A 119,389-nucleotide genomic window follows, 5' to 3' on the forward strand; every position below is an offset into this window, starting at 1 on the left:
AGTTTATTGTTTTGGAGTGGATGAGACATCCACACAAGAAAGTAAAACAAGACGATTGTAATAAAAGGTGGGTCCCACCTTTTATTATTAGGATCGCTCTGTTTTGGACATCTCTGCCATTTCTAAACCAATTTTCGTCAAATTCTAGTGAACGGTGTATTCCTATTGGAATCGCAGTGTAAAAAACCTGAAGTTAGGTCTCAACCAAATCTATATGATCCCTTTAAAATGCATACGAATTACTTCAGCTTGAATGATAACACTTTAAAAACAAAAACACGCACGCAAGGACGCACACATGAACACACATACATGTGCAGACATACAAATAAGACATGCACGTAGTTTGACATCTTTGTATCATTTTTTTTCCATTATGATTTCAAGTCCATTGATCACGGTTTGTTAGATAGCATACACCATTCATCATCTTGAAAGATTTAAAAATAAGGCACTATAAAATTTGTCACAGTTTCTTTATATCTTTGGTATAGAAGAATATAGCAGACAACCAACAAACGGGATATCGATAACAATTTGACTGATTGTGGATGACGTATTGATCTCGCAAGCGGACAGTAAGGACACATGGCGATTGGCCAATCAGATCGCAAGAAATCCTTAATTCATTTCATACATCCTGCGCATAGGCTCAATAAAGATACAGCTCTTACTGGCATCACTTTCTGATAGTGGCAACCGGCGAAGTGAGACTAACATCTCAGTTTGTCCATCCACTCGACCTGCACTGCTACAAGGTGTTACTAATTTGCTTTTAGAAGTAATTGTGTCGGCTTGGGGGTCGGAATCGCAATAGAAGAGGCCACGGAATTGAAGACGTTGTCAGTGGAAGCAGCTTCCTAACAAACTTCTCATCCGATGCAGAGAGCAGATGACAAGGGCGGTGCTGGTCCTTCCACCAGCGTACCGTCCGGTGGCCGTGAAGACAAGGAAGGGGACCGTGTTGGGGAGGAAGAGAAGGCTGAACAACAATCGATTGTTAAGGTAATTTGAAAGTGCAAGTAGATACTGGACATCTTCGCACGTTTCATTCTCTTTAATGATGATTACATGCCGAATCTTGACATTCGTGACGAGACGTAAAATATCTATTCATAGCTATTTAATGACATCAAATATAAGATTTGGTTTAAAGATATTGTTTACCGTAAGTGGGGATCAGTCATTCAAAAAATGTTAGACTTTATGTGATGCATATGTGTAGATCAGGTGTAGATCAAACATCTTACCATATCAAAAAAAAAATTGCAATAAAGCCTAAAATATAAGGAGATATCAATATTTTTCTTCAACGAACGGAAACATATATCATCATAACTGTCGTCACCATCACTGATGGTTCACATGCTGTATAATACATAAATTTAGCAAATTGATTATACGGATTAACATTTTTTTTTTTTGCTGTGGTTGTTCCTATTCCTACCTTACATAATTTATTAGAATTACTTTGAAGCACGAAAGCTGCGCTTTTTTTTTTGTTTCATCTACATATTTTCAATGATGCCTTTAAGTTTGTGGGGTTTTTTTGACATTGTTTGCTTTTTCTTTGAAAGTAAGCGAAGTGTACGTTTCTGAATAGCTTTTCGCTCTGTGTTCTATTCAGTATAGACTATGTGTAAAAACCCAAAACAAAACACATACAGCACACACACACACACACACACACAGAGGAAAAAAACACCAAAACCAAAAACAAAACAAAACCATAAATCGCGTAAGTCCCTGTGAATTTATGGCGGTATTAATAGTGAATTGATATATAGACTACATGTTCCTGTCCAAACGGATGACTGGAAGCTTTGATTTTCCATTTTGATATAGTTTTTTTTTTTTAATCCATCCGTAAACACTTTTTCAAAACCAATTTACTTTGCTGTGGCAAGTATTATCGGGGGATGTGGTATATGGAGGTGGTGGATGAAGTATGGTTAAGTGAATGGATCACAAAATCAATCATTGTTCTTTCAAGAATTTGTGATGTTAAACAAGTTATTATAGATGTATGTTTTATGTGTAAAACGTAATCGAATTCTGTATTGCTATCTAATATTCATATTTATTCCATTCAATTCTATACCTCTTTCTGCTGTTTTGATCAGTTTCTGTTTTTCTTATAGTATATTGCATTGTATTACATTATCAAATGGGCTGTAACACTGCAATATTCAAAAGTTGTTTTATTGTAAACGGTTTTGAAATTGTTTTATATGAAATACAAGACCCTCTTGTAAAGCATTGAAGAAACTACCCTGTGCTAATGAATGAATGAATGAATGAATGAATGAATGAATATATAAATAAATAACTAAATAGATTAATTAATTCATAAGCTAAGAATCTTCCCAGCTCTTTGGAGATTTGGAGAGTTGGTGAGTATCGTAATAGTACTCAATGGCATATTCAGTCATTCGCGACTCGCGAACTTCCCAAACAGATTACATAGTACATGACTCGCCTTTATAACCCGAGTCAAAATGCTCAATTTTTAATTCTAAATAATGTCACCACACGGGCACTACAAAACCTCACTAAAGTAAAGTGAGTGATTCGACTTGCATTGAATCCACTGACTCGGTAAACGTGAGCAAAAAGACTTGGGAAAAGGTTCAAGGTGAATGAACAAAATACATGTGGTAATGAGTAACAACATAATTGCAGTTTTTGTATGCACAATACACATTAAGTAAGGGTGGGAAATGGAAAATGGAAAATGGAGGAGGGTCCCACTATGAAGTAAAGCTCATACGGTATGGAACCCTCACAAAAAAGGCCCTACTTGTATGAGAAGGAATAATGACTTTACTTGGATGACACTCCCAGCAGATATATAAAACAAAATCAAAGAAACCAATGTCAACTCATGAAATCAAATGAAGTCAATTAAAGAATATCATAAAAAGTGTGTATAACTTGTCTCAGTGTATCGAGGAACACTGACTGTCTTTTGCAATTTTGTTATAGACATGAAAGATGTATTTGAGGTCTTAAATAAATGTATAATGGTGCGCTATTTCGAGCCTATATAATTTGAGTAAAACCACAGTTTCCTCGGTGACATCTTTCCCCAGAGATGCTCCCCTTAGACATTTCCTGTCATCTCTTATTATGGTTCCAACATGAGGCCATTATGGTATAACTTTGAAATCAGCCTGTCACTGGGCCGGATGCATAAACGCTATACATAGCAATTGCTTGTGCTAGCCTTTTACTCGAATCCGTATGCATAAAAAAGCAATTGCTTGCGAGCAGAAGCTTTTGCTAGCAAGCACAAGAATATTGCTTGCTGCCCGCAAGCAATTGCTTAGAGACCAAGCATTTGCTTAAAAACGTATGTATAAAACATACCTTTGTCTTGTTCTTGCAAGCAATTGCTTACGATTTTCCAAGCTCTGTAAAATGAGCTCGAGCTTTTGCCTAACCGGGACGTTCCCTTTAAGTACCATTTTCATATTCATAAAAGAAAGACCACACTTCTGCAGAAGTGGTATAAATCTAATAGAAATTACTCCTAAGTAGCGTAAGAAACTTTTTTGTGTCAACAACGGGAATGTCCAGTGGTTTTTTCTGAAGTCTTAGTAAACCCTGATCCATGCAAAGTGGGTTTTTTAAATTTTTTTTTCATTCCCTCCCGTTCCTTTCTTTGATAATGATATTGCATACATTCAGTAAAGCGTATACCTTACCCCCAAAATAGGCATGCTACAGCCTTTATTCTCTCTTGCACTGTCACCTGCACACACGACGCACTGTCACTCGCACACACCTACACTTTTATTGTCTACTATACCATGCAGTATAGTCAATGGTGCTGCGTGCTGTTTTTTTTTTCTTGTTTTAAAGCGCCAAGTCACTATTTTTCTTTTCTGTTTTTTTCTGTAGCAAAATGTGTTTCGTGTACTATGAGTACATATATAATTGGTGTTGTATTACATTGGTATCACATATTCAGATAGGGCCTCATCCACGTCAAGCTCTGCTTATGATGACGGTCCCCTGTATTGATTTCTCCTTTGTTAATAGATACAGTATGCCTTAATATGTTATTTTGATTCATAATTATGTCACTTCAGACTGAATGTTGTTACGCAAATGATTTTTCTTTGTATTGATTTGTATGTATCTGTATCATTTTGTTTTCATTTGCAATTGTATTCGGAGAAAGAAAATGCAGAAATAAACCAAACAAACAAACAAACAAAATGGGATGAAAAACAGATCAAGGAGACCTCTTTCCACGTGCGATCTGGCAGATCCGGGCATAAAGCAGTGATGGGTATCACCGAGTACGTGTGTGTGTATAGATGTGTGTGCGTTTGTGTGTGCATTTATGAGTATCATTTCGTAGCAGGTCTGCTATGTCAGGAAATGTTTCCTCACACACAGGCTCTTTCCAATACATTTCTTATCCCTTCCTCTCCCTTCCTCTCCCCTCCCCCTCTACCCCCTTCTTCCCCCTCTACCCCCTTCTCTACCCCCGTCTAACTCTGCTTGGCTACAAATTGTTAATTCTTATTATGTTCTTGTGGTATTAGATCTTTGTACATAGTAGTTATCAGTGTCAGACCCTGTCAACTTTGAATGATTGTGGTATTTTAATGTATTTCTTTGTTTTGGCTACCACTGAAACAGCTCAAAATACATAAAGTTAAAGGGATGGTACAGTATTGGTGGAGATGAGAAATGGGCTTTTAACTTTTTGCGAGATACCAAGAAAACACTTATGATATAGTACAGAGCATACTATTTTAAGAGGAATTCAAAATTTATTTGATGAAAATCGGGTTTGGAATGACTGAAACATCCAAAAACAAAGTAAAACAAAGCAATCGTAATAAAGTGTGGATCCCAAACTTTCTTAGAACCGCTCGTTTTTGGATATCTTAGCCATTTCAAAACCAATTTTCGTCAAATAAACTTTGAATTCCTCATAGAATTACCTGCTCTTTCATATTTCATAAGAGGTTTCTCATTATCTCACCAAAAAACGTTAGAAACCTGAAATTAGGTCTCAACCAATACTGTAAGATCCCTTTAATCTTTTTGATAAAAATTAGGTGATGACGACACCCCCTAATCAAGGATAACTGCCTGCTTCTATGTATTCATCTCATGAAGAACTAATTAACACTGCAAGATTTATTTTGAAAACAAACCAAAAACAAAGAGCACTATTTTTAAAAGTGTCCATTTGAGAAGCTTTACAACCCTTCAGAGTGCTCTTTCTCATTATTATGATGTAGGGGCAAATATCATCAAAAACACATTTATAATGTTAAAAAACTCAATTCAGAAATATGACCTCTGCTATACATGAAACCGCCTATGTGTTGCAAAAGTCAGAAAACCCCCTTAACACAGGTTTTTTGTCTGTGCAAACAACAGAAAAACTACTGATCAGAGGTTTTAACTTTGCACTATCAATGCAAAACTATACTGATCAGAGTTTTTTTTAAACTCTACAAGAGCAATTAAAGAAAATTTCTGATCAGTAGTTTTATCTCTGCACGCACAGCATGAAATCTCTGATCAGTAGTTTTTATCTCTGCACGTACAGCTCGAAATCTCTGATCAGTAGTTTTTATCTCTGCACGCACAGCACGAAATCTCTGATCAGTAGTTTTTATCTCTGCACGCACAGCACGAAATCTCTGATCAGTAGTTTTTATCTCTGCACGCACAGCACGAAATCTCTGATCAGTAGTTTTTATCTTTGCACGCACAGCACGAAATCTCTGATCAGTAGTTTTTATCTCTGCACGCACTGCACGAAATCTCTGATCAGTAGTTTTTATCTCTGCACGCACTGCACGAAACCTCTGATCAGTAGTTTTTATCTCTGCACGCACTGCACGAAATCTCTGATCAGTAGTTTTTATCTCTGCACGCACAGCACGAAATCTCTGATCAGTAGTTTTTATCTCTGCACGCACTGCACGAAATCTCTGATCAGTAGTTTTTATCTCTGCACGCACAGCACGAAATCTCTGATCAGTAGTTTTTATCTCTGCACGCACAGCACGAAATCTCTGATCAGTAGTTTTTAATCTCTGCACGCACTGCACGAAATCTCTGATCGGTAGTTTTTATCTCTGCACGCACAGCGCGAAATCTCTGATCAGTAGTTTTTATCTCTGCACGCACAGCACGAAATCTCTGATCAGTAGTTTTTATCTCTGCACGCACAGCACGAAATCTCTGATCAGTAGTTTTTATCTCTGCACGCACTGCACGAAATCTCTGATCAGTAGTTTTTATCTCTGCACGCACAGCACGAAATCTCTGATCAGTAGTTTTTATCTCTGCACGCACAGCACGAAATCTCTGATCAGTAGTTTTCATCTCTGCACGCACAGCACGAAATCTCTGATCAGTAGTTTTTATCTCTGCACGCACAGCTCGAAATCTCCGATAAGTCGTTTCTCTGTGCGTGTGTACTAGTTTGTCTGTTTTTCTGTCATAATGATGAGGAGGAACACTTTCAAGATGATTACTGCTATAGGTAGCACTTCAAGTTTTGCTGCATATCTTAGACTGGAGAAAATACGATGGATCTTGTTGTAATAGTGGACCAGATTCAATGATGAACAGAGGACATAGTTGTTTAACGATAAAATGAACAACTTTAATCCACTATCACAAACTAGCGTCATGTAATGACTGCTACTCTGACCGTATCACTCAAATATAGAATACATAGAATATGCGTACACTTGTGATAAATGTAGTGCGCTCATATAACACAACATCCCCCTCCTTCTGAAAAGATACAATGACGAATATTTTTAAACTGCACTTGTACATAATTATGGAAACATTCACATTGATCTTCCAAGTATTATAAATGTGAATCTCTGACACAAAATGTTGAAAAATGTAGGAAGCTTGTTTGAGATTTGCATAGATCGCGGTATGAAATCTATTCTACTTGAAACAGCTGGTCTCATAAATGCAATGTATCAGAAACTCTTTTTTTATCAGTATAAGTTTTACATTTCTCATATATACTGAACAAATCTCGACATATCTGGTATCGAAAGATAAGACGAATAAAACGATAATGTTATTCAAACTCATTGTCACAAAATGCATGCAGTTTAACGTACACCATCATATTTACAAATAATTTCACGTATATCTTCGTGATATCTTTAATTGTATAAGACAGGAACAATTACATTCATATGGAATGTGTATATAGTATATGTAATAGAAACAGAATGATTTAGCATTTGAGTTTGTACTCAGATTATCATCAACACAGGAAATAATTTATATATGCTTGTATGTTTGTTGTTTTTTTTTACATTCAGTTGAGATTAACTTTTGTATGTGAAATTAGTGAACAGCTACATCATAGTTTCAATACACAAATGTGATTAACAGTTATACACAGATATAGCATGTAACAAACATTTTGATAAATGTAGCATATGTCGTAGTTGTTATGGTTCCTGACTTAAATTTCAAATATTGTCTTGTGAAATAAAATGATGTGTTTCACTTGGTTACACAAATGTGCTGTAAATAAATCAACACTAAACATAATGAATGAACATATTATTTACACTGACAATGCTGCTAGTTCATCTTCCAGCATTGCATTACTCTTGGTACCGCGATGGGGGTCTGACTTCACGTCCATATCGCGTTATGTACCGGGTAGAGACTGATTTCCTATCAGATTGTCTTTGTCTTCTGTCTGGATGTTGTCTCCTTTCCTCACTCCTGTCGTCGTCTTCGAAGTGAACCCGTTTTGGAACTGTTGGCTTCGTTCCGGTTGGCATCTCTCTCAGGTGAGATCTATTTCTCCTCAAGATGCTACCGTTGGGAGTTGCTACTTCGTAGGATCTTGGTTCCTGACGTACTTTGCTCACTTCGGCAGGAAACCAAGTGTTGTCTTTGGGATTCAGAACTCTCACTTTCTGTCCAACGTGCAGAGGTGGTAAATCCCTACCTCCATGCAAGTCGTGATGGTGTTTCATGTTCTCCCGTCTCTGAAACAACAAATCAGGCGTAGACGATTGTTTGGTCAAGTGGTGACTTGGAAGTGTTGTCCTGATTGGTCTTCCAAAGAGTGATTCAGCAGGTGATGGTAGGTTGGAGTCGATTGGTGTGGCACGAAAATGTAGTAGTGCTGTCTGGATGTCTTGTCCAGTTCTGGTACACTTGGTCATGATTCCTTTCACAGTTTGTACCATGCGTTCAGCGAGTCCGTTGGATCTTGGATATCGCGGAGACGATGTAATGTGATCAATTGACCATTTCTCACACATCTCTTGGAATGGTCTTCCAACGAATTGTGGACCATTGTCTGATATCAGAGTTGCTGGTGGTCCGAAAAGACTGAAGATACCACTCAGTATGTTTGCGACTGCCGCACTGGATGTATCCTTCAACTTGCGAACGATTGGATACTTTGAATGGTAGTCGGTCACCAACAGGTATTCTTCCTTGTTGAAAGTAAACAAGTCAGTTCCAAGCTTCGTCCACGGCGAAGTTGGTATGTCGTGAGGTTGCAAGGGTTCTCTTTGTTGCTTGACCTGATTTTCTTGGCAGGCGTAGCAATTCTTTGAGATTTGCTCAATGTCTTTATTGATGTTCGGCCAATATACAGTTTCCCTCGCTAGTCTGCGGGTATGTTCAATACCTTGATGACCCTGATGAAGTTGATTCAGGATGTCTTGTCTGAGGTCTGTGGGAATGATGACTTGATTGCCTTTGAAAAATACACCATCTGATACTCCGATTTCATCGCGGTATGGCCAAAATGTTCTGACCTCTCTAGGTACTTCCTTGATTGTATCTGGCCAACCATTCGTGACGATTTGCCACAGAGCTCGCAAGGTCGGATCTCTCGACGTCTCTTGTTGCAGCTCATTTCTCTTCTTTTGCCCAAAGAAGATAAGGTCAATCTGTGATATGTCGATTTCCTCACAGATCTCTTCCACATTGACATCAAGGGGAACGTCTTGATTCTTGCTTGGATTAGGCATTCTGCTCAAAGCATCTGATATGATCATCGATTTGCCTGGCTTGTACTTGACATCATAGTCATAGCCTTGAATTTTGATGAGAAGTCTCTGCAAACGTGGTGGCGCACATCTCAGTGGCTTTCTGGTGATCATCTCTAAGGGTTTGTGATCAGTTTGGACAGTGAACTGGTTTCCGAACAGGTATGTGTGGAAACGTTGTATTCCAAACACGAGGGCTAGCGTTTCTCTCTCTATGTTGGAGTAGTTAGCTTGTGACGATGAAAGAGACTTTGAAGCAAATGCGACAGGTTTGCCTTCTTGCATCAAACAAGCTCCTAGGCCTTTTGATGATGCGTCGACTTCTAGGATCGTTGTCTTCCTTGGATCATAGTACTGCAAACAAGATTCTGCAGAGATCGCTTTCTTGAGTTCGTTGAAGGCATGTTGATGATCGTCTTGCCATGTGAATGGCACATCTCGCTTCAGTAGTTGACGTAAGGGTGATGCCTTTTCAGAGAAGTTGGCGATGTGTGGAGCGAGATAGTTAAGAAGACCAAGGCACTTCTGTAGATCTTCTTTGTCTTGAGGCGTTGGCATGGCATGAATGTCTTCGATCTTCTGTGGATCAGGGCGGATGCCATCTCTGGTATATACAGAGCCGAAGAAGTTGATGCTGTCAGTTTTGATGATACACTTCTTACTGTTGAAGACAAGTCCTTCTCTTTGGGCAACTTCCATCAGTCTGTGGAGGTTTTTGTCATGCTCTGCCTCGGTACGTCCAACAACTGCAATATCATCAGCGATACAGATGCATCCATCTACTTGACCAACGATACGGTCCATGTGTTGCTGGAACAAGTCTTGGCTGACAGAAAGTCCGAAAGGTAGGCGTGTGTAGCAGTATCTGCCAAATGGAGTACGAAAAGTTGTCAGCTCCTGGGATTCCTTGGATAGGTGAACAGACCAATATCCGGATTTCGCGTCGAGCTTAGAGAAATACTTTGCTCCGGAGAAAGCTGGGTTGACCTCTTCAAGAGTTGGAATCTTGTGGGGACATCGTTTGAGATTCTGGTTTAATCTCCTGGGATCTAGGCATACTCTCAAGGATCCATCTTTCTTGAGAACTGTAGTAATCGAACTACACCAGTCGGTGTGATGGTCGATTTGTCTGATGATGCCTTGCTTCTCCATTGAGTCAAGCTCAGCCTTGAGTTTGTCTTTGATGTGGACGCTGCACTTTCTTGGAGCATCAATGGTGGGGACAGCTCCTTCTTTGACATGTAGTGTTGCTTCTCCACGAAAGTTACCAATACGATCAAACTGTTGCGGATAGAGCACTTGCAGGTCCTTGACAGATTTCAACGGAGACGGTCTGTTAGTTGGACTACGACTCTGAGGGTGCATCTCATGGATTGTTACCACGTGTAACTCACTGCACATAGGTAGTCCAATTATCACTGGTCCTGAGACATCGACCACGTAGAAAAGTTGATCTCTCCACTCGGAGTCTTTGTACTTGCACGTGATCTGAAGGGTGCCCAAACAATGTATCGGGGAACCGTTGTATGCGGTAAGGCGTGCTGAAGTCGGGTGTACAACTGCTTGCCACCTGCTTCCATACATGGCCTTGATTGTCCGTAGAGGGAGTGTATTTCCACTCGCTCCGGTATCGACCTTTGCATGTAAGATGTGTTGTCCACGTTTGCTGGGACAGATAATTCCAATCTTCACGAATGCTTCTTTCTGATGCACAGAATCGATAGATGCGTCTAGGTCATTTCCCAGTACGATAGTGTTAAATTCCTCAAAATCTTCCTGGGTTTCTCCTTCTGGCTCTTTGGAGAACTCGGCTACCTTTTGTTTGGTTGGCTGCCTGGTGGGTGTCTTCTGTCTTCGTGGTGAAAAACTGCGGTTACCACCTTGGCGTCCTCTGCTTGGACTTCGTCCTCGAAGCACTTTTCCGTGTTTTGTCTTTCTGCAGCATTTAGCCCAGTGTCCTTTGGAACCACAGGCTTTGCAAATGTCTCTGTAGGCTGGACACTTGCGTGGTGGATGATTCAAATCACAGTTACCACACTTCTTGCGTCTATCTTGGTTATGTGATAGAGCATCTACGTTGCTTGCAGAGGAGTCGATCGAACGAAGACACTGTTTGCCTACAGCTATGGCTTCGTATTTCCTGCCTTCATCAAGGAGGTTTGCTATCTTGTAGCCTTTGGGTTGGTCTAGAAGATCTTTCTGGAACGCCTCGATAGGTGTAGACGCAATGACTAGCTCTGTCACGCGTTCTGAGAGCTCATTTTCGGTAAAGTCACATTCTTTGGCTTTACTCCGGCATCTATTTACAAATTCGTCGATAGTTTCATTTGCGTGTTGACAATATCGCATCAGCTCCAGTCTGTGGATGCGAAAATTTAGCTTGACTTTCAATTGACCTTCAAGAGTAGACCACAACATTGCAGGTTTTTCTTGATCCTCATTGGATAGACCGGATGCGTTAATTCTACGCAAACCTTCATTTCCTACTGCAATTTTGATTTTGATTGCTTGCTTCTTTGGGTCTTGGACATCGTTGTCTTGGAAGCATAACTCCATGCGTTGTTTGAATAACTTGAATTCTTCCGGCACATCAGCACTATTCCAATTCATTTCTGGATACTTTGCCATCGTGCGTTTTGATTTAGATTGAGTTGGAGATACAAATGATACAATGCTTGATATCAACGTCACACTGTGCAAACTTACGGCTGAATGGTTACAGATATAGTTTACAAAGTAAACAAATCAATAATAGTTTGCAAACACAGAAATATGTGACACAAAATCACTACTGATATACATGTATCAATAATATACAATCTCCAAAATACATCGAAACATGTATAGATGTCAATATTACCACAGTAATACACAGATGCATATATGTCAAAACATTCATGTACACAAATAGCGAATGTATGTAATTGTCCACACGCAAGTGTTCAAATGTCTGAGATAGTTTATTGAATTGTACTTATTCTCATCTCTTTTATCTGGTTGCATATGGATTCAATCTCAGTCTGGATCGTGCCGTGTCTTGATTGTCCGTCCTCGCAACGTTGTAGCTTGCAGGGTAGATGAACTGCGATAACGAGAAACTGCGTATGCTCTGTCAGAAATATCCTTCCGCTGAGTGATGGTCCAGGTAGAAGCAATGATGTCGCAATACACGTTGCTATGCCGATAAGATAAACACATTTCTGGCCAGTCCAGGATAATACGCGTCTATCTGCGTCTTCTATTGTTATGTCAACAATGGATGTCAATGGATACGGTGCGCTCAGGTAATGCGAACTTGGTCTATTGTTACGTCAACAATGGAAGTCCTTGGATGAAACGCTCGGGTATTGCGCGTACTTGGATACGGTGCGCGTCGACAATGCTTGTTTACAGAACTGCAACTGTCCAATGTGGCGAATGTCAGTGATTCGTGCGATGAAAATGTTCTGACAACATTTTGTATGAGCTACACAGCTATGTCTAACGATGTAGAAACGAATATAGGATGCTCTGCAAAGCGTTCATCAATCCGATGATATGTATTCGTATCGTTAATTGTTGATGAGCAGCATGGATGATAAAATAATCGGTTTACTCACGCACAGTGTTACTCACAAGACGAGTCGTTAAGCTAGTCCATGCACGTATCTGCAGTAGACGTAGACGTGTTGTGCGCAGTGTCCTCTCGGGCGGTTTCAGCACAAGCCACTCATGATGAATTTCCCTAAGAAAACTTTAGTTCCGTGCTGATTTGGCATAAATCCGTGTCGGCACCGCTGCCACCATGTTGTAATAGTGGACCAGATTCAATGATGAACAGAGGACATAGTTGTTTAACGATAAAATGAACAACTTTAATCCACTATCGCAAACTAGCGTCATGTAATGACTGCTACTCTGACCGTATCACTCAAATATAGAATACATAGAATATGCGTACACTTGTGATAAATGTAGTGCGCTCATATAACACAACAGATCTTTAAAATGATCTGCTGAAATTCAGAAAGAAAATATTAGATGGCCAATTTGATCGAGAATATACATTATAATCTTATGAGATGTATTGCCAAATTTTAAGAATAAGTGTGATAAATTAATCGATTAAGAGGCTTTTGAAACTTTTGCAACCAAAATTAAAAATACATTATGTGAACAACGAAAGAAACAGAAAGTTTCCAAAAAGAAAGAAAAACAAATTGGAGGCATAGACCTACCTAATGAAATATCAACAATGATAACCCTGGTGAAATTACAATAAAAAGATACATCACCAAACCACAGAACATTGTTTCATGGATTTGATTGTGGACAGCTGTTACGTATTGTGAGATACCAGTTATTTTCTTGAGAGTTGAAGGAACAAAGAGTTTGAATGTATGAGTACATGTACTACACGAACACAATGACATCACCGAGACACGGTGTGCATAATAGGTCCTATCATAGGCGCCGGAAGTGGGGGGGCAGGGGGGGGGGGCGGCCGCCCCCCCCCAATCCAAAAAGTGGGGGGGGGGGGGGGGCAAAACGCATTTTTGCCCCCCCAAAAAGCCCCCCCCCCCCCAAAAAAAAAAAAATAAACAAATAGAAATAATGATAATAAAAATAAATGAATAAACAAAGAAAATAAAATAAATATGTAGATCTATATGAATAAAAGGGAAAAAATAAAGCTACAAACGGCAGCTTTTGCACTGTAAAATGTCAAAATTTTCAAGCTCGCTCGCTTCGCTCGCTCGCATCCAGCAGTTGAGCCCGGTGCGCCTCCCCCTTAATTTCTAAAGCGAAAAACATAGCTACGACGGCAGTTGTTGGACTCTAGAATGTCAAAATTTTCAAGCTCGCTCGCTTCGCTCGCTCACATTGAATCGTTATGCCATTCTCCTAATGTTGCTGACAGTAATTGCCAGTAGTTGCGCCCGATGCCCCCACCCCTTAATTTCCAAAGCGAAAGATAAATATAGCTACAAACGGGAGTTTGGGGACTGTAAAATGTCAAAATTTTCAAGCTCGCTCGCTTCGCTAGCTCGCATTGAATCGTTATGCCACTCTCCTAAGGTTGCTGCCAGTAATTGCCAGCAGTTGCGTCCGATGCCCCCCCCTTAATTTCCAAAGCGAAAGATATAGCTACAAACGGGAGTTTTGGGACTGTAAAATGTCAAAATTCTCAAGCTCGCTCGCTTTGCTCGCTTGCATTGAATCGTTATGCCATTCTCCTAATGTTGCTGCCAGTAATTGCCAGCAGTTGCGCCCGATGCGCCGCCCCATTTATTTCCAAAGTGAAAGATAAAGCTACAAACCCCAGTTTTGGGACTGTAGAATGTCAAAATTCTCAAGCTTGCTCGCTTCGCTCGCTCGCATTGAATCGTTATGCCATTCTCCTAGTGTTGCTGCCAATAATTGCCAGCAGTTGCGCCCGATGCGCCCCCATTTATTTCAAAGCGAAATATGTATATAGCTACAATTAAAACTCCAGTTTTGGAACTGTAGAATATCAAAATTTTCAAGCTCGCTCGCTTCGCTCGCTCGCATTTTATTGTTATGTCATTCACCTTATGTTGCTGACAGTATCTAATTTGTCGATCGTTTCACACCATCATTCCATAATCCATGTAAGGAAAACTTACAATGTTCCTCAATGACTGCGTTGTTGAATGTATCACATTCCGTAATGTATTGTAGTCCCATTATTGCTCACGCACACACGCACAAGCATACAGACCGTCAAAATTACTTTATGGTTCCCCCCATGTTTCGACCCACCGTACGCCACTTTACAAATAATATATATATATATATATATATATATATATATATATATATACATATAATAGATGTGTGTGTGTGTGTGTGTGTGTGTATGTGTATATTGTGTAACATATGCATGGTCTAATCTTGAGCCCCCTCCAATGTTTGCCCCCCCCCCCCCAATCCAAAACTGCTTCCGGCGCGCCTGGGTCCTATAGCTCGGACCATGCGGTAGTGAAGACAGTAAGCTATTGGATGATACCAAACATGGCAACTGTTATTCTAATTTTACAAAAATATGGGCTTAATCGATCAAAGTCGAGCTTAATCACCTTTTATATAAGCATCGTTCAAATTAAGCTTTAAGATGACAATATGTTGTACATGACGACTATTATCTGAACACAACACAACAGAAATAGAATCGATCAAAGCTGAGTAACCTTATATACCATCTGTTCAGCCAATAGTATGATACCAGCCATGACGACTGTTATTCTGATGTTACAGAAATATAATCGATCAAAGTCGAGCTTCCCTTAAAGACCCTACATTTTGTAAGAAGCGTTTAAGAAACTTTATTGATACCAAACATGACGAATATAGCTATTCTAATATTACATAAATATGGGCTTAATCGATCAAAGTCGAGCTTCATCACCTTTTATGTAAGCATTTTCAAGCTTTAAGATGGCAATATATCATGCACATGATGACTAACATTCTAACATTACAGAAATATAATTTATCAAAGTGGAGTTTCCTTATAAACCATTTGTTCAACCGTTAACATGATACCAGTAATGACGACTGTAATTCTGATATTACAGAATTATAATCGATCAAAGTCGAGTTTCCTTTAAGGACCCTACTACCTTTTATAAGAATTGTTCAAGATTTATGGTGATACAAACCATGACGAATATTATTCTTATATAGGTTTTCCCGGTAAATTTCATCCTTTCGTCATTCAAGTTCGTATTCCGAGCATTCGATTTCACGCATTCCACGCTCGAAGCACTGAATCGGTAATCAAATTCAAAATCCGGTCATTCGTATTCACTATCGGAGCATTCAAATTCACTATCGGAGCATTCAAATTCACTGTCGGGGCATTCAAATTCACTATCGGAGCATTCGAATTCACTGTCGGAGCATTCAAATTTAAAAGAGGAGAACACATTCCAGCAATGAGCCTTCAAATTCATGTCAAGCTGGCGACGGAATCTCGTCGGTCATTCAAATTTGTGAATGTCTTTTTTTCATGTAGCTTTGAATATATTGGAATTTATGATGAAGATTATTTATTTTGCAGTAGAGGTCCACCTGTTCATTAAAAAATTTGAACTCGAGCTTCACGAAAAGGAATAAACAGGCACATGTCCCTCGGATAAGACATAAAATGAAGGTCCCATGCATGTGTGAGAGAGTCACAGCTCATGCACGCAAAAGATCCCACTTCATTTATTCATCGCAAAGAGCAGGATGTTTAACCCGGTGAAGTGGTCCCACCTTGCATCCAACTTGACCCCATGGAAGACCAGCTATTGCAGCTGAATATGGGCTATTCAGTCATCTTCTTGATGGAAAATGAAACAAACAAACAAACAAACAAACAAACAAACAAACAATCAATCAAACAAACATTAAGCACTGTATAGGCCTACACACGAGCATGATAATACGGAAGGTTGGTTGACACATTCGGGGAAAAAAGCAATTTCGACTACTTTGAAACTGATAACATGAACATTGTATACGTTTTGCTTGTTGTTTATTGCTACCTTATTGGTTTACTTTTGCGGGACTATGTGAGATCATTGTGTGTCAGTTTGTCCTTAAATTGGTGCATTGTCATTATGTGGTTAGTGTTGGGGCGTTGTCAGCATGCAGTATCGTCAAGAAATATGATTAGATTGTCCTTGTGTTGTTCGGATGCAGTGCTGATTGGACCTTGTAATATAATCTATTGAGATGAAAAACAAAGAATACATGAACAGAGAACAATGTAGAGCCTTTTAAACAATTATAATTACACTATATGCAAGCCTTCATTGGTTGTATATGCCCTTTCCCCTTTCTTAAAAAGTCTACATCATTTTCCTCGTTAAATTGATTGCACGAAGTAGAAATATGATCGCCTGAAAATGAAATTGATTGCTCCAAACAAGCTCATAGGAACTATCACATGACTATAGCGTGAATCTGAATGCACGAGTAGGATAGGAAATCTTCGGCAGCTACCAATCATTGGTTCATTTGTACTCATTCAACACGAGGTATACGTGCTTCCCTTCATATAATACTACAGTCATTTAGAATTCTTTATCATTGTAAAGGGTGATATGACGCTCAATATATATTCATATATATATATATATATATATATATTAGTGTAAATGATTCATGTGACGCGAACGCATGTTGACTTTCGTTTATATTATGAAATCATCAGCAGTTAATAATTATCACCTGTTTTACTTGAGGTCACATAAATATCATTTCTTTACTGTACGCCACATCCTAATATGATGAGACCATCAAACTTGGTGACCTTTTTCGGCTGAATAAATCTTCTGCTCCCCCCCCCCCCCCCCCCCGGTCTATTTAGAGTCCCCTCGTGTGGAGTGTACACAGCCTCGACTCGTGCTAGGCTGGCTAGCACGACAATCACGCCAGGCTCACTCCAGACTCACTCAAGACTCGTCATGCTCCTGTCCTTTTTTTTTTTTGTGTGTGTGTGTGTGTCGTATCCAGAGTCATCTATTACAGAGTTTGGCCAACCCTGTCATGAGTTTTTTTCGATCCACTGTGCCCATTGTGTGCCCACCAAAGAGGTTCTATAATTATTATCATGTAATAGAGTAAGCGCTCATCATTCAGTGCGTACAAAATGAAAATGAGGCCAATAATTGAACCACAGAACTCTTGAACAGTGGCGCGCGCGCGCGAAAAAGGTCGACTACGTCGACTATCAGAAACGTGTGGTACCCTCGCGAACGCTCGACTTCTCGACCTCTTTGCTAATGGCGGCGAGTCGTTCAATTGGCCCCGCTTCTTATGCGAGCGCGCACTCTACATTGGAGAGCCTCCTTGGTGGGCACAAGGTGGGCACAAAAAGGCGCCTGTGTTTAAGTTGGCCAAACTCTGTAGGGCTCACACGGGTAAATAATCCCCCATAGAGACGTGTGTTAAAATTCAAATTTCAAAAAAGTTCTGTAAAATAACTGGGAGAAATGAGGTGTTTCATCTTCACTAACCTGGATAAGTGAGCTATACCCTGTCATCCATCAAATTTCCAAGTCAGGTTCTTCGGCTCAAACTCTGTCCAAGGGTCCGCAAAGCCAGACTACAAGTTCTTTTCACCCAAAAAATCACCTATTTTCCGTACACGCACCCAATGAAATAAAGTCCCTTCAGATTCCATGAGAAAAGCTTTTATCTTCAAAACCAAAATGCAATTTGTAGAGGAATTCATACTCAACATCTGCAGCTATTCAGTTTTATGCCAAACTGCATTAATGATTTTTAATTCATATTTTTCTTCATTTATTTTGGTATCTTTGGAACGAATTTGTGAAGGGGTCTGGGACATTCCATTTCATTTACAGGTGTGAGCCCTGTAGTGGAGGTCATATTTCTTATTTCACTTTTTAACATCATAAATGTGTTTTTGATGATATTTTCCCCTACATTATATGGGAAATTGCACATTCAAGGGTTTTAAAGCTTCTCAAAGAGACACTTTGGAAAATGATGCCCTTTGGATTTTTTTTTTCAAAAATAAATCTTGCAGTTTTGATTAGTTTTTCATAAAATGAATACATAGATGCAGGTAGTTATCCTTAATTAAGGGGGTGTCATCATCACCTTATTGCATACACAGTACTGTAAACACTTTTATTTATCAAACAGATTAATATGATGTATTTTGAGCTGTTTCAGTGGTAGCCCAAACAAAGAAATACATTAAAATGACACAATCATTCAAAGTTGTATGATACTGATGACTAGTTTCTACCAAGATCTAGTACCACAAGAGCATAATTAGAAAACAAATTGTAGTTGAGCAGAGTGGGGGGGGGGGGGGGGGGGTAGAGGGGGGGGGAGGGGTAAGGAGAGAGAGGGGGGTAGGGAGCGGAGGGACTGATTTGACAATGTAGATCAACATAAACCAGCAGAGTTTGTATGGGATGAATACTTCCCATTGACTTGTGTATATTGCGTGCATTCTCTATATAGTGTGAAACGTATTCATTTGTTGTAAAAGAAAGCTATTCGTATTATAACCCACTCACATTACTTGTCGCAAACTTCTGCATTATTCCAAAAAATAAATCTATTACCATTTCAAGATATATTCTGCTTTCAAACAGGGATCTTTATGCGACAGTATTTATTGGGTGCATTACCAGCCCCCTTACAACAATGTTTTCATCTCGACAGCAGTATTCATTACAATAATACAAGAAACCAACAAAATTTTCATCCTCCGCTTTACCGAACTGGATTAGCCAAGTCAACAATTTTTTATCAAGGTCCCATTTTGTGGAATGATTTACCAAAGGAACTGAAAAACTGCAGATCATTGCAGCAGTTTAGAATCAATTTTAGACGCACTTTCGTACTTAATAGCGACATAGATAGTCAGCCAGTATTTCACTCTTTTCTTTTTTTCCTTCTTCAGCCTGCTTTGATTGTGTACCGTTTGTGTCTTATGTATTTTGTACCTATACATTATTGTAAGTTGAAAAAGTCTTGTATTTACTGTGGAGCATATTCCCAACAAGCCTGAAAGACTTTAATTGGTCCCCCACAATGAATATGTTTAAACTATGACTTGAAATGTAATGATTGTTATTTTGAATGTGGAAGTAAATGAAATGAAATGATTGTATTTTTCTTGACAGAACTAACATAGACGTATCACAAGTATCCTTCCATTACAATTCACCAAATCAGCAGACCAAACTCGTAAAAACAATAATAAGTGATATGCATAAAAATCACGATATCGACTTGTCACGGTGTATAGCCCACCAGCACAATGATATCGAATCTGCCGTCTGTCGAAAGCAAAGAAGTTATGTAATACGCACGAAGCTACTTGACCTCACACTCTTCCTCTATACAAGAGCACGAGAAGATGTACGTTGTTTCCATGTTATACCATATCATTGCAGTTTTCACATCAACATAGTGTTATTTTGTTCTGCATAGTTATCATTCTCTTATATTCTAATGATAATCAGTATACCGGGCACTTGTTGATGCGCCAATTCCACATGACAAATGTGCTCAAGGCGCAGCAAGAAAAGTGAATTATGGAATAAAAGATAATTACACATACATGTACATAAAAATGAATGAAACAATAATGATGAAAAAACCCATAATGTGCATTTTGTATATTCGAAAGCGGTTACGAACAAATGAGTCACGAGTGTAACTTAAAAAAAGTTAGCATTCGAAGTGCAACGGATAGCTTGATTCAACTCATTCCACTTGTAGGGTACGTCTAGCATAGGTGGTTCAACAATTCTCCAATTTCAACCTTTGATCTCAAAATATATCCAACGCATTTTCTTTAAATTTCCTTAAAATTGCCTATATAATATGTAAGATATCAAATCATTGGTGCTTGTTTACAGCGGCAAACCCCTCTGCAGTTAGGCAATCGTGATACATTCCGGTTTCATTCACACCCAGACTTTCAACCATTTCAGCCCTGATCTAAAAAAATTCGTACTTTCTCTCTTCCAAAATAGAGATACTTTGATGGATTCATCGATGCCCCCTCCTGCACGAAGATAGCCTCAAATAAACATAATTATAGTGAGACAAAAAATCACACGGTCAAATAGAATAATTCGTAAGGAACACAAAATATAATATCGTGTCGTACACAATCACTCTGCAATATTTGGATACACTGCCCTATGGGTTGCGGCATCATAGAATCTAAATAAGTACTTAGTAATCGTGAGAAATCGACGAGTTTGCATACGTCATCGGCATGTAGGGTTAGTTTTGGCGCGCGTTACCTCTTTGTAATTACGATTGACAACTTTTGTTTTCACGTTCGTATTTTGCTCATGATTTTACTATTTCACGCTATTTGCAATCATCACATCCCATCTTTGTGACATTGTCAGTCCGCATAATTATGATACCATACGAAATATACATTATTGTATTCCATGCATAAACGCTGCCATAGGTCTACAATACAGCTTTATCAATACAGTCGTGACAGACAGTGTTACTAGTATATTCTCGTGAAATATGAAATAGAATATCACGCACCCTCGACGCGTGGTAAGTGGACGAGTCGGGGCAAGGTCGGGCGACCATACATTCGAGACTATCACGTTACGCGCGAGTACAGACACGCCCGCAAGCATGGCAAGAGCTCTCGTTGCTGGGTGTATCGAAGTTGCGTTCAGATACAATGTATTGGTATATAATAACGACAGAGAACGACTACTTATAGTGAGTGCATTCGCATTGGCGGAATACAAAATATTGTCCATTCTCGTTCTTACGCGTATAGAAATTGGGGGCATCGACATTTCTCGGGAAATTGCGGAAGGAACGGGTTAAGGTATAGTGTAATATAGACCTACAGATATGTTATGTTATTGGTATATCTTGGGTTAATTTTTAGTACCTTTGTAATAAAGACCTGGATATTATGTTATTGGTATATCTCGGATGAATTTTTAGTACCTTTGTAATACTAGTTCTTAAACCAAGTACATACATCTCAGCCATGTTCGTCGTATATCAATTGTGTTACCAATAAAAAGAAGATAATGGAATTTAAGAAATCCATATACCTCGATCGCTGTTTGTTGTAAAGACATAGCTCGCTTGTATAACCGATGCAGAGGAAAGTGATTTAAAAAAATGTCGAGTTCTCGCTGCGTTGTAGCTAAGCTGTATGTATGTGATAGTCCTATCTAGTCATTACAAGCATATAGATTAATTAAAACTGAATAATTCGATGGATTTATTATCGATGATATATTCTCATTGTGTTTACAATGCTTTCAAAACTATTAAAGGGATCGTACAGTTTTGGTTTAAGACCTAATTTCAGGTTTCTAACATTTTTTGGTGAGATAATGAGAAACCTCCTATGAAATATGAAAGAGAATGTAATTCTATGAGGAATTCAACGTTTATTTGATGAAAATTGGTTTTGAAATGGCTGAGATATCCAAAAAAGAGCGATTCTTATAAAGTGTGGGACCCACACTTTATTACGATCGCTTTGTTTTACTTTGTTTTTGGATGTTTCATTCATTCCACACCCAATTTTCATCAAACAAACTTTGAATTCCTCTTAAAATGGTATGCTTTGTACTATATCATAAGTGTTTTCTTGGTATCTCGCAAAAAGTTAAAAGCCCAATTCTCATCTCCACCAATACTGTACTATCCCTTTAACATATACCACACGCAGTAACATATGAAAAGGAAAATAGAGAGGAAATAAAGAAATGTATAAAAGAACGCCATTCCAAACTATTTGTTGTATATAAGTCTTGCCTATATCACTCTCCTCATCCATTCAGAAAAATAAAAAATAACGAAATACCAACGAACTTCTTTACATCAATGTTTGATGTATATTCCAGGCATGTCCACCATTAAGAAGAAAAAAAGAAGAAGAAAATAAAGAGGAAAACAAAGAAATGTGAAAGAACCCCTCGTATCCCAAGGCCACACGCACACAGCGCAACACATTCTCCAAATTTACCGATACTAACACATTTATGTACAATCTTCACACGGTCCTTACCATCCGAATCCAAACCACATCACACGTTATAACATACGACCGTCACCAAGACATTTTCACTCATTCACTCAACACATCATAGAAAAATTCTAAATTTCAACACATCTCGGACTTAGACAAAATATCAACACCACATCACACGTTTTACATGTAACATGGGACCGTCACCAAAAATTTCGGCCAATTCTTAACCACAGCGTCTATGGAGAAATTCTAAGTCCAACTATGACACAGGGCCTATGGAAAACGAACACCCCCGATGAGCCTACAACACGCGATTTCCCATAGGGCGTCACCATTTAGACTTGGGGGTAGAGGGGGAGGGGGAGCGGTAAGGAGAGAGGAGGGGGTAGGGGGAGGGGAGGGAGTGATTTGACAGAATAGATCAACATAAACCAGCAGAGTTTGTATGGGATGAATACTTTGCATTGACTAAGTATATTGCGTGCATTCTCTATAGTGGAGGTCATATTTCTTATTTCACATTTTAACATAATAAATGTGTTTTTCATGATATTTGCCCCTACATCATAAGTGATGGGAAATTGCACATTCAAGGGTTTTAAAGTTTCTCAAAGAGACACTTTTGAACATGATGCCCTTTGGAGTTTTTTTTTCAAAAATATATCTTGCAGTTTTGATTAGTTTTTCATAAGATGATAGATGCAGGTAGTTATTCTTGATTAAGGGGTTGTCATCATCACCTTATTGCCTATACATAGTACTGTAAAACACTTTTATTTATCAAACAGATTAACTTGATGTATTTGAGCTGTTTCAGTGGTACCCTAAACAAAGATATACATTAAAATGACACAATCATTCAAAGTTGTGTGATACTGATGACTATTTTCTACCAAGATCTAGTACCACAAGACCATAATAAGAAAACAAATTGTAGTTGAGCAGAGTTGGGGGGGGGGGGGGGACTGATTTGACAGAATAGATCAACATAAGCCAGCAGAGTTTGTATGGGATAAATACTTCCCTTTGAATTGAGTACATTGCGTGCATTCTCTATAGGGCTCATACGGGTAAATAATTCCCCAAAGAGACGTGTTTTAAATTTCAAAAAATTCTGTAAAATAGCGGGGAGAAACAGGGAGCTTCATTTTCACTAACCTGGATAAGTGAGCTAATATACCGTGTCATCCATCAAATTTCCAAGGCAGGTTCTTCGGTTCAAACTCTGTCCAAGGGTCCGCAAAGCCAGGCTACGAGTTCTTTTCACTCAAAAAAATCACCTATTTTCCGTACACGCACCCAATGATAGTCCCTTCTAATTCCATGATAAAAGCTTTCATCTTCAAACCAAAATGCAGTTTGTAGTGGAATTCATACTTAACATCTGCAGCTATTCAGTTTTATGCCAAACTGCATTAATGATTTTTAATTAACATTTTTCTTCCTTTATTTTGGTATCTTTGGAACGAATTTGTGAAGGGGTCTGGCACATTCCATTTTATTTACAGGTGTGAGCCCTGTAACAGAAGGCTCTGGTCATATCCAAAGCCTTCTATTACAGAGTTTGGCCAACTTGAACACAGGCGCCATTTTGTGCCCACCTTGTGCCCACCAAAGAGGTTCTATAATGTAATAGAGTGCGCGCTCGCATCCAGAAGCAGGGCCAATTCTCGCTATCGCCAATGACGTAAAAAGTACCCGGATGTGGCTTTTTCGTCAAGATGTAGTACACTTGGTAGCAAAGGCACTTCCGGCGCGGAGCATAATTTGCACAACGCTAGCGTGCGCGTACGTGTACCTTACCTATAGCGCAGCGCCAACCACGGGTACTAGTACAGTAGGCCCCTGTACCGCCCGAGCCAGCGAGTGGCCAGGCCTGTCATACTCATACACTGTAGTCCCCTCCGGCGGCCGGCCGGCCTTGCAGCATTAGCATGCACCACTCTGCACGCAGCGCATAAGCTAACACATACCGGTAGCGTACTGCTTGATCATGCGATCGATGTGCACATCACAGATCAGTCATCTCTGCATACGCTGAAAATATGCTGGAAAATATTCACCCACCTGGCTATACAGTATATCGTCATGGAATGCCCATCTTTTTTTAAAAAATTTGTTCTCTGTCGAAATGTCGCGAACACAATCGGGAACGAACAGTGATCTCGAACTTATCCTGTCTCCGAAGCAACTTCTTCCAAGTAAGTACGTACAATATACGTAGGCACTAGGCCTACTACTGAGTACATATACTACCACTACTAGTAAGTCGCGCGTGCACGTACTGCGCTGTGGAGTCACCCGCAAACTTCACCCACGCGGCCACGTCACGTCTCGCATGCCAGTAAGGGTCCTATTTCTGCAGATTTTTTTCATTTATTGTCGTGCGAACAACACATGGCAGCTTCGCAGCAACAACCAAAAGTCGTATTAACAGCAATTTCTTAAGAATGGAGAAATTTCAAATCATATTAAAGCTGTAATTCAAGTCGAGAAAACCGGAAGTACACGTAGAATACAGTCGGTTGTGTGTGTAAATAGCATTAGTCACGTATCACGCGCGTACGAACGGAAGTGACTTTGCTACCGGACTACCCCATAATGCACCGTAAATGACGCTTAAATCAACATCCGGGTACTTTTTACGTCATTGGCGATAGCGAGAATTGAACGACCCGCCATTAGCAAAGAGGTCGAGAAGTCGGGCATTCGCGAGGGTACCACACGTTTCTGGTAGTCGACCTCTTTTGTGCGCGCCCGCCATTGTTCAATTGGCCCCGTTTTCATTAGTATACAAATGATGCACAGGATAGAGTGCGTTAGTGGAGGCGTAGCGCACTCGAGGGCATTTACAATTGTGAAACATGCACGAGGCGAAGCCGAGTGCATGTTGCACTACATTGTAAATACCCGAGAGTGAGCTGCATCTCCACTAACGCCACGAAATAATCTTGTGCATCATTTGTTTTATAAAATGGGTCGAAAATTCGAAAACTAACAGCATTTTTCAGCGTTTTTCACGTACCTTTATGGGTCAAGACGTCCGAAGATGTTCGTCCCAAACATTTACGCACGTCGCACTCGGAAATCCCGCACATGTATATAAGTATAATGGGGGGTTGGGTTTCCGGACACTTCTAGTTCCCGCATGAAAACTTACTTATTTTACATAGAATATGCACCCTTTACCTTAAAGACTTGATATAGACTCCTCATATAGGCCTACTAGACAACATACTCTGAAAACGGCGTGAGAATTAACCTGCTAAATCGTTGGATTTGCCCTTCAAAGTGACTCCATGTACGCGTCCGGTCCCACAACGCTTGGTCTACTGTACTGTACGTATAATAAGAGTATACGTACGCCACACATGTTATGCACAAGGGAAGAAAGGCCGGCCGGGCGGCAGCCCGAACTAGAAGTTGTTTACAGGATTGACAGCTCGTATGCATGCAATTCAAAGGAGCCGCCGCGCGCACAGACGATCGGCAATAGGATTTAACACGCAGTGCAATGGGACTAGAATAACCAAAGCACACGTGACTCATTTCAGCGCTTCCTATTGGCTACATTCTTGAACCCATTTTATAATATACAAATGATGCACAGGATAGAGTGCGTTAGTGTAGGCGTAGTGAGCTACGCCTACACTAACGCCACGAAATAATCCTGTGCATCATTTGTTTTATAAAATGGGTCGAAAATTCGAAAACTAACATCATTTTTCAGCGTTTTTCACGTACCTTTGTGGGTCAAGACGTCCGAAGATGTTCGTCCCAAACTTTTACGCACGTCGCACTCGCGGAAGTCCCGCACATACAGTACAGTGTGTATAAGTACAATGGGGGGTTGGGTTTCCGGACACCCGCATGAAAACTTACTTATTTTACATAGAATATGCACCCTTTACCTTAAAGACTTGATATAGACTCCTCATATAGGCCTACTAGACAACATACTCTGAAAACGGCGTGAGAATTAACCTGCTAAATCGTTGGATTTGCTCTTCAAAGTGACTCCATGTACGCGTCCGGTCCCATAACGCTTGGTCTACTGTACTGTACAAAGTGTACGTATAGTACAGTATACGTACGTACGCCACATATGTTATGCACAAGGGAAGACAGGCCTGCCGGCCGGCAGCCCGAACTAGAAGTTGTTTACAGGATTGACAGCGCGTACGCGTATGCATGCAATTCATCAAAGGAGCCGCCGCGCGCACAGACGATCGGCAATCTACCATAGGATTACAGGCAGTGCAGTTGTACTGAAGTAAAGGAAGGAGGTGTGTCTCATTTCAGCGCTTCCTATTGGCTACATTCTTGAACCCATTTTATAATGATGCACCAGTACTGGACTATAGAACTCCAAATACTAAATTATCCCTGTCGTTCTCTAATCCAGTATAGTGCATCATAGAGCATGCACTATTTATATATAGAGTAAGCACTCACCGTTCAGTATGTATTATAAAATGGGTTCAAGAATGTAGCCAATAGGAAGCGCTGAAATGAGACACACCTCCTTCCTTTACTTCAGTACAACTGCACTGCCTGTAATCCTATGGTAGATTGCCGATCGTCTGTGCGCGCGGCGGCTCCTTTGATGAATTGCATGCATACGCGTACGCGCTGTCAATCCTGTAAACAGCTTCTAGTTCGGGCTGCCGGCCGGCCGGCCTGTCTTCCCTTGTGCATAACATAATATGTGGCGTACGTACGTATACTGTACTATACGTACACTTTGTACAGTACAGTAGACCAAGCGTTTTGGGACCGGACGCGTACATGGAGTCACTTTGAAGAGCAAATCCAACGATTTAGCAGGTTAATTCTCACGCCGTTTTCAGAGTATGTTGTCTAGTAGGCCTATATGAGGAGTCTATATCAAGTCTTTAAGGTAAAGGGTGCATATTCTATGTAAAATAAGTAAGTTTTCATGCGGGTGTCCGGAAACCCAACCCCCCATTATACTTATACTGTATATGCGGGACTTCCGCGAGTGCGACGTGCGTAAAAGTTTGGGACGAACATCTTCGGACGTCTTGACCCACAAAGGTACGTGAAAAACGCTGAAAAATGATGTTAGTTTTCGAATTTTTGACCCATTTTATAAAACAAATGATGCACAGGATTATTTCGTGGCGTTAGTGTAGGCGTAGTGCACTCGAGGGTATTTACAATTGTGAAACATGCACGAGGCGAAGCCGAGTGCATGTTGCACTACATTGTAAATACCCGAGAGTGAGCTGCATCTCCACTAACGCCACGAAATAATCTTGTGCATCATTTGTTTTATAAAATGGGTCGAAAATTCGAAAACTAACAGCATTTTTCAGCGTTTTTCACGTACCTTTATGGGTCAAGACGTCCGAAGATGTTCGTCCCAAACATTTACGCACGTCGCACTCGGAAATCCCGCACATGTATATAAGTATAATGGGGGGTTGGGTTTCCGGACACTTCTAGTTCCCGCATGAAAACTTACTTATTTTACATAGAATATGCACCCTTTACCTTAAAGACTTGATATAGACTCCTCATATAGGCCTACTAGACAACATACTCTGAAAACGGCGTGAGAATTAACCTGCTAAATCGTTGGATTTGCCCTTCAAAGTGACTCCATGTACGCGTCCGGTCCCACAACGCTTGGTCTACTGTACTGTACGTATAATAAGAGTATACGTACGCCACACATGTTATGCACAAGGGAAGAAAGGCCGGCCGGGCGGCAGCCCGAACTAGAAGTTGTTTACAGGATTGACAGCTCGTATGCATGCAATTCAAAGGAGCCGCCGCGCGCACAGACGATCGGCAATAGGATTTAACACGCAGTGCAATGGGACTAGAATAACCAAAGCACACGTGACTCATTTCAGCGCTTCCTATTGGCTACATTCTTGAACCCATTTTATAATATACAAATGATGCACAGGATAGAGTGCGTTAGTGTAGGCGTAGTGAGCTACGCCTACACTAACGCCACGAAATAATCCTGTGCATCATTTGTTTTATAAAATGGGTCGAAAATTCGAAAACTAACATCATTTTTCAGCGTTTTTCACGTACCTTTGTGGGTCAAGACGTCCGAAGATGTTCGTCCCAAACTTTTACGCACGTCGCACTCGCGGAAGTCCCGCACATACAGTACAGTGTGTATAAGTACAATGGGGGGTTGGGTTTCCGGACACCCGCATGAAAACTTACTTATTTTACATAGAATATGCACCCTTTACCTTAAAGACTTGATATAGACTCCTCATATAGGCCTACTAGACAACATACTCTGAAAACGGCGTGAGAATTAACCTGCTAAATCGTTGGATTTGCTCTTCAAAGTGACTCCATGTACGCGTCCGGTCCCATAACGCTTGGTCTACTGTACTGTACAAAGTGTACGTATAGTACAGTATACGTACGTACGCCACATATGTTATGCACAAGGGAAGACAGGCCTGCCGGCCGGCAGCCCGAACTAGAAGTTGTTTACAGGATTGACAGCGCGTACGCGTATGCATGCAATTCATCAAAAGAGCCGCCGCGCGCACAGACGATCGGCAATCTACCATAGGATTACAGGCAGTGCAGTTGTACTGAAGTAAAGGAAGGAGGTGTGTCTCATTTCAGCGCTTCCTATTGGCTACATTCTTGAACCCATTTTATAATGATGCACCAGTACTGGACTATAGAACTCCAAATACTAAATTATCCCTGTCGTTCTCTAATCCAGTATAGTGCATCATAGAGCATGCACTATTTATATATAGAGTAAGCACTCACCGTTCAGTATGTATTATAAAATGGGTTCAAGAATGTAGCCAATAGGAAGCGCTGAAATGAGACACACCTCCTTCCTTTACTTCAGTACAACTGCACTGCCTGTAATCCTATGGTAGATTGCCGATCGTCTGTGCGCGCGGCGGCTCCTTTGATGAATTGCATGCATACGCGTACGCGCTGTCAATCCTGTAAACAACTTCTAGTTCGGGCTGCCGGCCGGCCGGCCTGTCTTCCCTTGTGCATAACATAATATGTGGCGTACGTACGTATACTGTACTATACGTACACTTTGTACAGTACAGTAGACCAAGCGTTTTGGGACCGGACGCGTACATGGAGTCACTTTGAAGAGCAAATCCAACGATTTAGCAGGTTAATTCTCACGCCGTTTTCAGAGTATGTTGTCTAGTAGGCCTATATGAGGAGTCTATATCAAGTCTTTAAGGTAAAGGGTGCATATTCTATGTAAAATAAGTAAGTTTTCATGCGGGTGTCCGGAAACCCAACCCCCCATTATACTTATACTGTATATGCGGGACTTCCGCGAGTGCGACGTGCGTAAAAGTTTGGGACGAACATCTTCGGACGTCTTGACCCACAAAGGTACGTGAAAAACGCTGAAAAATGATGTTAGTTTTCGAATTTTTGACCCATTTTATAAAACAAATGATGCACAGGATTATTTCGTGGCGTTAGTGTAGGCGTAGCTCACTCTCGGGTATTTACAATGTAGTGCAACATGCACTCGGCTTCGCCTCGTGCATGTTTCACAATTGTAAATACCCTCGAGTGCACTACGCCTACACTAACGCACTCTATCCTGTGCATCATTTGTATAATAGAACATGCACTAATTATTATAGTAAATAGGTCCCTCAATCTACATGTATTTCCGTAGGTCTAGGCCCTAATTTAGATCTAACAAGACTCACCGTACCGCCGGCACTGCACTCGTTGCACGCAGAACCGCAACCTAGCGTAGTTTACGTACAAACTGTACACAGCGTGCGACGCTAGTACGTACAGCCGTGTATGCGTATTGCACATCACAGAGCAGACTCGCTTATGATAAACTCCTACATTCTGCGTCCATGATCCAGAGAGCTCTACGCGCGCATGACGTTGAAATGCTTGGCCTTGTCCAAAGAGGTTCTATGTTTGGCCTTGTCTTACGTCCGTCGGCCGCCCTCCCTAGGCCTTGCGCGAATCTCTCCGTACCTAAGCGTAGGCACGCACTGTAAGCGTTATAGTGGCACGGTCGTGCCACTATAACAAAGTTTGTGCACGATCACGTGATACTATCTAACCAATCACAACGCAAATTTCACTCTACCTATTTACTATTATATATATAGTATATGAGGCTGAATGCACTATAACAATATAAGCACCGACAAATTCTGAATTTGCCCCGAAGGCCAGTTATATTCAATGAGGCCGCAGGCCGAATTGAATATAATTGCCTGAGGGCAAATTCAGAATTTGGAGGTGGTGCTACTTGTTATAGTGCAATAAGATGTCATGCACTATGTGTTTAAAGTAGCATACATATCCAGGCAAGATAAATTGAAAAAATACGAAAGCCTAGATCATTTAAGACTCTACACGTGTCTAGACAAGCAATAATACCAGTTTCTTTCAACCTGTGTACACAAAATCCTGAAGATCCAAATTCAGCTATAGAGTCTAGGGTCTACGTGGTTATCTAACGTTTTCTAGGCCCTACGATAGGTAAGGTCTAGGGGCCCTGGCCTAACGTTATACTAGATCTACGTCACTTACGAGCGACAGAGCTAACGTTAGTTAACACTTGACCCTACAATAGGTCTACCATGGATCTAACAGTCACACGTTAGACGCCCTACTTACTGCACTGTGGGTCCAGGACTAGGACTAGATGATGTTTTGTAGGATTAGGGATCTACTGGATTTAAACACAAGGCTCGTGCCAGGCATCATTGAAGTCACCATTGCTGTACATGTGGATTCCGAGAGTGTGTTGTAAATGTCGTAGTAAAAGTTCATAGCGTAGCGTGATCAAAGAGCGCTTAGCGTATACCGTACACACGCTGCCCATTTCCACGGCACGGCGCACTTCCGGGTAGAATGTACGGAGAAAACGGCACAAATCTTGGGTTGACTTGCTCAATACCCGTCGGATTGATTCCTTTTTCAGAACAGTAGGAGTCCAAAATTCGTAGGGCGTATTTAATGGCATCCTTTGTGTCCTTATTGTCTAAGATACTGTTTATATAGATCAGTCTCTGTAAAAGTAGCCAACCTGTTCATTTCAGCTTCCATGTTTAAATCTACCGCTGAAAGTCTAGTCCCACACAGATAAATTGCTGGCATAGCCAGCGAGAATCGAGTATAACGATAATATCGAGCAAAGCATATCGCGGTTGTGGCGCAATCGCGTCGATAAGGTGCGGGATTCAGTACTCGATGATTAAAATGAGGGAGCAAAAACCGATATCAAATCTATAGTGGGTTATCGCTTGCAATCGTTATATTTTGCGTGCACTATAACTTTTGTTATGCACTGCCGGCCTGTATCATAAGTATGTATGCTATTTTATATTATATATATAGTGCATGAGGCTGAATGCACTATAACAATATAAGCACCGACAAATTCTGAATTTGCCCCGAAGGCCAGTTATATTCAACGAGGCCGCAGGCCGAATTGAATATAATTGCCTGAGGGCAAATTCAGAATTTGGAGGTGCTTGATACTTGTTATAGTGCAATAAGATGTCATGCACTATGTGTTATATAAAATAGCATACATACCCAGGCAAGATAAATTGAAAAAATACGAAAGCCTAGATCATTTAAAATTAAGACTCTACACGTGTCTAGACAAGCAATAATACCAGTTTCTTTCAACCTGTGTACACAAAATCCTGAAGATCCAAATTCAACTATAGAGTCTAGGGTCTACGTGGTTATATCTAACGTTTTCTAGGCCCTACGATAGGTTAGGTCTAGGGGCCCTGGCCTAACGTTAATACTTATACTAGATCTACGTCACTTACGAGCGACAGAGCTAACGTTAACACTTGACCCTACAATAGGTCTACCATGGATCTAACAGTAACACGTTAGACGCCCTAAGTTTACTTACTGCACTGTGGGTCCAGGACCAGGACTAGATGATGTTTTGTAGGATTAGGGATCTACTGGATTTAAACACAAGGCTCGTGCCAGGCATCATTGAAGTCACCATTGCTGCACATGTGGATTCCGAGAGTGTGTTGTAAATGTTGTAGTAAAAGTTCATAGCGTAGCGTGATCAAAGAGCGCTTAGCGTACCGGTATACTGTACACACGCTGCCCATTTCCACGGTGCACTTCCGCGTAGAATGTACGGAGAAAGCGGCACAAATCTTGGGTTGACTTGCTCAATATCCGTCGGATTGATTCCTCTTTCAAAACAGTAGGAGTCCAAAATTCGTAGGGCATCCTTTGTGTCCTTATTGTCTAAGATACTGTTTATATAGATCAGTCTCTGTAAAAGTAGCGAACCTGTTCATTTCAGCTTCCATGTTTAAATCTACCGCTGAAAGTCTAGTCCCACACAGATAAGTTGTTGGCATAGCCAGCGAGAATTGAGAATAACGATAATATCGAGCAAAGCATATCGCGATTGTGGCGCAATCGCGTCGATGAGGTGCGGGATTCAGTACTCGATTATTAAAATGAGGGAGCAAAAACCGGTATCAAATCGATAGTGTGTTATCGTCTGCAATCGTTATATTTTACGTGCACTATAACTTTTGTCATGCACTGCCGGCCTGTATCAAAAGTATGTATGCTATTTTATATTACATGATAGTATAGAACCTTTTTGGTGGGCACACAATGGGGCACCATAGATCGAAAAACTCTAAACTCCAAACTCTGGCCAAACTTTTTATGTCGCCCTCTCGTGTTTAATAACCGCATAAGACTATCTTCCGCGCGGTGTAGGAATCGTTGGCTAGGGATCGCGACACCTCACAAATTGCGACACCCCACAAATTGCTACCCCATCACGTGGGGTTACCTCACAACGATCTACGAGCCCTTTCTGATATTAGGGAGTTTTCGCAAGCACGACGCGGCCGGGAGTTGAGCGTGCCGTGTGCAAAATTTGCTTCTGCTCATGATCAAATCCGAGAAACGTCCCGTCCTGAGGAAAACGGGTACGGTACTCTGCCAAAATAGCGTTCGGACCCGATGCTGGGTAGGAGTGAGCCAGCCAGTCAGCCAGCCAATCAGCGATCTTGTCCCCATGCCTCCGTCCTGTACAGGAAAGCGAAACTGCTTAGATATGGGGACAGGAGTCCGAGTACGGGGACTGTCACAGCTGATTGCTTCCGCGTATTCTCGGTCTTCCCGTCGTGTAGCGAAAACTCCCTATTGAGCTACAGAGGGCGGTTTACTGCTAATAATAATTGGGGAAAAAATACCGCCCGGGCAGCGTTTTTTTTTTTTTAAAGACGACACAAATTGGGGCATGGCGCGTATTAAACCTTTGGGAAAAACGTTGCGTTAGGGTTTATGGTTATGGTTAGCGTTAGGATTAGGGTTAGGGTTAGGGTTGGGGTTAGGGTTAGGGTTAGGGTTTGATGGTTAGGGTTAGGATTAGGATTAGGGTTAGGATTAGGTTTAGGGTCCCTAATAGATTTTTAGGGTCTCCAATCTGTGCCGTCTAAAATGAATACGCGCCCGGGCAGCGGGCTACTTAGACGCTTTGCGCCGTGATTGATTAGACTCCCTATTGTCTGGTATGATCACGGCACAACCTCTTGAGGTTGTGCCGTGCGCATTATATCACTGTGGAAAAAAAACGGAAATTAGAATTGTTCCACTTATGCATAAGACTCCTAAATTCATTAAATCACGATCAAGACCCAGGACTGACGTATCGTCCGAAGAATGTTCCATCTAGGTGCGGTGGATGCCGTCGAGCCTAGCTCGTCGATGTCCATAGACAGGACATATTACTGTATTATGATATGACATTGAAATCTCGTGATCCGTAACCCTGGCTTTATCGCTTCTCAGAATGTCCAACATCATGACCCAGAATTAATTTTTTCTCCTTAGTGATAATGCTCCTTCAATATGCAATATCTAATTATTTTTTCACCACTGTAACAAGCCTCCAGCAGGAATATATGCATATATATATATATATATATATACTGTTTATGTATATAAATTATACACACACAGATTGCCTGATGATTGCACCACATGGAGGTAGCATGAAACTCAGAGTTGCAATATTTAAGTACGGATGAATCTGCAGTCAACCGCGTGAGCTTGTTTCATTACTTCTATATTGGCCTATAACGATATATATATATATATATATATATATATATATATATATATATGTGTGTGTGTGTGTGTGTGTGTGTGTGAGTGTTTGTGTGTGTTTGTGTTATACATCGTATCTATTCAAGTATGGTTGCAACCTTATACACTCTGTTCGCCATCTCATTACACGTTACCTGTGAAAATCAATATACATTTAACACAAACATGTATTAGCATTATCTAGTCCTTTCACCAAGCGTGTTTCCATCCTGAGGTATCGCTACATAAATTCAAACTCAATTCACTTTATCTACAGAATGCCAGAACATGTAATGTACTTTCTTTTTTGGATAAAAATGGTTAAGGAATGGAACGAGAACACAGTAAGAACTGTATGTGTATACTATGTATATGTGCACATAGGTACTGTATAGATTGTATATGCTTGAATCATCGCCAATTTCTCTGTAACAATCGCAAAAATAGAGAGGAAAAGACAAAAATTTAAGTGTAGAATTGTAGCCTGTTTAATGTCAAAGAATGGATAACATAATAATTTGCTGCTTACCAGGATAGAAACTTTAAAGTTTGCTTCATGCATTATGATGCGAAAACCTGAAAATTACGAGTTAAAGTTCAAGAGGTGACACTGACATACTGTCCTGGGTTATGACTTTTGACTGTCGTTTATCCTTCAATCAATTTTGGTGTGCATTGTCTATGCAAGTGGTCATAATGTGTAACAATACAATTTACGAGAGACTATGTCGGCTTAAAGTTGGTTCACCCTCAAAATAAAGAATCGACAACATCTGGCTAATCTAAATGAAAATTTCATGAAATTGTGTGAACAAAAACGAATTTGATTTTCACATTCTGCGATCCGTCAGCGGGAGGGTGAATTTAAATGACAATTGACAATTTTGAATGCTATGTCTTCGAAAATGTTTGACGAAAAACGAATTATAATGACAATTGACGAAATTGAAGTTAGAATTTGCGTTCCACGTGCTTTTCGGGACGAAATTGAATAATAAATCTTTGAAATTGAATGACAAAGTGCGAAAATGGATGGGAAAACCTATATTATAGGCGCATGCCCCCGGGAGAGGCCGAAACTTCGCAGGCGTCGGCGGGCGGGTCCTCAACCCCCCGTCGACGGGAATGGCGAAACCCTGCAGTTCAGTGCAGGAGTACGCAGACGAAATTTGTTTTCCCTAAAACCTATACCTTTTTTTTTCCTGTGACTATCTGATTTGTAAATATTAATCATAATTCTTTTATGATAAGTTTTTTTTTTCCCTTTGGTAAATAATATAATCAGATTTATCACGGGACCTGCGGCTATACAAGCTAATGCTTTTACGCAGGCCCCATCATATTTTTTTTCGCATCATGACCACAGTTTAATTCGCATGTATACAGACCTTGTGTTTGTACCAAATCAAACTTTTGTACATTCCGATGAAGTCTCATCTAAATTATGTTTTGTATAATTTTTGTATCTATATACTTTATTGTGATATATGTGAGAAATATGAAAATAAATTGAAATGAAATGAAATATGAAGTATAGTGTAGGTTTTTGTAATTAAATTTAAGTAATTATTTAAATAAATATTATTTTGGAGCAAATTGTCCACCTGGCATAGAGCTCCATGAATTTTAAAGAACAACAACACCACTCTTAAATGCACATCACACATTTTGTAAAAATGAGCGAATTGCATAGATTTTATAAGGTTGCACTGTTAAGAATGTAAGAAGTACATGTATACAACGAATATGACAAGAGCGTAACGCATGTGTGGATACTTCTATCATTTTACCTCGACAATTTTACCTCTAATATTTTACCTCTGACTTTTTACATCTGACATTTTTGCCTCTGACGTTTTTACCTGGCATCATTACATTATCATTGCACTGAGATATCTAATTGTTTCTATTGATAACTGTTCTGTACCGAAAATATCACCGTTAAAGGACAAGTTCACCTTCATAAACATAAGGATTGAGAGAATGTAGCAATATTAGTAGAACACATCATTGAAAGTTTGAGGAAAATCAGACAATCCGTTCAAAAGTTATGAATTTTTGAAGTTTTTGTGCAGTACCCGCTGGATGAGAAGACTACTGCAGTGTATGAATAACTTAGATGTCACATGCGTACAACAATATAAGGAAAATATAAAGAGAATTTCACAAAATTCCATCTTTTGAAAAAAAAGTACACATTCCCCTGACTCGTTACCGATAAATGTTATGGGTAATATTATTCCCCCTGCCTTTAGAAAGAGGCAAGTCAATTGCCCTTTTATTATGCGAAAAAAGTGAAAATATGTTGAATTTTCTTTTATATTTTCTTTATACTGTTGTACGCATATGACTCACAAGCTGTAGTAGTCTCCTCATCCAGCGGTTCCAACACAAAAATTTAAAAAATTCATAACTTTTGCATCGATTGTCCAATTTTCCTCAAACTTTCACTGATGTGTTCTACTAATATTGTTGCATTTTCTCAATCCTTATGTTTATGAAGGTGAACTTGTCCTTTAATAAGCTGCCTGAACATTAGTTTATTGGTTCTTTTGTACGATCATTCTCAGTGGGATTTTGGTCGTAACATTTTAAGGAGTTGCATTAGTAATCTGTCACGGAACATTGACACTCACTGCATACATTAACATGGTTGCCCTGTCATCAGCTCGCCCGCTCTGGACAACTATCCGACCTCGAGAACCTGCTTAAGGAACTCAATGAAGAAGATGTAAAAAACAAGATCAATGAACACGACGGAGAAAACTACAGCGCCCTCCATTATGCCGCTCAGAATGATAACGTGGAGATGGCCAGGCTTCTTGTTCTACGGGGAGCAGGTAATCACGTCCCATTTTACTATGTACTCTCCGAAAGTCACGATGCATTTACTCATGCGTTGAAAGTCGAGAAGATGATTGAGATAGGGAAGAAAATAAGACACAGCTTTGGCTCATCAAGTCAGACATCCCACATTTCTGTTATTTTGGTGCTGCGTACTACCATTTCAGTTTGCTGTCTTATCTTGCTTTCCAGCGCATAATGTGAGCAGCGACTGTTTGATTTGTTTTTCCTTGATATTTATTGACTTCATTCAAATCATTCATAAATCAACTAATTCTGGGTGTAACATGAAAGAAAAGGGTACAAATGCAATTCAAAATACAAACAAATCCATTTGTCAATTCATACTGCAAATAATCCCTCTTCAACATAGATAACTCGATTATGAATCAACCCTACTGACAATATTTCTTCACGAGAAAGTATTGACATGTACCAAACCTATATCCCTTAAGATATATTGAATTATGTAACTCCTTCTCACTTACAATGACATATACATAAAAAAGTACAGTTTACAAATCTAGAATGAAATCATTCAGAAAACCCAACCAACCCTTCCCCTCTCAACCAAAACAAATCTACATCTATCCTAATCATCAAAGGGGCTGTACAGCATTGGTTGAGATGGGGATTCATGTTTTGGACATTCCTAAGTGAGATATAATGGGAAACCTCTTATGAAATATGAAAGAGCATGTAATTTTAAGAAGGATTCAACGTTTCTTTGATGAAATTAGTTTTCAAATGGCCGATATATCCACAAAAAAAGTGATAATAATGAAAGACTACAGGCCACGCCTTTTATATATTAGGATCTCTTTGTTTCACCTTGTTTTTGGATATCTCAGCCATTTCAAAACCGATTTTCGTCAAATAAACTATTGATATCCCTTAGAATTGCATGATCTCTGACATCTCATAGAGTGGTTTCTGAATACCTCGCAAAACGTGTAGCGTACATAAAAGCTAAATCCTCTCCTCGACCAGAACTGTACACACCATTTAAATCCTAACAACTACAACTACAACACCCACCAACACACACACTCACACACACACACACACACACACACACACACACACACACTTTTTTTGTTTTTCAATGATATTTTACTGATTTCATTCAAATCAATCATAAATCAACCCATTCTGGGTGTAACATGAACATAAAAACGGTACAAATGCCATTCAAAAGACAAATCCATTACCAACTTATACTGCCAATCATCTCCCTTCAACATAACAACTCAATTATAAATCAATCCTACTGACCATTTCTTGACGAGAAAGTATTGACATGTACAAATATATATATATATACATATATATATATATATATCTTTGACTATGGTATACTTATACTGCCAATCATCTCTCTTCAACATAACAACTCGATTATAAATCGAGTATATAAGGGTATATAACAAGGGTATATACATAAAAAAGCAACAAAAATACGTTAATCCCCATCCCCACCAACCCCGATGCACTCAAACCTATCCCACACCCCCACCACAACCCCAAACACATACATCCACAACCACCACACACATACACCCCAAACACCAACACACATACACACCAACACCAAAAACACACATACACAAATACACCCCACACACAAACACACCCGAAGCGATACCACCTTCCTTCCTAACGAAAACGACTTCCAAATGTTGATTGATACGTACAACATACAAGCGTGTAATGGGCCGTATGCAGAAAAGCATCGTCCGCCCGCACCCAAATACCGCTCCAAATACCCATTCAAATTCATCAAACAAAACTCATCAAACTCCTAGCTGCGGACAAAATCCTATAACTTTTACACCACCAAAAACTTATCCCTCCCCGCGCGCGGCCAATGGCACATTATATTGCCTTTACCACTGATAACTACACTGTACTAATAAAAATAAAAATAAAACAAAACAATACTTAAGCTCTCGTTTCAGAAACATTTTCCCATTTCAGCAAATGTAATCCCAACTTATTTCTTTTTATAGCAATTTCTTTTTCTTCATCCCGAAAACTTATTATTCTTTTACAAATTTCCTCCAAAGTAGGAATTTTTCCCTCCGACCTAGATCTAAAAATGATATATTTCAAAATGAAAATTATTGTATTATAAAATTTTACTTTTGGATCCCTTCCCGTAACACCAAAATGAACATCTCTCCACTCTATATTTCGAAGATCTGCCATCTCAAACCTATCTATCACTTCCTGCCACATATTCTTAACATACACACAATCCCAAAATAAATGTTTATATGTTTCTACCGATTGCTCACAAAAAGAACACCGGTTATTTGCAATGAAACCAAACTCAAAAAGATTTTCCTTTGTATAAACAACTCCATGTAATAATTTATACTGAAATTCCCTAAGTTTTGTTAGAAGTGTTGTCATTCTTGGTCTTAAAAATATATGTGTAATTTCCTTTTTCGAAAACAAATAATCATTTTGGCCATCTTTCATTCGTAAAATATACAAATGCTGTAAATTTGTAACAAAGAGTTCATACACCTTTCTAAATGAAACATCTTTCAATAAAATTACATTCTCAAAAATTTTCAAAGAAATATTATATTCCTCTTTATCAACAGAATAAAAATCATATATATTTCCCTCAAATTTCTGGCTTCTAACAACAACCTTCCCTATTTCCCAAACTTTAACTATATTTTCACTATCTAATCCTAACCTGTGAAAATATACTGCTGATCTCATACGATCTTTTTCCAAAATTTGCTTCACTAAATAAATATTTTTCCTATATAAATTTTCACAAAAAATCATTTTCCCTTTACACAAATAATCCTTATTATTAAAAAAAATTGGATTAATCTTGCCTTCTTGATAATTCCGGTTATTCTCCATTTCTTGCCATGCCCTCAAAATTTCTAAATAAAACAATGGTACATTAAACTTTAGAAATCGTATATCATAACTGCACAAAAATATGAATCTTCCTCCCGCAGTCCTAAAAATATAATCAAAACAAAGTTTCCATCCCATGAGCTTCTCACCATATAACAATCGCTTCAACCACATAATTCGTTGACTCTTAACAAACAATTCAAAATTTGTCATTCTAAGACCGCCCTCACTATAATCCTGATAACAAATAACCCTTTTAATTCGATCTTTACCATTCCATATAAATTCAAAACAAATTTTATTAATATCTGCCACTACCCACTTTGGAACCTCTATTGATGAAGAAACATAATATAATTTAGACAGAGCATATGTTTTGAGCAAAAATATTTTCCCATTACAGTCAAATCTCTTTGTCTCCACCATCCCAAAAGTCTTTTAATCATACTCAGTATCTCTTTATAATTCAATTCTTCCTTGACCTTAATATCCAATGCAAAATACACTCCTAAAATCTTTATTTCAGTTACAACATTACCCATGGGTAATCATTCATGTTCTCCCTTTTTCTTCCCTATACTAATTACCTTTGTTTTACCAATATTAACCTTCAAGCCACATAATTCATAAAAATCCTTAAATATTTCCTGTATTCTGATAATTGATGACCTATGTCTAACAAATAAATTCATGTCATCAGCATATAAAACTTGTCGAACCTCAAAATTCTCAAACTGAATACCTCTAATCCCATTATCCCTTCTCACCGCCTGCGCCAGAATTTCCATTACCAATAAAAACAAATATGGTGATAATGGGTCGCCTTGCCTCACCCCTCGCTTTATATCAAAATAACCTGTCGAAACACCTCCGTTCATAACACAACTACTAATTCCATTATACATGATTTTCACCCAGGAACAAAACGATTCACTAAACCCAACTAATTCTAACACCTTAATTAAGAATTTGTGTGAAACTGAATCAAACGCTTTTTCAAAATCAACTGCTATCAAATATGCCTCTTCTTCGCAATGATTATTACAATAAAAAATCATATCGTCTATCAAACGCAAAGCCTCACCAATATACCTGTTTTCTATATAACCAACTTGATCCAAATGAACAATCTCATATAAAACTGCCTTTATTCGCTTTGCCATTATCTTAGAAAGCATCTTATAATCCGTGTTCAACAAAGTAATCGGTCTATAATTCTTTATAAATAATGAATCTTTGCCCTCTTTTTCAATCAATGTTATTACACCTTGTTTTTGAGACGTTGCTGAACAACCTTTCTCAAAAGCTTCATTGAAAACTTCAACCAATAAACTTCCTATTTGTGGCCAAAATGTAAGATAAAATTCAACTGTGAATTCATCATTCCCAGGTGATTTATTTAATTTCATACTTTTTAAACACTCCCAACATTCTTCCTTAGTAATTTTTCCTTCACAAAAATTCTTACTGTCATCACTTAATTGAGGAATGTCTTTACAAAATACACTTTCTCTGAAATCACACACAAGCACACACACACACACACACACACACACACACACGTACACACACACACACACACACACACACACACACACAAACACACACATATGAGTTCATGTGACCGAGAAAACCCTCTCTACCTATTAGATTACAAACTGGAAATTTATTAACCGATATATATTTCACAGTATGGCTTTATAAATGAAACACATACTCAAACACTATTTTTCTCCCATAATCATGACATCGTTTGCTTGCCAAATTTTAAAACGGGTTCTTCATGATTGTTCTACAAAACAAAGAAGTGAATGACCTCGGCGAGGCTTCTAAAGACGACCGCTTCATTTTGCCGCAGCAGCTAGAAAGGAGAAAGCCCTGACCAAGGTACTCTTCTTAAGAGGATTCATGAGATCACCTTTTGAATATAAGGAGTGAAGATTTTAAGCACTTTACATTTTCATCATTATTTTTGTCTCTTTCTCTCTCTTTCTCATCTAAAACTTGCCTTTTTGTGCGGTTTCTTGAACGGTGGGGCAGACGTATATGCGAGGGACAACAGAGGGCGCACTCCACTTCACATAGCCGCTTCGGACGGGAACTCCAAGACGGCAGCTATTATGCTGGAAATGAGGGAAAATATAGATACAGAGGTATGTATAGGCCCTAAACGTAGGCATCACACTATCCTGAAATTGAGCAAAGATGAACACACGATAGAGGGGATTTTCTGAGTCTGTTCTAATCTTTTAAGAAACAATGGGTCTTTCGAGAGGGCTTCTAAACCTAGGTCATGATGGCCGATGGAGTTTCTCAAGCTCTAGCAGCAACTCCTTGAGCAGTGGCAATGTTGTAGTTTCGCATTTAGCATTATGCCTTTTCCATGTGGTCCTTGTGTCCTTCGGGCAAAACGATTCACATATTCTCCGTGTATAGCCTTTGTGTGTGGATCGGGTGTCATCATGCTACCTTCTGCATGCAAATTTGGCTCTTGATAGGCTTTTAATCTAATCAATATTGGGGCCAACCCCACACGAAATTGACGCCACAACATCATCAATTATATTCAATTCAATTTTATTGAAATTAATTTATTTGGAATTTTCTGCATTACAATCGAAATGCAGTCATTTCTTTTTATGTTCAAAACAATACAACATTCAGCGTGTACATCCGAACACAACTAAGATATACGTATACAGATAAAGAAAATAACAAGAAAACAACCACTCGGGATAAAATGAATTAAATGATCTGCCTGAATTATGGCGCATGCATTTGGGAGTTTGAATGCAGAAGACTGTCGTCAAATAAGCACATAGCTTGAAAGAGGAAAAAAAAGGGAAAACGGGTAAAACATGCATCTTGTATACCTATCGAACAAAAAAGAGAAAAACAAAGAGAGTCATCCTGGCATCACATTACGACAACAAAATTTTATATAGACATTATAATAATGTACAGAGAATGAGGTGAGTGAGGTGAGTGCTGGTGCAAAAGAATGAGCTCATCAGCTGTACCAGGTTGATAACAAAACTTAGATAATAGTTTGTTGTAAGGAGACTGGGGCGGGTTTGGGGAGGTCAACACATTAAGAATTATCATATATCATAATTCAACTACAACAACTTTTGTGTCACCGTGCCAGTAATTCTATGATCATTCAAACTTTCCCTTTGCTTTGAAACATGTTGGCTACACGACTTAACTCGCGGTGTGCCATTGATAGCGCGAGGACAAACACGGCATGACGCCTCTTCTTACCGCCTGCTTTTACGGGAAGACGGGTGTCGCCCTCATGCTCATCAACAAAGGCGCCAAACTACATGTGTGGGACAAAAACTACGACACGCCGCTCCACTTCGCTGTCAGGGAGGGCAACAAAGAGGTCGCCAGAAAAATCATGGAAAAGGGGAAACAGGATAAATGCCTGTATAAGGTTATATTCTACCCAGTCCCGTCTCCCCCTTCTCTCCCTCTCTCTCTGTATAATTATGTGACCCTGCATCACAAAACCAACAAAAAGTCGCCAGACATGGATTTCAGTTAAGAGCAGATTCTTAAAAAGCAGACTCTAAGCTTTAAAATGATGTATAACTCAATTCAAATGGACTCCCCTAACCTACCTTAATACAGGAAAGAAAGTACAGACTGTGGAAGAGTGTGAACTGAGAAAACAGGCTCTGAAGTACAGGGTCTATTCAAGCGCTTTAAAATCTTTACCAAGCTGTGCTAGCTGTGCCATGAAAAGGACAAAACACATGACATAAAATCACTGGAGCAACAACAATGAAGAGATTATCAGATTAAGCTGAAATTGAGCATGTTCTATCAACACATTCTGTCTGTGATTAACGCTAACTTTCAAAGCAGTACCATTATCCTTTCAAAAGTTATTAGACTTGAAAGTGAAGAGTGTGCAAAGAATTTCAAGAAATAAAAGGCGACATCTAAAGACATACCTGACCATTGTATATACCTGCAAAAAGGGTTGTAGAATAACTGCTGAAATCACACTCGCACATTCATGTTAAGATCCCAAACTACAGAATAATGTAGAAGAAGGATAGCTCTTTCAGAAAATATGAAAAACTTGATATTAGCTAGGTTGACCCATTTCACCTATTTTCAGTCCTCACACAAAATCACAGCGTGCGACTTTTTGTTCGTTTACCTTGGCTGGGCACGAAAAAAACCCACACACACACCATCTATACAGGGTAAACTTTTCATGAACAATTTTAGCGAGAGGCAAGATGAAATATTCACTGTCTGTTTCATTTCCAGCTGCTGACTGAAATCAACAGGAAAGTTGTAGCGCCGATTCACGAGATAGTGAGATGTGGGCACCAAGACCTGCTTCAACTCGCCCTGGAACACTTTGAAGACGGTGAGGTCACATGGGAACAAGACCTTGTTCTTACTCCTTACTTGTTCTGAATTCATGTTCCTCTCTCAGATGGAATGCATCTGCTATTACGAATTTCAGTTTCAGTTTAGTTTATTTCCACAAGTTCAGTTAAAAAACATATAAATACACAATCAATCAAATCAAAGATACAAATACAAACCCAAAATTATTTTGGCAAAGTACATAATCACAGTTAAAATTTAAAAAATGTGTGTTCAAAATTGACATAACAATTAAAATAAATGGTGGAGAAAATTAGCAGTAGGCCATTGACCCTTCGAGGCGGATCCCGTAAGCAAATATACAATATTAAAACTCTATGTCGTTATACACTCTTTCATAAATCACGAATCACATAGAAAGAACCGGATTTGCATTAAATAAGGACAAAAAAGAACATCCAAAAGGAAGGAACCAAGACATACCAAAAACAACCATTAAGAAGTAAAGTGAATTCTCATGCTGACATTCTCATGCTGACATTCATAAGTTTCTTTTATAACAGACATATCTCAGTAATGCTAAGGAGATTAACCTAATCTCTTGAAGATATCACGAAGGTATCAGTTATATTGAAACTATGTTATGGAACAATTTACCGTCCACGACTTTGTTCGTTCTTTTATATGTATATTAATAAGATATGATTTGTTTCTTTATCATATTATATATATATATATATATATATATATATATATATATATATCATTCGACATCATTCTAAGGTGTTGTATAATGTGATATGTGATAAAATCTTTAATGCCATTTTAGGTTTTATCACATATCACATTATACAACACCTTAGAATGATGTCGAATTGTGATTGGCCAAGTACATGTCACGTGACATTCATTAGAAAATACCTATCAAACTCATTGAGAGTGACAGCCGTGCATTAGGCCCCCTATTGCACGGTTAGCAGGTACTAATGCACGGCTTCGCGGGGGGCTACTAATGCACGGCCGCTCGACTTCACAAGCAAAGTACATGTATGTACGTGCTGGCTGCAGCGCTGCACTGGTTCATTCACAGGAAAGGCGCAGTAATCGGGTACATGCAACGTACGTGTGCATGCAGCTGCAGCTATAGTTGCATGTACTGAGTGATATGTATGGCCTTTAGTAGGGCCTCCTAGTCCTACGGCTGTGTTTTTACTTTTGACTCGGATCTGCTACGTGGATCACAGTGATCTCAAAATCAAGTTGAGAAGCCGTAATTTCATTTTTTTTCTGTGGTTTTATACAAAATCATTGCCGGAAATAGACATAGTCTAGACCTACGATCTACCGACATCTCAGATCGGCTTAGACCTAACATTAGCGTTCTCGATCTAACGATAGTGTGATCAGTAAACGCCGTAACGGTTAGAATAGGTACATATGTAGGTCCTAACGTTAGACCTTGCAGAGTTTGCGATTCCTGTGACTGTAGTGTGTGGTCGAATCATTACGAGTGTTTGGTTTAGAATTCTCGGCCTAATTGTTACTTTTATTTTTGGACCTTCCCGAGTTGCCGTTCACTGATTCAGTACTGTGGTTATGGACAAGGTGTTGTATAAAACGAATAATTGATGATTTATTCGTGCATTGGGGCACGTAATATCGCACTCGGCGCGAGATTCGCCACTGGTCTATTCAACGCGGCGCTACGTGCCTTGTTGAATAGACCACTGGCTTATCTCGTGCGTCGTGCAATATTCGTGCATAATGCACTCACAACTCAGAAATTATTCGTATAATATATATATATATATATATATATATATATATACAAAGAAAGGGGAAACTGACCAAAAAACCCATTTTTTTTTTGCTCAAAGATTTCACTGTATATATATATATATATATATATATATCAAAACATAGAAAGGGGAAACTGGAGAGAGAGAGAGAGAGAGAGAGAGAGAGAGAGAGGAGCCTGTGTGCGTGTGTGTATATGTGCAGGAAAACAACAATTCGTAACCTTTGGTCTTTTTTGTTAACAGCAGAAAGTGGGCAGCGTGAAGAAGTAATGAACTACGGCGGAGATGACGACAACACTCCCCTCCACGAAGCCTGCATCAAAGGCCATCTGGGTCCCCGCTCCACTTCGCTTGCGCCTACAACAATCGAGAAGTGGCTGAATATTTGATTATAAAGTGAGTGTAACGTTTCAGTTCCATGTTGTATAGATCTGCGTAGAATCCAGCGGGCAGGGTCTCGTAAAAAACAACAACAAACAAACGAACGAAAAAGATCATGAGAGCCAAAAAACGGTTTTCGGGTTAAACCGAAATGAATAACCATGAACCATAAATAACCATAGCCGCGAAATAACTATGCACGAAGAGCTTCATAACAGGGAGAGAAGGTTGTTGACCATCCTCTTCCTTATTATAAGCCTACTTGTTTCAATAATTCAGACAATGTAAAATCTTAGAAAATTCTAACAAGCGAATGTTTATTATTTTGTGTTTGAATTGATTCCTTTCGCCAAGGAATACGTTCTTAACGTTATACAAACTATCAGAATGATGTTGCATACTGTCATTAAGAAGGAACCATGTGATTCATTTCTTAAGCAGATGGCCCAAATGAAAGTATCAGTGTACTGATCTTAATACTATCTTCAGGCGTTTACCAGTGCAGACACCTGATTTTCAAAGATGCTTCCTTCTTTTATTTTTTTTTAGTTGTTGTGATAGAATCATGTCAATGAATGAAACATGGAATGAACCTGTTCTACTACTCAAACATTTTCGTTAAATCTTATTTTTACTATTATGGTTACATTTTGATATAGGGAGTTCAGTTTTTACATTTCATAGCACGTATACTTCCTGAAACAATACAGTTCATTGTAAATTGATAGCGTTCCTCAAATCTTGCTTTTGTTCTCAAAATGTAACGTAGGCCCAAAATGAGTATTTCGGGTTCATACGCTCTATAGCCAGCCGTAACTAAACTACACATAACAGGACACATAATCAAAGTTAAAGTTATTTACGGTCAAGCTTGGTTGCGTTTTCTGTGGTGGTTTGTACACTTATGCCGACATTACGGCATTAGGGGACATGTACACAAGCATGTGAAATGCAGCTGCTAACACATAACCGTGCATGCTCTAGCTTGATTTTTATACTGTTATATTGTACTCCATCTCTCGTTTCCACCGATTTTCATCAATATTTTTCAGTTCTAGGCAGAAAAGTTCTACTTATGATAGCCTATCACTCACAAACAAATCCACCCCCTGAACGCGCACGCAAGGGTACTAAATTGGACAAGTACAAATTATGTGAACACATACGCACATAAACACACAAACAAACGCACACATAAATACACAACAAAGAGAAAGAGAAAGAGACCAACACATCGCTGCTTAACAGTACAAATCCATTTAAGAGTTTACTGTGTTGATAGTTCCTCATCCTGATCCATGATGACTTCTAAAAAAGAAAATAACTAAAACTCTGGCAGTTTGGAGGGATATGGAGTAAGGAACAATCATGTAAAACAAAACCAAAGGAAACATTAAAGTCCAAACCACAATCTGAGAATTAATTTTGAACAAATTATCTTCGCAGCCGTTGAAGTTACTACACATTCGTAAATTCATGCGATTAAAAATATTGATTTTACTCAATAAACTTACCATCACTAAAAGTAAATGTAAAAGAATGATACATTAAAATGAATTGAAATGGGAATAAGATAACACAGAGATAAAGCATGGCTCGACACTAACTTTTTTGTTTGGTGGCCCGATGGGGCCACCAAAATCCTAAATTTCACATTTTTGGTGGCCCGAGAGAAAAATTTGGTGGCCCGAAAAAACACAATAAAAAAACATTAAAAGTCCTTTTTTTTTTTAATGAGTCAAATATTTAAGTTTCATGATAGTAAGAATTAGAAGTTGGACATATCTATTCAACAAACTTGCAACACTCACTCTCAGGCACTCATTCAGTCCTTTTCATCCATCCTTTAAACAACTTTATCTGCTAATTTCCGGCGCAAAAAGTTACGAATTTATTGACATACTTTTCAAAAAAGTTTTGGTGGCCCGAGGCGGGCCACCAAATTTGCCTTTTTTTTTAAAATTTGGTGGCCCGACTTTCATTTTTGGTGGCCCCGGGCCACCGGGCCACCGTTAGTGTCGAGCCCTGGATAAAGGCTAAAATTCATCGTAAGTGATTAAAATTAATGTATGAAAAAAAAGTTATTAACATTAGAGGTGTGATACACTCTAGTAAATAAGAGGTTAATCAACAGACGAATTAAGTGACGTTCACAAAGGCTAATGTTACATCGGAGGGTGCCTGATATTGCAGGAAGTATAGGAACAACACAAGTATAAACTGGATAGCTGCTGGACATAGTATCGCCAGGTTAACATGGAAGGACACCTGGACTATAAAGAGTTACTAAATATGCTAACATGGGATTCAACGGCATTACCAAAGGTGATAGAGCGCCATGCAGCGGCGCAAGGGGGCTTGCTCTCCGAAAAAAGTGATGTACGCAATGGAGCTCCGACAGCCGCCATGTTGATGGGCAAGTCCGAACCCGGTAGCAGGCGATATTGTGTCGAACAGCCGTTATGTAGTATTTTGGATCGGTTGACTACAAGATCGGTTGACTACAAGCACTTGCTTCAGGGTGTATTTCATTTCAGAGGTCCCTTATGACGGTTAAATAGGTTAATGTCAATGTCAATGTATGACGGATCAACCTGCAGTGTATGATCGATTTACCTCTGGCTTATGCTCCCATAATCACTACATCAGTACCTGTATTTACATTTTGAACTCGTTATGAACTTGATTCTAGATATGTGCCCGTATACTTGGGTATCTGTCGTGATGCTATTTTTCACTCAGTTCTTTCTTCTTCTCCTTTTTTTCTTTTTTTTTTGGGGGGGGGGGGCTTCCTTTTTCTTTTTCTTCTCTTCTATTTCTTCTTCCCTTTGTACCTTGATATTTTAGCTTTCATATAGTTTCGTCATTATTTGGTTGTGTCCTATCTCCATTGATTGCATTATAGCAACTTTACATTGGTATTTTTCCTGGAACCTGCGTTTACAAGCTTTGCTTTTGCGGTTGCGGTTCCATCATATTTCACAAGTTTCCAAGAGAATAACTGTCTTATGTACATTATGTATGCTGACTTAATTTCTATTCATGGCCCGATTTATGTCATATTTTTTATCCTGCTTGGTTTGTATTTTTTTTTTTTGATGTATCTTGATGTCAGGTGAAATATGAAAATAAACGTGCTGGAACTGTTCACTGTGTCTCTAGTGTAAGACCAGTGCATTTTCAGTTATTCAATTCAATAATGGGAGATCTTAATGTGGATTTATTTGAAATAAACATTTGTCAGTATGTTAATGATTTTATAGATAATATCACTTCCTATTCATATTTACCTCAACTATTCAAACCAACTAGAATAACTTCTCATTTAGCTGCCATATTAGAAAATATTCTGAAAAAATAGAAAATAGCGGGATGATTTTAACTGATGTCTGTGATCATCTGACACCATTTATTTTTATTAATTTTAAGGCAGTTATGAATGACTTTGATGCAGAATATATTAAGAGAGAAAGAAAGAGAGAAATGATGGAAAATGTCTATCCAGAAATTACACTCAGTTGATTTGACATATTTGTATGACATGAATGATGTACATGAGAAATATAGACGGTTTATAGATATCTATTCTGAATTGTATAATGATTTTTTTTTTCTGAAATAGAGGTTACAAAATAAGGATATTCATAAAAGGCTCTTGTTAACTGCAGTAATAAAAAAGAATTTGAAAATGAAAATATGTTTGAAGAAAAATTTAAGAAACTCAACACAGAGTAGAAGGAAAGTGTACAAACAGCATATTCACAGAAATAAAGCCATTAATATGATAAGAACAGCAAAACGAAATTATCATGATATCAAATTTGAACATCCTATGAATGATGTGAAAAGCGCTTAGAGAGTTTTCAATGAAAAATTAAGAAAGAATAAAGAGAAAACATCAATAAATGAAATTGAGTTTGAGGGGAAATTAATCCCAAATAAAAAAAGTAAGTAATGTGTTTAATGATATTTTTAAAATAAATTGGAAAAGAATATCATGATAATGCCCTTTTAAGCATATGGGAAAATGGTTCTTTAAAAAAAATATATGTGTGGAAAAGTTACTGATTCTTTAATTTTTAGTTCTATGACAGTTTCAGATGTTTGAATATAGTTTTCAAAATAGGTGTAAATAAATCAGCAGGGAATGATGGATTTCACACAAAAGAAGTAATAACTTTTATTGACGCAATTGTGTTTTTTATACATATATTCAACAAGGCATTTTCCAAGTGCATACAAGATCGCCAAATTGATACCAGCTTTTAAGAATGGTGATAAAACGTCTGTAAATGATAATAAAAAAATACTAGAAAAAATAGTGCATGAAAACTGACCTGTTTTATACAAAAACATGACCTTTTATATCGGAAATGGTTTGGTTTTAGAAATGGGTGCAATATGTGAAATGCAATAGCTGATTTGGTAGATAAATTTGCTGAAGCTTTTGAAGATAAATTAATAGTAGTTGGAGTTTTTTCAGCCTTGACGAAAGCATTTGACAGTATTTACGTCTATTTCATTTGATAAGCTAAGTTTTTATGTTATACGAGGTAAAGCAATGTAATGGTTTCATAGTTATTTAAATGACGGAAAGCAATATGTGTTGTATAGATAATGTTAATTCGCAGTTTAGGGATATTTCAGTTGGTATGCCACAAGGATCAAATCTTGGACCACTATTATTTTCAATGTATATTAACGATTTGCAATATATAAGTGGTATTTTATTTGTAATTTTATTTGGTGATAAAACCAGCCTGTTGGTATTTAGAAAAGATGTTGCAATGATTAATCAGCTTGTCAATACTGAGATGGAAAAAAGTGCGATCATTGTTTTTAGCCAACAAATTACAGATAAATTATTCAAAGACAAATTTATGTGATCTTTGAATCTCGGAATGTAAATGTCGATGTAAATTCAATAAATGTTATACTTTATAATGTTTAGATTGGGAGAGTTTAAGGTATTAAATTTTGGGTTGTTATAATTAATCAATGAATATTAAAGTTTGAAAGATCATATGTATCATATTTCTTTTAAAATATCAAGAGTAATTGGAGTATTGAATAATTTGAATCACATAATTACGTGACCGTGCATCACAAAACAAACAAAAATTTGCACCCCATTAGTTTTACGCGAGGACTCAAGAAAGGTGAAATGGGTCAACTAAGTCAATTTTGAGTTTTCCATATTTTCTGAAAGAGCTATTCTTTTGCATTATTCTCGGGTTTGGGATCATAAATTGAATGGGAAAGTGGGTTTTCAGCATTTTCTACAACCTTTTTGGTCAAGCAGTGTGATCAGGTTTTCCTTAGAGACGCCTTTTCATTTCTTGAAAATCCTTTGCACACTCTTCACTTTCATGTCTGATAACTTTTGAAAGAGTGATGCTACTACTTTGAAAGCTGGTATTCATCATGGGCAGAATGTGTTAATAGAGCATGGTCAATTTCAGCTTAATCTAATAATCTCTTCACTGTTCTTGCTACAGTGGTTTATATCTCGTTTTTGGTCCCATTCATGGCACAGGTAGCATGGCTTAGTATATATCAAGCGCTTGAATAGAATTTGTACTTCAGAGCCTCTTTTCTCATTTGAAAGTTTTGAGAGTATGAGCTTTCTTCTGTTCTTTGAAATATTTATATAGGTTAGGAGAATCCATTTGAATTGAGTTATACATCATTTAAAAGTTTAGAGTTTGTTCTTTCAAAATATGCCTTCAACTAAAAATCCATGTCTGACGACTTTTTGTTGGTTTTGTGGTGCATGGTCACATATACCTTAGTAAATATATAAAATGGTACGATTTTATCAAATTCATCATAATATGTGACCGTGCACCTCAAAACAAACATAAGTCGCACACACTGATTTTGCGTGAGGACTGAAAATAAGTGAAATGGGTCAACTTAGCCGAACTTGACTTTTCCATATTTTCTGAAAGAGCGGGTCTTCCTTTACATTATGCTAAAATTTGGTATCATAAAACGGGCAGGAAAGTGTGTTTTTTAGCACTTTATCTCGAACATTTTTGGTAGAATAGTGTGATTAGGTGTGTCTTTAGAATCCCCTTTTCATTTCTGAAAAACCTTGTCCACACTCTTCACTTTCAACTCTAATAACTTTTGAAAGGATAGTGCTATTGCTTTGAAAGTTGGCATTAATTATGGACAGAATGTGTTAATGAGGCATGCTTAATTTCATTTTAATCTGATAATCCCTTCATTGTTGTTACTCTGGTGGTTTACTTCCTGTTTTTTGTCCCATTCATGGCACAGCCAGCACGGTTTGGTAAAGATTAAGCGCTTGAATAGACACTGTACTTCGGAGCCTCTTTTCTCAGTTCACACTTTTCCTGAGTTTGTGCTTTCTTTCCAATATTTAGGTAGGTTAGGAGAGTCCATTTGATTTGAGTTATACATCATTTTAAAGCTTAAAGTCTGCTCTTTTAGAATATGGTCTTAACTAAAAATTCATGTCTGGCGACTTTTTGTTGTTTTGAGGTGCAGGGTCACATATTGTAACCTTGTATGGCGTAATTGCGAAATGTATTCAACGCAGAAACCTTTTAAACCTCGAAGACGTGCAATACGAACAATAACTTAATCACATTATTTGGCACACACTAAAGAATTATTTTTGATGCTGCATTTATTGGATATTTATGATATCAACAAATCTAAGATTGCTTCTTTTATGTATTCCTTTACCAACGAGTTATTACCTGATTTTTTTTAACGATTATTTCATCTATAATTGTGATGTGAATAAGTATGTACTAGAAATTCCTATTAAATGTAAATTTCTTTTTATGGATATAATTTCTCGACAACGATGATTTCTTGTAGAGGTTCTGTAATTTGGAATAATATGTTAGGTAAGTTCAAACAATGTTCTACTTTAAGTGATTTTGAAAGGAAGTATTGTATATATATATATATATATATATATATATATATTTTGATATCTTATTCTTGCCATGTCGGTCTCATTTTCCTGTAAATGTTTTCCTTTCTTTTTTTTAATTTTCATGTTGCCTGACTGTCTTTCTCCTCGCCTCAGTTCATGTTCATTTACGTGTTCAATGTATGTATTCATAATTTGAACACACTAGTAATTTGCATATCTTGTTAATTTCTTAGGGGAGCAATAATGAGCCTAGCAGACGACAAGGGTCTGACGCCTCTTCAGACGGCGGCCAAGTCAAATAGCTTCCACACCCTCATCGCCCTGCTCCAAGACAACCGGGACGCCGCCGCCAAGCTGCTCAAATGGGCGGCAGAAGAGAACATGGCCGATACCTTGGACGTGAGTGGCCATTTATCTTTATTTTTTTTTGTGGCAAAAATAATGCATTCATTTTTTTTCTTCATCAATTTTATAATTAATTGCACTTGTACACTTTTTGTCACGTGTCTGAAAGATCCCTTGTTCCTATACTTCGACTGCTTTTTCATTTCTGTTTCATCTTACTGCCAATACTTCCTGTGCCTGTTCATTCTTTCTCTCTTTCTTTGTTCCTGTGCTCTTTATTTTGTTCATACCTCCATTTGCTCTGCTTTGTTTCTTTTCTTGTCCCCTGTGTATACAGCAGAAGCGAGACATCATATGCGCAACTTTTCGTCATCGTTGTCAAATTTCGAGTGCTCCTATAACTTTATCACAGCTTTGAGCTATGCCTATCAACATCACACCACAGTTCATAACCTTAAAATGCTGGTCGATTTTGCAAATGGGCGAATTCTCATAATTTCAAAGGTCAAACGTCCATGAACTCTCCCTGACAGTCAGACCGAAGCACGTATGCTAATGAGCCGATCCAGCAAGATTTATTCAGCAGTCTCGTTGACGATCTTTGCGTTCGAAAGGTGTCTAGTAAGTGCGAGATTTTGCGAGAGTTTGACAGGGCTAGATGGTTTTCACAGTGTAGCGACTTGTACATACATCTATCATGGCTACAAGTCACGGTAAATTGTTATCCAGACTTTGATCTTTATTTTGATACCCAATTTCCGTATAATATCGGTTCTTGTCACGACGATATAATCAGTTGAAGATGTATAAATTTTACCTGCTTTTCACGGAAGATTTTGTCGTCTAAAGTTCGTTTTTGGTTCCTGACCGGATTAAGAAACTGTTGTTTCTTATTTTGGCTTTCTCGTAGAGAAGAAACTTAGATGCTCATCATATATTGAAGTCAAGGAGACGCAAGCATGATTTATACTAGTTTTTCCGTTTTGAAATGTCTGTTAAATTCACTATTAAGCCGGAAATATGCTCCACACAAAGTGTACAGTGGCGCGAAAGAGCTCTCTCATTGGACAGTGCTTGCATTCAGCGCTTGAACTACACGCGTTCAAGCTCGAATTATCGGGTGCTGCGGTCTGACTGCTGATAAGCACTTTACTGATGCTGTTCGTTATTCCGAAGGTTCGTTAATCCGAAACACAAAAATTCCCCATACCTATACGTAGAGGTTCGTTAATTCGAAAATGAAATATGGTCCGCTATTCCGAAGGCTCGTTTATCCGAAAATGAAATAGGGTTCGTTATTCCGAAGGTTCGTTAATCCGAAATGAAATAGGGTTCGTTATTCCGAAGGTTCGCTGATCCGAAAATGAAATAGGGTCCGCAACGAACCTTCGGAATAACGAGCTTTGTTTCATTTTCAGATTAACGAACCTTCGGAATAACGAACCTTATTTCATTTTTGGATTAATGAATCTTCGGAATAACAACCTTATCACATTTTCAGCATAACGAACCTTCGGAATAACGAATCTTCGGAATAACGAACCTTTGGAATAACGAATCATCGGAATAACGAACCTTCGGACTAAAGAACCTTCGGAATAACGAACCTTCGGAATGTATGTATTGAACTGTAACCTCAATATACTCGCAATATTGTGGTGTACTCTCAATAACTTCCCAGGTTATTTTGGGAAATGAAAACGACACTCAACCCACAGGAGCATTAAGTGAGAAATGCCTAGATCACTCAATCGTTAAACCATTTACAAACTTTTTTCGTACGTACGAAAGATATCTCATGGGGCTTGATTTGCCTTTTTGTCTCCCTATTATGATCTTTCCCCTCCTAATCTTATCAGATTGGATTCAATTTAATGAAATTGCGTTCATATTCAAGCGATTTTGTCACTACTCCACTTTCAATATTCATATCAATTCTTTGAGCGTTCAATTTCATGTCATGTCATTCTTTTTAGATTTTATTCTGCTTGAGAGAAATTAATGTAGTTGTCATTCATTTTTTTTTAATATTGCATACATCCATAACTGGATATACAGTACATGATAATAATTATGTACCCTTTCACTTTCGTTATGAGAAAGTTATGAAATCATATGCTGACAAAATGAAATTAAAGTGGTCTATATTTGGTTACCTTTTTGTCTGTTGATCTGGGTAGTCATTCAATTTCACTCGAATTTGAATGATCGCATAGATAATTAGATCGAATACATATGTGATAGAATTGGGCGGTAATATTGTTCATGTTTTTTTCTCGCATACCTCCCCTCTGCTCTCTTTCTGTCGTCTTCATTTAAATTTGAATATACCGTACGTATTCACACAGGAGGATGAAAGTGTTTGTATGTTTGGTTGGCTGCAGAAGTTATTGGTATGAAAACAGTTTTCTCCTCTGCGAAATGATAAGTGACATAATTTCCATCGGACATGAAAGAGGTCCAGAAGGCAAAAAGCTTACACTTTTATTTTTTTTTTTAAAACTTGGAGTATCTTGGTGACGAGTCACTGAAAACTTTGATCATGTAATTTTGCATGAATGCCTTGAATATGTTTTTCTCCAATGACTTAGGTACTTCTTCGCCAAGGCGACAAACTACATGGAGTACGTGACAGGGACATTACCAAATTCATCCATGGCGCGTCGAAGAATGGACACACTGAGTGAGTCTTCTCTAAAACAAATCTAGTAAAGAAACATTGTGAGTAATTTAGCCAGAAAGCGAATCACTATGGTGAGGGTCGACAATAATCCATAAGGAAAACCGGTAACTTAATTGGACATTAAACAGATTAAACGGGCTTATGCACAGAAAGTGTAATCGAGGCCTCACTAATTACAATTTATAGTTACCACATAATGCTTCCTTATATAAAAGTCGAACATTATTATAGAAATTACTATACAATCATCATACACTAGAACGGTATACCTGACAGCCAATAATCATACAAAACTAAAGTCTCAGTGCTTGTTATAAATCTACGCAACGACAAATCCATATCCACTTAATACCTGTAATAATGATGATGATGATGATGTTGCTGATGAAAATACTCTTAATACTACTACAGATAATAATACTGACAACAATAACGATGATAATAAAAATAATGATAATAATAGCATTAATGATAATAATAATGATAATAATGACAAAGATACAATGTCTCTATGCGCTTACATGCGCGCACACACTCAAACACATCAAAACTTGAAGGTTCCCGCTTCGGCCCCGATCACGTGTCTTGACCTCGCGGTGAAGAGCAATCTTCCCCTTTTCACGGTGGTCCGAGCAATCACTGCGACGGACAACGACTCCGGATGACTGATATGTCCCAGAGTTCTGGCTGATTCGGATGATTCCCTCAGCTTTAAGGGAGAGGCGCTACCCTCGGAGATAAAACTCTATGACTTGAAATGAAATAATACAATCCAAACTCTCTTCGAAAACCTTATTCTTCGTGACACTAAATCAATAGATCATGCTTCAGAGATTAGAATGACAGTCAGTCACCCAGAGGATACACTATCAATATTGTGTCCTTGTATATAAAGTCGTCAATGGACTGACCCCAACGCATTTGCAATAGTGGGGCAGATATGTGAAAAAGATGCTCACATCCGGCGGAAAGTATGAAATTTTGCATATAGGGGTATTTTGAGGCGCTGATTTCAAAAATTGCCGGACCCAAGAGATCGAGCCACGGGGTCGGCCGCCATTTTGAATTCCAATATGGCCGCCGTCAAAAATCCCTTTCTTCAGTTCTGAATGACATTAGCCATTGGAATTTGATATATAAAAGCATAGTGATATGATGACTTTAATAACAGACTTATTTGATATGTCTGACAAGCTGCACGGCAGCCAATTTGAATTTTTACACATATTTGCCATGTTGGAGTGTTGAAAATCTCTATCTCGGGTTTGTAAATTAGGCTACCTGATTGAGCGCGCGTTTGTAACTGATAGAGTGCGCGCTGCTGTATTCACATTGAGACGTCAGTGAAAGGTGCATTATGCTTCCTTTTCGCTGCACTTTTTGACATGCCCGTGAATGTTAGTCGTGATGCTTGTCTTTGTAGCCACATTTGAATTCAAAATAGCAGGCATTGCGTTTGTCAGACACATCACATTAGTTAATATTTTCACTCAATATGTTAAAATACTTGTTTACACCTAATTTCAGAGTCACTCACCACTTAGAAATCGAGATAGGGATTTTGAATATTTCGTCGAGGCGGCCATATTGGAATTCAAAATGGCGGCCATTTGATGTTTGTCAGACACTCCAAATCAATCTGTCATCAAATTCAATGTTTCAAAACGCTCATGTGTACCAAATTTTGGTGCCACAGGTCATTCAGAACTGAAGATAGGGATCTTTGAATTTGTTTTGTGATGGCGGCCATATTGGAATTCAAAATGGCGGCCGACCCCGTGGTCAGATCTCTTGGATCCGGCTATATTTGAAATCAACGCCCCAAAATACCCCTATACGCAAACGACCAATTTTTGCTACATATCTGACCTACTACAATCTTTGATAACAAAACAATTTTTTTTTCCAAACTTGATATGAAATTAGCTGTCCTCTCAATATCAAACTTCCCAGAACTGAATATTATAAAAAATCTTTTCATTATCATGGATCTAAAACTTGAAACAATTTATCTGATTTCATCCGAAATGCCACATCATTCTGTTAACTCTTTCAAACGGCAATGTAAAATGCTTAGCTTCATTGATAGACTTTAGACATTTTGTGCGTATGGCGGCATGGGTGTGGTTGTGTGTAGGTATGTGTGTGTGTGGCTGTGAGTGTGCGTGTATGTATGTGTGTGCGCGTACGGGTTTGGGTGGGTGCCGGTGTACTGGTGTGGAGGTGAAAGTTTGTGTGTGTGTGTGTGTGCGTGTTGGTGTGTGTGTAAGTGAGGTCTTTTCTTATACCATTATTTTCTTTCTCTCCCGGATTTGATTGTATTTTGTTGTTCCATTTTTTTGTTTCATTGGCTTGTGTACAATCTTTTTCTCTTGTACGCTCTACATGAACTTATATCTTGTGTTCTATGTTCCCTCTTTGTTACCGTGTTTGTAACTTTGTGTTTTTTACTCAAATTGTATTTTGTCCGTGATGCAGGGCCCCTTAGCATCACCATCCCTGATTTACCAATTCAGTTTTATTTAAAATACGTTTAGCTAGAATATATATGCGCGAGTAAACCCTGTACATGTTCTATAGAGGCGCTCTGTGGAAAGATATTTGCATCGTGTTTGTAACGTATCTGTCTATTTCGTACGGTCATGTTTCACCTTTAAAACTGTTGTCGCAGCGTTACGCTGGCAAACCATTTTTCCTCAGGAAATCAACGTAATAGATAAAAAAAAATTAAATGCAATTCCGATTCCACTTTTGGCATTGTCTTCTTTTCTCCCTCCTCACCAACTTCACCGTTCCCTGCAGAACCGTGTTGGTTCTCATTCAATGGAACAAAGATGTGGTCAACGACGAAGACCGTGACGGCAACACGGCACTCCATCACGCCGCAGAAGCCGGTCACGATGTCACCGTCCAGGAGCTCATCAAGCATGTTAAGGCATACGCCGTAGTTTCTAAGTGAGTGACTGGATCAAATCGTAATAATTGCTAGTCAATGCCTTTAAAACAATAGATTACAAAGTGGACTGGTAGAAGGAATATTCTGTTTGATGTTAAATTGTTTTTAGGACACAGGTAAAATCAAACAGTTCCATGCAGGCTCATCAGTTACGTCTGATTATTTAACGGAATGCACAATATCAACCTCTCAAATTTGTTTGATCGAATCGGCAGTGTTACATCGATACTAATTTTAAGAAAAACATCAAGAACTTTGAACTTAGCATGAAGGTTTAAATCTGTTAATACAGGACCTAATGTATCTTGTTTATTAACTTACCGTAGACTGAAATGTTGACTATGAATTCGATTGAAGGGCATGTTACACTATAAGATTTTTTACAAACTGAATGTATGACGTTATCTGTTTCCATCATGTGCAGCTCGGAACTCATCATGTGCAGCTCCTATTACAAATCCACCACGAAGTTGGGCTGAATTTAATGCATATAGTGATACTTCATTTATGATTATTATTTTGTCAGTTATGATGATACATTAATTTGCTTAGCTGCTTCTGTGGCTCTTCTAATCACTATTCAAACTTGTACTGCAGGAATTATAACAGTAGAAAAGAACGAACACCTCTTCATTACGCTGCTGCCAACGGCTGGATCCGTACAATAAATCTGCTCCTAAGCATGCAAAGGCAAGGAACTGACAACAACGATACTAACAACGATGTTGACATCAATGTTGTTGACCAGCTAAAGGTATATTTACTTTTCTGCTAGTGTTTTACTTCATTTTTTTTTTGTCAGTGTGGGGTGGAGTTGGAGGTTTCGGCGTTATTATGAATTAAAGATGGATTTCTTTCTGAATGAGGATTTTATCAAACTTATGAATGCGATGTACACGGGAAAGGCCGAGTTCAGATGGCAAATGCCGTGACAGAGTAGAGAGTATGGAAAATTAATTAAGAATCAATTGGCTCTGCAAGTAGCATTGTTGTATATTATGTTCCTTTGCACTGTCTGTTTGATCCAGGGTATAAAAGAAGGAATGTTATCATCATTTTTTTTGTTGTAATTATTGTGCTACACGAATCAGCAACATCACCATAATTTAGGAAAATGAAATCAGTTGTTGGCGTAATGGAATTACATGTGCTAAGAAATACAATATTCTCCATAGATGACACCACTGCATTTGGCGTGCAAAAACGGTCACATCGGCATTGTCAAACTCCTCGTCTACGACAAGCAGGCCAGCATTCTTCTCCGAGATACAGAGGGTCTAAATTGCCTCGACCACGCCATCGACAACGGACATATGTAGGGCAAAAAAGTTTTGTGACATTTCATAAAGATAAAACAAACATCAACACAAGATTTTTGTAGCATGTCGTTGGCAGTTTTGCAGATCGTATGACTGCATAATTTACAAGATTGATATCCAATTCTCTGAGAGTTTCTCCTTATAGGGCATTTCACATGATTTTCATGATTTCACATCATGTAGTTCATAAATCGACAGCTCCATTTATAGATTTAGGGAATTTATTGTTGTCCATGCGCAGGGGAGCAAATACTCTGAAAACCTTTAACAAATTACACTGAACTATATGATGATGACATAGGAGGCTCACAAATTTTAAAAATGCAGCAGTGTAATTCCACTACAATACTACTTGCTTAACAAGTTCAACTGATAAAATTTATGCAAGCCATCTTCTTTTGTTCGGCTTACTTGAGCCTTAACTCATGCATTCTTTTAGTGAGGCTGCCATATCATCCTTGTTCATTGCTATTTGTAATAAACTTTGAAAACATTCTTATTCCTCATCCCAATCACTACAAATTCTGAAACTTTATACTCAGTATAACTAACAGTTGTTTCAATGTAAAACTCTGAAAATCATGTGGAGGTCTCCTTTTAAACTAGGCCTATCATGTATCAATATAAATATATATATATATATATATATATATATATATATATATATACATGTATCTATAAATATATACTATATATATATGCACTCCAAAATAGCGCCATTCTCTGAGGAGCACAGTCTCTGTGTGAATAGTGCTATTGGAGGTACCCAAGCCTATATTTGTAACCAGAAATCCGAAATTAGGCAGAGTATGATTGTTTTGTGCTTCGAATAAAATGATTTGAACAAACGAAGGGAAAAATGTGATGTGAGAAGCCGTACGAAACGGTACGAAACAGAGCAAGATGTGAGAATGGCTTTGTAATATCACAATTATTATTTCGTTAGAAAATGCTATACAGTTGTATTTCAAGAGTGACGGTATGAAGCAGTGGGCGTTGTCACAATTGCTTTGTAATGTTACAACTGTACATGTATTTTTAACTGTGACTGTATTGTTTCAAATTGTTGCATTTCACAGAGCGACAGTAGGAAGTACTAGCGCACGATATCCGAATTTCTTTGTGATGTCACAACTGTTTGGTGGCATAGTTTCGCGCAGATAACGATAAGCCCTACTATTTGAAAGATGTCATAAGAAGTGACGTAATTTTGCAAGTCATGGAGTGTTTAGCAAGCCAGTATTCTGACAAAGCCGAAAATACCTATAATGAGCACAAGAAGCTCACTCTACCAGTCTGTAACGAATAAATTTTAAATTCAAAATATACTTTTTGTACCTCTTGTGTACACATTGCTTGTAGAAGGCACGTCTCCAATAGATGAAAGAAAAATATTGTCAGGCATTTGTCACCACTTGTCTTCCAAGAGACAGGACATATATTCCTTGTTGCAACTTCAATTTAAAATCATTTGCTATTTTCCCAGTAACTGTCAGAGGCTTGTCTACTCAAACTTACGCATATCGATTGTTTTCATTTTTAATTAGTTATCATAATAAGAGTAACGATCTCCTACAATGTCCTCTATAGAAAAGAGCTTTTGATTTTTTGGTAGACGAGTGTCTATTATGGAGCAATGTGGTTTAGGTGAAGGATTTTTTAGACTTTGCTTTACCGCTTCCCAGCCCATGCATTCTGATGCCTCAAGGAATAAGCCAGTTCGTAGTTCCACTTTGCGCATGAGCAGAAAAAGTTCATTGTACCAAAAGGCATGTTTGTTTATAAATTCACTGAGATAAGCATGTGCCATGTAATGATAATTCATGCAATCCTTGTGCATAATACTTGAAAGTAGGCCTACATCCACCTGACAGCAAGCCTTGATATGACTTGCAAACAGTTTTAATGCGTTCAGTTTCCACAAGGGTTGATTGACGGACCTCTCTGTTCACCTGGTCTACCCAAATTTCGTTCTTTGTCTGAACAGGATTCATAAATTGGTACATCGGGCAAGCTTGATATCGGTACGCATAGTCGTTTTGAAAACGAATGAAATGAGCAGCCAACTGAGAATAAAGAAAGGTCACATGTACCAACGTGCACATTAGCTATTATTACGAACTGGCTTATTCAGAGCAGCATTTTTTATGTGGGTTTATCAAGATTATACACACCTCCACCTTGCCTTGCCCATGATGGGCACATGAGCATTTGCTGTCGTAGTGATTATGGCTGGGCCTTTCACAAAATATTGCAAACAGTGACGATGTGTTTCTGGGTAAATCAATCAGTGAACATGTAAACATTGTTATTCTCATAATCATTATCATTATCAATGTCATTATCATTCTCATAATCATTATCATTATGATTTCATTATGACGATCCGATGATTGTCATGGATACCATTATTATTGTTATCGTTGAACCTGTATCTGTTATTTCTTCGTTATTGTTATGTGACAGGGACGTTGCCAAACTTCTCGTGAACCATGAGGAATGGCTGAAGCTAATGTCCGTCTGCACCTCAGACGAGGAGACGGGAAGAAGGAAAACACCCATGAGAAAGCTCATCAAGAATATGCCAGGTAATATCTCCTCAAATAAAACTTTTGACCCAGATTTGCGGCAGACGCGGTATGCGAGTAGTATTCTACATCGGCGTTCAATAGAAGAGGGTGCTCCTGTTATATATATAAAGATTCTATACTCGCTATCTTTCGCACTGACGATTGATGAACTGCTTGACCAAATGATCGAGTTGTTATCGAAAAATAATAATGTTGATTCATCTCTGCGAGTACTACAGTATGATACGCAGTTGGTTGATAACAAGTGAATGGACACGAGTGCGCTGGTACAAGATTTCGCACGAGGTGAAAGATATACCTAGCTAACAATCGGACGTTTTCTGAACGTTCTAAAATGTTCGAGGTTGGTACTTTTGGACGTTTCTTAGAAATATTTTTTCTCGCGTTCTGGTTTTTTTTTTGTGTGTGGAAGGTTTGGACGTTCATAAAACGTTTTATCGGACGTCTTTAAAACGTTTTTAAACGTTATTTTCCGGCATACAAGACAATTTCTGAGGGCGGACAAGGATTTGGGCGAGTTTTGCATGCGTCTTACATAATTATTTGACGCGTGCTACTTAAGTTCTACTTGCCGATATTGTGTGCGACCTGCGTGCCAGGCGCGTGGGGGCTGATAATCAGTGAAGGAATTTCTCTGAGGACCATTAGTTTGGCAGCGGTCCCAGAGAATGTAAGCTTCCTGGCCGCAGCCGATTCTCAGCTAACTGGCAGAGTGGCAGTAACTGGCCCTCATAGCATGCATGCAATTTGTTCGTATACCTCGCTCCATAACTGTGAAACTGACCAGGTACACGGATATGTTTTGTATAATATGCGTTCTCATGGTTACATAGACTGAAGTCGATTTTTTTATTATTCTGAGAATAACATTATTTATAAATGAAAGTGGTTACCGAATTGAAAAGTTGAATTGGTTTGAAATTTTGTTTATATGAAAATGTTTAAGAATGTTCGGTTATAATAATATGTTGTTGTTGGGGTTTTTTTTTCAATGAAACTCATAAAGCAAAGTAATATATTTTATGTAATAACTGGTATGAATTGTTTATCGTTTTTATACGATGCTGTAAATTTGTTATGTTAATGTAATAGGTATTTGCTATTGTTAAAATGTTCAAACAATATATGTTGTTTGCTGTAATTGATATGTTCTTTAATGTGATGCATTATGATATAGCCTTCGGGCTACTACTTTGTGTCAGCTCTTGGCCCTGAGTAGTCTGGCTGACGATAGATTAAGTCCTGTTACAGTGGTATAATGAAATACAAAGAAAGGCGGCGTTGCACAAATGTATACCGTGAAATAAATTGTTTATTATTGACGAAGTTCGGTGCTTTCCGGCTCGTCAAGATGAAATGAAAATCAAGTAGTACAAAAAATGAACAATTCAAAGGGTTACATAAACGAACAGTGTTGCTGCAAGAAATACTATCCTACCAAATCACATTGTGGCAGACATACACACAATCATGGGATTTAAATAGGTGAATAGCACCATGAAAAAGTGGGGGGGGGGGGTGTGCGGGTCGAGATATCGAGTCCTTCCGTTCACACTCGTGAGGTTCATCTCATACAGGAATGGCGTGTCCCCGGGTCTTGCGCGCGACGAACGACGGGCAGGCGCGTAACCCTGTAGGACTAGGACGGCAAGTAGTTCTGAGGGCAGGGCTCCGAGCCCCGACCAGCGGCGAACGACACCGACTGATACCGAATTGAATTGAATTGAATTGAATTGAATTGAATAATGACGGGGTGATGACGAGTGGTGTAATGCTGAGTGCTGGGGGTGTCGCGTTATAGCGATGCGGGCTGGACGTTTGTCATGAGCTGTTATGAGCGTTGTCATGAGCCCAGCTTATCCCTGAATTGAAATATCGGGTGAAGAAAATAAGGGGTAATTTTATCATTCGTACCTTTAAACTTCCCTCTGCCATGTGTCTGCCACTTGTCTGCCACATTCATCTTATCAACAAAAGGTTTATGCCTGTATATATAATCAGTGCAATTACATACTTAACTATTACAACGGATCACCATCTCAATCGTACATATTGTGACTTCTATATACTGCAACTTCATAAACTAGTTATTACTCTGTTATATCAATAATTTCCTCACATTCACACCGCCTCTTACTTTCATTATTCTTACTCAAAACTGGTACATTTAATACTCCTCAAAATTACTGCAAACGATAATGATTATACTTCTCAAAGCGTCAGAGTAATTACTTATAAACAAAATCAATGACAATGGCAAACCATATTGTGCATTTCTTCTGCCTCACAATAACTTGAAAATTAGACCTCATCAAAATTATTTGATGTAATAAGCGAAGCATATCTTTGTCATATTATACCAATCATATTCTTTACATGATAAATGTCTTCCTTCTTGGCATTCAATTTCTATGTAAAATATAATATATGTGAAAATTTGTTTCACATCTGCCTTCTACATATTAAAATTCTTCAGACTTTCCGGAAGCAAAAAATTACTTTTACTCAAATAACATAGGCAATTAGAAATTTTCCTCCATTTTGAGTAGGAGTTACAAAAATACCGAACAAAACGCAATTAATATATCTGCTTACAGTTCATAAAAGGGGTGAGTCGGGCTGGGGGAAGGTGGGGCTTCTCCTGGCCTGTGCTGCCAAAAAGTTGCGCTGGAATTGGCTTCTCCTGGCCGGTGTTGCCAGAAGTCACGCTGTCTGCAAATCTGTAGTTTTGCCCGGCATGCTAAAACCACCTTGCAAATTGGGCGTGCCTTAGCTTCAGTGCCTCCACCAATTCCCTATGGCTACACATATAGGAGCCTGGGTTGCAGCTCCTCAGCTTTTCGTCCTTCTGCAAGGAGCTCTTGGTATCTTCTGCCTACTCTCACACACTCTCTCTCATAACTGGGCACTCTCATACTCACTTGCATACACAAACACAAAAGATTTTGCATCCTTCCCAATTAAACCCACCTTTCTGAACTATGCTAAAATCCTTGGCTGTGTTATGGACTTACTAGTCAGACTGGTACCTTATCCTGTTCCTTAATAATAGTCCCTAGCTAATGTGTTCAAAATAAAACTAAGATGTGATCGTGATGCTAATGCAAATGAGAGGAAGGGGGGGGGGTAAAACTGGTCGCATTGTGACACTTTGCAGGTTTGTTTCAATAAACCTTTATCATTAAATCAACCAATCAATCAATCAATCAATCAATCAATCAATCAATCAATCAATTAGCAGTATCGATACCGTTCCTTTCCAGTACTCTCTAAAAAAAAAATCGAGTGAAAATTTTCACTCTTGAAGGAGTGAAAACAAAAAAGAGTGAATTTAGAGTGAAATTGGAGTGAATTTCGAGTGAAAATGGTCATTTTCACTCGTTTTAGAGTGACGTCAGGCCATCTGCTGGGACGTCCAGGTAGCAAAAAACTGTTTCCCGCAAGTCACAAGCAAAACTTGTTCAGGGTGATTCGCGGAGGTTACCCGCAGAGGTTTACTCAGAACACGAGTAGAAGGGTCGCAGCGGTAGCACCTAGCAGGCAACTCCCTCGCAACTTGCCCGTAACTAAAACGTGAGCAGAACGTAAGTAGCACACGTCCAGCAGGTACGCGAAACTCGCCCAAGTCCTTGTCCTCCCGCGGAAAATTATCCTGCGTGCTGGAAAATCCATACACGCAACAAGCCCGCGTAGCCTGATCGGAAACGTGTGACAGGGCCTTTAGCAGGGGCGTCACCTTGGGGGGATGCAATGGGTGCGAACGCCCCCCCCCCCGACCCTTTAAAAAGTAGGCCCTACTCATGACCACTTCAGTCTGCGATTGTCCCCAACCCCGGACGCTAAGTAATTATTCTTTTTCTTCCATTGATATTTGGCACGATAGGCAAAAAAATTCATGAGGGAAAAAAATCTCTTCCTGGGCTCTTGCAGCACTAATTTTATACACATCTATTAAACAGTGTTTACTATTATACCGATCGTATTGTACACCCGTAACTGTACGGAACACGTACACGCACATGTACTACAAGAATGTAGGGTCTATGATAATGTACAGCAGTTTACTTCTGACCAATCCAAATTGAAAATGCGAGCCCAAGTGCGAGCCTCAGCCTCAGCTCACCGGCGGCGTCACCCGCGGCACCTATAGTTTACATGCAGGCACAAACCCTTGTTGCTCGTAAAGGAGTCTGCGCAAAGACGACTACATGCACCCCCTTGCACTGTCCCATAGGCCCTGTGTTGTAGCTTCTCAGGAGAAGCTGCTGTGCAATTGTGCATGAAGTAGTATTGGCGTCTTTACGACCATCAAGGGTTTGTGCCTGCAAGAGCGGTGGCGTGCGATTACAAGACCTATTTCTTGAAGAAATGAAGCCAAAATGAGCACCAAACGCAACACTCAATGGTGAAATAGATTACCTTTATTCAACTTCAGCAGTCAAAACGTTATGATTATAATCAAACCTAATCCTAGCACCATTTGATATTTGCTTGCAATATATCGAAAGAGTCTATACCAAGAAACTTATACCTGGCTAACGCGATTTGCCGGGATGACGAGTTGTTTTGGAGTATTTCGAGATCATTGAAACTAAGAGTCGGTACAACGACTTTTATTCCAGAAGGATCCAGACTAACTCGGTCTCAGGGAAAACTCGGCCCTATTTCAGACAGTTTACAGGCAGTTCGTGATCGCCATACTGAAAAGATAATCAAAGACGCTTGATAAACAACAAAACAACTTCAAAGACAGCGCGTCTTAGGTGATGTGCGTAATACGCTTGAGGACGAGCGCTGTCCATTTGTTTAGTACAGGATTAGCGCGCACTTTACTGTCTTTGGTATCAACTCGGACCATAACTGTGACCAGCTAGAACGCGAAGCGCTACAGGCCGCTCCCATAGTACAACGCTGTACAATCCAGAGGGATAACTCGTCCCGCCGTCAAAGCGAGGCTGAGTTGTCTCCGAGTCCGAGTTTAGCCTGACCCCGATCGGGTAAGTTCTGAGAATGCGACTCCGGCGAACCTTTTTGGTTATCATTTCGCATTTTCGTCGTTACCCATCGAATATTTTGTTATTACAGCGTTATTCCGCACATTTCTTAGGCATACGTGCACATTTGGGCGTGAAATTAGACAACTTTCAATAACTTTTGCAGGCGTACCAGAACTATGTTTTGGGTTTAAGTGGTTCAACTGGAAACTAATGCTATGAACTACATGTAGATGTGGAAAAAATGTACCCAGAGGCTGAAACATTGAAGTTATCAGGCTGTGAAAACATACTAGAGTACTTCAAACAATTTCCCGGTCTTCTCTTTATCGTACCAATGGAACACGTATACACTCGGAAACTATATATCCAGTGCTTGACGTCATAGTAGACGAGCCTTCTGGCGGACAGTTCAATGTGGTCTTCCGAACGCTGCTAGGACCGACTTTTGAATAGCGAATACTCTTCTCTTGATATATAACCTAATACCTTCATTATACATTGAAATTCCCATATTTAACGTTTTACTGCTACCAAATTCCTCCGAATATCTCCTTTAAAGGAAAAAAAAAAACAGAATTGTCGAATCGCGCTCCAAAATGTGCACATAATCTATAATGTGGGGAATAACGATGTAATAATAATTGTCATAAACGATAGAAATGCGAAATATATACAACGTGTATTTACCAAAATGATTTCGCAGTCTCAGGATGGGGTCAGGCTAGATCGGACTCGCGAACAACTTGCCCTTGATTTGACGGCGGGCCCCAGTTGTCCCTCTGGATTGTACAGTGTTGTACTATGGGAGCGCTTCGCGTTCTGACTGGTCGCAGTAATACAGTAGTCCGAGTGCGCTTTTTTTCCCGTAACCAAGCAAGAGATTATCTCATGAATAATAATGTATCAGCGCACCTTCCATGTGTGCTGTCCTACTATGTGCACATACAAACTTGTGTGTGTGTTTGTCTGTGTTTGTGTGTGCGTGTGTGTGTGTGTGTGTTGTGGGTACGTGTGTGTGTTTGTGTGTATGATACGAGCCTGTGCGCGTATATGTCTACGTTATTTGTGGTGTCACGTATATGCGCATCCATGTACAAATTGTGTGGGTACTCGTGGAGCAAGCGTGTTTGAGTAACCATGGACATAAATTTGATTTATTTTATATAACAACTGCAGAACTCAACGACATACTCGAAAGAATAGGAACCAGCAATGCACTTGCTGTTGCAGTGCCGTGATGAACGTAAATGAAGTACTAATATGATACTTTATAATCACTTTCGTTGCAACTACACATGTGTACTTACCAAGTGGCACTGGAGGATGAACGTGTGCCTATGTATAAAATTTGGCGGTCATGAACTGCGTGTAAATTGTCTGAATGGGGTCGAGTTACCCCTCAGACCGAGTTAGCCTGGATCCTTCTGGAATAAAAGTCGGTATACCAACTTTTATTTGTTATCTCAACATACTCCAAAACAACTCTTCATCCCAGCAAATTGCGTCAGATTATTCTTGGTAGACTCTTTCGATATACTGCCAGCAAATATGATATGGTGCAAGACGAGTTCTCAAACCCTAACTAAAATTATATTTTCACTTTGAGATTCATTATTCATAAACGACTGCCCTAGGACATGCTTAGGACAGGCTTACAGAAAACTAATTTTGCATATTCTACGGGTATCCTCCTTTTTGTCCTAAGCGCGATCCTAGGATCGAAATAAGGATTGTCCTTACAAAATACCATTCCACACAGATTCTTGAATATACCATGGAAATGCTGACCATATAGTATGAGTAGCAAAGTCACAAACTAGTAGTCGCATGTACGTGTGTACGTACGTGCACTTATATAGACCTACGCGAAACCGATCGGTTGAAGGTGTTAAAAAAAATGAGTGACAAGATACACGCTTGTAACCACGCTTGTAACTGATGTGTACGCGCGGCAGAATGTTTGTTTATTGTAAGGTAAGAGCCGTGCAATGGCACAAAAACTTCGTCGATCTTGAGTTTAACACGGGAGTCAATGGAAATTAGTGACGTCATCCGTGCGGTATGCATTTTTTGCTCGAACAAAATTGCACTGCTGACAGCGACAGCCTGCAATGGCACTTTTAACTGCATGTGACCACGGAAATTATATTCAATCTTTACGATTAGAAAGCCGTGCTTTTTTATCCATCAGTTTGCCTATCTCATTCCCCCAATATATATATATATATATATATATATATATATATATATAATATATATATATATATATATATATATATATATATATATATATCACAGAAATAGCCAAGCGAGTGATGGACCGCTGCGTTTGGCAAAATTGCCAAGAGGAACCGAATCGCCACTGGATGGAGTTCTACTATGAGCTCCTGGAGGACTCGTTCGCCATCTGGGAGAGCAGAGGGGATTCTGAGGGTGAGTAGTTTCTCTGTTGTCAAGTTACATTAACAATAATTGTACAATATTAATTTCTTGAACATAAATTACATTTCACTTGCGTTTTTTTTTTTAGAAGAGGCGAAACAAGGGGAACAGGAGAAAGAGACTTGCTCTCTCTTACAAGATGACGAGAGGTTTACACCGACGTCAAGCCAGTGTGACTCCGAAGGACATCCGAGAAAAGATGCGACACCGTACACAACAAACTCCAAGGAAATTGCACTCAATCATCCTCTCAATATTATGGTGAGATGTAATAGCGCTTTCAGACGTATCGACTTACTGTATATTTATACAACGTATATGGATATATTAGAAGTTTATCCGATTTATTTCATTTCATATCAGAACAATCCGGCTTGGTCACATATCCGTTAGGTTTAGTCCTTTCAGTGCAGTTCAGCTTGATTTAGTTCAGGGCCCCGAATTTTATCGAAAGATAACATCGATTTTGAATTTTCTTACCACACAGGCTGCCGTAGACTACAATTAAAACAAACTTTATAATCAATTTTGACTCTTTATAAAACAGGGCCCAGTTCACTTAATTTCAGTTCATTCAGTTTCATCATTAGCACCGCTAATTGTCAGTCAGGTTTGCTCAATTCATCGTACATAATTATGGTTACCAGCTTTATTCAAAACTCTAATACATGTTATTTCCTTATTTTTTTTTTGTATTTCTGGATTTTATTGATCAGATCGAAGAACATCGTGCTTTCTCACAGGGTATATGACAACTACATTTTTGAAATCACAAAACAAAAGTTTGATAGCATTCAATGATAGTAAAACTACCAGGCGTCTGATACTTTTTTGGACTATAGTCCTTATTGAAAAAAAGTCCTTATTGAAAAAAGGAAACATAATCAAAGCCATCTGAAACAGAAACGAATATTTACATTCATTTTATAAGCGGTTACCTTAGCGCTGATATATCCGTCTCGTGTATGTGCTTGCCTGTTGAAGTTCTGTTTTCTAAAAAGTTTAGATGTTCCTTTACAGGTGTCCTCCGAGCGGACCAATCTCCTTGAGCACCCCCTGGTGACCAGTCTCCTCAACCACAAATGGAGCAAAATAGGACCATATTTCTGTATCCCCCTGGTCTTCTACCTCCTCTTCGTGGTCATGCTCACTTGTTACGTACTCGTCATTCCACCAAACTATTACGTGCGCTTCGCCAACGCCACCGAGGGCGTGACGTGGCTGGCCAACGGCGAGGAGCGCTGGGCGGCAACAGGGGAGTACCAAAAGTCGACGCAGTTCTTCGGTTATGCTGGCAGCTGGTTGATAATTGTGCTTGCAATCTTACATATCATTGCCAAGGTTAGAATATTAAAAGAACCATTTTTATTCCTCAGTATACTTTTACAAAGACAAGAAATTAGACTTTCACTTGACGCTGCATTGGTGCAGGTGTCCCTGGTTTCGTACAGCATGACAAGACATTGCATCTTATAGAAGGCAAAATCAGTTGAACAGTAACCAGCAATCCAAACGGAGATACAATCCGTACAATGTTGCAGTTTTCATGCTTAAAGGGGCCCTGAAATCCAAATGCATGTTGATTTGTGTTGATTTATGACACCCTCAACACCACTCTTGTGGTGAAACGAATATCTAGAAACATTTCACATATTTTTAACGATTTTTCTTCTATCTTCTTCAGATTACTTGGAAAGCCCACAAAAAAATCCTTCCAAACCAATATTCTTGAGATGACCTCATCTGTCAATCATTGCTAAAGTACTGAAATGTTTAACAAAAGGTATTGGAAATCACCTTCCCCTCAACTCAGCATAACTAGTATGTTCCCTCGCCATGTCTTTTATTAGTCACATTAATATCACAGAAACAGACTCTCATCTTGCAATTGAATATTATGTCAAAAGAGAGCCCTCCAATTTGTGAGCTTATGCAGTAGAACTAATACGCCATCGTGCATGCTAAGACTCAGACGGAGGATTGTATCACTTCATTTTTTTTTTTTCTGGCAGTATCTTTGGATTTTGCCAATCTTGTGAATGTGCATGCGTGTGTGTTTTGTTTTGTTTTTGTTTGTTTGTTGTTGTGTGTTTTTTTGGTATATGGATCCAAAACACTATAACTGTATCCTACTATTGGGCAATCTAGTGTTGGGAAGCAGTTTTTGAGCATCGATGGATTCATCGGCATCGCAGATCTCGATGAAAGACAAATTTCGCGCTGCCGATCCACGTGAGCCTACGGCAGCTTCACAAACCGCCACGGGCGGACAACCAGCCGCACAGGGAAAACTCACAGAGCTGTTCCCCTACCCAAGATGGCGGGAAATCGAAACCTGCTCAGCGCACAACGCAAGTAAAGAAGAGCAAATCTATAAATCTCGCCAAAACCCCGCCATCGGCAGCTCTGATGTGAACATGCACTAGAGCGAGTAAATAGGAAGACTTAATTGTTAGAGTCGGTTATTAAGCGATTACTCTGCCAGCTCAAAATCGTACTGCAAACTTTATAGGAGTATTGCATTTAGTCTGCAGTCACACCGCAATGACTGCCTTGGGCTGGACGGAGCACTGCCGATGACACGTGTGCACATACAAAGAAGCCATACAGTGGCGAGCATTTCAAATACACGGCCGCCGGTATGGCCATAGGGCAAACGCATTCAATCGCGGATGACGAGTAATGCTATATACCCTATCATGCCAGACGAAGTTCCACGTATTGCAGCGAAGTACGCCGATATTGGGGATCGGATAGAAGAAGATATTCCTCAGTCATCTACAGTTATTTGCTCACACATCGACTGGACAATAAAGCACTAGATGATATAGCAGCTAAATATGCCCTGCCCAGCAACTGCGAAGCTATGGATTCTCCAAACGTGAACCCCTTTATATGGGACAATCATCCAACACATACTTAGTCAAGAGACTTGAAACCGCAAAAAATTCAGAAATCAATGACCAAGGGCATTGATGCGTTTGTCTGTTCGCTTCCATTGAGCAACATCACGGACCCACAACAAGATGCGCTGGCCCTGTTTTGCAGTTCTGCTTTCAAGTTGAAATGCTTACGACTCGAGCTAGTCAAACCAGACCTAGACACCAGATGTGCCAGACTGTGCAGGCCAGGAATATGGTTGGTACTACCCTGGTTAATTTGTCATAGGAGTTGTTGTTGTTGTTGTTGTTGTTATGCCTCCTAGATACATGTACCTCGCGTATATTGTTGTTTGTTTACTGTTTCAGTGAAATTTGTGTATTTTTGTTTAGTCATTTCTTTTTGATTGTTGTTTTTTTTACTACTCTCCCCAACTGAATATTTTGTGTATTGTTATGTTGTTTTTACTTTAGTTGGACCCCTTCGATAGACAGCAATTTGCTGAAAGGGCTACCCATCCCACGAGTGGTAAACAAATAAAAAAAAATACAGATACCAACAAACTACTGTTTTGCAACAACCTCAGAAAGAAAGTTAAGGATCTCATGGAAGAACAGAGAGTTGAGGCAGGGGTGAAGAAGGGACAAAGAAAGAGCTACTCAAACCCACATCTCTATAGGGGATTCAGACCCTCGCCAGGGTTTGCTGTAGTGCTACTCAACGAAGCTACAACGAGGCGGGCTGGAAAACTACAGGCTTTTTGAAACTGTTACAAGAACTTTATTTATTGAGATTAATTATCTGTCTGATGAGGGGGTCATTGAAAAATGCTTCAAAGAAACAGGGGACTTTGTCTCTAATATTTTCTCAAGACCTAGGAAAAAGGGAGGTACACGCCTCATACCAATATATAACAGATGTGAATAACTATTTACCTTACCAACATTTCAAAATGAAAGTATCCATACTGCCTCACAGCTCACATACACACACACACACACACACACACAAATGCCTACATGGCATCAGTCGACCTACAGGACGCATATTATGCAGTCCTCATCCACCCGTCTCACAGAAAATTCTTCAAATTTGTTTGGGAAGGCCAATATTGGCAATAAGGGCCTACCTGAAATGGCTAGAGCACTGTTCCTCGACTATTCGCAAAATTATTGTTGAAATCTCTCTTGGCAATGTTAAGCCAACAAGGCCACACTGTGGTCTGCTATGTAGATGATACACTCATTTTGGGGGGACAGGCAAAGAACTCTTAAAGCACTCACTCAGGGAAAGAAAGCCTAGGATTTCTGGAACACCCAGACAAGTCTGTACTACAGCACAAAAGGTGATCCAATTTCTGGGCTTTATCTTGAACCCAGAAGGCATGACTCTTCATTTGCCAGAGGCAAAAATGGCTCTGTTCAAAGCTCAGAATTCCCAAGCACAACAATAAGGCAAGTTGCCAAAGAAATCTGAAAGCTGAAGACAGTCTCGCCAGCGGTCCAGGCCTTTGTTTTGTAGGGCCACAGAGAAACAGAAGGTTGTTGCCTTAAAATTGCACAGAGATCACTCTGACAGGAGAATGTCATTATCACATGAATCTAAACAAAAACTCAAGTGGTGGTTTCCAGTGTCCAATCGGCATTCATGCCACTATGAAGACCCAATCCGTCTGTTGAAATTCGTACAGATGTTAGTGGTAGTCGTTGGGGTGCCACTGACCTACACAATTCCACATGGGGGTAGGTGGAATGAAGGGGAGTTACGATATGTCAAAGACAGTATTATCTTGAACTCATGGCCATAAAATTTTGACTGCAATCACTGTGTAGTGGAGCTATTTGAGCACCTTCTTATCCGCACGGAAAACATCACTACAGTTTTTTACATAAATAACATAGGAGGAATGAAATCAGTGGAATGTTATTTCATAACAACATTACGAGAGACATTTGAATGTGGTGTATTAATCACAAAGTGTGGGTAACGACATCACATTTGCCAGGTAAACTAAACGGGGAAGCAGAACGCTTGTCTAGGAAGTTTGATGACAGGACAGAATGGATGCTTGACAGGGATATTTTTTAATCCCCCACTGCTAGGTTTGGAGAATCCGAAATTGATCTATTTGCATCAAGACTGAATAGGCAAGTACAGAATCATGGAATTATGTTTCATGGTTACTTGATCCAGAAGCAGTGCCAGTCGAAACATTCACTCTCAATTGGAATGGATTGAAATTCTATGCATTTCCTCCGTTCTGTCGGATTACAAAACGCCTGCAAAAAGTAAGGGATGATAATGCAGGTGGAATAACCATCGTACCCAACTGGCCCAGTCAAGCATCCGTTTCTCCTCTTGTGAAAAATGGCCATTGGGAAATTTATGTTGCTCCATAGCAGCAAGACACTCCTAACACTCCCGAATTCAAACACACCACATCCTTTACCTGCAACGCTTGATCTTCTTTGTTGCACACCACTAGAGCAAAGAGGAGTGACGAGGGACATCATTAACATCATGGCTGCTTCTCAGAAGGATTCTACCAAGGCGTAATAGAGTATCTACATTAAAAATGGCACTAGTTTTGTCATGAGAACAATATCAACTGGTGCGGATGTAACGGATGTCCTCAAATTGCTCAGTAAACTCCGTCATGTGGAACATGCAGCTTATAGCACATTAAACCAAGCTCGCAGTGCTTTATCATCTTTCTTGATACTAACTGACGCTTCTTGTACAGTTGGTACACATCCTTCAGTATGTCGGTTCCTGAAAGGAATTTTTCACCTACGGCATGTACGGATTCCCTTATCCAGAAACAAGGAAATCTGGGATGTAGGTCCTGTTTTTAGATTGCTGCGCATTATGTCGCCAGCAAAGTCGCTGTCTCTGAAGAAATTAACACTGAAACTGAGCATGATTATTGCTTTGACATCAGCGCAAAGGATTCAGTCCTTAAAAGCCACGGATCTTGATTATTTGCCAATGAGAAACAGTTCAATTACACATCACTTCGAAAAATTGATCAAGCAGAACCGACCAAGGAATGTTGGATTTTCAGTTACCCTGGAAGCTTCCTCCGGACAGACGCCTGTGCGTAGTTCAAGGTACCTCAGAGAGTATATTGAGAGACAAGACCAGTATTCTCGGGGGGTGGGGGATGAACGACAGCTTTTCATCAGCTACAAGAAACCCCACAAATATAATATAATTGCTCGTTGGCTGAAGGAAGTGTTTACATCAGCGGGTATCAATACTGATAAATACAAAGCGCATAGCACTCGAGCAGCATCAACTTCAGCTGCAACCAAAGGTGATGTACAAGAATGACTGCAATACTTGAACAGGATGGATGGTCGAACGGGAGAACAGGACTGCAAGTTCCCGTTATTTTTCATCTAGTTACAATCCATTTCACTCTTCGAAAATTTAATATACTGCGCATGCACACATGGCAGGCTCTCTCCTGACATAATATCACCCTCCTATTATAGAATTGAGATTAAATCTTCGAACAGGTGAAGTTCTCGTTTAATTTCTCTATTGTGATGAAATTTTGTTTAAATAGAATTGTTTGTCCTTTTCTCTCTTCTCTTTCCTTGAACAGTTTGTCCAGCTTTGTTTTCAACGTAGTTTCTATGACGTTGTTATCAGTCTGAGAGAGTTCGCCCTCTACATTCTTGCCATTCTACTCGTTTACCCTGTGAGCCGGATTCAATGTAACAACGGACTAAGCATACCACTGGTATGACAGTTTTTAAGCACCATACCTATTTACATTTGTGGTTTTTTTTTCAAATAGAGTAACAATGAACATCATAGCTGTGGTGCACAAATCAAATCTAGCTGCCAGTAATGACAGTTCTTATGATAATATAGATTGTTATAAACAATCTCAGAGTCATCTGGAGTGCGTTCGTTTTGGCTTCCGACAGGGTTTATGTTCCAAACGTAATGTTCCAAACGTAATGAAAGGTCACTGGAAAAGTATTCTGGACAGAAAGACTTATGTAAACGGCAGTTATGCTTACTGTGTTAAGGGGTACTTATCAGAGGACGCAACTGCTACATGTCCAACACCGCATTTTGCAGACACCATAGCAGTCGTGATTTGGCAGAATTACGTATCTCGATTTTTTGACATTTTATTTTTGTTTGTTTTTGGGCTTACTGAACTTTTCAAAACATCATGCTTTATACTAGTATGTTCAAATATGGTGTTATAACTCTTTGTCATTTTTTAAATGAAATTTTCAAGCTTTTGGGATAAAATGACGTCACTGAGCAGGTAGAACTACGTAACTTGTGATACGTATCCCGGAAAGTGACTATCAGAGCTGTCTATGTACATTGTATATTGCTCAGGCAATATTTGAAGAGTTTGTTCGCAAAAACCGATAAGTCCATATTTGCCAAATGGAGATATTTGCGATTAAAGGTCAAGAAAAATAAAGAGAATAATAAGAAAATTGTTGCTTCTTTTGACCATAACTTGTAAAATGTACCTTTATGTGTCGTGACCAATATATCATTTAAAAGGTATTATTTTGTACTTTATGACAGAGACCGTACTTCAAAATCTTCAAAAATGGACTTATCGGTTTTGCGAACACACTCTTCATTTCTAGGCCCTATAGTTACGTAGTTTTGCCTTACTGTACCATACCAAGGTCAAGAAAAATAAAGAGAATAATAAGAAAATTGTTGCTTCTTTTGACCATAACTTGTAAAATGTACCTTTATGTGTCGTGACCAATATATCATTTAAAAGGTATTATTTTGTACTTTATGACAGAGACCGTACTTCAAAATCTTCAAAAATGGACTTATCGGTTTTGCGAACACACTCTTCATTTCTAGGCCCTATAGTTACGTAGTTTTGCCTTACTGTACCATACCAAGGTCAAGAAAAATAAAGAGAATAATAAGAAAATTGTTGCTTCTTTTGAACATAACTTGTAAAATGTACCTTTATGTGTCGTGACCAATATATAATTTAAAAGGTATTATTTTGTACTTTATGACAGAGACCGTACTTCAAAATCTTCAAAAATGGACTTATCGGTTTTTGCGAACACACTCTTCATTTCTAGGCCCTATAGTTACGTAGTTTTGCCTTACTGTACCATACCATTTGAGATCGTTCTTTCATTGAGGCAGCTTGAGCGGCTGGCAGAACTACGTACCTATCTCAAGTTCCGATCCGTACGCGTGTGTCGTATTTGTGCACAATTTATATCTATGGGATTCTCATGACCAGGCAAAACTACGTACTGTATCTCTTACTTCATCGTGCGTGCTGCACCTCAAACACACACCGTATTACTCAGTATGTTGTGTGAACAGTATTGTAGCACTGATATTGAGTACAGTCACTGTGTACAAGTACATTGTTTACGAAAATTTACATAAGGATCAGTGGTGTATAAATGTATAGAAACTTGAGACCTCTCTAGACTCTGGTGTCTTGTAGGCTTGTGTACGGTCCATTATTCACCGGATAAATCATGAACAGATTCGAGATTCGTCGAGTCTTTATAATTGTATTTCATGTGGGAAATTTTGGTGTAGACCCTTATTTAATTATCATGTCCTTGGAAGGTGTATGTTGGAAAAGGGAAATCCATTTATTGTTGTTTTTTGTTCATTCCATTTATAATTTTCATGCACTGAACAAGGGATAGTGAAGGTATCAAACTACAATTTAGTTCAGGAAAGTAGATTACAGACAGTGTCGAGACACTAGTCTAGACTCTATCCAAAAATTACCCATAAATTTCAACGTGGAAAAATAAGTAGATAGGGCCTACAGTGTATAAAGTTAAACGATCAATCTCTGATAGGTTCTACGCTATGGTTATCTCGCTAACCGTCACTCACACGACTAGAACCCTAGAGTAGATCCTAGCATATGTTACACATCCCGTAGCTCTGTACTGCTGTGGCCTGTGTCTGTAGATCTACTCTAGAGACGCGGCTAACGTGTACTCTGTTGAGGTCGTTAGTGAACTAACTTTAGAATATACCAGACGTTGAATGACAGATAATTCAACGTGTAGCTAAGTAGGTCTGTGGGACGTTGGGTAAACGATCTATCTCTAATGTATAGGTCATAATCTCTAATGTATAGGTCATAAACTCATACTCATAAAGGGTCTAACGTTAGATCTACTGTAGGTTAGGCCTATTTCAGGGGCCCGTTGCATAAAAGTTTAACTTCGCCATCCAATGGCAACTTCCTTGGAATTCTTGATTTTGATTGGCCGTTGAGTATTGTAGCCATGGTAGTTACCATTGGATGGCAAATAGCCAAAGTTACCATGATAGTAACTTTTATGCAACGGGCCCTTGATCTCGTTGTCTTGCATTAGGCGCCTATGTCCAACGTTAACTGTTACTCTCGGGGCCCTATCAGCCCTGTCGCAGTACACAACGCCGCGCTTCGCACGGCGTCGGGCTATGGGCCCACTTGCACTTTTTTTAAAACTACAATACTAGAAAAGCACTCTGAGAGCGCAGACCTCCGCCAAGCAGTTACTTTCCACCGGTCCCATGATCTTGCTCTTCCCAAAGAGATTTTTGTTTTTCTGCTCTCTGCCACTGGGGAAAAGCTCTTTGAGCTCTTTCATAGAGATCAGTGATTTCCACCCATAGGTCTAGATGCTGAAAAATTGCCCTATTTCCCAATATAGAAGCCTTTGTTACGTCATAAACCCTCAGCTGCATGGCGCGCCTCGCCCTAACAGAAACTGGAGCACGCACTTTAGTGCGCGCATGCAAACCTCAAATACGCGCAGGCTGAACTCCCAAGTTCATTGACCCTACCTGCCAAAATATCAAAAATCCTTCATAAATTTCCCAAAAATTCTCGGATCACTACCAAAAGTTAATTGTTTGTTACTTCTGTCATTCTAAAAACTTTCCTGCAAGTTTCATTCCAATCCGTTCTCTACTTTTTCAGTTATTTTACGGACAAACTAACGAACTAACTAACGAACTAACTAACAAACTAGATGAGCACTCTGAGACCGCAGACCTCCGCCAAGCATGCAGCTCATTTCCACCACTGATCTTGTTCTTCCACAAAGATATCAGTTATTTCCACCCATACGTATAAAATAGCATTGTGTGCTGAAAGTCGCACGATTTCCCAACAAAGCCATTGTTACGTCATAAACCTCAGCTGCACGGTGAGCCTCGCCCTAGCAGAAACTAGAGCACGCACTTTGAACCAAACCTCAAATACGCGCAGCCTGAACTCCCAAGTTCATTGACCCTATGCTTCCTGCCAAAATATCAAAAAACCTTCATAAATTCCCCCAAAAGATGTGTGAGATACGCTTTTTATCTCTGAAATGGTAAACATTTGAGAATTGAGACATTCACCACTAAAAAGAGCGCATTTTATTTAGGAGCCATTTATGTTCATAACTCAAAATGCCGAAATTTTGGGTTACGTTCCTTTGCCTTATCACGGCCGCCTTCCTGCCAAAATATAAAAAATCCTTCATAAATTCCCCCAAAATTGTCGGATCACTACCAAAAGTAGATCGTTTGTTACTTGTGTCATTTTCAACCTTTTCTGCAAGTTTCATCTCAATCCGTTAACTACTTTTTGAGTTATTTTGCACACGGACAAACGAACTAACTAACTAACAAACCAACGGTAACGAAAACATAATCTCCTCCATTGGCGGAGGTAACAAACCAACGGTGACGAAAATATAACCTCCTCCCTTGGCGGAGGTAACAAGATGCTATGATTGTACCGTTACGAAAAGCAATAAAACCGTCAGTAGAGATCTGAATGTCAGCACAAAATAGAGTCTAACGTTAGGTCTGACATTAGTAATTACATTGAAACTAATGTTAGACAGTGATACACGCACATAGGCTTGTTCTACTTCTACACAAAACAGCACATCTAATGTTGGGTTCTACGTGCTCTAGATCTAGAAATGTCTAATAAGAACCCATCTGGCTATAGAGTCTACACTAGTCTAGAATAATATGTTAGATCTAGATTTTGCTATCAGTGCTAGTAATACTAATGATACCGGTATAAAAATCAGACAACATAGGTGCCTATAGAAACTCTAACATGGATAGTCGTAAAGGCCTTACTTTAGCTAACGTTACACTTGTTAGTTTCTCAGGTCTGCGACCAAACAATAATTAACCGAGGAGACACTAGAAATTCCAAAAGTTTTAGCTAGACTAATGGTGAGGAATACGGTTACCGGATACGTAACACACAGTTGCAAACCTCTCAGATTCCAAGAATCTTTGTAAGAAACAACACCATTTATCCTTCCCATTTATCCTTTCCAATTTCCCGTCTAAAACTGCCGCACCTGCACGTAAAACCCTATTCTGTCAGTATCAGTGCAATCAATATGCATAACTATGCGTAACTATGCGAAGCGAAGCATCATGTAACCGGACGCACGCGCACCAGCAGGAAGATTATACCAAAGAAGTTCTTAGGGATAGAACCTCTTTGGACTATACATTGTTTGTTTGGCCAACGCACGCGTAATCAAACGGGAGTGATGGCCCCGTTTTATCAAAAGATAAAATCGATTTTAAATTTCCCTACCATACAGGTTGCCGTAAACTTTTAAAGTTGAAATCGACTACTGTTAATAATCAATTTTAACTCTTCATAAAACAGGGCTCAGTTACGTAGTTCCGCAGGATCTATGCCAGCATTAATCTGGCAGAACTACGTAAATTGAAAAAAAGAAGAAAAAAAACCCTCTAAAATTTCTCTTAATATGTGGCAATGAAAATGTATTTGAGTTTATAACAGATAAGACAACATATGTTCTCTTTTTGCTATTAGAACACGATTCCAAGTTATGTAAGGCCCATTCTCAGTAAAAGCGTTCAAATACGGAATTTTGGTGTCGCCGACATTCCATGACAGTTTGCGGTTCCCTGAAACCTATTAGATACTATTTAAATGTTTATAATATATCACGAGGACTTTATTTGTTAAAAATAAACACGATCAAATGCGGTTGTCTGCCTTTTTGTATAAAATTTTGCTGTTAAACTTCGTTAAGACCCCCAAAACGCAGTGTCGCCGGCTATTTCAGAATTATGTTTTATTGCTCCTCTCCGTCCACAAACATACTTTCCAAATATTATTTTCATGGACGATGAGCATATCATATGTGCTAATCACAATACTCAAAAAGTTCCAAAACTTTTATTGACTTCTTTTTTTATAGCCTTTTGAAACCTGTCGCCAAATTCACCGCCAGATACGTTACCAGTTTCTTTAGTGTTACAGCATTGCGAAAATAACAAGACTATGCAATGACCCTGTGTATATGAAACCCTGAGGATATACTTCATACACTGCAAGTACTTAGATTTTTTGTGCAACAGCTCTTTATTGAGAATACGGTACAATGTTTGAAATATCGGTTTTCTACACTTTTATTTGGACAGATACGTTACATACTTTTCACGCCACCCACGGCGACAGATATTGCAATATCAAACAAATTGTATATTATACATTACTCCTCGGAATGACGCATCGATTCAACATTAAAGTTTAGTACAAGTGAGAAATATTTGGTAGATATCGCTCTCATAATAATATGATCGACCATATACGTTACCACAGATACGTTACCCCAGATACGTGACCGAATTTTGCTCATTGGTCTTGTGCTTTCTGGGGATCAAATCTGGTCAAAATTCATCCCTACACATTACATGCTTCGTTTTGTTGGACCTCAGGATTATATTCTTACACCAAAAAGGACAGAGAGGTGAAAAAGAGCAACACTTCCACATGATTTTTCTTTGTGCGTCAGTGTCTCACAACTTAATGCCAAGTTTTCCGACAGATACGTTACCACATAATCAAAATGTTGAAAAGAAATTGTAAATGGTTTTACAAACAAATCGTTGTGTGCTCATAAACTCCAAAGTTCTATTCTATAAAACCCAGCCACTTTCATATTCTATGCAACAACTTTGAACGTTTATTTTACAAGACGAAGCTAAGATTCAGCATATCAGTTTTTTGCTTTTCAGATTTAGCAGATACGTTACGTATAATTCAGGGCACCCACGGTGACAAATAATGTTATGTAAAACAAAGTGTTTATAAAATAATTCTGCATAGAATGACGCTTCCATAAAAAATTAAAGTTATGTTCAAATGAAGAATATTCAGTAGATATTGCTCTGTAACTTCACCGACAGATTCATTTACGGTACGCCAGATACGTTACCAAACTTTGAAAGAGTAAAAAGTAGTTTATGAAACGCTTCCGAGAAAAGTTCCAGTGTTCTGTTGCATATTTATTCTAGTGTTTTTCAACATATGAAGAACTACTCAAGATTCATTGATAAGTTGAACAATTATTTATTCATTTTCATTAAAAGGAATGAGCCAAATACGTTACCATAGGTCAAACAACTGTTTAGCACATCGAGTTCATAGAGACTGTACCTACTTCCTTCTAAGTGCCTGCAAAAATATATATTTTAAACCTTGTTTGCATTATCCATCAAAACTTAATGAATATTTATAGTCAGATGGATAAATACATTCAGACGTAAGATGAGAATATTCTGTGAATGAAGAACTCAGCTTTCACATTTAGGGCTCTTTTCCACTACATTTCATAGTTTAAATATTACGTACAATGTTTAAAATGGTTAATTTGGGCTTACATTATTCATTTTTACATCAATTCATGAGGTAAATAATTAAACAGGTGATATTTATTAATTCATACACAACTAAAATTATTACTTATATCTTACCAGATACGTTACCAAAGGTGATTCGATGTTTTTCAATAGTTATTTCCCCGGGAAAGCAATTCATATTTGTTTCCTGTGGAAATTCCAGATCGGATCGTTCCCTTTGCATGATTTGTGGGATTCGAAACTTATTTGTAAGCGAAATTTGCAAAAAATACAAAGTGAATCTTAAGGTTATATTTCATTTCAGCAAAAAGCATATTTCAACCTACCACACGGAAATAATTTCTACCAATTAGCAAGGGATGACAACATCTTTACCTCTTGAAAAATCCCAATATCTTTAGGGGGGACAGATGTCTTTTCCTGAACAGAAATTGGATCAAAACAATAAATTTAATTCAGAGTTAGGAGTCCATTACAACATGTAAATTTTTGCGGTAACGTATCTGATTGGTGATCAAAAATCATATATGATGCTCTATTTCAATTCATTTTTACTCAATGAATGGCCATCATTTAGAATGTTCCACTTTTTGTTTCGTATTTGACGGTTTTGAAGTTTCCGAAAACACATCTTTGAATGTATTACTTTGTGGTTGATTTTTCGGTTTTACTCACATGGAATTGAACACTTAATCTGAGAATGGCCCGTAAATCAGTCTATGTAAAACGGCAGGCGTTTAAACTTTAAACGTGAATATCGATATACGATATACGATATGAACGATATACATGTATGTTGTTTTGCCAGATCACGGCAAATAGGGTGAAAAAACAAACAAACAAACAAACGCCACGCGTTGAAAGCATGTTCACTTTTTAGCAACTCTGCTTGGCGGTCATAATAAACCATGGCGTTATGTGTCGCTTCTTTTGTGAAAAATAATGCTCCCACTTGGAGAAATTCTGTACCTGTAAAATTATCCTTTTTTTTTTTCTTCGTTCCTCTTTTTCAAACTTGCAGGAATGGCAATGGCAGTGTGGGACGGTTGCCGTGTTCCTTGCTTGGATAAACCTAATTCTCTTCATACGGCGGTTCTATCCATTCGGAATCTACGTGATCATGTTCCTAGGTGGGAAAGGCAAACTCATCTAAAGTATGGTGAACGAGACATTAAAATCAAGAAAATCATACAAAAGAAGGTGTCAAAGTAGAGGGAAATGTCTCCTGAAACAGATATTTATTGTGACTTATTAAAAGATACTCGCACCATTGACAAATCGCGAGTTAAAACTGACTGATTTACTTCACCGATTTTTGCTCCGGAACAGCCGTCTTTTTCGAGGCCTAAGATATGACGTCACGAAATGAACAAATCCCTTAACTAGTGATTTAATAGCGGGACATCGAGGCCGCCATTCATAAAGCACGTATTTCTTGGTGAGCGGATGCAATATCTGGCCTGTCTTCAATAGTCGCATCTGCTTTTTCGGCTGAAACATTAAAACGTCTAATTTTTACCTTATATTGTACGGAAAGACTTTGAGTTTGACATCGAGTGTGAATTGCGTAATGGCAGTGACAATGACACAGATAGTGACAGTGGCAAAGTCTTGGTGGTAGAAGAAGCGAGGTAGAGCCCACTGTGTTGTTGTGTTTTGTTATGGTGCGCCAAAACTAACCGTGTCTGTTTCTGTTACAACATCATTTCCCCGCTAATATTTTCTTTAAAAAGCCCGAAGGCTTCATATAATGTTGCTGATGTCCTTGATTTTGACATAAGAGTAAAATACATATTGTTTTTATAGTACCGGACGTTATACTTCGGCGCACCATAGGGAACAAACCAGACCGTGTTCAGCATAAGGGCTATGCGCTTGTATTGTCCGACTGATGCTAGGTTTGACTTTCTTGATGGGCCTAGCTAGCTAGCGGCATGACACACGTCGCGAGGCGTCAGCATCCTGCTACTAGACTACTAGTAGTAGTAGTAGTACTGTATTCCCTACTAGAAACGTTAGAGGTTCTACTAGGGTCTATATGCTTCTTGAAAATGTCTAACGGTTACTTCTAATAGTAGCTAGCTGCCCCTAGAATGCATCAGAAATCAAGTTGTGTTCAGGATCTCTGTATACAAACGAAAACAAAACAAAACCAAAGACGATTTAGCATGCTATCACTTTACCGGCAAGTACAACCTACAAGGGAACTGGTGAGTACAGTTTCGTATGCTTGATTAAATTACTCGAAATTGCCAACCTCACTTTTCAAGCAGGCCTACAACTTTTTGCGGCATTATCCTAATATGTTAGCGTTCTATGGTTACTTCATTTCTATTAAAGCGGATAGGGCAACATTCATTGTATTTAGCATTTATTGTACTCTGCCTGTTACGTTAGGCCTATATAGTATAAGAGTTAGACCTACTAATAGAAGGGCAACCAACAGTAATTTCTTTACCGGTGGCGGTCACCGCCCTGCTTGATTTCACTCCAGATAAATAGCTACCGTCAGTAGCATGCACACCTACACAAATCTAGATGTAAGAATTCATAATATAAGTTCGTATATTAGGAAATAAAGTAAAACCTTGCACGTCTAACCGTTGATGTTTGATCTAAGATCATCTAACTTAGGCCTACATGATTACAAGTACGTACTTGACTCTACGGAGGTCAGATTTCTGGTTCCAAGTTAGAGTGCGTAGGCCTACTACGAGCCGTATTGAGAGTCGAGACTGAGGCGCGACAGCGCAAGTAGAAGTGTGAAAGGTTGTCATCTGTATGCTTAATGGTAAATCTACGGAAGATGGATTCAATAAGTGAAATAATTACTCACTTGTGCCTGATTGTGTGAACAAGACACCTCGCTGCACTCCGGTCATCATGCGGAATTCACGCCTTGAACCACGGCGCCGCGTAGCACAGAGCATCAGCGCAGTGCTGATTCGTTCATTTCGTGACGTCATAATTTGGGTCACCAAAATTTCGCCGTCAGATCGGGTTCAGGAGGTCTAAAAAGGGTCTCAAAACACCATCTCTCCATCGTTTAGAGACGTTTTCACCTTCTGAAAATTAATAATTCATATTTCTAGAGACTTAAGCTTTCCAGAAATATGTAAATCACCTTGTTTATGAATATCGTCCTGTTTTTCTCGTTCACCATACTTTAAAAACAATGGTCCCAATTATTTGGTCATAATCGGCGAGGCATGACGGCGTTCTCGCCCTCGTGATTGTGGGGTGGTATTAGGCCTATGAGTGCGACATCTCCGCCGTTAGACCCTATCATTGATTTTTGCCACTGTCGGCCGTGGCTAAAGAGGGATTTCATATGTATGAAAAATATAAAGCTTTACATACATCATGCATGAATGTGTATATTTTTCCTATGTATTCATGCTTGTGAATATGTAAATGCGTTTTATGTATGCTTAAATTTATGATACAATAAACATTTTAAACCATAACTGCAGATCAGTGTTTTAGTCTGTCAACACTTTTACTATAAACATTGTTCACATTTTGTGTATTTAACAATGATAAACATTGACTGTACGGATTCAATTTTCACAGTGTTTGTTTATATCCCAAACTCACATTTTGGAACTTTTTAAAGCACTATAATGCTTGGTTTTTGTTTCATCTGCAAATAGTAAATCACACGTACTTACGGAACTTTCATACGATATAATGTAATGAAGTACATATGAAGAGCTTTATGAGGTACATACAATCAGTATTCTTTTTTTTTCAAGATCCCGGCTTTAAATGTCGAATCCGAATGATGAGAAATGAACAACCAGAGGAACATTTCCTAAAGAATGTGTGCCTCAGACTGGCGTATATTTTTGTTCTTTGTATATCATAATCAATATGATAATGTAACATCAAGTTTTAGAATTGCTAATGGCAGACTATATTATGCTCGTCCTTTTCAGACATTCTTCGCACTTTCATGTTGTTCGTCCCGGTGCTGTTTTTATTCATCATGGCCTTCGCCCTTGCCTTTTACACCCTTCTAATGAATCAGGTACACTAACAATGAGAACGATTGCCAAGATACATGGCGCAAGACTTGCACTGAAATGGGAAGAAAAAAATCAGACTTGGACTCTACAGCTTTTTAGATATCCACAATCAGACAGTGTATAGCTATAAATTATCATTTGTTTCAAATGATTACTTTGGTGATTGCAGTGAAAGATTTCAGCAGACATGTGTCACAAAGTATACTAATGAACGATAAACGGAGACTTTTCTGGAAAAAGAAATCACAATAGCGACATGCTTGGTAAAAAGGACACAATGGATGAGCTCTCCAGGAAGATAATAAAACCTGAAATCCCAGACTGAATTTAAAGCCACAAATATCCGTTTGCTTTCTCATCAATAATGATAGTTGAGGATATTTCTTGAATAGAAAGCTTATTAGCTGTAGTTGAAACCAAATCAATGACATCACTTTAAGGCGAATATCTTCCCAGTAATACACGATTTTAGTTTCACTTGAAGAATTTACTTACATGGCTTTGTGACTGTAATGGCATTTATTTGATATTCTGGTTTTTCTACGTACATGAAATATTATTTAAAAGGAAGCGTGGCGTCGAATGCCACGCTCGCTAATGCTGCGTTTACACCATGTTCCCGGCGGCCAAGGCATTCACGTTTCAGGCCACCTTGGACAGAACGGGATGGACTTGAGACCTTGCGTTGGGACGGGACGGGCAAACGTGACAGGCCGTGATTGTAGTGGATGCCGTGTCAGATTTTTAAACTGTGAAGAAATTTGCCACGGCAGTCCCGATACTACTGACAAACCTTTCAAGCCGTAATAACTCGACGGCACGTAAAATGCCATAACAAAACTTGGAGGCGGTCCGTAGTGGGACGCGACGGTGAAAGATTGTGTAGTTTATCCTTACCAGACGCCATGAGCACAGCGTCTGACACCTATGTTCGCTGGAGCGAGGACTGGAACAAACAAGACTAGAATACGAAGGGGGGGGGGGGGGGGGACAGGAGAATGTACCCACTGCGCACTACGTTTCAGGTAAACGGGGCCGCCATGACCGCCGGGAACATGTTGTAAACGTAGCATTAAATTGTCACATGCGGATGGTCTCACGTTTTACTTTTCGTTGAGCTCATTACACTGTCTTTTCCACGACGTCCGTACACCGTACTCCTACCCTCGTCCTCTGCACAGAACATAATTTAATACACACAAATTACACTTTTCCTCACACTGTAGGAATCATTCAACCGATTCGGATATTCTTTCGCAACGACTTTCGTAATGATGATCGGCAATCTGAATTTCTGGAAGGTCTTCCACAGTCAGAACTACCTGAACACGGAAAACACGCTGGCGGATGGCGAGAAAGACTACTTCTTGTCTTCAGTCTTCTACCAGAAACTTACCTACGTCATTTTTACACTCTTCCTCATTGTCATGTCAATCCTCATCATGAATCTTCTGGTCAGTTTGAAAAAAAAAACAAAGATTGTATGAAACGAACGAACAAACAAATATATATACATACACACACACACACACACACATATATATATATATATATATATATATATATATATATATCATATATATAATATACATCATTATATATACAATATTATATATTGTAGGAGTAGGTTTTCACGGCCAATTTCGCGCCTCTTTCAGTCCAATTCCATATTGCTGTATTAAATTTAGCAAAATAGAGCCTTGATGACATGTTCGGTTTCCAATTTTATGATCTCTTCTTTCAAATTCATTTTGGAGCATTCGGATTACATTTAACCTCATTTCAATCAACACTTTTCAGACAAGCACAATTTCGTGAATCGTTTGTTCAATTTAGAATGATATAGTCATGTGACCACGTATATTTCGCTCATTCATTCCAATCAATTTTTAGGCATCCAATTTATCATGTACTGCAGTCATTTTACCAGACATGTTTATACTCATTTTCTTTCTTTTTTCATTTTCTTTCATCATATGTATTGTTTTGTAAGCATCATAACATATCATATTTTCGTATTTAGTCTTTATTCTTATAAAATTTGGCAACAGTTCTTTCAATGTGTCTTCTTGAGATATAAGCCTTTATCTATAACGTGTGCTGCCACGTAAGATAACACAACATATGTAAGAAGATTGAATATGTAAGAAGATTAAGTGAATCTGTGGTACTGATTCATGTTGGCCTTACGACATGTATGGAAGAAAAGGGGTGTTACAGAACAACAAACCCGAGTTATTCTTTAGTCAAAGATATACTTTTGAGTGAGAGGATGAAACAAAAAGTTACATTTAAATGCACAAAGCAGAAATACCATGACGTGAATCTGACTGAATATGTTCGGAATTCGATTACTCAGTATCCATCCTTGAAATTGAATAACTGAAATTCAATTATCATCCATGACAATGCTGGCGAATTTTAATGAATATAGAGCACGTGCCAATCTGAAAACCATCTTTTTTCGAATTCGAAAGGCGTGTGCAGATTTCACTGATCGAAATGATAAATTGAACGTATATAAGTTGCAATTTTGAAAGACAGAATTTGCGATAACGAGGATTTTTGCTATTTTGAATGAATCCTCTATGTCATATAGACTGACAAAAGTGCGAAATTGGCCAGGAAAACCTGTGGTATTATTGCATAACGTTTTTAATGTCAGATTTAGTCCCTTCAGTGACAATAATTTTTCCAAAGGATCTTGTACGTGTACTTACTACCACCCGACGTTGAATGATAGTCACTATACACAATCATGGGTGAAACGTCTTGTCCAAGATGTATGCCCCAAGCAGGTATCAAACCGCTAATCTCATATCTAAGGCTCATGAGCTTTATCCACTGTTCCACGATATGTAATACTCTATACCTTTGAAAAGTACGTATAGATTTTAAGATAAATTAGATAAAGATAAGGAAGACAGAAAGACATACAGACAGATGGACGGAAGTAGGATTTGTTAGTTTTATAACGATTTGAACAAAACCAGCCTGGTTCTAAATTGGAGTCCTCTCCCATGGCATGCTCACGGAGAAGGTTTCTAAGACAAATGACATAACGATAACAGAAGATTTGGGCCTATCATTATAGCACTACTTTGTTTTAGATATATGGTTTTTCTTTTTTCAGGTCGGTCTGGCTGTTGGTGATGTTCATGCCATCCAGGAGAGGGCCAAGTTGTATCACCTTAAGATGCAGGTATGTAGCCTACTCACTCCCCTCTCTTTTTTTGCTCGTCGCTGATAACTGAGATAGTCTGGTTGTTGATTTCAAACTTGAGCTGCAGGGCTTACGGGCACACTATGATATTACCATCATACAATGTCATATGGAAAAAAGGATTATGCTCGAATTGCATTCATGAAACAACCATGGCGCAACATACGGATGTCCCATTCGTTTTCATATGAGCTCATCCAGTACAATCACTGCCTGTATGGACAAAATCGACGAGGAGGTTTATGGACACGTGTACCACAAAGATGCTGCAGGTGTCGTTAAAAGAGAGGGGCTCCCCATCCCAAATCTACATGGCAAGTAAAAAAAAAGTTTATACTCAGAAAATGGCCCATCATCCTAAAAACCAGCAATAAACGAACGATAATCATACAGGTTTTGAAAGAGTGTTTTATTCCGAATCATTTGGTATCATTAAGTACATGCTTAGATGAATAGGAGGCATTGTTTGCGAGAGTGCAAAAAATCGTCTTGCGCAAACGTATCAAAGTGGGAGAAAGAATTGAATTAAGAACCCTATATAATTATTGAGATGCATCGTATACGATTTTTTCAGAAGCAAAGTCGCACACACACACATATACATTCAGGGAACCCACACACATTTGCACACATACACACAAACAGTAATACAAGGGACACATACTACACAAACACATATTCACTCACATCACATATAGACATTATAAGATACCGTTTCATTGGGTCCTTTGGGAAAAATATTATTTTGTGATGTCAATGCACCAAACGCCTATCAAAGCATTCTGATTTCATTTAGATTCCATTTTCTATATCCAACGGGACATTTGTGGGACTGTGACCGTTATTATATGTGTGTTCTTTCAGTGCAAGTCTGTGTGTGTGTAGGTGTATTTGCGTGTCAACTTTTTGCACTCTCGCAAACAATGCCTCCTATTCATCGAAGCGTTAAGACATTCTACACAGAAATGATACCAAGCGATTCGAGATTAAACACTCTTTCAAACCATCCATGATAAAAATCGTTCGTACATGGGTGTTTTATTTTTTTTATTTTGTTGATAAAGGGTCATTTTCCGAGGGTAAACTTTTTTTTTCCTTACCCTGTAGAAGAGACGCTAGAAGTTCTCAACGGAGCAGTATTCTTCAGTAAGCTCACCCTCAAATGGGGATGCCACCAGGTCGAATAAGCCAGTTCACAGTTAACACTAGTCTGCAATGACCTCTCCAAAAAAAAAAACAGACATTGCAATACATGGATATAATAGTCTTCAAGAAGAGCAGTTGAAAACAGCCATGCAGGAAATGGTAATTTACAAATCAATGCTGCATGAATGCTTTTTGTTAATGTTGCTGAAAAGAAATGCACATTCACCTGTAAATACCAATCTGCACCTGTTTCATTTATAATGCAATTGTCATGAAGCCCTATCTAGGTTTTGAATACCTCAGTTGCAAATCCATTTTAAAAGTTGGTCTGCAATGACCTTTAACTGCACATGCTCAGATTGGAACTGTGGACTGGCTTATTGGATGAGGAATCTCAAGACATCACGACCTTCGTGACTCATAAGGGAATAGTGAAAAACAAACGCCTCATCAGCTGTGGCTTATCTTCGGCGGGTCTAGGGCAATTACCCCCTGGGCAATTATCCCGGACCCTTCCCATGGCCCCAATCCTAATCCTAATCCTGAACCTAATCCTAACCCTAACCCAAACTCCTAACCCTAACCCTAGCCCTAATCTTTACTCTAATCTTACCACTAACCAGTATTTAGCCGGGGGGGGGGGGGGGGGGGATTGCCCTCTGTGGGTAATTGCCCGGATACACTTCAGATGAACCGAAGATCTACGCGATCAGGAATGCTTCGAAGCTATCGACATTAAAATGAGACGAAGAGAATGAATCCTCGTCGTACAAACCTTCGCATTTGTATATGACATGTATACTACGTACTTTTGTACGAGCATTCACACACACCAATGAGTGCAACACAATATTATATGTGACTGCGCACCAGTCACATTTAGACCAGTCAATCTTTAGGTTTTTTTTTGTATATTTTCTCAAAGACAAAATCTTCATTGTTTACATTTTCGGATAAAGAAACGAACGGAAAGTGTGTTTTTACCTCCTTTCTTCAACATTTTTTTTTTAAAGAATAAAATATTTCATTTGGTATTGGCCCCATTTCATTTCTTCAAAACTCCTTACACATTAACTTTTAATTCTGATAACTTTTGCACTATAGCACGATAAAACACGGTGAGATTGACTCTCTACGGTAAAGCCTGTTTTTTTTTTTCAGTAGACACTTTTCCAGACTGTGTACTTTTTCCATTAATTAGATGGGTCAGGGAAGTCCCTCTGTATTGACCATCATATGTCTACATCATTTTCAAGCTGAGATTCTGCTCTTTTAGAATCTACCCATAACTAGAAATCCATGTCTTCCGACCTTACGGTGGTTTTTGTAATGCAGGGTACGTCACATGTAACTTCGTGTAACTACAGGTTTGTGTGTATGTGTATGTGTGTGTATGTCGGGAGGGGGGGGGGGTCACTGTGAATCAAGAATATAAAAAGCAGAACTTCTGCAGTTTAATATTAATGGTTTCGCCAACAGGTGGAAATGGTAATGAAAGTGCAGCAGGCTCTTCCGATCTGTATTTGGCGGTCGGCCGTCATCCGGTGCAAACGTTTCAACGTGAACCCATCAGGGAACAGAGTCCTGACGTGGATGCGCAAGCAGTATCGCGACTTCACCGGTACCGAGAATGTATTGCGTGAGGCTTGTAGAATCTGCAACGAGAACCACCAGGTAGAAAAATAGAAAACAAAATTATACTAGTTGATTTCCCCACTGAAAATCCTAGTTTATTTGTATATGTATATAGGCCTATACATGTATATATATATATATATATATATATATATATATATAGATACACACACACGCGTACATTGTGTATATATATATATATATATATATATACATATATATATATATATTTACAGGTACATATATACACGTAAATTGTGTGTGTATGTGTGTTTGTGTGTGTGTGTACGTGTATGAATGAAGAAGAATGCATCCAGTGACGTAGCTTGCCTACCCCATTATCTATTTCCAAGCTGTCGGCCTTTGGTCTTGTTCGCGGCTGTAAGTGTGATATAATTATGACAAACAAAACATCAATGAAATTCAAAACAAATTACATAATAAATAATGTAGATAGTTCATTATCATCTATATAGGACGTTTTAGCGGCGCATTAAAAACGCGTATTGTAGTCCGCTCAATTTTTACCGTTCAATATCAGAGCTTATTGAACGAATCGCATAGACCAACGTATTAATTCCCCATAGGCTACCGTTGTTACTTGCCGTTCAAGATCACACGATATTCAATTCTCGCTATCGCCAATGACGTAAAAAGTACCCGGATGTTGATTTAAGCGTCATTTACGGTGCATTATGGGATAGTCCGGTAGCAAAGTCACTTCCGTTCGTACGCGCGTGATACGTGACTAATGCTATTTACACACACAACCGACTGTATTCTACGTGTACTTCCGGTTTTCTCGACTTGAATTACAGCTTTAATATGATTTGAAATTTCTCCATTCTTAAGAAATTGCTGTTAATACGACTATTGGTTGTTGCTGCGAAGCTGCCATGTGTTGTTCGCACCAGAGTAAATGAAAAAAATCTGCAGAAATAGGACCCTTACTGGCATGCGAGACGTGACGTGGCCGCGTGGGTGAAGTTTGCGGGTGACTCCACAGCGCAGTACGTGCACGCGCGACTTACTAGTAGTGGTAGTAATCGATAGTAGTATTATACTACTTAGGTATTAGGCCTAGTGCCTACGTACATTGCACGTACTTACTTGGAAGAAATTGCTTCGGAGACAGGATAAGTTCGAGATCACTGTTCGTTCCCGATTGTGTTCGCGACATTTCGACACAGAACAATTAATTAAAAAAAAAAGATGGGCATTCCATGACGATATACTGTATATCCAGGTGGGTGAATATTTTCCAGCATATTTTCAGCGTATGCAGAGATGACTGATCTGTGATGTGCACATCGATCGCATGATCAAGCAGTACGCCGTACCGGTATGTGTTATGTAATTAGCTTATGCGCTGCGTGCAGTGGTGCATGTTGACCGAAAGATCGGTCTGTTGGGGAATGTTCCGCGGAGACTGCGTCTGGCTTCACCGATCCCCTCCGTCTACGGAGGACAGCGTTAATGGCAAAATATAAAAGAGTCCTCCGGACAGACGGATCCTTCTGTCTACGGTGCATGCTAATGCAAGGCCGGCCGCCGGCGGGGACTACTGATGTAGTGTACGAGTATGACAGGCTTGGCCACTCGCTGGCTCGTGGCGCATGGCGGGCGGTACAGCAGCGGCCTACATACTGTACTAGTATCCGTGGTCGGCGCTGCGCTATAGGTAAGGTACACGTACGCGCACGCTAGCGTTGTGCAAATTATGACCCGCGCCGGAAGTGCCCTTGCTACCAAGTGCACTAAATCTTGACGAAAAAGCCACATCCGGGTACTTTTTACGTCATTGGCGATAGCGAGAATTATCTGTCTCGTTTATTGCGTGAGCGCTTGCTGAATGCGCAAACGCTCGCTACTAGTGCGCGTCATTTTGTTACATTTTTCACAAGCGCGCAAACATCTTGCTAGTTATTTGTTTCATACGCAGTTTTAGGGGCTTCCCCTTTTCAGCGCTGGGATGGGACTGCCGAGTCAACTTCAAAGACGAGTATATAGTAGCCGGGTAATTTTGTGCAGTTTATGCTTGCTCTGCTTGATTGTATAGATGATAATAATTATATTGGATGGCCTTGATTCATGGAAAACCAGGGAATATTGCACTCGTTAGGGTCAATATTGCACTCATCTTCGATTCGTGCAATATTGGCCCTAACTCATGCAATATCCCCTGGTATCCCATTCATAGCCATCCAATATAATATAATTATTGTATATAGAATATAACTTCATATATATAGAATAGTGCAAATCGCATTTAATGACAGAATTTTTTATGGTAGTATGAATTAAATCTAATAATACATAATTGTAAGAAATGGGCAGTCAATTTACTTGTAGATGTGTCTTTGCTTTGCTTCGAATTCTGTCCTTTTTGTGTCTTGTGACTTGGATATATTTCCTAATCTGTCTGTCATGGAGAAGCTAGATGCCCTTAATGCAATTGAAGAACTCGGCAAAGTAGTAGCCGATCCAGGAATTCCTTAAAAGTGTGTGTGTGTGTGGGGAGGGGGGTGCAAAATTTCTGGTGCCACTTCCGGATTTAACCAGCTGATAAAAAAAAATATGAAAAATGCATTTTTTCGTTCTCGTGCCACATCCGGCTTTAATCGGCTGACTAAAAAAAAAAAAGATAATAAAAAAAATTAAAAAGGCTTCATCGCATTAGATACCAAAAAGGGTACACGCCCTGGGAGAAATTCCTTGTGCCCAAAGACGTGGGCGATGCCAACACCTTGACTGTCTACGAGAACAACGGAATTATACTACAGCAAAGAAACTGCGACCACTACCAAGACATCTTCCCCTTCATTTACTGTAGCAAAATCTTCGCCCGTGTCGTCCTGGCACGTCTGCATAGTGCTGCTTCCAGGTTTTATCTGGAAATGCAGTGCAGCTTCTTGGCAGGCCGATCTACACAGGACATAAGCTTCTCATTACGTCAGCTGCAGGAGACGTTGGCCGAGAGCAGTAAAAGCCATCTAACATTTCTTTCATGGACATTACTGGAGTCTTTTACTCTAAAAGTCAGTTGCAGAAGTCGACTTTCAGTCTCATCTTGAAAAATAGATGACACCGAGGATGTTCCAATTTGTCACATCCTTTCACGAGGACATGCAAAGAAGAGTCTGCTACAACGGCGGAGTTTTTCCTATGAGCAGCAATGTGAAGGAGGGCTGCGTCCTTGCACATAATACTTTTCAGGATTTTCTTTCCCATGCTTCGAAGAGTTTCGAAGACTGCACATGAGGCATCAACATCATTGCCAGAGAGAGAGGATTTTTATTCAGGATCGCCCGACTGCATTCTAAAACCAAGGTTAGGGGGTTTATATCCGAAAGTTCTTGTACGATGACGACGCTGTGCAGACATCGCACACAGTGGCCGTATTGTAGACGCTGGCTGATGGTCTGTCGTATGAATGCCTCTCAGGATTTTGGACTGACATTCAGCATGAAAAAAAGGTCCTCACCCAAGACGTACACTGAATATTCTCCAGGCATCTTCATCAAGACACGCATCTTGAAGAAGTAGACTCCTTCACCTACCTAGTGTCCTCATCTGCATCTGTCTTGACACTGAGGTAAGCACTAGGATAGAGAACGCTACCGAAGTCATGGCCAGGCTGAACAAGCGTGTATGGAACAGTCAGCTGACCAAGTACGCAAACTCTCTTTTTTTTTTATCCAGTTCTGCTTCCTCGGCACCCTACTGTACGGCTGCTTGTTCTGTACAACATGCACCGACAAAGAAAAGAGGGTCAACACCTTGCACCTCTGCTTCCTTAGACATCTTTTGAACGTTAAGTTGCCTGACATGCGCGGTTTTATTCAAGCATACGGCACACTGTGCCTGGTTGATACCGTTTGCTGACTATTGCTAGTCACCTGGGACAAACCACAAGGGGTCGGCATCATTCACCCGTTTTCTTGTCTGGGCAGGAAGAAGGACCACTTCATCGGGTTGGCACCCTGCTCTTTGCGATGAATGAATAAAGTGGGATCTTTCACGTGTGTGAATCATAAACGATGGCTAGTTCACACACGGGACTAAATTACTAAAGGGACGGGATGCTCCCACACAACAATGCTCAGTGAGACTCGGGAATCGAATCCGGTACCCTTGGATCTGAAGGCAAAAGCGCTACCGACTGAGCCATATCACCACCCCTGCCTCCAAAGTAGTTTGGTTTCAGGCGCACGCCACAACCCCCAGCGACATCAACACAGAGGTCCGCACGCGTGCAGAATTCTCAGCCTGTTTTAGTTTCTCAGCAACCAGTATGTCCCGGAAGATATGATGTATTGAGAGCTATGCGAGAGGTGTCGCTTCAAAGGAAGACCGCAGATTCGTTTCACGGATGTAGGGCCTATGTACCGCTACATGAAGATATCTGAAATCGATACCAACACCAGGGGAGATCCAGTTTACAATCGCCAGCTATGGAGAGGTCCTGTTAGAAGTGGTGTCAAGCTATCTGAAGCTGCAATAAACGGTCTAGAAGCTGGCAAGTGGGCGAGGAGGAAGGCAAGAAGTGCTCCCAAAATTGCCGTTCATGAGTGGGACCGTTCATCCACTCGAGAGATGCAAACTTATAACCTAGCGTTACCCCACTGTCTCTTGAGACGTCGAATTGATGCTGAAGATATTGCGAACGCTATCAACGATGTGAGATAATCATGTCAACTTTTGGCTTTCATTGTCTGATTTTGATGCGACCTACTTTGTCACGTTTAATTGTAATTTATTTCACAGTCAACTCACCTGAGTGAAATCTGACCACGGTCATAGTTTGTGGAACTGACTTTGTTTTATATCTTTTTTTAATCGAGGAAAGACAAAAAGTAGAGTAGAAACTCATCTGTATTGGATTGGACAAAGCACTCGATGTTATCCTGTCTCCACTCGATAAGGACACAACACTCAAAGATAGAACCCGTCTTTCAGCATCACAACTAAGCAAACTTCATGAAGTCTGTTTCAGGTGCGCATACTTTGTCTACAATGGAACCTACCAGCAAATCCATGGTGCGACAATGGGGTCACCAGTCTTTCCTGTTGTGTGCAATCTCTACATGGAACAGTTGGAACGGCTAGCTTTCCAATCTGCACCCCCTTATGATGGTATCGATACGTCGATGACCCACAAACCAGCCAGATGGACATTTGAAAATTAGGATTTACCGCAAACTAACCTACACAGATCAATATCTCAACTTCAAGTCAAATCACCCCCTGGGACACAAGTTAGGAGTAATCCATACACTGTTTCATGGGGCTGAAACAGTCATTTCTGACCCTCAGGTAGGGAGAAAAAGCACACATCAAAAAGGCTCTTTCAAACTGCGGCTGTCCTCAATGTGTCTTCGATAAGATCAGCCAGCCCAAGAAGAAAGAGTCCAGTACCCATCACAGACTCTACAACTCCATCAAGAGGACAGATCGTACTCCCTTACGTCAAAGGAGTTTCTTATGCTTTACTTAGGACTTTCAACACATTTGGCATAAGGGTTAAGTTCAAGCCCTTTAGGACACTACGGCAATGCTTAGTAGCGGTGAGAGACAAAACTGAGGATATCCCTTGTCCCGTGTATAGGATTCCTTGCCAATAGACGACCCTCCAACGTACCTGTCAGGAAGTACACATAGGCGAAACAGAACGATCACTTAGGATCAGATTTCCTGAGCACTGACGCCCAGCTCCACCTCCTCTTAAGTATCAAAACACATCCACATAGAATCGCCAAGCTATCACGTGGACCTGGAAAAGGTGGCAGTTCTAAACCGGGAACCTCTGTACTTCGAAAGGGGAGTTAAGGAAGCAATCTACATCAGGCCCCACCAACCTTCTCTCAACAGAGACGGGGAGGGGGGGGGGGGGGGGGGGAGGGGGAGTGGGCGCTATTACAACCTTCCATGACCTGCTTATTGAAGGCTGTAGCGTTAACAGCTGAAAATTACGGTGGTAAGTATTTTGTGTTGACATCAAAAGTTAAACACCAATTTCAGTTGAGAGACAAACATCTTTGTAGTAGTGCTTTGAAATAATTATCATGCAGGTTACATTTGGCAATGAAAATAAACATGATGTAGATGTTTTTCACTAAAATCTTTATTCACATTGAATATGCAACAAAACTGAGATATGTCAGGAGTAGGCCTGCATAATCATAACATTTAATTACAATATTAAAGGTATAATGTACCACTTGCACATGAAACAAAAACCCAGCATTAGTGCTTCAAAATAGTTCTAAAATGTGAGTTATCGATAGAAACAACCACTGTAAGAATTTGAATCGGTAAAAACGATGTTAAATATTGTTAAATATACAAAATGTGAACAATAAAAAATAAAAAAATGTTTCCAGACTAAATCGTCTACTGTTACGGTTTATTGAGAAAAATACAGATATCTCCTTATATTTTATGTTTAATCGCGAAAATTTTATATGATAGGATGTTTTGTGGTACAACAGACCTACACATATGCATTAAATGTCATATCTTGAAAATTTTATAAATCACTGTTCCCAAAGGTTAACAGGACCTTTAAAGCACAGGAAGTATTAAGCATTGGTACGCTATGATTGTGGAACTCCTTGAACCAGTGTCATATAGTATAGTGAATTTTCTTTTCAGGGTGACCTCATGCAGGAAAGTGTTGCGACTGATCAGCTCCTTGCCACGATGAAACATCGTCTGAAGCAGATCCACAGCAAAGTAGAAACCATCGCAGGCACTGTGAACGTTGAGATGGCAAACCATGACGACAGGCACACGAAGCAGTCTGACGTACTGACAAAGCAGGCCCAGGAGCTAGCTACTTTTCAGGAGCGATTAGATCGCATAGAGAATAAGATAGACAAACTGCTTTCGTCCTAAGCACTCTAAAGATTCAGTTTCAAGGCTATCATAGTTTCGGGTACATTTTGCATATCTATATCTAAGAAACATCACCTTATGGTAAGGCATACAAGGCAAAAGTCAATCCCGTCCAAAAGTATGTTAAAAAAGGTGTGAATATGAGCTCTATGTCGTGAAAGCCTGATCACATTGTCTAATTTTCGGATTATTTTATAGGAATGCTATTGGGATGATTTAGAAAGTGCGTACAGTTCTTTGTAAAGTAATATGTCAGACAGTACATGTAATGTCAGGTTAGTGTCAAGATATGTCACAATCGAGTAATTGAAAATGATGTTCCCGCAATATTTGCGCAACTTCTATGCGCACTTTATCTACCTCCCATATTTTATCAGTAGGGATGGCGAAAAGTGTAATCCAAATCATAAAGACATAACTCATTATCTTTTATATAGAGAGTGGGTGGTCATTATGCCACGAGACCTGAATCCGTTGTCTTCCTATCCGTGGGGCTATAAGTTTAGCACATGCTTCAAATGTTTTTGAATAACGGCATTGAGCATGGGATTAAAGGGAATAAGACTATAATGACTCCACCATACGTATCTCCCATCGTTTAAATGTAGTAAGTTAAAGTTGAATGATGAATTCTGTAGACAGATTTAGCGAGGCTGGATCACTTGGTTTGATGAATTCGAACACTTTCAAACAAACAACCCACACACGGACGCACACATAGACATACGCACACACTAGACGAGCACATAGTATTTACTATGTTATTATGGATGTCTCGTGTGTGTTTGTGTGTGTGTGTGTGTGTGTGTGTGTGTGTATGTCCATGTGTCTTTGTGTTGTAGTCTTTCTGATTCGGATGTTTTAACAAACATAAGTATAAACGAAAAGAATGCAAGAGCTGAAGGATGTGCATGCAAACGAATGTGTCTGGAAGTGGGTATGGTGTGTTTGTAAAATACTATAAAGTACATAATAATTTTCTCAAATGTTCACTAAAGATATCATGCGGAGAAAGGGGTGAACACTCTTCGAGGAGCTTCATGAAGTCATTTGCACTTCATGATTGCAAAGATTGCTGTGTGTAGATGTGTGCATGTATACATATGTGTGGTGTTTTTCTTACTGTATAAGAATAGATGTTGGACATGAGATACTTTCTGATAACAAAGTATTTAAGATAATGTCATATCAAATTTGCCCCCACGGGTGCTTTTATTTTGATACTAGCTTGTCTGCAAAAAAAAATGGTAGAAGATGTTGGAATTCTATTTCGAGTTACATTCTGTACGTGTGGCAGTGAGTGGAAAGGCAGAAAGTTACAGATTTTAGCAGGGATTTCTCAGCGAAATGACGGAACTTCGAGTGGGTTGCTTCCTTCTCACACATGCTGTAAGAAGAGAACGTACATATGGGGAAAATTGGATTTTTATTTGCATTTGAGTGATTTCGGATAATCTGACGTGGAAGCTAGTATGCGAGGTTGACTATATTTCTGAGAGGGAGAGGGATTATTCATTTCTTTCGTTATATCTTGTTCCTCTGATTCCTGCTTTTTTTGTTTTCTGTTTCTGTTCTTATACTTAACAGTGTGTACATGCTGTGAATAAACGTCGTTAATCCCGTGTTTGAGAACAATTGCAATTTCCCCATGCTGGAATAGTTTCTGTTTATTTCACTCGAAATATGTTTTTTAAAAGTCTGAGAATTCTGCGTTATTTTGATATTATTGCAATGTCTGTATTTATAGTTTCTTCGAATTATGTAGTTACCATCATGATATATCCTAGTGCTTTAAGGAAATATTTGTGCACCACATGCAACTTATCGATTCTGTTTTAAATGTTTGACGTCATAAAACTTTTAATTAAATAAAATTCTGTACAAAGATAAAGCAACAAAATAGTTTAGAATACTAACACGAAAGTATGTAACGCTATTGTCTCGTCTTATTTCCTTTGCTTACTAAACCTGATTTTATGACATAACACCTATCTTTGAAATAGTGGTCACTTGCTTTTTATTTCATTTTGCCTACTGAGATGCTTCTTCAGGAAGAATCATAGCAATGTGACCTGATTTTATGGTCATTAACTATGTTCTGGAATATTTTAAGTTTAGAGCCTTCTCTAGATTGAAAAAAAAGTTCTGTCTCTTCCTTTGAAAGAGAACGTAAACGAAGACGTAATTATGTAGGTATATGGAAGAGTTTAATCGCAAAACGGTTAGGCGCCGTTTTTTTTATCATTTCAAAAGAATTCTATCATAAGAGAGAGCACATTAAACCTTTTCAAAGATACCTCTCTAGTCAAAGGATAACGAATAATGCGCTTTTAAGTTATGGTTAAAGGGATCGTATAGTTTTGGTTGAAACCTAATTTCAGGTTTCTAACATTTTTTTTTTTTTTTTGGTGTGATAATGAGAAACCTCTTATGAAATATGAAAGAGCATGTAATTCTATGAGATATTCAAAAAAGAGCGATTCCAATAAAGTTTGGGACCAACACTTTATTACGATCGCTTTGTTTTACTTTGTTTTTGGATGTTTCAGTCATTCCAAACCCGATTTTCATCAAATAAACTTTCAATTCCTCTTAAAATGGTATGCTCTGTACTATATCATACGTGTTTCCCTGGTATCTCGCAAAAAAAAATTAAAAGCCCAATTCTCATCTCCACCAATACTGTGCCATCCATTTAAAGATATGTTACCTTTTTTAAATTCTTCTTTTTTTTCTCTAGCAGCTTTAATGTCAAACTCAGAGTTAAAAGAATTTAAATAACATCAGCTGAACATATTTTGCAATCAAACACTTCACGGATCAATTGGGTTTAGTGCTTTAAATAAAAAGTAAAACACACAGTTCAATTTTTAATTAATTTTCCTCAGTGAGATTTCCTGCATCTGGGAATAACGAGAAAAAAAGGAATAAGAGTTCATTGTTCTGTTGAACGGTGTAGTAGTACATTATGAAACGTAACACATTTATGATTTTATATACTCTTTAGGGTTAACTGAGATTGAAAGTAAGGTAAAGAGGAAAAATTTAGACGATTTAGAGAACTTTGAAATGTTTGCGTAGTGTATGCATAGACTCTTGTGTATTTCACCTGTTTGGTCATACCTTTTTAGTGTATGGACATATACGTGACCTGTTCGGCAGTAGATTTCGTTTAGACGCTGTAGGTATACGCTTTGATGTCAGTGTTTTATCATAACTTTGTAGAAATGCCTTTCATGTAAAAGAATGAGTAAACACAGTGGTGATACGATGAATTAAATATTTTGCAGTGATATGATGTTAAAAAAAGAGTAGAGGATCTAATAAACACGTAATACGTAGTAAACTGAACACTGCTTCTTGGACTCAAATGATTGAATTTGTGTTCCTTTGTGTGTTACTGATATAACAGACAAATGGGACGTAATGAATCTTCAACAAAAACAACAAAGACGATAAAGATACCACTGAATAAGTCTTTGGACGCGAATATGTGAACGTAGATCAAGTTCATACTAACCCTTCGTAAAAAAAAGAAGCTAATACGACTTTGGAAAAATACATGTACTACATAATTGTCAGCTATGGAGAGTACAATGTAAATTGTGAAGAAAGGGGAACTGATTCTCTTTTCATTGATACCAAATAATGTTTAAAAAAAGTCATGCATGACTGAGCACATGAATTTTACAGACAATTCCGAATTGCACTTTTTCCAAGTATGAGTGTTATCGTGAAGGAAAAATCAATGTCGCACTGAATGGGTGAGATCTGTTAATGAATGTGGTGAAATAAAAACAAACCAGCCTGCACGCCTGCAGGTGTTTCTTTTCCCAACCGTTTATGGTCGATACTCTTCAATATGGCCACGTTCTCGATAATTTGGTCACTCCCACAAATGCTTATCTATTATTCATTTTTCTCTTCACATTCGACATAGTTTGTTGCTGCGGGTACGTCATGAATATGAACAGAGGAATGTTGCTTGGCCTTTCTGGGAGTGTCCAAGTTATCGTCCAGGTGGCCATGTTAATGGTTACGGATCGTGAAATGGTATAAGAAACAACAAGAACAACAACAACAAAACTTGCATTCGTAAAGGATGGCCTATTATTTGGCCACTTTCATCGACAGATCTCATCCATCCGTTAATTGTTTCTTCATGATGGCACTCAATCTTGAAAAAGTGCAACTTGTCATTGTTGTCTTGAAAATTCATGCGCTCAGTCATGCGTGATATTTTTCATAACAATTAGATACCAATTGAAAGAAGAAGAGTTCTTCTTTCCTCACAACCAACAACGTGCTCTGCATAAATGACAATTATGAAATAGTAGCAGTCTAAATGTGGATTACTTTTTTACGAGCTCTGTATATGTGACCCTTCACCTCAAAACAAACAAAAAGTCGCCAGACATGAATTTTTAGTTAAGACCACAATCTAAAAGAGCAGACTTTAAGCTTTAAAATGATGCATAACTCAAATCAAATGGTCTCTCCTAACCTATCTAAATATTGGAAAGAAAGCACAAACTCAGGAAACTGAGAAAAGAGGCTCTGAAGTACAGTGTCTATTCAAGCGCTTAATCTTTACCAAACCGTGCTGGCTGTGTGATGAATGGGACAAAAAACAGGAAGTAAACCACCAGAGTAACAACAATGAAGGGATTATCAGATTAAACTAAAATCAAATATGCCTCATTAACACATTCTGTCCATAATCAAAGCCAACTTTCTCCTTTCAAAAGTTATAAGAGTTGAAAGTGAAGAGTGTGGACAAGGTCTTTGAGAAATGAAAAAGGGATTCTAAAGACACACCTAATCACACTATTGTACCAAAAAAGTTCGAGATAAACTGCTAAAAAACACACTTTTCTGCCATTTTATGATACCAAATTTTAGCATAATGTAAAAGAAGACCCGCTCTTTCAGAAAATATGAAAAAGTCAAGTTCGGCTAGGTTGACCCATTTCACTTATTTTCAGTCCTCACGCAAAATCAGGGTGTGCGACTTTATGTTCGTTTTGAGGTGCACGGTCACATATTGACATGACATTACGTTGATACAGTAATAATAATTTATCAATTCTTACGCATATACAGAAATCCGAGAGGTCCCGAAGAAAGAATCAATGAAAAGAAGTTTACATTTAAAAGTCGAGAGTCGGCCACTGTCTGCTTGGTCTTTCCATTACAGGCCTTGCTTACCGTCTTACCGGTCCCTTGACCGGGCGTGGTCGTGGGGGCGCAGCAATGACGTGAACACCAGTCTCCTCCATCTTTGTCTATCATGGGTCAATGCCTGGGTCTCTGCAAAAGGTTTTCCCGTCCACTCTGCGATGTTGTCAGCCCATTTCTTCTTCTGTCTGCCTCTTCTTCTTCCTCCCTGGACTTATTATTTGCCTATCATTGCCTATACGAGAAGAAATTGTGGTTGTTAGCTACGACCGATCAGCTCCTCCCCGACATGAAATATCGTCTGAAGCAGATCGATGTTTTTTTGTTTTCCATCTGAGAAGATTATTGGATGGTACATGTTCAGATATGCTAAGCTGGTCTTCCATGGGGTCCAGTTGGATGTGAGGCCGGACCACTGCACCGGGTTAAACACCCTGCTCTTTGCGATGAATGAATGAAGCATGATTTTTTACGTGCATGAAGGTGAAGGACCGATTTGATTGCATATACAAAAGTGTAGAACAAAATAGACGAACCGCTTAACCCTATAAAGCCCAAAACCCTACCAGATTTTCATTCGCCACTCCTTCGCCCTTCATCCAATTTTAACCAAATTTGGTGACTTTTCCTAAAATCTTATTCCGAACATTTTGATATATAATTTAGCTATATTTGGTATTGCTGGTTGCCATGGCAACCAGATTTTGCGTATTTGTCTGTTCCAATTCCAATTTACCATATGATAATGTATGAAATGGGCGTTTCTTGGCTGAAATTTGCTGAAGGAGCAAAATGTGAAGTAATTATGGCCCTGAATTTTTTTTCCTATTATTTCCTTTGTTTTTCTGTGACAATGCCATAAAACAAAAGACATAATAGAGATACTTGAAAATAACAGTATTTTCCAAAGATTGCCGTTCTATTTTGTGTCATTTTGATTCCTTCACCCAAGTTATACCTCTAATATCATTTGTTTATCACATTATCAATCTGCAAAGTTAAAATTCCGATATTATGGGAATATGAAATATTATAACTATGCATGTACCTATCCCAAACAATACATCACAGGTCTCATAATGTATTCTTTATTTTGTTATGAATAGCGCCCCCATGTGGTGACCTTGAGAAATTTCAACCATAAAAAATAATGAGCTTTGACTTGCAGATCATTTGTGGAAAATATGAAACATATTGGTCTATGATAAGACATATATAACTGGGGATGAAGAAATTATACAGAAAAATCATGTTTTAGCATATTTCCTATGTATTTCTTTATATTTTGGTAAATAGTGCCCTCTATGGGTGACCTTGAAAAAATTCAAGTATGCAGTCATGTAAAGTATGAGTTGCTCTACCCACGTGCCAAATATGACGATGAAATATCAAACAATAACAAAGTTACATGGGGGGGGGGGGGCACAATGTGCCCCCCCCCCCCCCCCTTGGGCCTGGGAAGGGTCAAAATAGCTTGGGCTTTATAGGGTTAAGCAATTAACGATAGCAGATCAAAATCAGAACAAGAATCTTGCAACAGATTCCAAGTGGCCCGATTTCTGGGTTTGATAACGTACTCTTAAGCAATGGTACATGTATAGTGTTGGTGAAGATGAGTTTGGGCTTTTAACTTTTACCAAGAAATCACTCAAACTGTAATACAGAGCATACTATTCTAAGAGGAATTCCATGTTTAGTTGATGAAAATCGGTTTTGGAATGGCTGAGACATCCAAAATCAAAGTAAAACAAGGCGATTGTAATAAAAGGTGGGTCCCACTCTTTATTATTATGATAGCTCTCTTTTGGATATCTCAGCCATTACAAAACCAATTTTTGTCAAACAAACCGTGAATTTCTATTGGGGAATCACATGCTTTTTCATATTTCATATACAGGTTTCTCGTTATCTCACCAAAAAATATTAAAAACCTGAAGTTAAGTCTCAACCAAACTATATGATCTCTTTAACATACGTGTAAATTACTTTAGCTTGAATGATCCACTTTAAAAACAAAACACGCACGCGTGGACGCACACATAGACACACATACATGTGCAGACATACACAAAAGACATGCACGTAGTACGCAAGAACTATGTGATGTTTGACATCTTTTATCTTCTTTTTCTTTATGAATCTAAGTCTATTGATCACGGTTTGTTAAATAGCGTACACCATTTATCATCATTAAAGATTGAAAAAAAATAAGGCACTATAGAATATCTCACAGTTTCTATACCCCTTTGGTATAGAAGAATGTAGCAGACAACCAACAAACGGGATATCGTTGATAACGATTGCGTTATTGCGGATATCGTATTGATCTCACAGGCAGTAAGTGAGTAGGGACACATGGAGTTTGACCAATCAGATTGCAAGGATCCCTCAGTCCAGTTCATATACCTTGCAAAATATCCGCTTCATATATACCATGCTCAAGGTAAATACAGCTCTTACTGGCAACACTGGCTGACAGTGCGCACCGACTACGTGAGACTTACACCTTTCTGTCTATCTATTGGGCCTGTAGTATACGGTGTTACTAATTTGCTTTTAAAAGTAATCGTGTTAGTTTGGGGGTCGAGATCGCAATGGCGGAGGCCACGGAACTGAAGACGTTCTCAGTGGAAGCAGCTCCCGAACAAACTTCTGATCCGATGCAGCAAACAGACAACAACGATGCCGGTCCTTCCCGCAGCGAGCCCTCCGATGGCAGTGAAGATACGGAAGGAGACGGTACTGGGGAGGAAGAGCAGGCGAAACCACAAAAATCGATTGTCAAGGTAATTTGAAACTACGGGTAGACCTGATGATCTTTGCACATTTCATTCTTCTTCATGATTATGCTGTATTTCGGGTTTTCATAATGACATGTGAAATATCTAGTCATAGACGGTTATTAAAAGCAAATGCAAGATTTGCTTTAAGTGTAAATTTGTCAGTTCTGATTTTAAATTTTGATATATTTTTGCGTACATCCGTATACACTTTTTAAAACCCATTCACTTTGCTGTGGCAAGTATTATTGGGGGATGCCGTATATAGAAGTAGTGGATAAAGTAGGTGATGATAAATGGGTCACAAATCCTTCAAGCGTCATTATAGATGTATTTGATGTCTAAGACGAAATCTAATTATGATTGTTACCCAACATTCATATCATTAGTATTATATTCAATATTGATAGATTCAAGGGGTTAATTTGATATTTATCAAGCAGCTTCATGCTTGAAGCGCTTTGCTTTCATCAAGTCAAACAACTAAACATGTGTGTCTATTAAACATGAAAAGGAAAAATGTGTTAAAAGTTGTTGGACTTAGCTTGTGCGTGTGTGTGTGTGCGTGTGTGTGTGTGTGTGTGTGAGTGAGTGTGTGTGTGTGTGTGTGTGTATGTATTTGTGCTTACTTTTGTTCATACTGCTTGCATTGTGAAAAATGAGCCAGGGTATTGAATTGAATTCAAATAAAAAATGTCATGAAAAAGTGTGTATGTGTGAGTATATAGAGGGACATTGATTGCAAACGGAAACATTCTACTTTTTAAAAAGAAATTGAAGATGTATTTGAGAACATATTTATATAGTGGTGTGCTATTTCGAACGTCTATTCTGAGTAAACTCATAGTTTCCTCGGTGACAGGAATTGCACTATTTTTCTTTAGTGATACTCCACTTGGGTATTTCCTGTCATTTCTTTAAGGTTTCAATACGAGGCCATTATGGTGTAACTTTTGTTTAAAATGGAATCAGCCAGCCAATGGAAAGTAAAGGTTCCCAAATATCTAGGCAGTAATGTGGGGGTTTCGGTTTTGATACCATTACTTCCTTATTATCTTACGTTCATCCAATGTGCACTTTTGATATGCGCCATCAACTGTGTGTACATGTGCTTCAATATATTCTGTCAGCATATATTATCTGGAACACACAGCTAATGTATTTTGGGTGTTTTGTAACATTGATATCTTATTTCAAGTTCTCACATTCTGTGTACAGTGTTCTTTAAAGCAATTACTGCTTAGAGTATGCTTATATATATATAGAATGTAACATTTATCAAATACTGTACCTGCGCCTGCGGAATTTGGGATTAATCATATTTTTTATGCATATTGTATTTCGCGTGATACAGGTCTCGTTACATTCATTTTCATTGACATAACTCATATCCATCGCTGTAATATCTTTTTTTATTATTTTATCAAGACTGCATGGAAATTATTGTTTTTCTCAATATGAAATAGTTCGTTCATGTATCTTGTACTATACTGCTATAGCAACTGATTGACGAATTGCCCTACATCGACGTAAATTAGCACTGGATTGATCAGTGTTTAGTAGTAGCCATGATAAAAAATCATGGGCGTACATACTCGAGCAGGATTCGAACCTACGACCTCCTGATCACCGGACAGGCGTCATCTCCACTAGACCACCGAGCTTTCGCCCGGCAGCAAGTGTTGGTTCTAATCCTTAAAGCATGCAGCGGGTATACTGCGTATTATTATTCAAATTCATGAAATTCTTCCGTTGAGATGTTTTCATTGCAACTGATTGACAAATTGCCCTACATCGACGTAAATAAGTTTTTTTTATTATTATTATGGCTACTACTAAACACTGATCAATGCAGTGCTTATTTACGTCGATGCAGGGCAATTTGTTAATCAGTTGCAATGAAAACATCTCGACGGAAGAATTTCATGAATTTGTATACTCCAATAGTTTATGACTTTTATATCTTACACATCATTAAATTGTTGGACATAACAAATTGTTAACTGTATATTTGATAATGTACTATCTTTTGTAGAATGAACATGCAGTATAACCGAATTGTGTTGAAGTGACTTAGCAATTGCTGATTCGTGTTCCGACAAGCAATATAACGTAGAGAAGAATAATTAGAATAGTTTCTATTGTGAAGCATTGGTCACACAGAAATTTTCTTTTGCACTTTGTCTCCAGTTCTGTTTACTACCTTGACGAGTGGTGTGAAATCCCCATCTCCCATGTCTTGTCATATCATAGAATACGCTTCATGAGAATACATGTATTACAGGTTTGATAATAACGGTGAAAACAATGTTTATGGGACATCTATCATGTCTATGGAAGATTTTGTAAATAGGATTGAGTGAACACTCCCACGGGACATCTATGGAAGATTTTGTAAATAGGATTGAGTGAACACTCCCATTGGCATATAACACACCAAGAAAGCACAGGAAATGTTATTCATTTCCGTAAAAGTGATTCGGAAGGTCACCGTCCTCTATGTATAGATACCATTGTCGAAGTATCTAGTAGTATTCTGAAAATGTATTGGATGACAAGGTGAAGTTGTAGGTGTAGACAACAAAAATGCAGGCCAAAGAAAACCAACGTCTTATTTCCCTAGGAAACTGAGGCTTTTTCAAATAGAAGCCAGACCACGTGTTGATTTTATCAGTGTCATCCGAAATGTTTCGTCTCTCGGCTCAATTGTGAGATTGTATGGACTTGCAGAGAAGAACTAACTCGAAGTCATGAGAGAAATCAAACAAGCAAGTAAGATTATAGATATCAGTTGGTCCACAAAACATATATGCTAGATTATGATTTGTTTCGAAAATTGTGAACAAGTGTGGAAGAAATGAACTGCCAAGAATGAAAACAGAAAGAGAACAAATTTCAAGAGAAACAATTGAAAGTAAGACTGATAGCGTTCAAGGGTACTTTGGTCTATTATTTGCTGGTATGCCCTAGGTGAATTGGAGTACACTTGTATTATGTTGCGGTTATCCGCACACGAGATCCGCACAATTTTTACACAGTAGAGATGAAAGTGAAAGTGAAAGTGAGTTGTTTTAATGGATTCAGATTTGAATGGCTGTCACTGATAACAAGGGCCTCTAATTTCCTCAGTACTGTAATGTGTACTGCAAGCTGAAGGTCAAAGTTTTAGTTGGGAAGTGCTAGAGAAAGTGACCCTTGAACTGACAATATGTTATTATAGTTCCTTTTGTTTTAGTTTGTTCTATTTATCCACTTGTAATATAGAAAAAAAAACCGTAAAAGAATAGCAACTATTCGATATCTAATCTTACTCATAACACAATATATAGATATGATATAGGATTATGAAAAAATAGATACTAGGGTTACATGGTAACATATACACATTCAAGGTACAAATGCTGTAGGAAACCATCATCAATAAGCAGTAGTATACAGTATTTGACTTGGATCACAGCTCCAGAGCAACGTAATATGTAAAGAAATTCAAGAATATAATTGGAAATACAGGAGCAACAACTGGTCAAAAGATATGTATAACCTCAGCTTTTACTTTATCATATTCAATGAAGCACTTCACTTAAACATGTGATTATAACGAGAGGAACATTCATCTTGTTATAATAACATGTTTAACGAGAGAAGAGACAGAAAAAAGTGTTGCAAGTGATAGTTTGAAAGAAGTCATGGCTTACTTTCGTTGTAACCCCAGTAAAATGTCACCGGCTGGCGATGGTGTGATTGAATGGGAGTGAAGAGGTGATTGTAAACTCATCTGAAAGCGAGTTCGTGACCTTTGCGAGTATGAATGTGTGAGTGAGGGTATATTCAACATATGTGTTGTGATGTGTGTGTAATATGGAAATGTGCCTATTGCACCATGCAGTTACAATTGAATGTTATCAGGAATTTTAATTTGAGAAGAATTTAAGAAGATTTAGGAGATGAAGTCACCATTTCAGGCTCTTCCCTTTTATCCTATATTTATTTTGATGCCTCCACTCCAAGTACGTGCCATTCTGCCATCTGTCACACGCATCCATGTAACCTCCAAAACTCCTGCAAGCTTAATATCTAACACCTCTTGGCGGCCATGCATCTGGCTTCTTTTGCTTCAACCCACCATAGAGCACCCTCAGGATCTCCGGCTTTGTGGTCTGAAACCTGACAGGGATCTCCCAATGTCTCCCCCAGATCAGCGCTGGTGCAGTCATGCCCTACTGCCACTGCTTCACCCGGTGCTCTACATCTAGTCCTTGCCCTGTGAACCGCCATTCCTCTCCTCCCCTTAAACTTCCTCCCGCACCCCTCATACATTGGTAACCATAGCAATCAGGATAAAACCTTCCCTGATGTTCCACTTATCAGGGGTGTCACTGTTCTATTCGCAGTCGTCACCTGTCCTGTTCTCTCCCAAGCGTCACAAAGCACGATAGATAACGTAAAGATGTTAAATTCCTCCAGTTCCAATGGGCCATCAGCAGCACACCAAAGATCGCCATTGTTTCATCATTGTAGGACAGGATATATACCTCCCGCTTGCTGGCCGGTGCAGTGTTTGGAGTTCCACTATATAATGGTAGAATCAAGCAGATCACTATCACTCATCCCGGGGTGGAAACCAAATCCTCCTGCCGATAGTTAAAGCCTCTGATACCCTCTTATTACTTCAGTGTAGATGGCCTAACCTTCCTCTTCACACCTCCATTACTGTTAACCCCTTCCCAACAATCCTTGCAGATCCTGTCTCCGCTGCCCCTCAAATCCACTTACCCACCTCTCCCACTCTCATCGCTCTGATTCATCTCCTCACCAATCATCCAGAAAGCCATATGCAACAAACCTCCACACTATACACCTCTGCTCTCCACCCATTTTTCTCCTTCAGTCAGCATACTTGTCCAAGTTTCTTTCCCTTGCGTCATCCATCCTAGTTTCCCATGGCACAGTCAGTTTCACCATCGCCACCCACAGACCTTGCCACTTATTGTACCAACGCGCGTCCGGCAGCTGGACAGTCACCACCACCTCCTCCGGCAGTGTCCAATTTCCCTCATCCGCTGCATCTCCAAGTCATCCGCAGCCGCTAACATTCCTCCAACATCACCCCGTGGTCCTTCCTTCTGGCACTGCAACTAAAACCCCTCCTTAAAAAATTGGATCCCCTCACCCTAGGGGACCCATTTTTCTTTCTAGCCTCCACTGCTGCCCTTGCCCATGTCTCCTTCTCATTCAACACCTGATTACGCCTCCAAGACAGTGCAGGCGTACAAAAACCTTCCACACGCTTCCAGAATGCACTCCTGCAATCCTCTGCTTTCCATGCAAACCCTACATCAATCGTTATCCACAACACCACCCCTCTTCAGATTCACTGGTGATGCCAAACATCAAAGTAGGAGCTGAAGCGCACAGCTCCAGAAGACATTAATCTGAGATTATTGCAGGACACCTTCCTCTGCTCCACCCCTTCCCGCAGAGTCCACGCCCCCTGTGCGCAGCTCTTTAAAACCGGTACTCCTCCTCTTCTTTACCGCCTCCACCACCAAATTCCTCCTACCCTTCCTACTTTCCTTGTTGTATCAGGGAGGTGGAAGATTCCAGCTCCCTGGCTGTACCATCCCACACCTCGATGAAACACGACCCCTCTTCGCCCCACCTGAACAGCCACCGCATCTTCTTCCTCGTCTGCCTCGTCCGCATCCTCCTCGGCCCGCCACTTTCTCCTTGTGCTGATCGCTAGCCTACATACCTACATCTACATAGCCTACATTTGGTCCTTTGACCCCCTCATCTTCGCCACTACTCTATGTTCCAACGCTCATCTGGAGTAGGCATACCTCCCTGGCATAGCTTAGTAGGCCCTACGGTAACAAGAGAATGCACAACCCACAGTTATGTGCCTAAAGGCCCTGTCACACCCTTTCCGGGCAGGCCTTGGGTGTGACTTGCGGAGAACAGTTTTTACTTCTGGAGATCCCCACAGATGACCCGCATATGACAGTATCTATAGCACATACCTTGCCTGTAGTTGCCAGGCATCTCGCAGCCATGTTTAGGCCCTGTCATACATTTCAGGGTAAGCTACGCGGGCATGTTGGGATTTTCAACCATGCAGGACAGTTGCAGGAAAATGATTATTTCTAAGGGCGGGCAAGGATTTAGATGAGTTTTGCAAGCGTTTTACCTGCTGGACGCGTGGTACTTACGTTTAATTGCAGGTATTCTGTGTGAAATGCGTGTCAGACACGCGGGGGCTGACAACCCAGAGAAGTAATCCCTGACAAGGACATTTTTTTTTTCTTTTTGGCAGAGGTCCCAGTGAATGTCATTATCTTACCCGCATCCGACTCTCGACAAACCAGCAGAAAGACAGTAACTGACTCTCAGTATGGATGTAACTTTGCTCGGTCCACACCCGCAAAATTGACCAGGTACAGGGATGTTGGCAGTGTCGACACCGTTTCTGCCCAGTAAAACACCCATTATATAATGCCCATAGAATGCCCGCAGATGACGTGCGTGCCCGGCGCATAGGCACAGATCCACAGGTAACTTACGTTCTTCAAGCGGGTTAACTACCAGTGACATACACAAATGCCAAAAGTTATGAATTTTTAAAGTTTTTGTGTTGGAACCACTGGGTGAGGAGACTATTAGAGGCTATTGCGTCATGTGTGGACAAAAAAGATATAAAGAAAATATAAAGTGAATTCCACAAAAATCATTTTGTCATGAAAATTACACATTTCACAAACTTGATACTGACATTTGTTCAGGGTAACAATTATTCCCCCTGCTTAAAGCGGTAAGTCAAGTCCTCATTCCTTATGCTAGAAAAGTGGATTTTTTTTTTTCACACAATCCCCATTTCTCTGGGTTTGGTTTACTTTAAACGCGTAGATTGGTTAAAATGATCTTATCTTTTGTTAGTACACTTTATATGTCATGCATGAGTAATGCATAAGTTCGTGGGACTAACAAAATATGGAATTCCTTTTCAAATAAGAAATAAACTTGTGTGTAGACCAGGTGATCAGAAGGTCTTTCAATTGACAAAACAACCGGCAGGCATTCTGTCATGAGTAATGCATAAGTTCGTGGGGCTAACAAAATATGGAATTCCTTTTCAAATAAGAAATAAACTTGTGTGTAGACCAGGTGATCAGAAGGTCTTTCAATTGACAAAACAACCGGCAGGCATTCATTTCATTGATTTGTGTTGAATGCATTAGCAGCCTTTTCTTTTACTGTCAAATACCAGACTTCCTGTCAGGCGGATATCCTGGCAAGCACCCATCAGGCATTGACATAAATTATCAGTACATCACGGATGTTCATCTCAGAGAATTTTAAAACTAACATGCCGGCTTGTACCAATGACCTTTGCAACGTACCCATGCCGCGGACAGTGAACTCACAAAACCACATTGGAAAACGACTCTTAACATCACATACGTCCATTCGATTCGATTCGATTCAATTTATTCGATTCAACATCGTGTGCAACTTCAGATTTATTCATTTATCTATTCCATTTATTCTGTCAGGATAGGAATAGTCCAATCCAGAGTCGCAAAGACCTGCTTTTCAGGGGTCATCACCCACGAGTCATACGGACCACGAGTTCGATCGACATTGAATAAAGGTCCATGAGTCATACAACCCGCGAGTCTACAGCGAATGAGCTTAACACTACCCAAAGGTCATAGAGTCCGACACCAGCTAGTAACAAGGCACACAACCTCGACAATGAACAAAAATAGCCAACAACTTCGACACTAGGTTAAAAAAAAGGTCCTAGGAGTTCGACTTCAAAATAACGGTCTCGTGGGCCTTTTTCGCCTAGGTGTTGGACTCGTGTGCCTTATTCGCTTTGTGACTAATTCACGGGTTGTATGCCTCATGGGCTGTGTTTCATTATCCGTGGGTTATGATGTTTGAGGTTTCTCGAGTAATGATAAAACTTTATTTTATCATTACTTATATTTATGTGATTTCCTCCTTTTTACAACAAAACAGTAATTTGAAATAGACATTTGAATACACATGTTTTTGCAAAGCAGTACGGCATTGTCATCAAGGAAAATACTGTGTAAACTGCAATTCAATACAATCTAACTGTCAAGTGATTTATTATAGCACATAATCAGACGTAAGTGTAAGTGGAAGAAACTGCTAAACAGCAAAAGGTATATTTTGTAATCTCATAAAAGAAGACCAACACTGAACTGCTAAATTTAAAAAAAAACTGCTTTTAAGAGAAAGACAAACAAGAGGTAACACACACGCACACACACACACACACAATCCAAACAAGCACAAAGTATGTCCTTTGAAAAAAAAAGGAAAATATAAGCGTTCAGGAAAAAGACAGGAAGAGACTAAAGAAGACATGGACAAGGACAAAGGAAGGAAGAGGGTTCGAAGGATCAAAAACCAAGACACGGGATTCACGGGATGGTAGTAAATAGATTGTACTAAAGAACGATGAACGATATAACAGAAATGACTTGAAATTAAGACTTACAAGAGCATATAGCTGCATAAAGATTTTTTTTTGGGAAAAAAAACTCTACTTTCATTATTAAGGCAATTCAAAAAATTATAGGGCCAGTGAAAGAGAATTTAAGTTCACGTTGAAATTTATTTTCATTTCAATAAAATAAACTCAGAAAATCATATACAATGTATGAGCATAACATATTTGCAATCATTGCAAAAGCGTAAATTAATAGAATTTATAATAAAGGTAAACATAATATTTCTTGAAGCAAGTATATTCATCAAATTGTGTATGAGTGATTACATTTTAATGGTAGGATATGAGCGGAAAATTTTGTTTTGAATGAACAGGAGAAGGAGAATGGTTGGTGATTTTTTACATAATGTATACTAAGTGCAAACAATAAATATGGTTGATCTTTAGAATGCTATTTTCATGAAAGATAACATCAGTTGTGTATGGTATCTGCATCATGGGTTACAAGTAATAATGACGACAGTTTCACATGATTGGCAAAGCAAAAAAAAAAAAAATATATATATATATATATAATGACATATTTATCACAAATGTGTTATGTTGAATGCGATGAACACGATGACAAGGATGGCCCAAGACAGACAGAGATAGAGAACCTTCGTTGCTGCCCTACATGCCGATCGGCATAACGGGCAGTGAAAAAAAAAAGAAGAAAATGTGTTGTTGAATGCGTAGGGTCCATTTTCCTTGAACTAGGTTTCATTTGAATGAACTTTTAAAGAGAGCAGGTATTTGGGTGTTTTAGCATTTTCGCGTGACTCTTGCCCTCTGACTTCTGAATATTTCAGACAATCACTACGTGGTACATTGTAACATCCACGTTCATGACAACACTCTGAGCTATTTTCAAAATATGGGAAAATGTGCGACATTTGAACATATCCCCTTGACCTTTGCCACCCACGGGCATAATGTTTCCTCTAATTTTAACCCTTCCTTCGACCCTTGAACTTTGACCGATGTTTCAGGAATTCCCAGGAGAATCACTGTCAGACAGATGCATAACTATGTAGCCCTTTCTAAAGTTAATGATAATACCCTGAGCCCTTTTCGAGATATTATGTAGAAAAAAGTGAATTTTAGCATTTTCACTTAACCTTTGACTGTCGACGTTCCACCCCATGGCTCAAAACTTTCCAAGAGAATCTATATCTGGAAAAACATGTATACACTATGTTTAAAAAAAATGTCTTCAA

At 39.1% G+C, this 119,389-nt stretch overlaps 2 protein-coding genes across 2 annotated transcripts in view; both read left to right on the forward strand.

Moving 5' to 3' along the window:
- Positions 1-35,714: 35,714 nt before the first annotated feature.
- Positions 35,715-101,690, forward strand: LOC139726887 (transient receptor potential cation channel subfamily A member 1-like). The gene is made up of 22 exons (XM_071637881.1): positions 35,715-35,840; positions 37,355-37,526; positions 42,457-42,569; positions 43,646-43,855; positions 44,704-44,806; positions 46,812-46,941; positions 54,099-54,264; positions 56,802-56,893; positions 59,696-59,848; positions 60,447-60,573; positions 61,025-61,164; positions 63,635-63,756; positions 71,055-71,189; positions 71,287-71,459; positions 72,219-72,539; positions 77,689-77,826; positions 85,783-85,891; positions 88,700-88,791; positions 90,016-90,243; positions 91,923-91,991; positions 94,638-94,832; positions 101,448-101,690. Exons 1-22 carry the CDS (start codon positions 35,715-35,717, stop codon positions 101,688-101,690), a joined length of 3,357 nt encoding a protein of 1,118 aa, XP_071493982.1.
- A 7,772-nt stretch (positions 101,691-109,462) lies between these two features.
- Positions 109,463-119,389, forward strand: part of LOC139726888 (transient receptor potential cation channel subfamily A member 1-like) — a 22,443-nt gene continuing 12,516 nt past the window's right edge. Inside the window, exon 1 of the mRNA XM_071637882.1 lies at positions 109,463-109,654. Within this exon, the coding sequence (XP_071493983.1) occupies positions 109,463-109,654 (192 nt within the window). The remainder of the gene's footprint in view (positions 109,655-119,389) is intronic.

The sequence above is a fragment of the Diadema antillarum genome, unplaced genomic scaffold (assembly GCF_040938485.1).
Source record: "Diadema antillarum isolate AM-2024a unplaced genomic scaffold, OU_Dant_1.0 seq00000103_RagTag, whole genome shotgun sequence".
Classification (NCBI taxonomy): domain Eukaryota; kingdom Metazoa; phylum Echinodermata; class Echinoidea; order Diadematoida; family Diadematidae; genus Diadema; species Diadema antillarum.

Bases quoted from the DNA above. Each gene is read 5' to 3' on its own strand.
- LOC139726887 (XM_071637881.1), top strand. From the start codon at position 35,715: ATGGATGGGAAAACCTATATTATAGGCGCATGCCCCCGGGAGAGGCCG. The intron at 42,570-43,645 runs GTATGTATAGGC...TGCCATTGATAG, and splicing joins GGGAAAATATAGATACAGAG to CGCGAGGACAAACACGGCAT. The intron at 60,574-61,024 runs GTTGACATCAAT...TATTCTCCATAG, and splicing joins ACAACGATACTAACAACGAT to ATGACACCACTGCATTTGGC.